At 47.7% G+C, this 142114-nt stretch overlaps 8 protein-coding genes across 10 annotated transcripts in view; 5 read left to right on the top strand and 3 right to left on the bottom strand.

The window, feature by feature from the left end:
- Positions 1 to 37229: 37229 nt before the first annotated feature.
- On the bottom strand, positions 37230 to 43940 carry LOC144149560 (uncharacterized). 2 transcript variants are annotated; one of them, XM_077681197.1, is made up of 3 exons: positions 43513 to 43940; positions 40909 to 40963; positions 37230 to 37692 (listed from the first exon to the last, which is right to left on the bottom strand). In XM_077681197.1, the coding sequence occupies exons 1-3, from the start codon at positions 43643 to 43645 to the stop codon at positions 37275 to 37277; spliced, it is 606 nt and encodes a 201-aa protein (XP_077537323.1). In that variant the 5' UTR covers positions 43646 to 43940; the 3' UTR covers positions 37230 to 37274. The 2 variants fall into 2 exon arrangements, 1 of the variants encoding a protein (XP_077537323.1); XR_013318331.1 differs by lacking the exon at positions 40909 to 40963 and having other exon boundaries at positions 37240 to 37692.
- Positions 43941 to 50289: 6349 nt separating this feature from the next.
- Positions 50290 to 71501, bottom strand: L(2)k09848 (WD repeat domain 74 lethal (2) k09848). The gene is made up of 9 exons (XM_077680278.1): positions 71403 to 71501; positions 71186 to 71292; positions 70526 to 70647; positions 70367 to 70430; positions 70117 to 70260; positions 69082 to 69183; positions 68829 to 68929; positions 56628 to 56826; positions 50290 to 50556 (listed from the first exon to the last, which is right to left on the bottom strand). Exons 1-9 carry the CDS (start codon positions 71455 to 71457, stop codon positions 50314 to 50316), a joined length of 1137 nt encoding a protein of 378 aa, XP_077536404.1. The 5' UTR covers positions 71458 to 71501; the 3' UTR covers positions 50290 to 50313.
- Positions 71502 to 72056: 555 nt separating this feature from the next.
- LOC144148765 (histone H2B-like) lies at positions 72057 to 72761 on the bottom strand. The gene has a single exon (XM_077680279.1). The coding sequence runs from the start codon at positions 72658 to 72660 to the stop codon at positions 72286 to 72288; it is 375 nt and encodes a 124-aa protein (XP_077536405.1). The 5' UTR covers positions 72661 to 72761; the 3' UTR covers positions 72057 to 72285.
- A 390-nt stretch (positions 72762 to 73151) lies between these two features.
- On the top strand, positions 73152 to 73948 carry LOC144148766 (histone H2A). The gene has a single exon (XM_077680280.1). The coding sequence runs from the start codon at positions 73358 to 73360 to the stop codon at positions 73730 to 73732; it is 375 nt and encodes a 124-aa protein (XP_077536406.1). The 5' UTR covers positions 73152 to 73357; the 3' UTR covers positions 73733 to 73948.
- A 1212-nt stretch (positions 73949 to 75160) lies between these two features.
- LOC144148767 (histone H4) lies at positions 75161 to 75851 on the top strand. Its single transcript, XM_077680281.1, has one exon. It carries the CDS (start codon positions 75276 to 75278, stop codon positions 75585 to 75587), a length of 312 nt encoding a protein of 103 aa, XP_077536407.1. The 5' UTR covers positions 75161 to 75275; the 3' UTR covers positions 75588 to 75851.
- A 1727-nt stretch (positions 75852 to 77578) lies between these two features.
- Fancm (FA complementation group M) lies at positions 77579 to 133862 on the top strand. Of its 2 annotated transcripts, XM_077680277.1 has the most exons (27): positions 77579 to 78281; positions 78555 to 78727; positions 83633 to 83710; positions 85598 to 85756; positions 88210 to 88456; positions 94691 to 94854; positions 98167 to 98275; positions 100100 to 100257; positions 103963 to 104169; positions 105611 to 105836; positions 106345 to 106493; positions 107220 to 108317; positions 110284 to 110424; positions 110519 to 110629; positions 113322 to 114336; positions 117278 to 117375; positions 117815 to 117926; positions 118059 to 118105; positions 118182 to 118311; positions 118831 to 119039; positions 120364 to 120801; positions 124802 to 124861; positions 126845 to 127083; positions 129396 to 129475; positions 131464 to 131558; positions 131663 to 131757; positions 133285 to 133862. In XM_077680277.1, exons 1-27 carry the CDS (start codon positions 77768 to 77770, stop codon positions 133373 to 133375), a joined length of 6243 nt encoding a protein of 2080 aa, XP_077536403.1. In that variant the 5' UTR covers positions 77579 to 77767; the 3' UTR covers positions 133376 to 133862. The 2 variants fall into 2 exon arrangements, with proteins under 2 accessions (XP_077536403.1, XP_077536402.1); XM_077680276.1 differs by lacking the exons at positions 77579 to 78281; positions 78555 to 78727; positions 83633 to 83710 and having other exon boundaries at positions 120367 to 120801.
- Positions 133863 to 137248: 3386 nt separating this feature from the next.
- Positions 137249 to 140843, top strand: LOC144148773 (uridine diphosphate glucose pyrophosphatase NUDT14-like). Its single transcript, XM_077680285.1, has 5 exons — positions 137249 to 137552; positions 137670 to 137713; positions 137813 to 137877; positions 138466 to 138682; positions 140397 to 140843. Exons 1-5 carry the CDS (start codon positions 137343 to 137345, stop codon positions 140623 to 140625), a joined length of 765 nt encoding a protein of 254 aa, XP_077536411.1. The 5' UTR covers positions 137249 to 137342; the 3' UTR covers positions 140626 to 140843.
- A 1163-nt stretch (positions 140844 to 142006) lies between these two features.
- LOC144148454 (GRIP and coiled-coil domain-containing protein 1-like) overlaps positions 142007 to 142114 on the top strand; it is a 5247-nt gene continuing 5139 nt past the window's right edge. The window contains exon 1 of the mRNA XM_077679992.1: positions 142007 to 142114. This exon is cut by the window's right edge and continues 125 nt beyond it. The gene's annotated coding sequence lies outside the window, so the exon portion shown is untranslated.

The following is a 142114-nucleotide window of genomic DNA, read 5'->3' as shown; positions in this document are numbered from 1 at the left end:
GCCTCTCGTCACGAGGCCTCTTCAGCGTGGACGAAGTGGACCCGAATGTCTTCAAGAAGCTTTTTCGCTTTAGGAAAAGTGACATTGACGTTCTGGCAAATGCTCTGGAAATACCCAAAACAGTTACAACACCGCAGCGCGTGCGCCTTTCAGCCGAGGAGGCGCTGCGCATGGCTTTCCGAACAGGCTGTGCGATTTGGAAGGGCTGTTTGGGTGCCACTCATCGGTTATTTCCTGTGCTTGTATTCTGGTATACGACCACATCGTGGACAAGTTCGGACACTTGCTGGCCGACCTCACGACGCACAAGTGGCTTGGTGCCGGAAACTTGAAGGTCCCCGCGCAGGTTAGCACTAACAATTCACTCCAATAACTTTGTCAGGGTAGTGGGAGCGCAAGCGAAAGCAGATGAGATGCAGTTTCTGAATGCTGCAAGACCAGGCTTTTCTAATACATTTAAATTGGGTGTGAATATTGTGCCGGCAGCTGGCATTTTACCTTTTCCGTATTTTGTGCCGGCAGCCGGCAATTTAACCTTCCCAGATGTTTTGCATTAGGTGATTATTGTGTTCAAGAAACAACAAACACGATATTTTGCGCCACCAATGGTTGGCCACGGCTGTGCGACTATCCTGCCGGAATTATTTTGCCGGCAGTGGGCATTTTACCATCCCCAGTGCAGGCGCATTTTTCTCGTGCGTGCTTTATTCGCGCGTGTATTTTAGGCACACATCAAACCTAACAAATCCTACTTAACCTCGCATAATGTAACCTAACCTAGCCGAACCTCAACTTGCCTAACCTTACCCAACCCAATCAGTAAAGTCAGGTCCTACCCCAGCCTAACCTAACTAACCCAACACATAAAGGCAGTTCTCGAATAAATATTAAAGACAAGATGCCGCAAAAGAACCCAGTTTCTCGATAAATAAACACAGTGATTCAGGCCCAGAAAATCACACAAAAAACAAAGAAAAAATAAAAACGAAATATGGAGGTGGGTTTGTACGTGCGACTTTGCGATCATAAACCAGAGGTGCAACCAATGCGCCATGGTAAACACGGCTGATTCCGCGACTGGCAGAGGCAGACATACCAGTCGCAACGAAGCGAGCCTGAACAGCCAGTCAAAATACTGTCGCGAAGAGGAGATCCCTTGATGTTTTCTGGTTGTTTTTTAGTTCTGTGCGGCCGCCGGGGCTCTTCCTCCCAAGTGTGTGTGTAAAAGCGCTTCGGACGCGGCTGGGCCCTGGCCCTTTTTTTCTGAGAAACGGCTTCGGCGCGTGTGTCTGCCTGTCGGCCGACCGGGAGACGACGGCTGTTGGGGGAAGCGAACCCTCGCCTCGGTTTCTGTTACCGCACGCACTGGCGTCTCCGACCCCCCGTTGCGCGCCTACGCGGGCCGCTATGTTCTCCGACCCTCGGTCTCGTTCAAACGGCCGCCTGTCTTTTCTCCTTTTCGAGTTTGTATACCTTTACTTTATTCTCCCCAGTAATTCTTTTGCCAGAAACGGGCGCCTTCGAGTTTGAACTTGTGTCTTCTGTGTGTGATGTTTTCCTTTTCACTTTGGCGGGGACATGTATGATTGGAGCTAAGAAGCGCCTTCCTGATTGGCTGCGGGTGTGCCTTAGCCTTTTTCCACCCGGTCCGCACACGCTAGGATGCGCTTTTTCCCCCAATGAGTCCCCCCAAAGCAAATATAACGCGGCCCCTCTGGCGATTGAGAGCGAGCAACACCAGGAGAGCCGCTTGCTGCCGATCGTCGGGGCCAGACGCCGGGAGCCCTTCGCCCGCCAGCTATGTTTCGCTAAGTACGTACTCTTAATCTATTGACTGTCTTTTTCATCTATGTAATAAGTGTAATTGTCTCAAGTTTGTAAGTGCTAATTTCATCAATGTTACCAGTAAAGTAAACAAGTTAACCTTAAAACTTCTTCGACGTCTCGACTTTTTCCTTCCGATCTTCATGCTACAGTAGCGGCAGTATGTAACCAAAATACTACGTTACAATACGATGCTGGCAAAATATCCCTACCAGCTAAAGTGCCGGCTGCTGGCAATATGTCCACTTCCTCTATAATTTTTAGCTAGCACAGCTTTCACTGCGCTCTTTCAATTGGTGCTAAAATTGCTATGGTTTTTGGTTGGTTTCTTCTCCCAGGCTGTGCATGCGAAGGGGGCCCCACTGGAAAACTGCTGGGGGTTCATCGATGGCACTGCTCGAGCTATTTGTCGGCCAACTGTGCAGCAAGAGTTGTATTTTTCTGGCCACAAGAGGTACCATGCAGTGAAGTACCAGGCCGTGATGGCGGCCAACGGCATCATATGCGAGCTGGATGGGCCAGGCATCTTACGAACGGTGGTGAGGTACGGGAAACGCAAGAAGAAAAAAGCGGGCCAGTCAAAAAACAAACAAGACAGCGCACCCCACGAGCGTGCGCGGCCGGCGCACCACCCAGAAAAAAAGCAGGATCCCCGGCAAGTGGGACGTCAGGAGACGGCAGAAAGCCTTTCCAGAGAAATGTCTCACAGCCAATTTGACAGCATCGAATTTGATGAGACCGACGATCACGCTGATCTGTACTCAGCGCCGGCGGTGTCGGTTGAGTGTGCCCCGTTGCTACCGGAACCAGCGTCGTCATCGTTTGAGACAACACAGTCATCAAGTGATTTGGCACCATCAGTGCTGGGAACTGCGTCACCGCTTAGGTTGGCGGCGACGTCACTGCAAAGCCTTGCCAGCATGTCTGCGATGCAGCCACCTAAGAAATTTTGAAGCTGTTATTTTAGGGCGCAGCCCTTTGGCGGCCGTTTCTGGGCTCAGCAGCGTCACCTTCCTAACTGAGTGAATGATGACAAGACGGGTGGAAGAAATGCTGTACCCGAGGACGCGGGTTCGATTCCCGCCAGCGGTAGCCGTTTTCCTGATGGAAGAAACATCCCCCTCGCGAGGGGCACGATCAAATGCAGAGCATTTCCGGGGGCGCACGACGTTAAATAGTTTGCGTTACGTTAATGTTGTTGCACTTGTGGCAACTGCTGACGAGAGAGCGCGGCGATGAGTGCGTTCCAGCCTCGCCGACACCCGCCTTTATCACGCCACGATCGCGCCACGCCAACACCTTTTCTAGATGGTGTTGGCCACGCGCGCGCGATGCTGACGTCACGATCACGCCACAGATGTTGATGTTGATCCCGCGACGTGCGCGCCCCCACCTGTTGGGCGCGAACCGACCGCGGAGAGAGCGCGCGATGCGAGCGGAGAGTAGGCGAGGAGGAGCGTCGCCTCCCCCCCCCCCCCCCCCCCCTTGAGACCGCCACTGCACAGAATCGTGCGTACACTGGAACCATTGGCAAGGAGGAGCTCGTGCTTTTTCCTGCCCAGTTGTACGATCTCCCTGGCGCAGTCTATAGCACTCTCACGCGGCCTGTGACAGAACGTGATGGAGTTGAACGTGCCCGTGTTTGTGCCATCGAACCGGCGATCAGGAAAGCCAATTTTGCAATATAAGAGCAAAAGATGGGAAGGATCAGTCCTCGAGTTTTCATTCAAAGATAAATACAGGAAGGACCGTACTATCGAATATTACCGGTGCATCGCGTGCTTCGACTTGAGCTCAAGGAAAAGGTTGGAAGGTGAGAGCTGCCCTGTGGCCCATGTTTCTCTCAAGAATGGTGTGCTTCTAACGGGCCCAGACGATCCCTCGACATCGCACTCATGTGATCCACTCGCCGTCAAAGCCAGTTCTGTGGAAGTGTTGGCGTCACGCTACATGCATGAAACTAGGACTGACATCCGGAAAACCAGGAAGAGGCCCCGTCAGGCCTTCAACGACGCTGTTGTAGGGGTGCCGGATAGATTTGAAGACTACGACGCCGACGTTCACGAAGCAATCAAGCAAAAGTTAACATCAGGATATGGATTCCACTCAAAGCGCCGCGCTCTTTTCTACAACCGGCACCTGCATTCATACAAGAAAGTTACTCTCAGCAACATTCCAAACGAGCTTCAGGTGACGGTTCAGAACGCGGCCTTCTAGCGGCATGAAAACACTACAACCGGCGAAGAAATGCTCATCTTTTTCTCCAACGATGACATGGAGCATTTCGCTGCCGCCGAAGCTGTGATTTGTGATGGCAACTTTGCATTCACGCCACCAGAGTTCTCGAACACCGGTCAGCAGTACAGCGTGCACGCACTCATTCGCGGGGAGTGCCACCCCATTGCCTACGCGCTGATGAAGCGACGCGACATAGCCGCGTACGAAGAGTTGTTCGCTACACTGAAGGCCACCATTCTGGCAGTTGTGGGACACCTAGGCACTTTGCAAAATTCTGCAACATGGTTATTTGATTTTAAAGTTGCCGCCATAAAAAGTGCTGTGAAAATTCTCAGTGCAGATGCTTTTTTTCAGCCAATCAGTGTCTACGGCTGCGTTTTTCACTTCTCAAAGGCTGTCAATGAGAAGCGGGGCGCCCTCGGTCTGCGCTCCGTCTGCCGCAACAACTCGGACGTGCGTCTATGGTTCTCGCGCATAAGGCATCTGCCTTTTTTTGCTCGAAGCGTTCAGGCTCACGCGACTTGGCAACGTCGCTCCCGCAGGGCCCTTCACCACTAGTAACAGCCCAACTGTCCGCTTTTGGAGCATACTTCCAGAGCTTGTGGATTGACTCTCCAGCAGTACAGGGCCTGTGGGGCCACTATGAAAACGCGGGGCCTAGAACAACGAACAACGTTGAAGGCTGGCACAACGGCCTGGGGCACCAGCTCCCCAACCACCACCCTCAACTTTCCGAGGTGATTCAGTTTTTACGCACACAGCAACACTGCTCACAAGTAAGGATAAACTCCCTGCTCCACGACCAGCTGGCCGTTCCCAGGCAGCAGGATCCTGCCGCCTTGCGGCGAAACTCCAAGCTTGCCGCTGAGATTGAACTGTTCCGGGCCCATGTGACCTACAACCAGGTGTCGTTTGGTGGCATTTGCGAGTACCTGGACAAAACCTCCAGCATCGGTATCCTGCCCTCGGCGTAAGCTATGGAGGTCTGTGCTAATCATGCAGTGGTGTGATCTTTTCATAGAAACTGTCATTTTGGACGAAAAATAAGGAAACGCTCTTTATCCGTGTTTTTCTGTGTCTCTGTAGCTTAAGAAACGACGTTTGAACTATTGCCTTTCAGTGTTATAAATAGATGTGTTAATAAATCAAATTTTCCTACTTTACCTGTCATTTTGTTTGTCTATTTTATTACTTCGTTTTTACCCTGCATACCTGCTGTTCAAAATAAGGACCGGAGTACTCGCGATAAAAACTGGTCCTCCAGTCGAAACCAACTCGATATGATATGAACCACGACAAAGCGAGCCTTCTCGACTTCATTTCAAAATTTAACTGCCTCCATCAACCAATCAAGTTCACCCACGACATCTCAAGAAACTATCAACTTTTTGGATGTAACCCTTCAGGTATACATGGCAACTCCCTCACGACCACCGTCTACAAAAAACCCAAGGGTCGCCAACAGTACTTGACAGCAACCACCCACGACATTGCAAAGTTGGAATACCATACTCGCAGGCATACAGATACCGCCGAATCTGTTCCGATGTCCAAGAATTTGACAGAAACTCGCCAAATCTAAAGAACATCCTTCTGAATCAAAGTTACCCAGAAAATATAATCGACGACGCAATCAACCGGGCCCGCCGAACAGACCGCCAGTCAGCATTGTCAAAAGCCAATTCACAAAAAAAGGGAAACACCCCAGACTAATCTGGTATTAACATACTGTGCGAACATGCCACGAGTGAACAACATACTGAGCAGGCATTTCAACATGATCAGACAAAGTGAGCACCTGCCAGCACACATCAGCAAAGCCATAGTTATTGGTTAATAGTGAGTAGTTATTGGTTAAAACAGCGGCGGGCCGCAAATCGGTCAACAGACCCGCCAATATGCCTTTAAGCTATGTTGTAAGAATATATTAAAGCCGACACAGGTCAGCAAAGTACCACATTATTCCATTGCAAGATTCGACTGACGATAATTTAAAGTGGAAATGTCGTATTTTGTTTACCTTCCCCCTTCCATTTTTTATCTACAGTTCTTTTCCTTTTTTATTTCTCCGGGTTGACCACCTGAGTAACTTTTTATGTTACTCAGGTGGTCAACTTTTTAACTTTTTAGTGCTGGTCATTATTTCAAATTTTGCACATTGTATTTGAGCGCATGAACTGTACAGGACGCGACACTGTTTTAGCGCGAACAAGCGATCGTTGTTTTTTTTTTTTTCAGAATTAACTGATTTCATCGAAGTTCATATTTCTACGGAAGTGCTTAATTTGTGGCTCTCGTGTCGGCAAGGAAATTTCCGTCTCACACATGGCGTTAAAACTGCGAAAGTGCGCCGACATCGTGTTCGCTTTATAGCAGTCCCGCGATGTGCACTCCCTATATACTGAAGACTATTAGTTTTTTTTTTTCGTTGTTTCAATCATTCTTGTCGCGCTTTCTACCTCCAGTTGATTGGTGAAACTAGTACACTTTGACCGTTTTTCAATGCTTGCTCGAAAAGTGAGAACTACCGTTTTTAAATTGGCAGCGTCTGGAACCCCGCGCGGGGCACGAGATTTAGCCCCCTCGCAACGGCTCCTGCCCCGCGTGACGTCATATATACGTCATAGTGACGTCATATTAACAGCAATTGTTATTAGTTTGCGTAGTAGAATACAAAAATCACATTTTTTTTACATTTTAATAAAAAATTAGGAAGCCACTCATTTGCTAGAAGTTTTATAAAAGAATTTTTTTATTCGTTCTTTCGGAAGCCGCCGATGCTGCCGCTGCTGGCGGTATGGCGTATCCGAAAGTGCCGAAAGCCCTGAATGCCTGAATTTCTTGGGTCGACAACGTAGATGAAGCAGAGTTGATAGAGTTAGAAGCACTATCAGAATGTGCGAGAACGTTGCCGTATGCGGGCACCAAGCCAGCCTTTCCACACGGTAGCGAAATTCTCTCGAGTAATGCTGACCTGTGACCGCCTGCTGTATGCCGATGGTACCTGCGTTAGATCTACGACATCGCGCAGCCGAGTGGCCCCGTTCGAACAACCCACGTCCCACGCAAGAAAAGACACCGTCCGAGCGTGATTATGTGAGCCTGCTGCGGCATGTCCGCGCGGCGGCATCTGCTATCAACAGTTTGCACCACGGCACAACAGTTTGCACCACGGCAAGTTCAGAATGCTTAAATGGGTGGCCTGAAATCGCGGTGTTTTTTCAAAATGACAGCAGCGCGGAACTTACAGTGCTCAGGACGTAGGCTGGACGCGGCCACTGATATTTTACTGGTCGCATGTGCGCATTAGAAGTGCAAACCACGGATAGCTAGAAAAGGTAATCATTGGTGTTCCCACACATGTACCGCGTACAACCCAGCACAGTAGTTTCCCCTTTAAGGAGATTAGCAAAGAAGACCCGAAAATCTGCAGTTTGTCGTGTTTTTTGTATGTATTTTCGAGTGGACTGAATTGTGGCTTAGAATTGTTTACCCGAAATAAGTTTTGTGCGCGGAAAAGTCTGGTGATCATGGGCTTCTTGCATCATAAATGCATGGTATTCAGCGCTTGAAAAGATTTTTCAGAAGAAATTATTGCAGCTGTAGTGGTGAGCCATTTCACTACAGTAAAATGTGGCAGAAATACATCTGCGATACAAAGTATGTGAAAGAGTGAGAACATTGGCAGTCTCGTATCCCGTGGCCCAGATTGTGGCTGGGTAGTTTCCATCATGCATTCAGCTCCTCACATTGGCACACACATGATGCTACGACAAATTAGGAACTGGGTCCTCCAAAAGGTACACTAGCTAGGCGCTTCATGCCATAGCTGCTGCATTGGCATAACCTTCACGTCTCTGTATATGTGTCAGTATATGCTATGTTGGCCATATTTTACCGAGTCCCCTCATGCAAAGGACTTAATTCAGGACACCCAGCCGATAGGGTCAGAGAAGAAGCTGTACAGACGGCAACAGGAAGGGTATACACTTGGCCAACCATCATGTCTCCATCATATGAAAACCCATGGGTTCTATGCAGGCTCAATAGTCTACGTCAAAGAGAATCTTAAGATGTGCCTGGAACGTGAAAGCCTCAGCGGATTGTTTGTGTCCATGGGTATATGCAGCGAACACACTGCAAATGTAATTGATAGGCAAAGGTCAAGGCTGTAATGGTGGGAGTTTAACCTAAAAAATTGGTGAAAAACATCCCAATTTCAAACTGCATTGGTGTAATATGGGCACGAGTGACGTCATATGGACGTGCACTGTAAATGCAGTTATCTGTGTTAACTGTACGTTAGCACTCAAGTGATACGATCAAACGGAATGGAGGCCCCACTGCAATTTCCCAGTTATGCTTTTTTTACGGTGGGTTCGGTTGGTGGCTGTCAATTGCACAAACAAGATTCTGTGATGTCATAGAGAAATAGCTGGAAAATGTGTATGGAACTTCCACTGCTCTACACATTTTCTGTACTATCTTATTTGTTTGAAGTTTACAATAAAATTGATGTCATTTGTTTTTTGGGCAAAGTCTTTTTAATGAACGAACCTTGTATTTTTTTTTCGTAGCCTCTGCAACAGCCTGCCTACTGTGCCCCTAAGCAGTGGTCACTAAACAAATGCCCACTTGCCAGCCAGATACTGGCCAGCTAGACTGGTGTCAACAAAAAAGGAATCTTTCTTGGCTTCTCTGCAGAGCTTTGCACTCAAGCAAAAAGATCACTTGGTTGTTTGGCTTTCCTGCAGGACTGTAGTGTAGTGCTAGAAGGCATCACTTGCTTATTTGGCACTTTTTCTGTGTATTGTGCCAAGAAACCCTTGCGTTTTATTTGGAAAAGGAACTTCACACCACAGACCGTGCAGAGAAAGTAGAGCTACTGACTTTTTTCACAGCCACGGAAGTTTGGTAGAATCACTTGTCATTGACAAACACCATGTTTGCTTTCTGTCTGAAGGTGTGAATCTGGGAGAGTTGATTTATATTTTGGGGAAAAATACAGCGACAATAACAGTACTGAAGTACAAGGAAAGGTGCTGTGATGAACAGTGTCCATGTGTTCGCAGCTTTTTTGTCCAGTTTCTTTCCAGTGTTTTTTCATGGACTTGCTACAGTGCCTGATCAAGCCTGTTTTTGTGCAACAAAAATGTCAACAGCGAAGCACTTATCAATGCTCACATGCTGCCCGTTGACACCAAAGCAGAAGTACATTGGAGTCATTTTATTGTTGAAGCCCTCCAGGATACTTACAGCTTTCAGCTGTACTGCAATAAAGACATTCACGTCCACATAGGTGTCCTTGGCTCCAGTTCCTGCACAAGGTATTAAGTACTCTCGGGAGAGGGTAATGTCAAGCTGTACAAGAGCCATTCCCTCGTAGATGTGTTCCATAAATTGTTTTTTAGGCTTGTTAGCTTAAAAATAGTTTCAGTGCCCCTTTTTTTTTCAAGCTAATTACCACCACCAGAGAATGTGCTTTCTAGCAGTTGGGCTCTGCTGGGTATGCATCGTTGCAAACAAAATATGGGACACTGTATTATGGCCCTTACGACTAAGCATAGTCACTTAAGCAATTAGCCGAAACAGTTTTTTACACAGCACAGAGTCAAAAAGCAAAAGAACATGAAATATCTCCTTGCAATTAGAAACTTTTACTGTTCACCCCCTCCCCGAAACACAGAGCAGACAATTACCAGCTGTGAACACAAGTATTTACGTCAAGTTGAATTCCACAGGGTGCTCCGGATGGGTACATTGATGTCACAGTCAATCAGAATTCGTGAATCCACTGTAAGCCTTCGAGAGAAGCTCTCACCATTACTGGCCATCCAACTGAGTGGACATGAAAGTATTGTTGTTGGTTATGTTGACTTCCAAGCCAAACACGAGTAAACAAAAAACTAGCGTACCAAAATACATAATCAGAACAGATGCAGGATGACGTTTTGTTGGCTAACCGGGTTGAAGAAGGCACTGGGGCAAAGGTTAGGGAAATAAAATCCATGCGGTAATTGTGAACGAAGTTATGAGACGCGGCCAGACGATCAGCTGGTAAGGAGGGAGGGCTATCCTATCTATCCCTTGCTACCTCTTTACTATAATTGAGCAGATAAAAACCTTTCATTAAACTTGCTAGCTGGCAGTTCCACGTACCCTATGTAGAAAATTTCAAGGTAGACAAAACATTGTTTCCTGTGCATTCAATAATAGCTGCCTAGAGATTGCTTAGAATTCGCAGCTCATTTGAAGTCTTGCATATCATGAAAGCACAATAGTATTATTCGAAGGAACAAATTCGAAAAACATAGATGAACAACAAGTCACTTGTTTACCTTGAGCACACCAAACTTGAAAGCACTATTTAACACAAGTGTCAAGCTTGGCACAAACGGCGATCTTATCGGCTTGACTTCTCCCGAACTTGCACATTTGGAGCTTGAGCCTCCTTGCACAAGAAGCCAGCCAGTGGGCGGTTGGTTTCACCGATAGCTGAGTACCTATGCTGCCCATGGACGGGCGGCTGCTGGGCTCTCCCATTCACCAGGCCACCCACGAAAGTGGAGCTGCGCTCCCTGCATGCAGCGTGCACGGATCGTTTCCGCGGGGTAGTAAGGTTTCTCGCAGTACCCCGCGAGAAAAATTGCAGAACAGGCTACATGCCAGGACGGATTGCGTTCGACGATGCCCTGCGTTACCTGACGATACTTGATTTGTGCACACTGACGCCGCTGACACTGCGTCGCTCGCGCTATCACGTCATCAAAGTCAGCTACCTCGTTAGCCACGGCGCAAAGCGCTGGAAAACTGATCCGCACGTTTTACGCCAGAATCAAAATACAAGGCTTGGAATGCAAGTAGCGATCGGAACAAGTAGACAACGAATGCAGGAGCATAAAGCCGATGGCACGCGAACTCATATGAAGCTAGCAACATATTTAACGGCAACAAAAGCACGGAAAAAAGCAGGGCGAAGCAGCTTGCCAAAATAGGATGCGTTAGGCTTACCAAGACTAGCAGCAGCAAGTTCACGAAAAATACTCAATAAATAATTTCAAACAACCCTCCGAACAAGAAAAAAGCGCCGCGAGGCAGCCGCTGTGCAAGGCGATAACACAGAACAGGGAGGATAAGGACGTAACGTTGCGCAGGCTTGCGGTTGGAGCTAGCGTCACTAAATAAAGGCTTTTCTAAATAGCGTCACTAAATAAAAGCGTAGCTTATTTAGTGACGCTAGTTGGAGCCAAGGCCGGAATCCCACATGGCGCACACCACACACGCCGTCAAAAACGTCTTCAAATGTGCAAAAAAAAAAAGTGACGTCACAGGAAGTCACGTGACTAGTTTAGTTTGACGTCACTTCTGCGGGGCAGGAGCCACCGCGAGGGGGCTAGATCTCGTACCCCGCGCGGGGCACGAGACTTACCCTTTTAAATTTAGCCCCGTTAAATTTAGAGCATAAGCGTGAACTGGTCTTGGTGTTTTTTGTTTTTTTTTTTTCAGATCAAGGGCTGTGCTCTCCACTTTGCAAAGGCTATAAACACAAACCGAGATGAGCTCGGACTTCGGGGCCTCCGCAACAGCGACCCTTCGGTCAACGAGTGGCTGCGGAGGGTGCGGCGCCTGCCGTTCATCCCAGACAGCCTCCGCCTGGAATTCGCGGCAGACCTCATCACAATGCGACCACCGCTGGCATGCCACTACAGGCTGCACGGCTGCAGCAGTTTGCGAACTATGTTGAGGGGTTTTGGCTATCAAACCAGGTTGTGAAGGATGTGTGGGGGCAGTTTGGGGACCAACGTCCCCGCACCACGAACATGGTAGAGGGATGGCATAATGGCCTCCACAGTCGGCTCAGTGCTCACCACCCAGCCTTAGCTGAATTCATTCAGTTCCTCCAAGTCGCACAGTTCGCGTCACAAAACCGGATTCAAGCCCTTTTGAGGGACCCCCTTGCTGTGGCAAAGGCGCCATCGCGGCAAGTCCGAGAAAGGAATGAGAAGTTGCGTGAGGAGATGGCCCTTTTCTCTTCCTATATCTCGGCAAATGCCCCAACCTTCCAGGTCAACATCAACTATCTCGATAGGGTTGCCACGTTTAGGCTTCCAGTCACGATGTAATTTCGAAAAGCTTTTTTTTTTTTTTTTACCAGCGCTACAGCGTAGTGTAGCGCGGGAGTTTAGGGGAAGGCGGAGAGGATGGAATATGGGACACAGCGCTTGTGTGGCGTCAATACCTCCGTCATCCCTTGTGTCAGTGCAATGGGAGGGTAAAGATAAGGATGTGCTAGGCAGAAATTGCAGGAGGAGTTGCGCGAAAAGGCGGCAAATATACGGTAAGGTTGCCACCCAGGGCAACCTTCCCGCAAATAGAGATTATTATTATTATTATTATTATTATTATTATTATTATTATTATTATTATTGGTTGTATTCTGAAGCAGCACACATCATGCGGTTATGTTTTGTTTTATCCTGCAGATGCGCCTCATGCGCGAAGGAGACCACGATTTTTTTTTTCAAGTACTATCGAATGACCCCTATGGTCTTCGACGGGCTGCTCGACTTCGTTGAAGGCGACCTGTTCCGGGAACACTTCATCAGGGAGCCACTGGAACCCGGCGAACGGCTTGCGATCACCTTGAGGTTCGTGAAGTCATGCGTTTTCTTGTAGTGCGCTGAAATACCCCGTGACACAGTAATTAATTTTTTAATATTAATTTTATGCCTCAGAAATTAATTTCCAGGCATATGTAGCAGTAGTTGCAGCATTCATCAAGAGTAGTAGGCCAATTTCAACAGTGCATTTAAAGAAAAAAAATTTGTTTTTATATTTTGAGCATCCTGAAACTACTCATGAACACTATAAAAAATCAATTATTTACGCAGTTATATGCAGCTATTTTTCTAGCCCTTGGTATTTAGAAACTAAGTTGTATTGGTTCTAGAAACCAATTATTTTTCTTTTATACATTACTATTTCGAATATTTGTGATTGTTTTTAGTCTGCACTGTTATTAACAAGTTTTTCTGTTGTTTGCGCAAGCATACTGTTGAATATAAATCGGCCATAGGCCACATATAAAGTTCTTACATTGGTTGGGCATCACGTTGCAGTGTTGGCAGGGGCTGAAGTCAGCATTTATTTTCCCCACATGTGGGAAGCTGACTGGTGCTCCTGATGGCAGGCTTGACTGGTGCTACTTGCACTAATTGTTGTGGTAGCTCATCTGGAATCCACTTTCTGATGCCAGCTGTGCACAAGTGCTTTTTTCAGCCATGCAAAATCTTGGTGTGTTTGTTTCACGTTTGTTTCATCGCATTTATTTCCAACTCCTGGTTTTGTTTTTGTGCACTTTCACTGTACTAAAAGAATCCCCCATTCACTGTTTCGGCTTCCTGTGGTACCTTTTTAACACAGAGAAATAGCCATCTCGGGGCTCCACAAAATATGCTTTATGCTTGTCTGTTCCAGCTATTTGGTCTCTGGACAAAATATCAAGGACGTCGCTTTGGCATACCGAGTCGGCATTGAAACGGCTCGTACGACCATCCACGTGACGTGCCGTGCACCGTGGGAACGCCTCAAAGGCCAATTCATGAAGGTAATTTTTTGACGGTACTACACACACCAGGTCCTCAGTGCCAGGAGGTGTGCTGCTTTCACCGATGTCATTGAGCAACCAGCACTTCAGCATGTCATTGAGCAACATGCTTGAAAGGCGCATCACCATGTAGGCTTGCCCCTCACAGCGATGTAAGTGCGATCAAAAGGGCGGACAGTGCGGCATCAAGTGCACATTATGTGCACGAGCCAGTATTACCTATACTATTCACAAGGCGAAATTCTGTCACTCTCACTTCAAAGGCTGCTACGAGCACGCAGTGATCTGTGTAAGCTGACGTGCCGCAAAAATGTTTTCCCTGGTTTAGAGGAAGGCTGCCAGTGGTAGTTACCACTGCAATATTCAACTGTAACCCTGTTACCGGTTCTGCAAAAAGAATAGATACAAGGGCTCCAAGGGAAGCTCCAAAGAATTCCCATTTGTTTTTGCCTCTTACGGCAAAATTATGACGTGCAAGCCGCAACAAAAGCCTGTCACTATACTAAGTGGTTGCCCGCACAAAAACTCAGTATTCCACTAGAAGTGTGATACCAACGTATTTGTACAGCCCTGGCAAACATAATGTGGTACTTCATATAATTTCAGATGCCAACCCAAGAAGAGTGGGTTGACACTTGGTGATGGTTTTTATAACCGCTGGCCATTCCCAAACTGCATGGGTGCAGTTGATGGCAAACATGTTGCCATCGTCGCTCCACCCAAGTCCGGCAGCCTGTACTACAATTACAAGGCAACGTCGCAGTCAGGTCTCCTTCAACCATTCTGAATTATTCTTGCGAGATGTGCAAGTTGCAGGGGAAAGAAGTGGGTTTCGAAGTGTTGGCATCAGTTGCCCCATTTTGCCTTGTTTCAAGGTGTATTTATAAAGTTGGCCATTTTTTAACGTAGACAACCTCGCTTCATGTGTGTGTGTTTTGCTGTTAAACAAGCAGCCTGCTATACTGTGTGCAGGCATCATGAAGGCATAGTTATGTCACATTCTGATTTCAAGTGTCCTTCATATTTCAGTGCAGCTTTTCAATTGTGCTGATGGCAGTTGTGGACAGTGCATACAAGTACGTTTTCATTGACGTTGGCGCCGAAGGCCGGCAAAGCGACGGTGGGGTTTTCAAAAACGGGAAGCCGGGAAAAGCGACGACGACGACAACACCCCCAGCACCACCAGCAGCAACGGAAACTGCGACTGGCAGTTTTACAAGCAGTTGTCTTTTTTGAAAGATGACATGATGGGGCGACCGTAAGCATTTCACGGTGTATCTTGGCGCTTTTGCATGTGCGGTGTGTTCGTGTCATCCACTCTTATTTATTCCCTGCTCACATCACATGCTCGAGACTCGCTGAAAAGGTGTCCAGTTATCACGCGTGTCAGGTTATCACGCCTTCACCAGATAGCTCGAAAAAAAAAAAATCCACCTTACCCCGTGTACATAAATGTTACTCTCCCAACAAGTGCATCCACATCCCAAAAACCAGCGTTCTCAAACGGTTGCAGGTTGTTTAGGTCGGGAGTGCAGCCTACCATTATGTTGCATGGGTGCTCAGTGCAGCAATGGTGTATATTTTAATTCTGCATTTCAAGGGAGCAAGGCCATCATGTACGTAGTCCTGCTCGATGTAGAAAAGGCCTTTGACACCCTTCCCCACTCAACTATCAGGGCCAGGCCAGGATGAGTAACAAACATCTCTAGTGCAAAGTTCATGCCGTGTTGTACGGTATCTCGCATAGAAGAAAGATGTGGTAACACAGGTTCCTGAAGTGATCCCAATGGGGGAAGAAATTGTGCCGCAGAGGCTCTCACAACATGTTGAAAACTGCCTCTCAGAAAAAAAGATACCTTTGGAAAACATCCTCAGCATGGCATGTGACAATGTCAGCGTTATGTTTGGGGAGTGCAATTCATTTCCTGACCCAAAAACTTAAGCACTAGGCAGGAGTTTCGTGCTAATTGGCTGCATATGCCATTCTGCCCACACTGCTGCCAGCAAAGCTGCAATGAAGCTTCCAAGATAACCTGGAAGATCTTTATCAAACATATCCAACTATTATAGTCAAAGCAGTAAAAGACAAGCACAACTATCTGCACTACAACAGTTACTCCACACCGAAAAGGGGAAGATACTGCAACCATGCGAGACCCAATGGCTCGTGTTTTTATGCGTGTGTTGAGCGTGTGCTGCAAGAATAGGAAACACTGCAACTCCTTTTCCTGCAAGCCTCCATGGAGGACCTTATAGTGGCTGTTGAATCCAATCTACAGCACATGAGCTGCGTCACAGAGGCTTATTGCAGGTTTATAAAACACGTAGCCAACCTTCTTAACAGGATTAACGCACTCTTCCAAAGCAACGGAAACCTCATTGCAGAGCTCCAGGCAGAGAGCCCCCTTCGATGTATGCTGCAAAATTTTGTCCAGTAGTTACTCTGGAGAGGGTTGACATAAATCCCACAGACCCAAGAGTCCATTGCTGAACCTTCAAAATATATATACCAGATGAAGGATGCAAGTCTGCAATGCAGCTGGCATGGAAGCTGCAGTCCGTAACCTTAATTTTCACAATGTCTTTTCATCAGACACCAGCCGTTAAATTTAAAAAAAAGCATTCCAGCTTCTGAGCCTTTTTTTTTTTTTTTTCCAAAATGCAGTTCACGAATCTGAAGGCAGCCCTCAGGGCGGAAGGTAGAAGGAAACTACCGCCTGTGTTGACAACGCTTGGGAACCACTAAGCGCACCTACTGCAAGATGCGAGCAGAACTGAGGAGGAATGGGGAATGCCACCCTCCTACTTGAAGTCAAACCGGCTGCTTTGTTCTAAGGCCACCACTACCAAACAAGAACAGGCGATGGGTGGTCCTGCAACCCTGCGAGGGCGGGTGACAACACAATTGTGTTGAGGCTGCTGCAGCATGTGTGCAGCGAGTACCAGCTGCAAGAATTCCATGGATGGCAGAATGGCAACTGGAAGTACTGAACTTTTCTCCGAGCAGTTCCTAAACTAGGGAAGGTTTCTTTTCTTTCAGGAAAATGTCCCCGCGCAAGAAGAAAACGCCCGCTTCCAAAAAAAGTGGTATGTGGCAAGCCACCAGGGGGCCAAGCATGGCGGCCGCGTTTCACATGTGCTCCCGGGATTTTTCCGCATAACACGGTGAAATCAGGCTAAATAGTGCTTCTTGCCCACCCCGGGGCTGCGGTATCGAAAGCGATGGCCCGGGGCGACTCGCGCTCGAGCTCTCCCGAGCGCGTGAGCATCACGGAGAGCGGCGACGGCGGCCCCGGCACACCGGCGAGCGTGGAGCCTGGCGACGAGCGACAGCGGGCCGGTGCGGTGCCCACGCTGGCCGAGATCGAGGGCTTTCCTGACGACACCGAGGTGAGCCTGAGCCCCACAACTGACCCGGCCGTCTCAGAGTTCTCCTTGCGGGATATTGGGAACTCCCCGAGCACCTCAACGGACGTGGAGCGCGGCGGTGGACGCCGAGCGGCAGCAAGCCTACGCAGTAGTGAGGGCGACGCTGGAAATGCTTCGCCGGCAGCTCGAGCACCTGCGGAATCTGGACGGGCGTTCGACAGCACAGGGCGAGCGCGGCCAGCGGGCCATCGCGCTTGCCGCCGTCGTCATGGGCGAATTGGACGCCGTCCACATCGAGCAGGAGCGAGGAGAAGACCTTTCTGTCTTTTCCACTGTTTACTTTAGTGTGTTTTGTTTGAACTACTTTCTTTACACCCATAATTCTCCAAGCGTGCGTTTTCGGGTTCAAACCTCGTGTCTGTGTGTGAACGGTCCTTTTCACTTTGGCGGGAACATGGCTGGTTGGTGTTTACAAGCGTCTCCCCAATTGGCTGCACAAAGTGGGGACAGAATGCGCTTTTTTCCCACGAGTCCGCATGAAGCGAATATAAACCCTTTCCACCGGGTCCACACGGCAGAGGGCGGGCTGCACCAGGACTCACTTCAGAAACGCTGGGAGACCGCGATCCAGTCAGCCATGTCCTGTTAGGTACTCTTGGTCTCTTTACTGTTTTTTTCATCCGATGCAATAAGTGCATTCTTTCAAGTTCATATGTGCTAAAGATCAGTAAAGTAAACCAGTTAACCTTAAATCTTTCCTCAACGTCTGGACTTCACTGCGATCATCATGCTACCATATTGGCAGGATATTTTCAGCCAATTTCGCTATTACAATATGAAGTGAGCCCTGCCCTCGAGCAGCAAGACTTGTTTTTTAACTATGCAAAAACAATCTTGAACACTATAAAAGTGCACGAACAAACTGTCACTCTAATGATGGACGAGATCCACATACAACCGTACTTCGACTACAAAGGTGGTTATGTCACAGGTGCTGCTACAAGCAGCTTGAGACCAGAGAAAACACAGCTCATGTTTTCATGTTGTAAAGCCTCCTCACAAATCAACAAGGTATTGCTCACATTAAATTCGCACCTTTTAAAAGTACACTGCATGAATTCCTAAGGAAACTAATCACTGACCTAGAAGTGCTTGGATTTAGAGTGGTAGCAGTTGTTTCGGACAACAACTCGATAAATTGAACAGCAATGAAGTTTTTCGCAAACCCTCCTCAGGTAAGCAGTGTGTATCCACATCCAGCAGATCCATCTTGGCCACTTTTTTACATTATGGACCCAGTTCACGTGTTGAAGTCCGTGAGAAATAATTGCTTGAACCAGCGGAACAGCGGCAAGTGCATGTATTTTCCCGACCTAAGTAGCACTGACCCCAAGCCACCTATCCTCACAGCATCGTTCAAAGCGTTGCGCGAGTTGCATGAAGCAGAACAAGATGAGCTATTAAAGATAGCACCAACACCGTCTTTAAAGGCGCTAGACCGTCGAACATGGAAAGGCAAAATGCTTAAGTTTGCTTCGCGAATTTTCAATGAGTCGACCATAGCTGCCCTCAACCCTACCACCATCCAGCATGCAAAAGGGACTGCAGCCTTGATGGCCACCATTCCAACTTGGTGGTGAATTGTAAACGTCAAGACTCCGAGGAAAGGCAAATGCCTGCGGGATGACATGCAGTACCCGGTATTTTCATAATCCCGCCCAGAGTTGGACTTCTTGAAAAAGGTACCAGGGCCTGCTTACTGGGCCAGCCTTAAGCATGATGCGGGCCATTTCACACCACAAAAGCACACGGCTCTTGGCCACACAAGCCATGCTCTGCGTGAAATTTCTCTGTACTGTTTGCAGGAGCTACGATTCAAATATCTACTGCTAGGAAAATTTCAGACCGATTCGCTTCAAATTTCGGAAAGTACCGCCAGCTTAGTGGTTCCCAGTACCATGTCTCGGTTCGTCAGATTTATGAATCTGCGAACAAACTAAGGCTGCAGAAAGTTCTAGACCTTCCCGACTTGGAAGTCATGGCAGTACCCATGTCGAAAATCACTGCAGGATCAGTTCATGAGCAGTTTCGATTTGAAGTTACGAATGCAGACATGGAGAAGAAAGCTTCAAGTATGCCCGCTTTGATGTATGTTGCAGGATATTGTGCACATGTTGAATTGAAGAAGCTCATGTGTACATTTTGCAAAGAAGCCCTTGTGTTACAACACAAAGATTTGGACCATGACAAAAACATACTAATCGCAGGCATGACAAGGGGAGGCTTGAAATTCCCCCGAGGCAGTAGTAGTGAGTGCGATACTCGTCACTGAAATTGTCCCCGACAAGCTGAGAGGCGAGTAGTAAACTTCGCAGTTTCTTGCTTTGACCAACCAGAAGGAGGCACTGGTAGCACTTGCGTTTCGTGCTCTCAATAATTTTCAAGTTCTTGACAACTGTGACTCGGGTCATTCCCCACAGGAGCTGAAGCATCATATCTCGAGTGCAGCGGCAAATACATTGTTTAACAATCTGTGCAAAACGGTAAACAACACACTGAGATGGCAGCGCCTACGAGGTAAACAAACAGCCACCCGGCTCGCTTCTTGTCAACGCGGTAACCTGCGGCAACCCTTCAAGTGGCCCTACGCCCTCCAAACTTGCTGACGAGGACCCGGAGGGGCCGTGGACCGTCCAGATAAGCAAGGCAGGCCGGCGGAAGGCCAGGAAACTGGCTGCTGTGCGGTGCTCGATCGCGCTACCGGCCGCTGGCACCTGCCTCTTGCGACCTGCCGACCGGAATGCATCTTCCCTTGCCACTTCAAGGGAGGCCATCGCCCGGGAGCTCGCCACCACCTCTGGAGTGTCCGGCTGCACTTCTCGCCACTCAGAGTGTGGCTGGCATTGCTGTCCGCGCCGGCCGCCCCGCGATTCAAGGTATGAGCCGTGGCCTCGTGTTTGGGGTGGATCCTCACCTGGGCACTGAGGAAATCATGACCAACTGAGACTGTGAGGTGGCGGTGAGCAGTGTGGTGCGGAAGGCGGACGGTGCTCTGCTGCTGGAGTTCGCATGTTCGCACATACAGTATCACGAACGCGCCACAGAATGCACCACAGAAATACACTTCTTTTAAATGTTACTCTTGCGAACAGTATCACCCCGCCATCGGGGTGATACCTATGTCTTATGTGTGTTTTGTTTTTACTCTCAGGTGCGATATTCATCGGAACACCTTGTGGTTGAAGACCAAACATACTCGGGGGTTAGTCGATTGACCGGATGAAAAAGTTGGCCGTCAACCTGTTTTTACGGAAGAGGGGGAGAAGAGGTCGATTGCTCATGCAATCGCAATGTCCTCATTTGGCTTCCCAATGACAAAGTTTGACTTGCGTTGTGTGGTGAAGGCGTATCTCGACCGAACGGGAAGAAAGGTGTCCGCTTTCAGAGAGACAACAACGGGGGTCGGAAGAAGATACAAGCGATTCTGAGGCACTCTCCGGAAGTCTTGACAACCTATTGGAAACTGACACTCCTACCACTTCCGTGGTTCCAAATACAGGCAACATCCCGAGGGTCCACAGTACAGGTTCCGCAGAAAGCACCTTCAAGGTGGACGAATTTGTTGTGGTAAACTTTGAAGGACAACTTTTCCCGGAAAGAGTGACAGTAGTCAAACCTGAGGAGTACATCGTCAGCGCTGTGGAGAGAGAGGACCACCAAAAATAATTGGAGATGGCCGGACCGCGAAGGCGCTATTTTGTACTCAAAAGCAGAAATCTTGTACACAATTGAATCCCCTAGGCCGGTAGGCAAGCAAGGCATATTTGAGGTAAAAGATCTTGAGTAGGTACATGTATGAATAATTTTGTCATCCAATTGTAACATTGCCAGAGCAGAAACCAATTGTAGATAACGCAAATAAACCTTTGATGGGGTAACTTTATGCCAGCCCTTTTTTTCCCAATCATATTTGGCCAAAAAACAGCGCTGTCACAAAGTTGCCCCCCACGACGGGGCAACTTTGTGACAGCTTTTAACCTGAAATATAGCTGTTTGAATTAAAGATGCGGATTTGTAGAACATACCGTCAGGTAAGGTTTTAGCAACGTTATGCCACTATTCATTCACGTTTACGTTGATAATTGTTCAAGGAGATAATGAAAACGTACGAAATCTGTCACAAAGTAACCCCATTTTACGGTATCTGAAAACAACTACAAGATCATGTTTTGCCCATGGTAGGAACTGGATCCTGGCATGGCTGAACAGAGAGCCACCGGGCGAAGACAGCGTAAAGGGAAGACAGCGCATAGGCCCTACAATATATGTCACGACTGCAGCTTGGACCCTCAGCACACCTGAGAGGTCATTGTCTACCTAAAACCACTGCACGGGATTGTCCGGGAAACTGCTCACACGTAAACTGAGACCTCAAACCGGGCCCCCTACACAAAGCCATCATCAGAACAGCACTAACCACCCGTGTCCTCGTTACCTGAAGATGTAGAAGAGCGGCTTTGGCCTACGTAGCAAAGTTTTTGCTACATTAAAAGAGAAAACAAAGCCAACAGACCTCTTCAGTGCCACGGTGGCCTCCTCATCGGTGAGATGAAGCTCTCAGTCTTGCACCAAGTAGCAGCCGTTATATGTGATCGTGGGTTGGTCGTAATGTTCCAGCTCTCCAGTGGGAAACGACACGAAACTATTAGTGTACTTGCATCGCACAATAACGTCAAAGCACACACTAAGCAGAATAATTTTTGAGTCAGCATCATGATGCAAGAATCTCACGCTTCACGACGATTTTGTGACATGTGACAGGGCAGCATGGAACTGAAGCATGTGGAATTCATTTGGCATGTGTGGAACAAAGGAGAAAGCTGTCCGCAGACGGGAGCACCCTAGTCGCACGGAAAATGATTCTTCCACTTCGTGTAAGATTTTGCACATTTTGTAAAATGTACAAGAAACAGCTTCGTCTGCCCAACGTCCGGAAGGGCACACCAGTGTTAAACTGTGCCCAAAAATGAGACGGCAGGCACAGCCCCCTACTTCAAGGCAATGCCAAACATCAACCAGTAGAAAGGCTGGCTTTGTAGGAAGGACGTGAAAGCTCATTCAGGCTACTACTTACTGGTGTAGTTCAGGCTACAATAACGCACCGCAATGTTCTCCAGGCTTGCATTGAAAGTTTCTCAGCTTACTGGAGCTTGAAAAAGTCCAGGAGTCAATTGGATTCCTTAGCCACAGCACAGCAAAACGACTACGCGTCACCCTTTCGAGCACCCTACCCCTCCTCGTGTACGTGACAATCAAGCTCAACTACAGGTACCTCATGACAAGCTGGTTGTGCCAACACCCAATGGAAAGACTTTTTGGGATGTGCCGCAAATGTCAGCACACTGAGCCAGTTCTTGATTTCTATCAATACTCTCAGCTTTCAGAATCTTGCCAGGTTGCCATCGCATGGCAGTGTGTTCTCAGGAGCCCAAAGGAATCCGACAGAGGCTGAGGATGCAACGGACACAGAGAAGAGGAGGATTGATGAACTGCTCGACATAGGGAACCTCTCCCAACAGCGGATGTGGGCTTGACCACACTGATGAACACCTTGCTGTACATGAATGAACTGGAAATAGCTAGCCCACTTTGCAATGCACCGTGTGTGCACAAGCTTCTTGTTGTAGACTACATTGTGGTGGACATTCACCCCAGGTTCCGCTCACAACTGAAGATACTGCACGTGGCAATCAGCAGAAAATGCTGAATGTGCTCAAAATTGGCCTAAGAGTCACTCACTCTCAGGCCACTCCTTAAAGAACTAATATAAGCTGAAGAACAATGGCACACATCTCAGCCTGGAAGGACACCAAGTGTCACCGGAAGTTAGTCTTCTTGCATGCAGCGGAGACAACCTTTCTATGAACCGTCTCGGGGGCTTCCCTCGATCATTTAAGCCGCCGTACTGGCCGCAAGTTTTTCATGTCCTTATTTCGGCTGAAATGTTCAGTCAAGTCCGGTAGAGCGTTAGGCCTACGCGGTCGACCGCATCGGGAAGAAGACGGCGGCCGGCGGCATCGGTTCGAAATCGACCTTCATCAAGCGCTACACAGCAAATCCATCCAATAATATGTAAGCAGCAGGTAATACTTCAAGATATCGCCAAGGGGCACGAGGTATTTATTGCACCAGGATTATATCAACATCAAGAAGAGCAGTAAAGCGGTACCAATTCGTTCACTATCTTGACAACATGGCTGACATAGCCGCAAAGCCGCCTCCATTTCTGCCGGACCCGGGGAGGCCAGCCATCCCATGGCGCGACTGGCATCGCTCGTTTCAGACATACCTTCTCGCAGCAGGCTGCGACGAATTCACGCCGAAACACAAGGCAGCACTCTTAAAGACCTTTTTGGGGACGGAAGCAGACCGCATCGCCCACATCATCGAGTCAGCCAAGCCGGCGAGCGCCAGTGATGACGACGAGTACAAGTACCTTGTGCAGGGCTTCGCGGCTCATTTCGACGGCTCTACCTCGCAACGAGCCAACCGTATACAGTTCTGAAACATACGTCAAGCAGAAGCAGAATCAGCACTCGACTTCGCGCGCCGGGTGCAATGTGTGGGTCGGCAGTGCAATTTCGGCGCAGACGAGACATCCTCATTAGTCGACCAACTCATCGTCGGAATGGCGTCGGAACGCACCAGGGAGCGCTTGCTAGTAGAAGGCCCGGCTCTGACGTTTGATAAAGCCATTCAAATTATACAAAGCATAGCAGAAGTCCAAGACCTACTCCAACAATATCGGGAAACCAAGGAAGACGTCGTTCAAGTCACCGATGGGACGCAACAGCGCCCCACCCGGTTCCCACGTCGGGAGTTCCGCCCCACAATCGTCAGAAACCGAAGTTCGTCACCGTCCCGTTCGGGGCTTGCTTTCGCCCGGACCAGTGGTCGACGCTCTCCTCCTCCAACGTGCGGCCGCTGTGGTAGGACTTGGCATCCCCTTCGACAGTGTCCCGCTCTGGGAAAAATGTGTTTCCGGTGCGGCAAAAGTGGCCACTTCGGAAATGTCTGCCGCACCTCACATCCTGCACCTACCAATCCGCCGTCAACTCGTGCCACACGCCTCTCCCGTCCACCAGTACGAAACATCCAGGCCCCACCCGACGGCGAGGAGGATATAGTAGTCGTCAACCAGCTGGGGCAACACGCGACTCCAACACGTCAAGGGTTTTACGCCAATATCAAGGTGAATGGCACCTTACTTTCCCTGCTCGTAGACACAGGCTCAGCTGTCTCGATTTTATCAGAGGAAATTTTTCAACGTCATTTTGCATCGCAAATAGCACTCGAAACTCCATTTCGAATTCTTAAAGATTATTCAGGCGGTATCATACCTGTGTCAGGATGTTTCACAGCGACTGCTCAGTTCAAAAATATTCAGCAACCTCTATTATTTTATGTTGTTCCAAGAGGCAGGTCTTTACTAGGCATAGACGCCACTTATGCTCTTCGTTTAATTCTCGCAGGGGATCAGCTCGGATGCTGGCGAACCACTGCAACTCCTCTGGGTCACGCCATACCCCCACCTTCATGTAATCTTCCAGACCGCTTCAAAGAATTCCAACAGCTGTTCACACCAGGACTGGGCCACGTTAAGAACTATATACATAAAGTCAAGGTACGCTCTTCTATTATGCCCAAGCAACTCAAGTTGCGTCGTTTACCACTAGCGTTACGAGAACCAGTGCCCAAAGAAATTGACAAACTTCTTCAAGATGACGTTATTGAGCGCATTTCTGCTTCAGAGTGGGTATCCCCCATAGTCTTCGTTCGAAAGCCGGATGGTTCAATCAGGATGTGCATCGATTTGCGAGAACCAAACCAAGCAGTTGTCATTGACAGTTTTCCTTTACCGCACATAGAAGAAATTCTGCAGTCGCTCCAGGGAGCCACACACTTCTCTAAACTGGATTTAGCATCCGCCTATCATCAAGTTCCTTTACATGTCGACAGTCGAGATCTCACGGCGTTCATAACCCATGAAGGTCTATTTCGTTTTAAACGAGTTTGTTTCGGCTTAGCATCCGCACCAGCGGCCTTTCAACAAATGATGCATAGCATCCTTCAAGGCTGCACTGGAGTGCAATGTTACATTGATGATATCATAGTATATGGCAGCTCTCAGGAAGAGCATGATCACAATCTGCGTCAAGTGCTGCAGCGCATTTCACAAGCAGGCATGAAGCTTAATGACAAGTGTCTTTTTGATGTTCATGAACTTTCATTTCTTGGTCATGTAGTATCTGCAAACGGCATCCAGCCTATTAGCAAAAATCTCAAGCAGATTGACTCATTCGCACAACCGTCCAATGTCTCTCAGCTCCGCTCGTTCCTGGGACTCGTCGAGTATTACTCCAAGTTCATACCTCACTTAGCAGAAATTGTTGAACCCATGTGGAAACTTCTCAGAAAAAATCATCCATTTGTCTGGGATAAGGAAATAGAGGATAGTTTTCAGAGGGTCAAAGCACTCCTCCATACGGCACCAGTCTTGTCTCTTTTCGACCCGAACCTTCCAGTTATAGTAGCTACAGATGCATCTGATTATGGCATTGGCGCTGTCCTTCAACAACAAGATGGACATATTACCCGTACAATTCAATATGCCTCTCGAACACTTACGCCAGCTGAACGTAAATATTCAGCTGGCGAAAAAGAAGCGCTTGAATGTCTGTGGGCCTGCGAAAAATGGCACTCGTATCTGTGGGGTCGACGGTTCACATTAACTACCGATCACCAGGCCCTCGTCACACTCTTGTCATCCAAAGGGTCAGGACGCCGCCCGTTACATATCGGGCGTTGGTCAGCGAGGCTCTGAAACTATACATTTGATGTCCAGTACCGGAAAGGAGACAACAATAAGGTTGCTGATGCGCTCTCGCGAAATCCCCAAACTACTCAGATAGAAGAAACATTTTTCGAAGAACAGGTCATAGCGACAGTCGATTCGTTCATCTCGAAAGAAGAAGTCCAAGAGGGCACAGCCCAAGATCCAGTATTATCAGAGGTTACATCGTATTTGACTCACCAGTGGCCCCCCAAAAGGCAACTTTCGCAAAGTGTTCGCCCGTACTTCGAAGTCAGGCATGAGCTCTGACTCAGGCATGAGCTCTGTTCCCCACAGTGCTTACAATGTGGTGAAGACGACTTCCCAAGACACAACATGTGACCTGCCCGAATGCGGTTAAATAGACTATGTGCAGTTGATGAATTACTTATAGTACCTCATTTGGCTGAATTAAGCAGGAGATAAACCGAAGATGAAAAGTTTCTTTCAGGATTTTTTTCCTGTGGCCATACCGACCCAACCTGGGAACAGCCGAACTTGCTAAACAAGGGTCACCAGAGACAGTGGATGGAGCCTTTGCCACAGCTTCAGGGGCCGATGGAGACAGACCCACAGACTGACGACGACAATCGTCCTGAGCTGGGACCTATGCTTGGGTCGCTTAATGGCAAAACATGCCTGTCTTTTGGGCCAAAACATGTCACAAGTGCTAAAATTATCTAAAAAAAAAAAAGAAAGAAAAACGCAGTGGTGTTACCAAACAGTCAGTGTCGAGATCATTATTTTGATTTTTTGAATGCTTAGTGGCATCATGTGATGATTTACTTTGCATAGACATGAGAAAATATGACCAGCAACATTGCTGACATTGTGGCCCATGAGCCATGGAAAGTACTTGTTTAGCCCGAGGGAATCGCATTCGCTATTGTCCTGTTTATATGTGATGTATAAAACCCGACTTCAAAATACAGTACTGGCTTGAAAAGGAAAAATACATCCGTACTGCGACTGCGGAGATTCTTTTTTGTCTTCATAAGGGGTTCGAAGATGACAATTATTTCAACAGTAAAGAGCTAACAAAGTCACACGTATTGGTGACTTCACCTGGCATAAACTGCAGCGCGTCGCTGGGCCGCCAGGTCCTCAGCGCACCTCCCCTCGGGCGTGCTGGTGTGAGACCACTGGAGCTGGTGCCTCGTCCGGTCAGCGGACTAGCCGTCATAGGCGCGCACCCCACCACGGCGAGCAACGATGCGCGGGCGGCCCGCGTCGGAACGGGAGGACACTGGCGCCCTACCTGGGCGAGCCCCGACAGGCACGGAGGGACCAGCACGGCGGCCTGCCGCCGCCGGCAGTGGAGATACGGCCGCCGCGGCCGCCCCGCACGGTGGCGACCTGGGTCTCCTAGGCGAGCAACGAGCAGCTGCGCGGCTACTTTTCGGTGACGGCATGGAGCGGCCAGATCAAGTGCGAGGTGGGCCTGCCGTTGGACCGGGTGCCCAGGTGTTCCGGGGCCGAACGCTGGCAGAGCACGGCGCCGCGTTCCCAGGCGGCATGGCGACTCCGGACCCGGGGGCCCGCTTCGGCCTCCTCGTGGTGGCCGCCACATACCACGAGGCATCGGAGCGGCACGAGGCCGCCACGGAAGCCGCCAAGGCGGCCAGGGCGGCGGCGGCAGGACCACGGAGAGCGCCGGCTGCGGCTGCGATGGCCGCCGCACTCGACGTCAACACCGCGCGGGCCCGGATGTGGGCCGATCCGGCGTTTGCGGCTGCCATCTTGGCTTCGGCGGCTGCGGAGGCCGGCGGTCCGGCCGGTTTCGGAGCAGCAGCGGCGGCGGAGTCAGCCGGCGACCGGGAACCTGGAGGTGCCTTCACTGCCGGGTTGGCGTCGCCGTCAGTCGGAGCCGCGGAATTGAACCCCATGGACGCAGATGGTCCAGCTGGCCGGAGCGCGGTTGTCGACCTCTTGGGCCCGGCGGCGGAGCCTCTAGTCGCTGGGTTCGCGCCCCCGCCGGCGGAGCCGAACCTCGCCATGCAAGATCAGGCGGCCTTCCTCAAGATGCTGGACGACTTCTTGCGGCGCTAGGCGGTGAGACCCCCGCCGGCCGGAACCCTCGGGTCCAAGGGGCTTCAGTCAAAGGGGGAAGGGATGTGGGAAACCCAGAGTCCTGGCGTGTTCCCCATTTCTCGCCGCCCGCAGCCGAGGCGAGGGGGGAAGACTCCTTCTCTCCCCTCGGCAGATGTGTCGCTCCCGCCGCGGCGCAGGAGTGTCGCGGCGCGGCGGTCGCTCGTCACATGACCGGTTCTTCGGGGCCCCGGTGGGCCGGTCTCGGTGCGCGGGACGAAGGAAGGTTCTCTTGGGTTCGCGCCAGCAACGAAGCCAGACGTGAGTACCGGAGATCCGGCTTTCGCCTTCCTTTGTCTACCCCCTTTGTGCCTGCCTCCTGATCCTCGCCGGACGGCTGGGTCAGGACGAGCGAGGAGTCGACTACGTTATTGGTGGAGCGCTAATAAAGGCGAGTTTGGCCTTTTCGTTGCGTCTTGTGTGTTCCTTGCTGTTCTCTGCCGCTACGTCGGTCAGCAGTCCGCGGCGGAGTTCAGTCGAGCTAGTCTTGCAGCCGGAACCCTGGTCCCTCACAACTCATAACTCTGGCAATAGAGGTATAATACGCTTGTTACCCTGCAGGCGCGAACAGTCCTTTTCGGTGCCCGAAGCTCCGGCGAAACATTCATTGCGGCAGGACGTGAACTAGTGAAGCCGATTCAGCGTTGCGGCGCAACGTGGAGACAAAAGGGAAGGGGTCTGTACTAAACGTGCCGACGTGGGGCAATGGCTGCGAGTACCACACCTCCTGGACCAACCAGCCGCTTGTGAAGAACACGGCACAGGCAAATTTTCAGCTGAGTGCTGCAATATGTGTTTCTGGAGCCAGCCCAGAAAAGGTGCTCCGGCTGCTTTGGCAAGCAGCCGCCCAGGTGCCGTCCACACGGACACACTACCTGCACCAGGGGCATCTTTTCCAGACTGCCACTGGACGGGTACAAAGGGCATCTCATGGTTCCACAATTTATTTACGCTCATCATCAGCAGCAGCAGCAGCCTACTTAGGTCCATGGCAGGACGAAGGACGCAACTGGCACATCGCTCATCGCAACTGGAGAGGTGATCCGGCACAAATGCTGGCAGCTGCACCCTCGAGAACCTCGGCATGGGATACCACACACTGCAGGACTACAAAGTCACCACGCCAGACGCGATTGGGCAGACAATGAGAGTCGATCCGATCCCCAGAAACATTCACCCGGAATACAAGCGAGGCAGAAGAGGCCTGAGCTAAGGCTCTCCTCAATGCCCATGGCAACGATATCATGTGTACGCGATTCGTGGATACCGCCGAGTACAAGACAGGCTCAATTTGCCGTGGGGGTCATCAATTAAGACAGGGAAATGAAGTTATCAGCAAGCGTGACATGCGAACGTACCACTGCATCCACTGCACGACGAAGGCTTCTCCCATGGACCTCCCACCGCTCCTGTCCCGCACTGCTTAGAGTCCGTTCCTTGCCTCCAAACTTCCTTACTTCATCCCTCGATTAAATTATTGGCGTTCCCTTTCTTGTCTCCGTTGCTCGGTATCCACTCTCGTACCCTAATCGTCCACCGGCTGTCGATTCATCTCACAACATGGCCAGACCAAGTCTATTTATTTTTTCTTTACTTGAACTATGACATCATCTACTCTAGTTTGTTCACTGATCGAGGAAGCTAGTTTCCCATCTCTGAGTGTTACTCCTAACATTCTTCGTTTCATGGCCACCTGAGCGTACTTTTAAGCATGCGTTCAAGTTGTTTCATAAGGCACCAATTTTCAGCTCCATATGTCATGACCAGAAGGACACATTAGTTGTATATTCTCCTTTTGAGTGATGGAGCTAGCTTACTTTTCATGATTTGGGAGTGCTTTCCGAGTCCACTTCAGCCCATAACTATTCTGTGCCGGATTTCTTTCTCGTGGTTGGGATCGGCAAAGACAGCCTGTCCGTGGTAGTTATAATCTACTTGATCTAGCGTTTCGCTATATATGCTGAAGAGGGTACCGGCATGTTTGTTCTTCATTACTTTTGATTTATTCATATCCATTTTTACCCCCCGGCCTTGCTTTCTGACTGTAGTTCCTCAAGCATTTTTTGCAAGTGTTCTCTGCTGACTCACTTAGAAAGACCATGTGTCTGCAAACGTCAAATGCCTCAAGTATTCTCTGTTCATCTGTACTCCTTTGTTTTTCCAGTCAAGATATAAAATTAAATATTGAGAAGGGTTTTTGAGCATTCCTTATAGCATACATTTTTTGTTAGTACACATGACCAAGTTTTTTTAAACGCAGAAACGACCCATTTTGCTTTTACTTTTCAGTAGCAAAAAAAAAAAGGGGGGGGGGGGGGGGGGTTGTCCTCATATACATCCCGTGAACAGAATGTAAGAAAATACATGAAACAATGTTCATTGCAATTGTTCATAACAGAAGGGCCTCTGTAGCTTGGCTGCAAGGAGTGATGATCAACGCATGGGAGTTTGCAAAATATTCCGATTGCTCTGTGCTCTGGTTTGTCAACTACTGATTACATCGTGCAAGCACAGCTTTCCGAGTGAAGAATTGCGGTCTGCACAGACGCGCGTGAAAAGTGAATTTGGAGGCAGAGCTGACATTTATGCACAAACTTTTTTGGTTTAACAGGAATGGGCTGCTGAACAGACAGGTGTGCTGCAAAGCCTGAATGCAAGAGCAAACTCGGCTGGTGATGGCAGGTGTGATTCACTCACTGGTAATTTCTGCCAAGTACCTCACATACAGCATCATGGACACATCATCTGACAAAATCATTTCTTCCGAGCTTGTCCTTTCTTTAAAATGGGAGCGACACCCTCCCTTTGTCTCTCTACTTTTCTTTCTATTCAAATTTCTAATTTCTTCTATTTCTTCTTTTCGCTGCTTCCTTGGCAAGCTGGCAGTGTCTGTGTCGCTCCACGCCCTGGGGGGTTCGTTGGTCGCCTACCCCCTGGAAACACGACCCGGTCGTGATGGTCCGAAACCATAGAAAAACCCATGGAAAAGTCAGAAAAGGAAAGGGAAATCACTATCGCAGAAAAGTCCGCTTCCCCCAAGGCTGCATCACTACTGGCGTGGGCCCAGCCGTTGCCACAGGCAATGCCGCTGAAGTCCGCACGCCCCACCTACGTTGACCAACCAATCTGCCAGGCCATCGGCAGACACCCACGTGACCATACGGTTTGGCAGTGGGCAGAGCCCCTCCGCCCGGTCTCTCTGACGGTCACCATCCCCGGCCCGCCCGAAGATGGTGTCCCGAGGACAGAGCGAAAGACAGCCATCCTGGATAAAATTCCGATGCGGAAGGCCCAGGTTGGAGGGATGCTCACCCCGTCCACCGCTCACATCAAGACCCTCCCCCTATTTGACACTATCAAAGGCCTCGTTCAGAAGCCTTTGGGCGAATTCTCGGCCTCGAGGTTCTTCGTCTATCCCGGCACGGTCAACACTCAGGCCGTCTCCATCATCGTTCACTCACTGGTAATTTCTGCCAAGTACCTCACATACAGCATCATGGACACATCATCTGACAAAATCATTCATTTCTTCCGAGCTTGTCCTTTCTTTAAAATGAAACTGCAACCACTGTTCAGTATTGCAAAAAAAGTTTGTAAATATAACAAGGCAACTACCTCCATTTCCTTAAGAATGATCTCAAGAGCAGCAATGCAATGGAAAAGTTTGACTGAGTTAAAGGCATGCGAGGACTGCACGAAAATGGGATCAAAGTGGCCTAGCTGACACCCGATAGGCATGCCGGCATAAAGAAACATGTTAGCACTAAGGAGCCCAATGTGCTATACAAATTTGATGTGCGGCACATTGCAAAGGGTAAGTCAGTGATATGCAACAAGTGCTTGGTAACAAGTGATATGACAAGCGTGTTTAACTTGGTGCACTTTTCCGCTAATGGATGCCAGGAGTGAATTCAATATGTAGCCTCGCCATAGCGAGTAAGGGTACCAGCCTGCACTGATGCCCAATTGTTGACTCTGCAGGTCTGGCACTGAAGAGTGCTACGTTGGGAAGGACCAGCTCCTTCCGGAACTGCTAGAAGTGGCTTGCGAAGCAAATTAACGACTCCCCACAGACACAACCTCACACCTCAGCCAATACAGTCCTGTAGGCTCTTCTGAATGGTGTGCAGGCTATTGCATCCCTCTTACCGCCACAATTGACAGCCTATCATATTCCTACGGCCGCCCTAGCTGCACAGTAGGCCCCCTTCAACGTACCAGCCCTTCCAGTTTTGCCAGTGGCGCTTCCAAGGTCCTTTACAGGCAGCACGCACTGGCTAGGAACTGCAGAGGACAATGGTGCCCCAGCGCTATCCAGTGGAATGTTCGCTCCCAGAGTCCCCGCCACAAGTACCTTGTGTACCGTCTCCGTCATGGAGGATTCAGTGCAATTGCAATGCAGGCCTTGCACCCACCTGCGACCCTATCATCATCCGACCTATGTGGGTTACCACAGCATCACAGCACGTACAATCGATGCATGCACCAGTGAACGCTGCAACAACCCGACCCACCCCGTTGGAAAGTCATGCGCAGTCGTTTGACCTGCTGCGGAACGAAGCGCACTTCTTCGGCTTCGTCTGCCTCAGAGGTAGTCATCGGCACCTTTCAGCAAGTTGATAGGACCCTCAGCAGCGTCCACGCACCGCCACGAGGTGGACTGCGGCTCTGGTTCTCGTGTTCTGCCTTACTAGCCCAGTAATACCGCCCATTCATAGCCACGCGACCCCCCCGTTCTGGCGCCCAACGGCCCCCTAGCCCACAACAGGCACAGTGAGACTTGCCAACACCTTGCAGTCCTGCTATATGCCACTGCGGAGTCGCTCAAGCCAACGTGCACGGATGCGAAGAGGGCGTGGGTTGTGCCATACAAAGGTAAAAATTAGGTAAACAAAGGTAAATAAAAGGTAAAAAAAAAGGTGTGTGAGCGCACACCCATGCGCGCACACGCTCAATGTGCTACACTTAAAGAAGGAGAATGTTCACAACGGTATTCGCGGAAAACACAACACACCGAAGCAACAGCGTGTAATGAACTACGCGACCACAAAAAATGGCAACACAGCCTCGGTGTCCTTGGAGCATGAGACGGCGTTCACAGCCAATGTACTTTCAAAACTTGTTTCGGACACCGCGATTTGTGCTGAAAAATCTAGACTTTTCGGAAATTTCTATCACCCGCGATGGAACGACTTGGAACAGGGGTGTGTGTGTAATATTTCTGGCGTCGACGGCAAACTCTACAAAACAGCCTCCAAAACCAAGCACTGAGTGGACCCCAAATTGGCCGCCTGCACGTCAGCCCTCGATTTGACGCTGTGCCGCACAAGTTCTTCTGCACTAGCCCACCTGCCAGTTCTCTTCTCGTGCAAGGCGCTTTGGCAGCTTCGTAGCAGACGGCTCCACCACGACGCTCGTTTCAGTAAACGGGGTCGAAACAACAGCGTTTCCCATTCTAGACTAGAATAGTCACCACATGCAGCGAGATGGCGCATTTGTGTACGAAACACAAAGTGAGTGAAACAGAGGGAGAAAACAAGCTGTTATTTACAGCAAAAGACGGGCTTGTATTGAAGCTCGCCCTCAGTCAAAGCAGACAGTAACACTTGCGATCACTCGCTGCAACCTGTTTCTTTCTGCCTAGGCGGCCTTCACATCAGTATTGAGCATAAAGAAGAGCCTTCCGCTTGCAATAACTGCTGTCGCAAGTCCGCTTTTGCATCCCGCCACCATTCATTCTTTGCCTGTGACCCAGCCTGCACCTACACCTTCGATGGCTGGCCAGCCTTTAAGACCCTCTTCGTCACCACCATTTGCCAACAGTGCATGCGAAGTGTGTAGCACCAACAGGGCACAGTTCCTCATATTCAAATATAAGGAACTCATGGAGAAGACAGATATACTGGGAGGCTTTAGGTGAGGCCATCAGCCTTACCACATCATGTCACCCATATGTGTTTCATATCATATCACATACCACCCATATCATATCACACCACATCATATCACCCATACGCATTTCAGGAAAGGAATGCAAATCATGTTTTGTCGCACTTTCTGAATGGTGATGCCGGAGTCAAATAATAGATGTAATTAACAAGTGCTCATAATACACGGCAAATTCTTTTCACACGACAAGAAAGGCCATGTGGGAAGAACTGGCCCACAAAATTAATACCCCTGCTACACTGGGGTCTAAATGTCATTTGAACCAAATGTCATTTGACTCAAATGGGTTGCTTCAAATGCCATTGAGAATCCACCGTGCTACACTACAATTTCGATGGCATTTAAAAGCTTTCACAATTGTTCACTGTGCTGTAGTGGCGCTGTCGTTGCTCCGTTCCGTTTTCGTACACTAATACAACAATCAAACTTAGGAGCAGTCCGAGGGAGTAAAATGACATCAAATTAGGAGACACCAGTTTTGACTCTAACGCAGTGGCTGTTTGCGTAATTTCGAATTGAAATTTATGTTTTTTCATCCCTTTAGCCGCATGTTTTGTGCTGTCTGGCTACACTGGTTTGTCGCTCGCTCACGCTCGCCACCATGCTTGCTTGAAGTTCATTCTGCCTCCATACTCGCATGCCCGCTCTTGATTCAAGATTCTCATCGCCGCTGCGTTTCATTTCCGTTGCGACATGGAGAACGAAGACTCCGGCGGAGACGGTCACGCACGCATAGCAGCTGATGACATCGGTTATGCAATTGGAGGCAGAGGCGCAAGAAGCGATATACGAAGCGGACGCTGCGGAGGACAGGATGGTCCAAATGAACGGAGTGATCGCTGCTGCCGTCGCCGCCGCCTCTTTGTCATCAAGACCGGGAAGACTGTTCCGGGCGCTCTCCGGCAACGAAGAATGGTTTGAGCGCACGCTTCCCCAACTGGATGACCAGGCGTTCAAAACCTACTTTCGAGTGTCGCGCGCCACGTTCCGCTTCATCGCGGAAACGTGCAGAGGCGCTCTAGAGAAAATGAACACACAGATGCGCGAAGCAATACCCGTGGAAAAGCGTGTGGCCGTTGGCCTCTATAAGCTCTGTTCGTCCGCGGAGGACAGGTCAGTGGCCATCATTTTTGCTGTCGGGAGGTCTACTGTGAACAGCATCTACCGAGAGTTTTGCGAAGCTGTGGTAGAAGTCATGGGAGACGAGTGGATTGGCCTGCCCACAGCCCAGGGGATGAGAGACCATATCCTCCTGAGACCCCACGTGCAACGTATTGCACATTCAGATTTCAGCGCTCCATAAACAAAATGGGCCGAAAGCGAAACCGAAACATGCTCTACATCCAACAGCAGAGACTGGTGGTGCCATCTGTTGGTGTTTCATGCAACTGTACGCGCGAGGTGGCGCTCGTGCTAACAAACAAAAATGGCATCTTTCACTCCGGAGATTTTCTATCGACGCCGCCAAGGTAAGTTCTTTTCGTGTGTTTACAAATGCTCTGATGCGCTTGCGTATCGTTTTAAGAACTCATGAAAGACTAAGGTTTCATTCACCACCGCTATTTCTGCCTTCACTTTTCTGTTTTCGTCTTCATTTCACTCGTAAATTTGATGTGCAACAGGTTGCACGTCAGGACGATGTTGACTCTCTGTGACTACATTTGGCAGAGCCCATTATTTTGATTTGCTCTTTCTTTCTGTTGAAATTAGGGGTTTATTTATTGAAAATAAATAGTAAAATTTTTTTAGATGCTGCCGATGCCTCTGCCCTTGAACTTCTTGAGAGGATTGCGGCAAATGAAGACAATTCGGACTTGGACTTGTCAGACTCCGAATATCCGGCGGATGGCGCGGAAGCGAATGAGCAGTGCGATGGAGTGATAGGTAAACCTTTGTGGACGTTGTTCGTTTGAAAACTTTACTGCACCCCCTTCTGTCCCCTTAGATAAATTTTTATATTTATTGCAGATGAAGAGGAGCAGGATTGCCACTACGACTCGGACACCGATGTCAATGACGGTGATGACGGTGTTTACAACGCAGCCATGCCTTCTCGCGAAAGGTGGCCTCGGAAGCAAGTCTACGCATCCGTCCTTCCCGACCTACCTGACGTACCATCATCTACGGCCGACAAAAGAGATGGCTGGTATGCAAATCAGTACTACACAAGATACATGGATTAACAGGCATTTGAACGTCTCCACGAAATGACAGAAGTTTCATACCTCCAGCGCACAGGACAGTCGTTAAACTCATCTCCTGGTGAAATGAAGGTATTCCTTGGAGCTGCATTGCTCATGAGCTGCTTAGGTTATCCTCGAGCGAGAATGTATTGGAGCCAAGGAACGCGTGTCGCCGCTGTAGCCGATAAAATAACCAGGGATCGTTTTTTTCTGATACGATCGAACCTCAAGGTCGTCAATGACCTCGCTGTTTCAGGCGACGATAAAAAAAGCTGATAGGCTATGGAAAGTCAGTCCTCTTCTTAACATCATCAGAAACGCCTGCCTCACTCTGCCACGCTCCCCAAACATCTGTGTTGACAAGCAAATTATTCCCTTCACCGGCAAGTGCCCAGTGAAGCAGTTCGTTCCTGGGAAGCCCAACCCAACAGGCCTGAAGAACTTTATCTTGGCAAGCCTTGAAGGCCTTGTATTAGATTTTGAAATCTTTCAGGGGAAAGGAAGCCTCGCACAAAAGAAACAACATGGAATCGGCGCTGCCGTTGTGCTGAAGCTTGCAGAGACTTTACCGTGTGGAAGCTCGCTGTATTTCGACCGATATTTTACAGGAACGCATCTTCTTGAGTCATTGGCTGAAATGAAAATTAGAGGGACAGGGACAATCATGAAATCACGGCTTCCGAAAGGGCTCAAACTAAAAGGTGACCAGGAATTGCGTACGGAAGGTCGTGGGGCAATGTCTCAGTGTGTCAGCACTGTCTCTAACATATGCATCACGAACTGGTATGACAACAAACCGATCGTGTTGGCCTCCACCCACGTGGGGATGGAGCCTGTGGATGATTGCACACGATTTGCAAAGAAAGAGCGAAAGAAAGTTGCTGTCAAGAGACCAGCAGTCGTCGCAGAGTACAACACTTACATGGGGGGTGTTGACCTGTGTGACAGAATGCCGAGTTACTACCCCACTACCATGCGCACAAAGAAGTGGACGATTCGGACTCTCGTCTTCATGATGGACCTCGGAGTTGTGAACTCTTGGCTGCTTTACAAGCAGGACCATCGAGAGCTGGGCACACCGAGAAAAAACATCATGCAACTGCTGGACTTTAAGCTCGAGCTATCACTGAGGCGCCTTTGAATCAATGGGGCACTGCATCACCACAAACGCGACCGGCTTCGCCGAGCCTACGGCTGCCTCGGGATTCCGTGCAGCACAGCAGAGGACGTCCCCTTCCCCCGCTGCCACCACAGCCTCCTCCCGGAAGCATTCAAACATCTCCTCTCCTATCTCGAGGAGACCGGCCTGGCCGTGCAGTCTCGTGTGGTCGCGCGGAACCACCTGTGGCTCACTGCAGTTGAACTCGGCCTGGCGATTCGCCACTGAGGTAAAGGTACTTGCCCATGAGGCAGTAGCTGACGAAGCCAAGGTTGGCAGCGGTTGACAGGTCACGAGGGAAGTTGGCGAGTCATGGCACTCGGGAAGGAGCCATGCCCCCTGGCACGGAAGCCTCCAAGGACACACCCGGCAGAAATCCTTCCTGGAAAAAAAGTGGGAGGGGCACTGGAGCAGTGATCCCAGGAGAAGGTACAACGGCTAGCGTCACACTCAAGACACATGAAACAATTTGCTGTAGAGTAAAGCAGTTACCACACCCTGGTCACACGCAAAAGTGATACGGGTGGAAAGATGACGACGAAACCAGGAAATGGGTGTCCCCCAGCAGCCCTGCCAGTGAAGCGACAGGTGCGTGCACCTTTTCAGTCTCTCTTCTTTGTTGCTCAGGCGTCAGCAAAAAGGTTGGTGCCATCTTTACTGCTTTGCTCCTCCTGGTCTTCAAATGTGGGACCCGGGGGCACCCCGATGGAGGAACAGCCTTCAAGATGTTGACGCCTGACACACTCAAGTTCTCATGCATGTCAAATTCCCCCACTCGTGCACTTTTCTTTTTGTACGTGAACAGCTCCAGCTATGCACTTCCAACTGTGTAATGTGTGCTTGCGAGGGAGCTAGTAGAAAGCATGTTTTGCAGAGAACTTTTCACACTGCCACTTGGGCTTGCAGAGCATAGGTCGACAGGCTCACTCACGAGTGCACACACACAACCCCCACTCACCACTCACTCGTGAGTGGTGAGTGAGCCTCGCCATTGTTTTGGACTGGCGAGTGCGAATGAGCGCAAGTGCCACTCGCAGTAAGCCCCACAGTAAGCCTATTCACCACTCTCGCAATATAGGGGGTCACCACGGTGAGCGCCAATCTTGCGCTCGTACTCGCTGTCAGCTATTGGTCGCAGGAGCCACTCGCTGTGATAGCTGTTAAGGAACATGTCGTCGCTACGCTCCTGCTATGAGGTACCATGAAATTAATTCTCTCGTGGTTTGTTGATTTAGCAATACAATTTGGATGACTTATGATGTTGTAATGCACTGATACTATTCCATGTCGTGACTCATGGGGGAACTGCTGCCCACACTCGCGGGCGAGTGGTGAGTGCGAGCGAATGCAAGTGGTGATGGCCAAGGGTAAGCGTGAGCTCGAGCGAGTGAGAGTGGTGAGAGCAAGTGAGTACGAGTGGTGAATGTGAGCGCGAGTAAGTGCGAGTGGTGACGGCGAGAGTTGAGTGTGAGTGCGAGTGAGTGCGCAAAGAAAAATATATTTTTTTGAGTGCGAGTGAGTTCCATCCAGTTTTGCCAAGGTATGTTGCAGAGAAAGGAAAGGAAAGTGGGGGTGGGACTTCACACCCCCAACAACGGGTTCCCACATGTCCCCCCTCATAACTCCCCCGGGCGCATTCAAGAACAGCCTAGGGTCAGCACAGACTGCCAGCTCAAACACTACAGCTTTTGCGCAATGCTACTGTAAGCAAGAATTAATCGGTGCTGCTAGAACAAGCACTTCTCGGGATACACCTGCCGAGCGTATCGGACTCGGGGTGCGAGCACTTGTCAAAGAAGCTGGCCAAACGTATAAAAGAAAAAAAAGATGCTGACAAAAGAATGGCGGCTTGAAAACGGCAGATACACGGGACTGTTTTCAGGGAGCCAAAAAGAGCACGAGGGACAGAGCTGATCTTTCCAAATAAGCAAGCCAGCACTCCTAGTACGCTGTGCACATCTACTACCATCCCTTTTACGGGTGCCCATAAAAATTGGCGCTGAGGCCAGTTGAACCTACAATATTCTGAATGGGTAAGTGGGACCTGCAGGGTCAAACTACTGTCGTTGAAAAATTAGCAGGAAAGAAGGAACAAGAAACCAGCACAAATTCAAGACCTTGCTTAATGGTAACACAGCACTATTCATAACATTTTCAGTTGCTTTCAAAGGTGTGTGTTGACGTACGCTTAAATGCACTCTTCCGAGGTTTTATATAAGCTTGCGTCTGTTACCGGTTCCATGTAGTGCTCCTCATGGTTCACCAATGGTGAAGCAACCCCATGGGACCAGCGGCGCTGCGCAGCAGTGGCATGCCAATGAAGCCAGCCCACCGGTTGGTCCACACACTGGTGCCTGGCAGCAGCACCAGTCCCCCCTGTTCACCTTGAACATCCGGCACTCCCTCTCCCACACAAGGCCGGCCACCAAGGAGCTTCCAACCACCTCCGCTCGACGCTGTCTCTGCTCATTTGGCAAACCTTGCTGGCTTGCCTGCGCACAAGTCTTGTCCATCTGTGCTGCCCCATCGGGGCCCCCCATACGCAGCGTTAGCTCCTCGGCTGCCACCTCCCGTGCGAGACTTGCCCAGTCCACAATCACCTGCGATCGGAGCTTGTAGTGCATACGCGCCAGCCGTGCCATCATCACACTGGGGAAACCTTGAAGACACGACCCACAGTATTTCCGCAAGTGACAGCTTCACGCTCGGGTGGCTGCAGTTGTCACAGAAAGCGAAGAGTTGGGCTTGGCATTCGGGCTGCCAATCGCACGTCCTCCGTTTTCCTGGGACAGCACTTTCGACAGACGCTGGATCAAGAGGTGGGTTGAGGACCTTTTGAACGCTTTCGCATCTCGGTGGCCACGCGGCCAGTGCACGCAGGCTTAGCCAGGCTGAAGGCTGCCACAGATCCCCACACCTGCTGGGAGGTGGTCTAGCCGCCAGCACCAAACGTCCAGGGGAGAAGAGGTGCGGCCGCATTGTCCTGGATCATGGTGGTGAACAAATCGGGGTCCTGCCTACTCGCTGCTGCCATCACGGCATTCGCAGTCACACCGACGGCTCGGTGCTTGCAGCGAACCTTTTCCACGTCAAGACTCAGCCCTCCCCATCAGGCCCTCAATCCTCCTCACCCACTCATGCAACACATTTCCCCTTTTGCCCGCCTTCAAAGGGATTACTACTAGCAGACAAAGGCAAAGAAGCTTCATGACATTTTCCTGCAGCAGACGATTTCTCTGCTTGCTACAGCTACCCCCGAACATGCTTTCACTGTTTGGTCAGCACTGTGCTCCTCTTGTGTTTTCGTCCGCTGTTTTCCAGTTATGGCATACCAGCTCGCTCAAGCCTCTACCCATCCACTGATAATCAACAAGGTGCAAAACCGCGCGACATGGTAAAGTTCAAAGAAGCCAATCTTTAGCGCACAGTGATGCCTCATCACACATGCGTCCCCACTATCGAGTGCCCTTGTCGGAAAGCGTATCTCACATTTCTTGGCTGGCAACAAAGTTCGACATGGGCGGTCTCTTGAGAAACATTTTTAGGGCGGGGGTTCGGTGGCCAGCATACAATGGGGCTGTGCAATCCAATTACTGACCTTGAGAGAGTAAATTCTTCAAGCAGCCGCCACTGACCAATTCTTGATGTCGGTTCTGCAATGCAGAAGCATGTTTCTTTTAAACGAATCTCCAAAAAGCATGTCCTGTTTGAAGCTTCGCAACGTGTACAGCCAGAGTTTTCCCTTCAACTGCCAACGCGATGGCAATGAATCATTCAAAGCGACAGCAGTGATCTGCACAAATGTACCACAGCAGTTGAGGGCGGGGGGTCGCTAGTGGGAAGGGAAGGCTGGCATGTGGAACGCATAAAAACACAACAAAAAAGCTCAAGTCAGAAGTGAACCGTTTGTTTCAAGCCTGCTTTCCTATTTAAAGTGGATCGCCCGTCCCTAAATAAAGAGCTGTTTTGTGTTGTTGAGTACACCTCCTCAGTTCATGATAATATTTATAACATGTTGTTATGAGGGCATACCAACTAGCCCGTTTCTCAAGACTGAAACAGAGCATTCTGCAAGCATTTCCCCACAGCCCCAAGAAATAGATGCCCACGCACGTATCATCAGTTCTTCGGTAGCGTACATGCGTTATGTGTTAGTGCGGTAGCATGCGTTTGCACTGTCAAAGCCATGTTTTCTGCGAACTCTAGGCATTCTGATTTTCCCCTCTGCAGTTCTAACGGCTCGCCGGTCATGAAGACTGCACTTGCTCTTTTGACACCTCATTAAGCCACAGCCCTCCTGTAGACCACATGTGATCGAAGCTCTAATTGAGCAGAGGATAAGATTCGGACTTCCAAGAAAGGGCGTTCAAATAACTTGGTAGAGTGAACCGGATATGTGGTGTAACATACCATACGTGGTGGCTCAATAAAACCCTTTGGCAAAAAATCATAACGTTTCTAACGATGCTGCTGCTTGTAAGTGCACCTAAGACTCCCCCCCCCAATTAAAGGGCCACCATTAAAGGAGGCCCTTTAATGGGGGCCTGCATGGACCCCATCAAGGTGGCCCAAAACAAAAGTTTCAAGGTGGAACAAAACAAAAGTTTTGTTCATTCAAAAGATTGCCTTGTTAGATTCATACTGACACCCCTTTTAACGTAAACTTTGCTCAAATAAGCTACATAATTATGCGACCCAATAGCTCATTTCCCGCAACAGAACGTATAAAGCCATATGTGCCAGCTCTGCGATTGGCTGAGGCCAGCAAAAGCAAACGCAAGTTAGGCGGGGCTTATAAGCTTGCAGAATGAGCTACTTGCACTCAAGTGTATGTGTATCCACTTTATAACAGTAAAAATGGTGGGATAAACAGCATAGGTTACGAAAGTACACATAAACATAGAAGTACCAGTGGATACTGCTGTTGGTACTGCACGCACTGTGTATTTTGTAGCTGCACAGCAGTGCGGCGCTTTGGGGTTGTCTCGCATGACACTGGTCAATTGGCGAAAGCAACATTGTCTTACGTGACTCTGTTTGTCGAACTTATGCCACGTTTCCCGGAACGATTACCACCTACTGTAACGAAAACAAGCCAGGTGAGAATAAGGTCTGCTTAGAAACAAAGCAAAGGCAGACAGTGGCACTGCGCAGAATGGTGGCGTCATCTTGGAGGACTAACAGTAAAAAAGACGTTCCACAGTACGCTGCAGAATAACAACCCGCTAGCATTCGCTGGAAAACCTGTATTTGTTACGTCGTCGCAGATGTCACGAAACATGAATTTGCGAGAGAATCAAAATTTTAAATTAAATTGATTAATTTCTCAGTTAATAATGCATCGTTTGCGACCAGACAAGCGCCGGAGGCACTATAAAACACCAACTCTTTCGAATAAAACGAACTTGCATTTTGTCTTCAAAAAAAATGAACACAAAAAGCTCTGACCTCACTAGCAAATGAGTGGACGCTTTTTTCAGCTCCGGTTATCAAATTTTGAGCTGTCCTCGCAGCGTTCACTGTAGTGTCTGCTCCCTTTACTTAGCGTGTTTAGTCTGCGTGAACGGTGAATTAACAAGGTCCAACTGCATTCAAACTGCAGGTTCGGATAACTTGACGACAAATCATTCAGTAATTTTCAGTCAATACAAATTTCGGCGACCCCTAAATTCTACAAACCACGCGAAATTATTCTCCAATAATGACGTCGTAACAACCCTTAAAACTTGCATAATAAAACACAGCAGTGCAAGGCTGGGTACAGTGGAAGTATCAAGGCGCCGGTTTGAACTCCACAGGCGTTTTATCGTTTAAACGAGTGCTGATTGTCCACGAAATACGCGCGCAAAAAAAATGGCGACGAGCAGCTAATGTCCAACATGGTCCAACGTTTAAAACGTTGCTAATGACGCTGCCGGACATAGCAGCCACCAGGTTTGACGAAAATATGGATTTTCGGGGCATCTCGAGCACCCACCGGAACCAAAGTTTGAGAGCCAAGAAGACGGGGCATTGTGCTAACGACTGCATTCGATAACGACACCACAGGGGTACGGGTATGGGGCTTGTTACCCGAGTTGCACCAAAGCACGAGACCCAGAAAAATGTAAAGGAACCTGACAAAAGTGTCAAATCCGTCACCTGAGGCTGACAAATAACAGCACGGCGCGCGTGTCATGGCGTTTCGTCTCTCCGCACTTACCATAATCACAGAATGCCACAGGCCTCGACCACTCCGGTGATGCAGACGCACGTGGCCTTGTCGCCGAGTGCGACGATGCTCCACGGCCGACGGCGAGCTGCTTCTCGAGGCTGTGCTGTGGGCCAACGTTCATTGAAACCTACTACCACTACTACAGTGACTAAATATCGAGTGCGCGCTCGTTCTGGGTGTGACACCATTGCGGGTTGACAGAACCGGCGAGGAGGACGGGTTCTAACTTCCAACACAGAATAAAATGGTGTGGCTTCCGCAAGCACGTCCTCTGCGCTTTTAAGTTGGGTTCATTCTCATTTACACGCTAAATATTAACTACGCAGGGCCTGGCATCGCTGTGACACCACCGAATAAAGGATGCCGGTGGTATGAACAACACAAAAGTTTTCAGGGCGCGCGCACCGCGCGCACAATCGCACAAAACAAACGGCGCTGGCGGCGCGCGCTGCTATTTGGCTTGGGTCGGATTGGATCGACTCGACTTGAGCGCATTACTGGAGACAAGTGCCCTGAGAAAACACGAAAAGCGAAAAACAAAGCTATGTTTATACGAAGCATACAAATGTTTAGCTTTAACTTGGGCCTCTGATCCATTGAGAAGCTCATCATTTGTAGGCTCTTTCCTGCCAGGTTGTATCCTAGGGGGATATAAAAACAGGCAGGGGCTGCACACTCCTGATTAAATAAAGTTCCTCGACAGATTTGATACACTCGAATTGAGAGGATTCGCTGCTCGCAGAAAGTTATAAATGCGCTGCCAGCATGCCGCGTGGGAGTTGGTGGCTAGTCTCCCACGAGGCGCGAATCCGTAATGGCAAAAAACTGAACATTAGAGGATATTTCTCTACAAAATGAGTGAAAAGCTCCCGATCAGGAAGGGAGTGAGACAAGGAGACAACATCTCTCCAAACTTGTTCAAAGCCAATCTCCTATCTCGAGGGAATATTTGCAGTCTACTTGAGGTTTGCGGCCGACATTATCTTCTGCATGAAAACGGGGAACAACTGTGAAAAATGCAGCTTAAAAGTTCTTTAATACATAAAAGAAACTATATTAACTGGTTTCAGCTGGTCTCTGCTGGTCCCAGCTAGGCTGCTGTTGGGACCAACAGTTGGTCCCAGGGCTTGTTGGTATCCAGCTGGTCTGCTGCAGAAACCAGCTGGCACCAACTACAGCTCAACTGTCAGCATATAGCAACACGAAAGATTGCTCCCACTTGGTGATATGAGCAACAAGTATGGAATGAACCGCGCAAAAAACATGACAGAAGAGCTAGAGCACCGTGTACGTGCCCCCTTTTCTCAAAGAGTCATACTTTTTGAGTTATTTCAGGGTGTAATGTGCTGTAAACTCATCGAATATACCATTTTAATCAAAATGGACCCCTTAGTCCCCCACCTATTAACCGCTGCAAAAATCAGCCATGACCTAACCTGCACTTTTGTCCTTCATAAAGTAGCCAAGTAGGACTTAAGTGTAATGAACCTGAATTGCAGCTGCAAGCTATGAACCTGGTAATCTATTTTAGACGCAGGTTACATTACCATTTTTAAACAGAACCAAAAGGGACAAGAAAAATTAGTTACTTTTAAAAAGTTTCATTAAGCATCCCCAGTCTAATGCATAAATGGTTGTGCTATATGTTCTTTTAGATGAAGTTTCACTGTTTATTGTGATTAAGCATTCGTGGGAAAATACAGCGGGCCAGTGCTCACAGGATGAGCAGAATTTTGTTCACCTGGCAGCAGAGCCGGTGTCATGAAAATATAAAACAGGCCAATGCGAAAGCATAGGCTAAATGTTAATGAATGTCCAGACACCGTGAACTTTTGATACAGTAGAAGAGCTTGGTGTTGGGCTTGTTTGGTACATACTTTGAAGAAACAAAGCTAAACAAAATGAAAAAGGAATAGGGTGGGAAAGTACAGGCACGTGTTTTTGAGGACCGTAAGAAAGTGGAAGTACTAATCCCGTACGTTCACAAGATCTCACACAATATTAAAAAAGTGGACACCAGACATGGGGTGCACATAGTGTTTGCAGCACCATGTCCCAAAAATTGAAAAGCGAAAACCAAAGAACACGTGCACAACCCGTCATGCAACAAAATTCACGAAGTGCACGACAAATGTTATCTACTGCATACTGCTGGAGTGCGACAAAGTGTATATAGGGCAGACGGGACGCTGTCTGAATGTTGAAACTTCGGTCACGTCAGGCGGGGGGGGCAATCTTTCCTGCCCATTGCCGAGGTTGTGAATGCGCCCCCCCCTCTTTGACAAAACACAAATAATTGGTAATAGAGGAGCCACAAAGTGCGAGAGGGAGCTAATTGAAGCTTTTCAAATGCGAATGCCCGGTTTTGATAAGTGCATGAGTGTGCCCTCACTAAAGGTATCAGGCAAAGAAGCTGAATATCTGAAAAGGAGCCGACATTGAATTGCGCCATCAGCTGGTCTTTTTGCTTCAGCTTTTACGGCGCATGCCCTGACCTTGTTTTCCCTTTGAAATTTTATTCATTAAACTGTTGCAAGTCCCACCGTGTGTGTTGTCCTACTCTCTCCTCGTGTACGCGTCTTCAAGGCTGGGTTCCACCGTTCAAAATTGTGATGTAGTTTCCAGACCAAACCTTGTCTGTGCTCTTGGCTTGCAACCCTCACAAGAGGAAAGGCACCAAACCTACCTTTGCACCTCCTCCCATACTCTTGCCACGTCCATAACCACACTCGTTATCTGGAAGTTTGCTAGAATGGCACTATGTCCCAATAACCAAACAGAGCTCACTACAGAGACCCAATGCTCAATGCTTCAAAACCGTATCCCGGAAGTAATGATAAGAGACCGGATTTCAGGCAAATGCCTCTTCTGTTCCTTACGCTCCTGTCGCGCTATTTTGCCATATGAGCATAAATTTGAGGATAAGAAGCACTTTTATGGTGCCTATAAATACCTATTCTCGTGTTTGTGCCTAAATGGCTACAAAGGCCCATAAATGCCTATTTTTCAATGCCTATTTAAATATCGGCGCCTATGTGAAGACTATTTAGCCCCAAGTTTCGCTTTCGGGCAAAGTTTGAGGATTGTTGTTATTCATGTTACAGGGCAGCATTGACTGTTGAGTACTCTGTAGGGTTCACCCCAGACCTCTTGTTCAACCAACTCCCAGAAAAAAACTGCTAGCACCAGTAGAGCGGGACACTCACTTTGAGTAAAAAACAGACTTATAAATATCTGGAGGTGATGGTAGTTAGCCATTGTTCCCACAATTTTCTCAGTGATTCTTAGGCTATGTTCTGCGTTCTTTTTAAACAGATTTCTTCAAACATTTAACCGCATCCTCGTTTCCACAAGCATACTCAAATCCAACTCTGTTATCAACGCAACGGTTGAGCATAGAACATGCCTTTGTTAGCCAGTCACTCCCTTATTGAATAGCCAAAGGCGAAACATCAGTGCGACCCGCCGCAGTGGCTAAGGCATTGTGCTGCTGAGCACGAGGACGTGGGTTCGAATCCCAGCCGCAGCGGCCGCTTTTCTGAGGCGAAAAGCAAAAACGTTGTGTGTATGAGATTGCAGCGCATGTTAAAGATCCCTGGGGGGGTCAAAATTAATCCGGAGTCCTCCACTGCGGCGTGCCTCATCACCTGCGTTGCATCAGCGCATTAAACCCTACCATCAGTCAATCAATCAATCGAAACATCACTGCGCAGCTGCATTTCCTTGCGTCTTAAAACTCACACTGCTGATAGGCTCTCAAACGTGCTCATTCATCAAAAATCAGTTCAGCTGCCAAACACCTTTCGAAAATTCTTTTTCAGTCACACTGTTATGTTTGCTACATATATATATTCCCAGCACCAGACTTTCTACGCTACCCCTAACCACACCATTGCGCATGTCCAGATGCCAGAACAGTCACCATAGCTTCACTCACATCTACGGCAATATGAAGGCATTCAACTTATCAGCACTTCCTAGGGTTATATCACTGTGGAACGATCTTCCCGACTGCATCGCTTCTATCATCGATCCAGCTTCATTTCGCGAACATGTGTGTAACCATTTTTTATAGCACTAATATCGCTTTAGCTTCACTTGACGTTTGCAGCTGCAGCTATGCCAACTAGCCTAGTTTCACGGTTCTCTTTGGTTTCTCTTTAGTGCTTGCTGTAGCCACCCTAGTCTCGCATTTTATGTTAGTACAAGCCTTTGTATGTCTGGCAATGTGTGTTTTTGGAGAATGCATGCGTGTGTTGTACACCTAGGCCTTCCAAGTTTGTTTGTTTTTTTTGTTGTGTTTTACCTCTGATGTATCTAAGTTATTGTTCTCCCAGTTTTTGCAGCTCACTCACCATTGCCGCTCACTTGAATTGTATGGCTTGGTCTCCAGAATGTTTTTACTGTGTTTCTTTTATGTACCCTTAAGTTCTCATCTCAGTTTTCTGCATATAGGCAAACCTTCGCATTATTATATTTGCTTTGAGCACAAGTTACTACACATTTTGTCACGACGCTGCATTACTTTCTGTGTATTCCTTATTGTTGATGACTGCCCTATTACTATTTGAAGTTTGCACCCGCCTTACTCAATGCTCTCATTGAGCTTGTAAGATATCATAAATAAAAAGTGTGTGGAAGTGTATTTGGCAGTGTTGGGACATCTTGATTGTTCAATTCCATATCGCTGTTAATGACAAAGTTGGTTGAGTTGTACCCAACAGTCCTCATGTAAGTGCGTATAAATTTCTTGATAAATCGCAGTCTTTCGGGCGTTTATTATTTGTGTCTGTTTCTGTTTCATCATAATAAATTGCGTCAGGCAGACAACTGTAATCGGATAGAACTTATGACCAACAAAGGAACTTGCCTGTGTGCTTCAACGCCACAACCAGCTCTTCCTTCACACAGCGCAAAGCAAGCCTTACTGCGAGTATTTTAAACATGTCGCACGTTGCTTCAGCGATTTTTCACTTAATCTGCTTAAAATTACTGCAGCGGCGGCAAACAAAACTAAATGAGAAAAAGCAGGTGATGTCATGCATCAATCGCAATCGCCGCTCGAAACGGGCGCCCGTGATCAGGCACGTAGCCAGGAATTTTTTTCGGGAAGTGGGGGGGGGGGGGCCGCAGTCGACCAAAAGATGGGACGGGGGAAACATGTAGGCAAAGCTTCTTGAGCGTTGTTTTTCAAACAAAGCTTGAAATAACTGACTTTAACATGCGATTTGTGTATGTGCTGAACGCTAACAGTAAAGCCAAGCTTAAGGAGCTTAGATGATGATGATGATAATGATGATGACCTAAATTCCCGTTCGCCGGTCTATGGGTAGGCCACAGGTGATTTGTTCATCTGTAGAGCAGGCGGTTATGCGGGCACGCGTTTTTGAGCGTGATCATGTGTGTGCTCGTGAGTGGCACGCGGACCCCGAAGCTCGCCAGGCGGATGTGGAGGCCAACACTGGGTGTTTACTATCAAGGTTCACGAGAATTCTGGTTAAGCAAATATAGAATGCTGTATCGAACCAAGAGGGAGGTCAAGGAAACAATGGAATAATGCAAAAAGACAAAGCTCCGTAATAAAGAGAACTCTACAGTTTTGTTGACGTGGAGGAAATAAAAGATGGGCAGAGCAATGCTTTTCATACAGCATAAATTATGAAACTGCAATAGTCAATGAAAGGCGATGTCAGTAGAGAAATAAACATATCAAGGATTGATAGTTGACTGAACCAAATACAGTGACATGCTCTGTCATGTGATTATACTTTGTACCAGTGTAAAGACAAGGAATGACACGCTAAAGTACAGACCACATGTATGCCTATATGAGGCTTTTTCTGCTGTTCCGCCATTACCCGGCCGTGCTGTTCCGCCAGCGAAACAGCGGGACTGCCTCGATCGGCTCGCGGCAGGTTCCCGGTGCAGCTCGGTGTATCCGGCGCGAAATGCAGCCGGGCTGTAATGTTGACATGTACAGCATCTGGAGCGGGCACAGGGATCAGACGTTGACGTAGCCTTGTTTTCAGCTTTATATGAGCAAGAATGTCCTTAAAACTGCAAGTTCCGCGCCTGCAGGCGACTTCAGGCGGTTCTTTAGGGTACTTAAACCGCACCCCAGCCTGGCACGAAACATTTCGGGGGGGGGGGAAGGGGGGGCACGGGCCCGGTGTGCCCCCCCTAGCTACGCCTCTGCCCGTGATGACATCTGGGGCCTTCGCTTCAGCGATACACTGCATGAGCTATTGCCGTTCTTAACTTGTGCCCGAGTATAGCGCTTTTTAAAATCAATGTTCCCAGCTCTTAAGTATTCTTTTTCATGCCTGTTTCATTATATGTGACACTCGTGCAAGCGACAATCAATGTTCCCAGCCCTTAAGTATTCTTTTTCATGCCTGTTTCATTATATGCGACGCTCGTGCAAGCGACAATGCCCATTGAACATGAATGATAGCAGTGCGCTCGTTGAAGTAAGCCAATGGATCACCATTAGTTTAGCAGTTTTACGGGACAATTGCGCAACAATGTACGACTGTTGGCACCTTTGTGCCTTTACAAATTATAGCAATTTTGGTTTTCCTGTCACAGAAACAGGTCGCCCACATCACTGTTTGAAATTATTTTCATTTATGTAAAAGTTTATGGTGCCTACACTTCCGACATTGGAAGCCTAAAACACTGTTTTGCCTGCCTGTTTTTGGCACCTAAAACGCGTTTTCTTAATTCCGAACATCCGTTCTCTAATAATGATACGCAAGACACGTGTGCGCCACCTCTCAGCCTGTTCATCTAGCCATCCGCTTTATTTGGCTTTCTCCTCCTCTTGCTTTTGGTAACGACTGGCGCACGGCTCCTCTTGACCACGGCTTTCTTGACCGCTGCGGCGTCTGCTGTGTCCTCCACTTCCTCCATGCCTTCCCAGATTTCTTCCTCCACCTTGGCCTCCTCCTCGCCCTTGTCCTCCTCCTCCTCCTCCTCAACCGCAAAGTCTGTCCGCATCAGCAGGCAGTTGAGCCTCGACTTCAGGTACAACTGCCGGAAAAGAAGAGGGAAGGAAAGAACAGTGCTTCACTTGACGGTCCCTTAAGCCAAATCACTGCCATGTTTCAACCATACCTCGGCTTAAAGCTGATGTTACACCCCCGCTACATGAGCGTTCGAAAGGACTTTTCAAGTCAAATGACCTTCGAAATTTCCAATGCCATTTCAACTGAAAGGAGTTCCACCGATTTAAGTGGCAATTCTCAATGGCAATTGAAAGCTCCCATGTTCACCCGGCGTTTCGATGTTGCCACTGCTGCCCATTATCATTCTCGTAAAATACCCGCCGCGGTGGCTCAGTGGCTAAGGCGTTGCGCTGCTGAGCACAAGGTCGCGGGTTCGATTCCCGGCCGCGGCGGCCGCTTTTCTTATGGGGGCGACAAGCAGAAACGCCCGTGTGTTTGAGATTTCGGCGCACGTTAAAGATCCCCAGGTGGTCAAAATTAATCCGCAGCCCTCCACTATGGCGCGCCTCATCGCCTTCGTTGCGTCGGCGCGTTAAACCCTACAATCAATCAACTTGATAAAAAATATTTCTAATTTTAGAGTTAAACTGGACCAGAAAAACGCCACTGTGAGTGATAAAATTGATTACAACCTACAAATACACACACAAAATGTGCACAAAATAAACATGGCAATATGGCTTGCGTAGGCTGTTTTTTTTTTTTCCTCACCAGTGTAGAGACAAAGTTACCTTCTAATCATAAAATGAGCAATACAGTTGAACCTCGATATAACGAACCTCGATTTAACGAAATTCACGATATAATAAATTTTTTCAAGTTTTCTATCAAAATTTTGCTAAATGCATGTATTTTTATCTTGATTTTACAAAGTAATTTCGTGCAGCGATTCCGATTTAACGAAGTCACGACAAGAAAGGAAGAATGAAATTCCGGTCGAGGCACGTTTTATTTTGCCTCTCAAAGCCTACATTGAAAACATTCAGTACTCGCATTAACTCCTAAACAGCTAAAATGAAAGAAAAGCGGTGAAATCTGCGGTTGACAACAATTTAAAGCGATGAAAGAAGCTGCTCAAACCGCTAGTAGTCATAGACGGTTGAATAGTGCGGCCACCATTCTGACGTCTCCATCGTTGCCTACGCGAGCGCCCTCTATGCTTAGCCTGCCGAAGCCTACTTCAAGCTTTTTTTCTACGCGTCGTTCCTCACGGTGCTGCTGCACTAAGTTGTGCTCGCTGATAACCACATTAATATTTTGTTCGTGCATCATTAGGTGAGTCTTCTAAGCAGCGTGAGCACTCCAAGGGAAAGAAAAGTGTTCTGAACAAGAGCCTGAGGAAGTGTCGGTGAAACCGCCGGTAGACCGACGGCCACCGAAGTGATGGATGCAATCGACGTTCTGCGGAGGCACGCAGTCGCACACGAATGTGTAAGAGCAAGCCTTGTTAGCGCTGTCAGCACACGAGGTCAAGAAATGGTAAGCGCTGCTGACGGGCTTCTTCACTACGGCTTAAACATCGAGTGCTGGTGGCAATAAATTGCTCTCTTTGAACGTGGTCGTCTTCGTTTCACCCGTGTTCATTAGACTGCTGCGGTGCGGAGAAATCGGTTTCTTTAGTGCTCAGCGGGCATACAAGTAATTGCTTAATCAAATTTTGCCGGAAGATACTTAATGTAAGCTTTCCGCTTAAAGGCCAACTGCACTCAAAATTTCGACTGCGCGAAATCACTGTTCTTGCATAGTATGACTAAAAATACCGCGGTGTACGAAGTAGGGCGCCTAAAATGTGCGTAATTACGCCGCAAGCGACCAGCAAAAATCGAAGATTTTGAAAACGAAACTGGGCAAAACGCGGCCATTACGAGCAGGCGGAAGTGATGTATCAGCCGTCGGCGCGAGCGGTCAGACTGCCTGGCCTGACGGCGCGAGCTGTGCGGACCGGCCGACGCGGCCGGCTCGGCCAGCCAGGAGGAGAGTGTGAGCGCGCGCGTGCGAGGCGTGCGGAAAAGCGAGCGCTTGTCCTGCAAGCACGACACTATTCATGCGCTCCGAGAGCAGCACACCGCGTAGGCATGATGTCGCGACGACACTCGAAAAGGAGAGAACCGCACAGTGAACGAAGCCTCTTCGGAGCCATGAAAGCCAGGCGTACCGGCGGTGCGAAATGCGAGTTTCCCGGTTTCTCCCGCTACGAGGCAGGCCGATCGGCCTGGATGGCTGGCATGTCACTTCCGCTAAATGGCTGTTTGCGCGACACGCCGGCAGGTGCTTTGTCGTCTGCAAGGGCGTTGTTTTGAGTGCCTGAAACTGAATAACCATGCATTGCACAGAGCTACCGGTCGCGTCGCAGTAGTTCTCATGGTACCTACTACACATTTCGAAGGCATTTAGCCAGGGTGAAATTTGAGTGCAGTTGGCCTTTAAGCGGGAGCACGTAAGCACTGCTACACACAGTCCGTCCGCGTGTACTCCGCTCAAATCACAATCATGGCTATCTCTAGTGTCGTGGTTGCATCCCGCGCCCATACCCATACTGCAGAGTTTTGTACACGAAAAAAGTCTAGAAAGTTTCATACAGTCAAACCTCGATATATCGAACACGGGTATATCGAATTATTGCCTGTATCGAACACTTTCTATATCACGCGGAAAATAACATGCATTTTTAATTTTTTATTTCGAACTGGGGCGGACATGAAATGGGTATATCGAACTCCGCCACCCCAGACTGCCCAGACCGCTCGCGCTCTGTTGACAGGCGGCGAGCTATCCCGCAGTACCCTCGAGGATAGCGGTGGCGCGATGGGCGTTCCCGACTGCTGCGCATCGGTTGCTTGCACCCAAGCAGAATTGGATGGTGCAAAAGAAGACTGCGAGCTTGAAGAAACCTGGGGCCAGCTGGAGCGCTTTGTTGGGGCTGAGCTACGAAGCGTGTGCATTGACACGGCCGCTGGATGAAAGGCGCTCTCATCCAGCGGCCGTGGCATTGATGACTTTGTCGGCGGTCACGACAGCACCGGAACGACAGCAGAGTTGACGGATGTGGAAATCCTAGCGGAGGTTACTACTGAGCGCACAAACGAAGACGCTGCCGAGGTTGTACCCGCAAGCGCTGATAGTGCCCTGCTCCCGACTTCTACCGAGGCTTCAGCGGTTTTGGCCCTACCGCACCGCTACTGCAGCGCTATAGAAGGCACCGGCCTGTCACTTGTGGAACATTTGGACTACGTTGAGGAAGTCGTGTATAACACGCCAGGCTACGCTGCTGTAGTAATTTAAGCCAAAAGAATAAATACTTTGCAGCACCAAGTGAGTATTTACGGCAAAATTCGTTCATTTATTGATTTGTACCAGTTTATGACGCGTTTTTTACGTCATTTTATATATCGAATTATGGTTATATCGAACTATTTCTCGGGCACCGCGCTGTTCGATATATCGAGGTTTCACTGTAGCACCCTTCCGCTGTTGGCCCGCCGCACCCCTCAATGCCGCGCCTAAGCCTACCACTGAACGGACGAAAAAAGGTGTAACTTCGAACCAGCACCTCGCCGGGGTGAAGTTCACAGGGCATAGAAGCGGGTTCAATTGTCTAACAGCGGCGCTTAGTATTGACTGAAATGAACAAAATAAAAAGTGGAAACCTAGTCTGCTATCACATTTAATGAGGCATTGCGGAAAAAGCACCGGTTTCACGATGACACATGAACTACCGTCGGCTATCTGAATTACATAGCCTAAGTGTTGAAACTCTCAATTCACACAATTTTCGCGGCCAGTTTTAGTACAAATTTCACTTTAAGTGGAGAGGTAACTACATAGCAGTTGTTTCTGGGTGATGGGCAAGGCTTTGAAACCTCAATAACTGGTTAAATAAACTGTAAAATCAAAACCTCGATTTTACGAAATTCTCAATTTAACGAAATTTCCGCCCGCAAGTACGACTTCGTTATATCGAGGTTTAACTGTATAAAACAAAAACAAGTGGAGAAATTGTTAAGAGCACGCTCTTTAAAAACAATTTTCCTCGTAAATATTAATTCTGGCGAATGCGGCGTGCAGAAACTGCACTGGAAAGTACGAACATAACACGTTTCAAAGGCCTCTCAGAACCTCAAAGGTAACTGGCGGTGCCCCTTGACTAAAACCGCATTTCAACCTAATGCCTTTGAAAAAACATCCTGGAGCAGCTCGAAGGGCTTTGAAATGCCCATGTAGCAGACACGTTGAACCATTGCCAAAGTGCGTAGAGGGCCCTCTCTACGAATACGTCCCCACTGTGTAGGAATGATGGACACAAATGCGAAGGTACTGCTTATGCAAAATTAAGCTCAAATCAACTTCTTGACAGTTATTGTGCAATCAGTAGCTCTGCGCTTCATGGTCCTACAAATATTTACGTGACCCTTGAAATATCCCACTCCTTTAAGAAACATAAAGGGTTAACAGTGCACAAACACGACGACACACAAGGAAGAGAAGACAGGACAAGCGCTGATCCATCCTCGTGAATTTAAGAAACAGCTCGCACATTTGTAGCATTGGTCCTGTGTGAACACAAAAGCAGCATAAAACCACAATATAGGTAGCCGAGTAAGTAGAATGCTAAGAATTTATGCAGCCACTACGGCTAACCAACAATATTGTCCGGAAAAAAAAAAAAAAAAAGCAAATTCACGTTTGTGCAGTGTAAACGAAGACCTGCTGATGCAGTGAGCTGCAGATCATGAATAATCCAATCAAATTGGGTTTTGATGTGGCGAAGCTCCACCTGGACCATAGTGATGCGCCATAGGTGCATCATAGTGATGGGCTACAAACTGATTTAGACCACCGGGGGGTCTGCAGCATGCACCTAAGTCTTGTGCAGAGCTGTGGATCATTTTATGACACATTTGGTGCAACGTTGGGCGTGTGTGGCCAGGAACCTGTTTTCCAAAACACCACAGCAGGGTTCGTACAGGCTTCAAAAGCAAAAATTCAAGGGTTTTCAAGGACTTTCAAGGACCACAAGACACATTTTCAAGGTCCCCATCTAATGTTTTATCTGGGATTATTTATAACTTTTCCAACACAATGCAAAAGTTTTTTTATTGCACAATATCTAAGCACATTAGTGCACATTTTGATAGGTGCTAACGGGTTCGTAAATGCTCCCCCAGCTTCATTTTTTTTATTTCATGGCTGGTATTTAGAGTTTTTTTTTCTTTGTGTTTTCCTGAGACTGTTTAATTTCAAAACTTAGTTCATGCTGCGTGCATCTCCTGCTTTGTCAGCAAGAATATCAGCTGAAATTAAATCGAGCAAGTGTTGCTTCAAGGCAGGATGAACTATGTACACGTCCACCATTTTCACGTAAAAGCAAAGTTTGAAGCGTATGAGGAACAGCAAACACGCAATGAGCAAGTGTCCATAGACTAGATGGAAGATGCAAGATAGAAAACAGAAGCTGGCTTTCACTGGATTGTATCGTGATGCAGATTGGATTGACAAGTGCCTGCTGCTAATGTTGCCTCGTAATAATGAAAATCTACCAAACTTGTAATTTCACGCAATACGCTGAAACTTGATTGTTACAATGTTTTTTTACATTTGTTAACACCTAAAATCAACGACAAACACTTTAAATTCTTGTGAAAAGACAGGGCCATTGATTCTCTCCGGAAAAATCAAGGGTTTTCAAGGACCATTTAAAAATTCCAGGACTTTCCAGGCCTTGAAATTGACACTTCTAAATTCAAGGGTTTTCAAGGTTTTCAAGGACCTGTGCGAACCCTGCACAGCAACAAGAGAAATAAATGTAGTCGCACCACATGGGGCGACGCACAAATTACTGGATTGGCTGTGGCTTTGTGTGCACTGCACAAAAAGGAATTTGCTTTTCCTAAGACGGCACCCCTGCTTGGCCGAAGTGTTTTCTAGACCAGAAATATATCAAGTGTGTAGGACCTGAATGAGGACATAATAGGTGCTTTCACTGACAATCTCCTTGCAAGTGCATCGGTTCTACCGGCGCCAGTCTTTTCGTGTGTTGGTTGTGTGTGTTGGTCCAACCACCCATCCACCATCCTGTCCATCCTTCCCACCACCCACCTTGGTCTGCAGCAGGCGGGTGTTCAGGTCGTGCACCCGGAGGAACCGGTCCAGGCCACAGCTGGCCACCAGGGGCAGGGTCGGGTGGCAGCAGACGGCCCGGATGCTGCCGGCCACCCCCTTGAACACGTGCACTGTGCCCTTGCGGCGCACGTCCACCAGGGCCACCCGCCCACGGCTGTTGCCCACCACCACCTGCCTGCACACCCCGCACAAGGGGAGGACGGGGGGAGAGAAAGTGGTTAGTTCACGACTCGTTCGTGCAAACAGTGACTGCAGTGGCCAGCACACTTGGCAGCACACAGGGTGTTACATCGATAAACACCCGCCTTTAAAAAGCTTTCCTGAGCAAACCACTCCTCCATTCTCCCTCAAACTTTACATGAGGGCCGCATTTTGTAGTCTATTTTGTTTGACGCTGAGAACAAGGACGACACTGACCCACTTATTTAGAAAACAAATAAAAACTACTTCCACCTATGGGAAACCTGGGGGCCATCTTGGCGATCTGACCACAGTTGTAGTGTGGCGCCACCTCGGGCATCCAGAACAAAACACGCAATGCTGGTTCATGGCAGGTTCGTGAACGGATGAGTGTTTCCATTAGGAAAAAATTTTCACAGATGGGCATTCACCGATGTAACACCCTGTGCAAACAAAGAATGGAGGCTGGTTTCTAGTGCAGAAGGTGATAGGAGCACAAACAAAAGAAGCAGCTGCTCTCGTTCTTTTGCGTGGTGTTGGCTGTGCATGATGTTGGTTGAAGCGAAGGGTCGAACAACAGACCAGCTGTGCTGGAACTGCTGGGTGAATGGCCTCACCTCATAGTGGCTGTGCTTACCACGGAGGTAGCCTGCATTCAATTGGAGACTAGCCTGTGCCCAAAATTTGAATGTGCACCTGAAACACGCACAGATGACGTGCTGCAAGGCTTTTCCTTGATTGAACACGAGGCTGAACAATTTAGCTCTTCCACATCGCCGTGTGCGGTTCATGAAAAGGCACACAAAGTTCGAGGGCAGTGTGGTTCTAGTTTGGGGTGACAGTTTTCCTTTACACACATGCTGTGGCAGGCTTCGCAACCCTTCGTAACACACTTACTGGTTGGAGACAACCATGCAAAAAAAATTGAGCTCAAAAGTTTTACCGCACGATTCGTTCAAACATGCACACACACTTATACGGTTCATTCACGGGGTCTGAGAACTTTCAAGACTACATTTTATGTGTGTGAGTGTGTTTAAGCCTTTTGAGGTGCCCTCTGCCCCTTCTGGCAGTATTCTGTGCGAGCACGGAGGTACTGATGAACACTGAAAAGTAGAAATTGATGCAACAGTGGATTACTTGGGCTGCTTTGATTAACAGCCCCAGTTAGACTCGTGTGGTGGGTAGTCCAAGCGCTCTTCTCGCTGTAGGATTACATGTGCAAAACAAACACCAGATCTTGTCGCAAGCAGACTGCAGTGAATCCAAGACTGACAATCAAAGAGCTCTACTATACACAGTAAAGCAACTTTAAAGCATGGATGCTTGCATGCTATTTCACTGAGGGTTCCATTTAGGCAGGGAAAGCAAAGCACAAGATTATGTGCAGTATCCGCCACATTGTGGCAAACCTTGCAGGGCTGGCAGAACATGGAGGCTACCAACTGAACAGCAAGAACATCGCTGCACTTCTGGGCATATTTCTCTGAACATATGATCAACCCATGCACAAATCTAAGAATCTTGGGACCAACGAATAAACCGAGCCCATAAAATGCACTACCGCCGGGGCAGGGTAGCAGCCATAGCACTGGAGTCCCAAGTGGACTGGTCAGACCTTAAAAAGTTGGACACAGGAGACTTGTTAGGAACAAAAATGGACAGTTAAAATCTTGTCACCTCAAATATGTGTGTGTGTGTGTGTGTGTGTGTGTGTGTGTGTGTGTGTGTGTGTGTGTGTGTGTGTGTGTGTGTGTGTGTGAGAGAGAGAGAGAGAGAGAGAGAGAGAGAGAGAGAGAGAGAGAGAGAGAGAGAGAGAGAGAGAGAGAGAGAGAGAGAGAGAGAGAGAGAGAGAGAGAGAGTGAGAGAAACGTTTATTGTAGCTTTCTAAAATGCAATCAGAGTGCAAGGCCTGCATAAAGATATCAACAGCGAGGCTTGTGTTTCACAATAGTTTGTGCAAAGCGCCGCTCACACAGGCCTGAATACAGGCTAGCACTAATTTCAGTGTGCTTCTTTTAAACACAGAGAATGAAATGCCCCCCTTCCCTTCCCCGCTTTCTTCTTGGATGTTTTTTTTTTTAGCTGTTCTACATGGTGCGAATTTGTTCCTTTTGCCGTTTTGCAGCGCAATAGTCATTTTGCCATGCAAGGGTGCAACAGGAGCGAATTTGCAGGTGAATTGCACCATGTAAAATGGGCTTTAATAATGTTTGTTGAAAAAGTTTGCCAGAATTCCATGTAGATGGTCAGTGTGACTGTTCAAAGTGCTCCACCATAACCCGTGGTCGTGTTACCTATCTTTAAGAACATGCACGTGAGCGAGTCATCTTTGCTCAGCCACGCATGAACCTGTAGTTGCCGGCTTCCTTCGAGGAATGGGAACTCTTCCTGCAGTGCAATGAGCCAGCAGAGCAGTGCAGTCGGAAAGAGGAAAAACCTCTGGCCCTATCACTCCTGTCAAAATGTGCACGCAAACTTGCACTACCAAGCCCTGCTTGGGTGGTGCTGACAATGGACCCCCGCAGAACCATATCTATGATTTTCATTAAGACCGCACTGCCCAAGAACCACAACCAATCACCTTTCCAGCAAAAGATACTCTAACCGACACCTTAGTAATTAAGGTGACGGTTCCACGCCTGTTGAGCCCTTCAGCCACAGGCATCCTGTTGGCATTGACGGCAGCAGCAGTCAACCTTTTCAACGCTCTATTTAACGTGGCAGATGCCATCGCCACACTTGACCATGCGAATGTCTGCCTGGAAGGTCCTGACAATGAAAAGCATGAGACAATGAACTGTACGTTGATGCTGGCGGCTCAAGACAGCACCAAGTGCCTTAATTGCTACAGGGTGTAACTGCACGGCCTGCAGGCGATTAGGAAACCCGATAAGGGTCAACGCCGCAAAGAAGAGAAGCTGAGGCAAGGTGACGTGCACGCGTATTTGTGGCGCTCCATTTACAACGAAGGCTCGTGTGGATTTGATAAGGAAAGCACGTATTTGATAAGGAAACCTTCGCTTGTCATGCAGAAAACCTGTCCCACATGTTCACACTGTTCTCTTCCTGTATGAAAGAAAACCACGTTCGAATTTTGTGTATTTGAAACTATGTATCGCCCCTCCTGCAAAAATCCCAAATGGAATTGGCAGTACGTTAAAATAAATAAAATAAATATTGCTTCCTTAAAGTCCGGGGCTAGGCTCTTCAAGAAGAACAAGGGGGGACTGACGGTGGACTCTGTGGCCAAGTTGCATGGCACAAATAGGTTAACAGAACAAGGTGGTTAGCAAGTCTTTCTCGTACCTGATGCAAAATTTTTTAACAGCAAAGCTGTTTAGACACTCATAATTTTTCGTATCCAGTTTTTTAAAAATACCATGAAAATGCTGAGCACTCTCACGTGTGTGCGTGCCTCACTATGACCGCCCAGCGTCCCCTGCACACGTTCATCAAGTTAAGCATACAGACTTAGGAAGACTGACCAAAAAAAAAAACCTTTACCGTACACCATAATGGTGGTAACACTTGATCGAAATGAGAAAGACTCCAGTGTTCACCATAATCGTGGCGCAAGACTTGCTTGGAACGAGAAAAAGACATCATAGCGTACACCCCTCCAAGGTGATGTCCAATGATTATCACTTCCAAAAAAATTAAGGAAGCTCACACTGACAGCAACAATGATGGAGTAGAGGTCGTTGCAGCAGCGAAGAAGAAGCAAATCAGCTGCAATCGTGGAACTAAACCGTCATGATGGTCCTGAAGGTTGCGTACCGCTTCGCTACCTTCAAGTCTTACGCATTAGTGCGAGCCTGCTGCATTTTTTTCACCCCACTGCTGCCTGTTTGCTTGTAACCCACTGTGCAATGCACTTCAGAGGGTCAGGCATAAGAATACAAAAGACTCTGAAACACAGATGGTTGAGAACAGACACCGAATTTGCCGAGCTCTCTATTCTGGCTGCATTATGTAGCCGCTTGTTTCACCATTTGGAGGGGCTCTAGAGCCACTGCTTAAAGGGAAGGTGAAGCGGTTTTAGAATTAAAAGAAAAGTTGACTAGCAGCAAGTACACATTGAATAGTTCCCGTGTACGAAATATTTTCGCAATACATGCAATAGAAGCGGCGCAATGAGCAAACAAAAGTGGCCCGATGCCCCGCCCCCATCTCGCCGCGCGATGCCGGAAGACCGAAGAGCGCGGGCGAAAACCGGCTGAAAAACGTCATACCTTGACTTCCGGCCAGATCGGCCGCTTCGGCCATGCTCTTTTCGCCGTGTTTCCTTGTGAATGATACTTGTTGTTGTGGTTGATAGCACTCATTTGTACAATTTTCGTGTTCAAAAAGTATGCACGAACGCCAAACGAGGCATACGTTATCATGCCGTATTCTTAATCAGAATAATGCCACGCCGGGATGCTTGATAACACACGGAAGCGACAGCCGAGGTGGCTGTGCTTGATGACGGAGAATATACTACACTACGTTAAATACTTTGTAAACCGCTCCAATGCGTTTTTTTTTTTTTATGCGACGGACGTGAATGTTCACATTAGATTCTAGATTTAGGAAGGATGGGGAATACTGCTGTACTTTGGCCGGGGATGTTTCATTCCATTCCAGAAACCAAGTCACACTTGTTCAGGAAATACTTGTTTCGTTAAACGCGTCGGTTTTCTTTCCCTGTGGGTTCAGGACAGTGTTCAAAAAACAATTTTTTGGCGAAACTAAAACAAGGGGCCAATCCTGATAGAAGTTCTCTCCTGGCTAAGAGGTAAACAGTAGTCCTACAAAGTAAAAGAACCAAGACAACCAGATTACTTATTTTTCAAGTATACATGTCACGATAAGGTGATGTTTGTCTGGAATTTAAAAAAAAAAAAAAAAAAACACCACTCCGAATTACCACCGTGCCATAATTTGTGTTGACTGCGGGGGCCAAATTTTTTGCCCAAGATTCTGTGTGGCTGCATATTATAACTTGGCAAGCACTTGTTGCCACTGAACCTCAAGTGTGCTCCAGTGATAGTCGGTGATATATATAATGATGATACTAAAAAATTAGGACCGAAGAGTAAATATACGGCCTCTGTCCGACTAGCGCGGTAAATGCTTAAATCTAAAATGCTGAAACAGGCCAACGATTCATTATCGCAAACGTTTGGTGATTGTTACCTAAAGTAACGTAACTACAACGTAACTGCCTTGTCCGACTGGTCTGTTAATTATAACGAGGTGGCCGTAATATTGCAGCAGAATGCGCAACGCACAAGCGAAAATCAAGCCCTACTACAGCCAATAATGCTGAGCAGGCACCAGTATGCTGCAGTATTTTCAGAATAAATGCATGTGAAGCAGTAAGACGCCACTCATCGAAGTGCAGCTAGCAATCGCGGAGGCGCCGTAGCGCCGCTGCCGAAATGGCGCGCGTGTGTGAGTCTGTGTACGGGGATGAGTAACGGGGCTGGGGTGGGCGACAACGAACAAAGGAAATGCGGAAGCAGAGTCTGCTTGTTGGTTTATGCGTGTACCAGCAAGATGTGTCTCGCATATACGTTTACAGCGCATGAACGCTATTTTTTCGCGCAGTGCACGTACGTGCTTTTCGCTGGTAGATTGTTTATAAAACGCCCATTAATCTTCGGCATAAATGGTTTTGTGTACAATAAGAAACAGTTAAGGCAGTACCTAATATTAACATAAGGTATAGATTCCCCCTATGCTGGTTGCCTAATTCAAAAATATTTTGATGGAACCCACTAGTCGAAGTCACAGTCACTGCTTTGGGGTTCTCTGTCGTGTAAAGCAAATTTAAGCTCCAAGATAATTGAACCAACAGCACCGGAAATATATAAAACAAACTTCCAGTCATGTGCGAAAATTAAACTGCAAGCTAAATTGCCGCAAAGGCAATCGTGCGATCGTTCGCAATGCTTCCGACAACCCGCGCGGCCGAAGGGTGTCCTCCTTTGACGTCATGACGGGCGCAACCAATCAGGGGCGTCAAAAGACGAAAAGCGCGCGTCTTTCAAACGCGGCCGCGCTTTTTGCAAGATAAATGCCACTTGGACTCATGTACGATAAATTTCAATGTGATATTCGGAATCAGCGCACAAGAAACTATATAACTGTTAATCTAACTCAATTTTTTTGGAAAGCGCTTCAGCTTCCCTTTAATCCTGAAATTGGGCACATTTCTTGGGGTCTCTCCACAATTTGCTGCAACGACGTAACATCGGTTGTTCAAAATGTGGTCCCCTGTTTCACAATTTGGCGGGCTCTAGAGCCATTGGTATATCCTGAAGGGAAGACATTAGGCCCATTCCTTGGGGCTTCTTTACAGTTTGCTGCAACAACATAATGTTGGTTCAAAATGTGGTTTCACACTATATCTCAGTAAAAGTTTTGACGCTAACCTTATTTTTCTTTAGAGGTTATGTTAGACCCTGTACTTGTTCCTGCCCAATTCACGCAGCGTACAGAAGGTCTCAGTCCATCAAATCTCATCCTGCTCACTTCCAAATGAGTCACTGCAGCTAGTCAAACCAGGAAAGTGGCACTTTCTTTCATGTTCCTGGGAGTCAGCGAACGAAAACTGTTCAAGAATTGCCTACACAATCCTTGAATGTTAAACTTCAGGGGAAGCACTTGTGAGGTGCCAACAGGTCTCTTCAATGACCCTCTAATTAAGAAAGTGTTGCCTTATCGTGAACACGGTTCAGGAAGAAAAAAATAGAAATACAGGATGGGGTCATTCTGGCCAGTGCTACTTTGCCTTCATCCACGTTCATTAAGTTCCCCGTTGTTTCTCCGAGGTTCATCATAGGCTAAAACTAGTTTCTTGCACACACCAAATATATGTTTTCTTGTGGATTGTGGCCTTGATGAAAAGATCTTTTCCACGTTCGAAGAGAAACTGAAGGAAGAGATTAGATTAAAATGAGACAGGAATGACCGTACTCGATGAGATGTGATTCGGGAAGAAGCTGATGCACAGATTTGACGGCAACTTGCGCCGAGTTGACATAGGGGCCAAATTACCACGTTTTAATATTCTGTACACTCGACAAAAAGTTGTGCGCAGCATTGAACTTTTCCCCCCAAAAATGGCAAAGAAACACTGCCTCAAAGAAGACTGCTGCCCTCAATGAGAAAAAGATAGTTGCAACTGCCAAGCAGGAGTGTGTGGAACATTCTTAGCACAATAAGCCTTGAGGACCTCCCAAACGCTTTTCAACATCCTACAGACTCTTCAAACTAGTATCTGCGTCTTTTTCGGACGAATGTTTTGGAAACCAAGTTGTGCGCCTAAGATAATTAAAAAGGGAACGGCAATCGAGCACTAAAAACATCTAAGGCCCACGTGCTAAAAGTACATCAGATATTGAACACGCTTATGTTTACACTTGCAAATGTAGAACAACAAAAAATGTAAACAAAGCTGGCAAGTTCAAAGCGCAGTTGTTTCCCAGTTGTGGCCGCTCAATTGTGTAGAATAAAAAAAGAAGCGTCCACTCTCCTCAAAGACAGCGAAGCCACTTGGCATTTAATGGCATTTCCTAACGACCTATCTGATTCTCTCGACCTGCGCTCTCCAGCAGGAAGCGCCTCAAAGGAAAGCTCCGACCTTACAAGCACTGACATCTGGCTCAACAAAGAGACCAAACAACAAGCTGGCCTTCCTAGACAAAGAGCAGGTTTGAATGATGCCATGCGACCCCAACTTTCGCCAAACAACTTTGCGAGCAGCTCCCCAGGAAGTGAATCTTAAAGCGCACTCTAATGAAAATAAATCTGCCTTTCAGGAAAAATCAGGCGAACAGACCACGAAAATGGTCATCTTTAAAATGTCCAACTTAATTCCCTTGTGTTTGCCAGATTCTGCATTCTTCAAGCCTCCTATGTACATAAACGGCTCAATGGTTGGTGGTCAAAAGACCACTACAGGACTTGACCACTGGTCAAGCAATTGCTGAAACATATGCACGCATTCGTGACTCATACGAACCAGCAGAAGGGAGACAGAGGCATAACTTAGCTTCGTACAATGCAGACACTGAGAAAAAAATTTCACCATCCCTTCTGAACTAAAGTTGAGAGAAGGGCAAAAGCTTTCTCACATCAAAGCTGCGTCGAAAGTGCATCAAAACCTTCGCTAAAAGTGCGTCCAATTGATCAGCAAGCCTTCAAAGACCCAAATCGCAAACAAAGAACAAATCCAAGCAACGTTTTTTTTCTCAATAAGTAAACGCATGTATGAACGATCTAAACGTATACCGATACCTGGTTTATGAGATAGGGGTTTACCATCACACTACTTCTTCATGAACGATGTGTGTATTGCGTTATCTAGAACCGTTCCTTTTTAGCGATTTTTAACTAACCGTTTTGACACAACTGAAAACCAGTTTTACGCACGCGCCATGTGTCCACAGGTCTTATCAGAGATCATCAGTTGCGCAACCTGTCTACAGAGAAATGCATTAGTTTTTTGACAGGGCGCCATCGGTCTCGCTAAGAAAGCTTTCGCTTTAAAAACACCACGGAGCTGAAATAGGAGGGGTGGGGCTGTATACTATGTCACCAGCTTCCCCTGTACTGGGGTTTAGAATGCCTGCGAGCCTACTTTTACCATGGAGCACAATGCATCTACCGAGGCAGCCGGTGTTGGTCCAGACACCAATTTTTCCAAGTGCTGAAGCAAAAGAGCAGGCCAATTCTTTGATGAAAATGTTAACTGCTCGACATTGCGTGATGTACAGCACCCAAGACACACACGTACACACACAGCCATGTTTCTATGAACTGGACCCCCCAAAATAAACTTTCAATTTCACAGCTATACTCGCGTACAACTTAAAGGGCGAAAAAAAAACAGCACTTGACCCATTGCGGTCTGTTGTCGGGCCCCGCCAGAAAACGCAACACGGCCGTAGCGGTCCGCTGTCAAGGTTAAACTTCGCGTTTTTTTTTTTCACTGCAATGCGCCCACATTCTTTGTATACATGGTGCGCCATCCCTTGAGGGAAAAGTGAACTGTGTTTGTTGAAGTTTTTTCTTTTTGCACTAGGGTGCAGCACAATGTTCAGCACGGGCCTCCTGGATCCCAGAGCGTTTTCACATGCAGCCTGTTCGATAAGAAGCACGGCCACTTCCTCATCGCGTGCGTTATACGGTGGTGCACTTTGCAAATGCGATGATGATGTCAGTGAGGAAGCGAACTGCGTGTCTCCATCAGTTCGTGATGACAGTGATTCGACAGAGGCGAGTGACAAAGACCACGATGGCGGTGGAGACAGCACCGGGTGGATCATTACTCTGTGAGCTACGCATTTTGTTGAAAGACAATAAAATGGTGGCGAAAGCTTTTTTTTTTCCCTGGCATCGAGAGGTTTTCATTGTCAATAGCTTTATTTGGAAGCGCACAAAGCCGCAGAATCATGGCGAGAAAGAGCAGCAACACCTGCAGTGCTGCCGCAACCTCATCCAACAACTGGTGGGTGACCTGGGGGCTCCAGCAAGTAGCAGGGCCCGTCTGCCATATGGAGTGCGATGAAAGGCTAGATAGGACGAGTCATTTGACCTACAAGCTTCCAGGTCGAAGCAGCAAGGACTGTGCTAATTGTAGCGACAGAAAAACAAAAGGAGGCAGGAGGGAAACTATGTTGTTCTCCAAAGCCTGCAGTAAAACCCCTGGCCTGCACCCAGAAGAATGCGCCGAGCGGTTTTTCCACACGCTGCTCAAATATCGGTAAAGAGGTCGCAAGCAGAGTGCAAGAGAATAAATAAATATCCTGTGTTTGCACAGTTGGCCTTTTTCTTTGCGGTGCCAGAAACTGGCAAAATAGTTGCGGGCCAGAACGGCCGGAAAGTTGGTAAAAGTTGAGGACGGCGAAGGGTTAGTGCGAATACTTTAAATATGTTGCGAGTCATTTCCCTTCTTTTTTTGGACTTAATCTCGTTATAAATTACTGCAGCAACAAAAAAGAAACTAGGTGAGAGAAAGTAGACAATGCCACGCATTAACTGCAATCCCTTTTCAAAACACCCACACGCAATGACATCTGGGCTCATCACCGCTTTGGTGGAGTGATGCACTACATGAGCCACTGCCTTTCTTTACTTGTAGCCCAGTATAACAGGTTTCTGTTATGTCAGCAGATGGACAAGGCGGCATTTTAACATGTTTACACTTTTCAACTTGTGCAAGTACATTTTTTGTACATTTTTTAACTTGTACATATTCACACAGCACACTGCTGTTATTACACCAGTCATCCATACACCGGTGTTCCTACTCGTAAAAGGTGAACAGTGATCAAGGCACACCATGTCGGAAATTTGAATGCAGGGTGCTCAAGGTGCACTATTGAGAAAATGGCTCCCAAAATTTTCAGAGCAGTTAGTGCAAGAGCGGTATTCCATGTGCTGTCCTTGCTTCGAGATGACCCTTTCGGGCTGCTGCCTTTTGATACGGCGAACATGGGACACGTTGTAGGCTCAGTAGAGGTCCTTTTATGCACGCGTTTAGACGATTGGGACAACGAGTTCTGTGCCCACTGCACCACAAAACCCACAGCTGGCCTATATTGTACTTGAAAAAGGCCTAACGCTCAGCCGCTTTATCGTATGACCACCTGTACACCTGAATGCAACCATTTGAAGAGGCCACAGCATTTCTGTTTTGTCTGCACATGCCCGTGTGCCAAACAGTTCAGAAAAACTGGATCTGGCACGCTCCTGGATCAGATAGGAAAGTCCACACGATGCTTTCTTTACGGTAAAGCTTCATAAAGATTTTCATTATACTGTTACTACCAGCATTTATTTATCGCCCAGTTTTTGGGCCTGTTGGTATTTGTCTAATCACCTTTCTGCAATAAAGCGGTAATCTGACCGACCTTCAAACCGAATTGGGGGAAGTGAAGCGAGTTCAGCTTGTCAGCACAAATCGTCATTTACCAAACAACCGACACCACCAACAAACAACCTGGATACCACAAGCACCACACGGACAGTCATCAAAGCTGGCTTCGGCCCAATTTTTTCATGAAGGGGCTCAGGATATCTACAGAAGTGAATAAGTTCTTGCACCATACCCCATCTCGAAGAATTAGTGCGAGCCTATGCCTCGACCTTGCCGGACGGTCAGTCACTGTTCACCTTGCAGTGGAAAGAGTGTAGTTATACGCGTAATCGGTATTTTGTGAAAGCCCAGGTTTGAAGAGTTATTGCTGGTGTCTTTCTGGTGGGACCAAGGCAATGTCTGCATGGCAAAAGTCGCTTCAAAATTAACAAGAGCTAAGGCACAGTTTATCTGTATAGACAGCGCCTTATAGCAAATGAAGCATCCCGCACAACATGCAATAGACATGAGCCTGGTCCATAGCTACAATAATGGTTTCTCTCCATCAACATTTAACACTTCCATTTTCAAAATTTTTGGTGTGCCTCTAATTATACTCCATAACGTGCATCTACCTTGACAAAACAACATTCGCACAACAATTTTCAGTTTCGATGGGTATTAAACGGAGCCATCAATACAACGTACAACTTTGCTGCGCTCTGAAGATTTGGTAGTTCACAACTGATCAGAGTTTTGTTCCATTAGAAACAATGTTCCCATTATAGATGAATTTCCACGCAAAACAATACACTTAGAACTCCCCACTTTATGGCCCACCGACAACATGCCTAGCAGAGTACACAAAACATGGGCCGTCAACATGCTAATGAATGCTGCAATTTTTTTTAATAGCGCCTGAAAATCTGTACAGGATAGACTGGGATATCAATCATCAGGTGCCAGAAATGTCTCGAAGGGCACCCCCTATCTTTACCTTTCCAAAATACCGAACTTAAATAAATACAGTTCGCATCAAACTTGATACACTTGTTATTCCACATTGGCTATTTTTAGACTGAGGCAAGGTTGCACATTACCTCTGGTCTTTTCCCCCCAGGGAAAAGCAAACAAGCTTAGCTTACTCTGGTCTTGGCGTCAGGGACAGGCAAGTCAGGGGGTACTCGTCGAACTCGAAGTCCACCACAGGCCGCCGTTGATTGCAGCTTGGGTCATAAATGCGGACCTTTGAGACGCGGCATAAAGTAAAAGAGACAATAAATACCCCTTGTCAGCCAAAGTATAACCAAAGATCCATGCACTTCGTAGAAATCCACAACGTGATGGTCGCAATAAAAAATCCACTGAAAGAGGTTAATAAATTACTTCGGTGCTCACCTGATGATGACCGGTGATGGCAATCACTTTTTCAGAGTCGGCCATGAAGTCCATGTCCGTCACCCAGACTGGAACCCTCAGGTCGAGGAAATCGTTCCTGACCTGTTTGGGGATCAAAAGCCACGTCAGGTTGTTCATGACGCCAGGCTGCCCATCCATGGTATAAGGGGGCCGTGAGGACAAAATACGTCGGTTTTATTCGAAAGATTTCGTGTTTTATAGTGCTCCTAGTGCATGTCCAGCAGCAAATGATGCTGCATTCACTGAGAAATTAATCAATTTAGGTTAAAATTTTGATTCTCCCGCCAAATCGTGCATTTTGGGGACGTCAGCAATGAAGTCCAAGCACGCGTACACAAACGAACTTGCACTGTGCGATTCGACTGCAGCGCTGCTTGCCGTCACTCTTCCCAGATGGTGCTATCATACTCATGCACGACCCGCTGTCTGCCGTTGTTTTGTTTTATGACCGTATTTGCACCTGGCTTGTATTTGTTACTGCAGAAAATAACCGTTTCGTGAATCATGGAATATTTTCGACAAACAGGGTCATGTAAGACAACGCCGCTTATGCCAATCGGCCAGTGCGTGTAAGACAACTTGAAAGCGGTGGACACCTGTGCAGCTAAAACAAGCACAGTGTGCGCAGTACCAACAGCAGCACGCATCGGTACTTCTATGTCTACATTTGCTTTCATAACTTTCACTGTTTATACCCCCATTCTTACTGCTATAAAAAGAATGCGCCCTCAATTTAAGCGCAAATAGCTCATTCGGCAAGCTTATCAGCTCTGCCTAATTTGTGTTTGCTTTTGTCGGCCTCTGTCAATTGCAGAGCTGGCTGGTATGACATCATAGGTTCTGTTGCGGGAAATGAGCTAGTTTATCGCATGGCCATTCCATCTTTTTCTAATTTATAGTTTAGTTGAGCGAAGTTTACGTTGAAAGTGGGGTCAGTACGACTCTATCAAGGCAATCTTTTGAATGAACCAAACGTGTTTTGTATTCATGGGCCCTTTAAGTCCCCGCACTCACATTTTTTGCCTGGAACACTGGCTTCTCCAGGTTTTCCAGATCCCAGAGCTTGAGGTCGTTCTCTTTGCCTCCCGTCGCAACCAGACCAGCTTTCCGTGTGTGCTGCCGCATCCGAAACACGTCGACGCCAACCTCTGTTTCTGCCTGCAAGCACAGTAATAACAAATGCAACAAAAAGAAGCCTTCATTCAGCAAACACGAGGGTAACCCAAAATTGATTCGACAAAACTCATTAACCACCCATACGCACCTGACTGCTTCCATCCTGGGCCCAAACCTTCAGCAGGCCAGAGCTCACACAGGTGACGAGATTTCTGGAAACAAAGGCGATAAAAACCGACAATTACCGTTAGAACAACAGGTTAAGCACTGAAGACTACGGGTCTTCACTCAGGAAGCTACTACTCACGAGTTAACAACGCCTATGCCTTTGATGGGACCTTCTCCTCCCCTCACGTCGACGACGTCTTTGCAGAGGCCGCTGTTTGAGCAGTACGTCTTGACGGTTTGAGAGCGCAGGCCAGCATAAATCTGAGAAAGAGGAACGTGGAGCTATTTACGCTGACACCCGTTGTGAAGTTTCACACATTCGTTCTCGCTACCCCTTCCCCAAACCTCCTGCCTTTTGGAGAAAGAAGATTAATATGGTAAACAAATGATAACTAGATCTTAGAACGGGATGCTGCAAGTGGGCTGGTTGATGCATGTTAAAAATGTGGAAAACAGCGCGTGTGTGTGTGTTCCACTCTACGTCTCGTTTATTCGCGCTGTTTTCCACGTTGATAGCTACACCCGTAACAAAATAGCGGCAGGAATTACTTACTACGTAGTTGCTTATTAGTAAGAAGCGGCCCGTACACGTCTGTACGAAAAATTACGGCCAGTAATCAGTAAATGTAACCATTAATTCATCGTGTCCTTTTATTCCGTCCCTACGGAAACAGATGAAAATTTGGAGCCGCAACTTTCGGTTGACCAGCACAGAGTTGCGACGTGCTCCGAAAGTGACACCACTCGGATTTTCAGGGGAAGATTTAGTAACGCACAAGTAAGCACTGTGGAAACTTGCCTCCGATTCCGAGTCGTCTTTCCAACGCAGACAGGTGATTTCGGCGCTCTTGTCGACTTCGTGCAGGCTGTTCAAATTCGCGAAGACCTTCTTTTCAGTGTTGATACCTGAAACACGTCGACAATGTAACAGTGCCACTTCGCCGAGCCACCAACCGTTTCCATCTAAGTGAAAGATAGAGCGGCGAAAACTGACTAAAATTTTACACGCCACAAACCTTTTAAAAGTCCTGTCTCAGCTCCAACAAACACATGGTACCTGGAGGCCGCCATGTTGAACAGAGCATCCGTGCGCCACCTGGGGATTTGTTTGCAGCTGCTTCATTAGATGCGTCCTTCGGGCGAAAAATACAATTTTTTTTTTTTTTTCATTTCGATCCCCCAACAATCACCTTCAATTTCGGTGTAAATGGCGCTCAATAATGAAGACACAGAGGGGGAAAAAAAAACATTGCGAGTGAGGCTTTGTGTCGTGTTCATTGCGCTGAATTTGGTCAAAATTGCGCAGCTAGAGAATTTCTATTGATATTTGTCGTTTCGGGCAGCTTCGTTTTTGTTGCGAGAGCTAAGCGGCCGAAGGGCCTCTAGCGAGAGCTAGCTTGTTCCGGACTGCATATCGAGACCTAAAAAACTACAAAACAGGGTTAGGGCTAAATGGGCAGGGAGGGTTTTCGAACCGAAGAACTGTTTCTTACAGCGCGCACGCCGCATTTAAAGTAAAAAAAAAAAAAATCTCCAACCGTTGTTTTTTTGTACGACAGGTTTGAGCTAAACCTAGCCAACTTCGCTGGCCGATTTTTGTTTATTTTTTTTCCCCCGTTTACTCTGGTTCTGCTGCGCGCTTTGCCACGTCTACAAGAAAGCAAACCGTACAGGCCATCAAACTTTTTATTGAGACGATGAAAGACGAGAAGCACACAGCCCGATTTTGGTTCGCGGAAGGCTAAGAGACGAGATGGGTAAAAACAACGCCGTTGACGGTGAATGTGGAATGCTCACTGAAAAGTTCACAAAAAAAAAAAGTGTCCACACAACGTTCACACGTTCTCTCACACACGAATGGGTTTTGATGGAGCTCTTGCCGAGTGGGATGCGGGGTCCTCACTTGGAGGAAGTGTACTTGGTGACGGCTTTGGTGCCCTCGGAGACTGCGTGCTTGGCCAGCTCACCCGGCAGCAACAGACGCACGGCGGTCTGGACTTCGCGGCTGGTGATGGTTGACCGCTTGTTGTAGTGGGCGAGGCGCGACGCCTCCGCGGCGATGCGTTCGAAGATGTCGTTGACGAAGCTGTTCATGATCGACATCGCCTTGCTGGAGACGCCGGTGTCCGGGTGCACCTGCTTCAAGACCTTGTAGATGTAGATGCTGAAGCTCTCCTTCCTCCTGCGCTTCTTTTTCTTCTTGTCCGTAGCCCGCACGGCCTTCTGAGCCTTGCCGGCCTTCTTGATTGCTTTTCCGCTGGGCTGGGGAGGCATTGTTCGACTGTCGTGGAACGTCAAGCGAAATCAAAACAAGGCGCTGAATGCGGCAATTACTGCGAGCTCAGCATTTTATACGAACACGCCGCATCTACAAAAGACTAATGTTGCACTGGTAGTGCGTATAAAAAACTTGTCGTTTTCCCTGGCGGTGAAGCTAAAAAGGTGCTCATATTACTTAAATAATTTGTTTAATTAAATAAAACTAGACATTTAAAATATTCATATAATTGATTTATTTTAGTTTGTTATTTTTTGTGCAACTTTTTGTTGTAACGCAATGTTTTAGTACAATTATTGCTAACTTTTTTGTTTCACCGCTAGGTGTGCACGTTGTTAACTAAAGGTTGCTACCAGTATTAATGTACACTTTGTATTCAGCATTTACGCTTCCCATTGGAGCAGGCTTAACGTATGGTATTGATGCAGTGATCTCATTGGCTCAATTTTTCGCCAATAGAATCACAGAAGTCACTTTTAGTTGAGCGCTGAACTCAAATGAACCACGCCTTTCGCCGCCATCTTGTTTATTGTAGTGCTACGTGATACGTGACGAAGTCCGGGTCTGTTTTCTTGCAACCTTTCCGGCTCCCGCTGCGAGAAGCAACTCTGCAGCTCCGTTGCTTTTGCACACGGCCGTAGTCTGAACCCCGGTACGTTTTTTTGAAAGGAGTCGTCAAGCGTACCACGCAGCATGTCTGGTCGCGGCAAGGGCGGAAAAGTGAAGGGGAAGAGCAAGACCCGATCCAGCCGTGCGGGTCTCCAGTTCCCCGTGGGACGAATCCACCGTCTGCTCCGCAAAGGAAACTACGCCGAGCGCGTCGGGGCCGGAGCTCCCGTCTACCTGGCCGCGGTTCTCGAGTACCTGGCGGCTGAAGTGCTCGAGCTTGCCGGGAACGCCGCCCGTGACAACAAGAAGACCCGCATCATTCCCCGCCACCTGCAACTGGCCATCCGAAACGACGAGGAGCTGAACAAGCTGCTCTCCGGCGTCACCATCGCTCAGGGTGGTGTGCTGCCCAACATTCAGGCCGTCCTGCTCCCGAAGAAGACCGAGAAGAAGTCTTAAGAGACTGCTGCTGTGCCAGCAGTCCGCTGTCTGACTGCAGCGACACGTTCTCGGCAGTGCGCCCTTACAAGAAAAAAAATGTCGGTGGTGTTGTTCGTCTGTAAATACTTGGGATGTGTCACTTGTCTGTGTTTCCCGTGTGTATAGCTGTGTGTCGTCGCCCGCTCTGTCTTCGGTGGAAGCTTCTCGCGTAAATAAATTCCCATCTCATCTCAACATTGCCTCCTTTCTTGCTTAAAGCGCAGCCTGCCTCGGCGGCTGTCATGCATGGCAACTGTAGCATGATCCAAAACAGTTTGTGGTGTAACGAATGTCCACACTTCACTGAATTATACATGTGGGCTTCGAATGGGTGTTGCTACTGTTAAACGGAATCGTATGCTGGATCTGAGTACGGGGACCAAGGGAGCAACAGCAAGCTCTAACAAGCTCAGCAACAGCAAGCACAACTTCATAACATGTCCTCCTTAGCAGAGTGGGAGGCTACCTTCGTGGAATAAGCCCCCGTCCAGTTGGCTGAACACACCGAGCTCCCAAACCATCGGGAACCCCACTGTCTAGATGACTGAGTGAAGAACTCAGTGGTGCAATCAGTGCAATCACCACAGCTTTTGGGCAAAATAAAGTACTACTTTCTTTCGACGAAGTCGCTCTCTGGTCTGTAGGTTGAACCATTTTCTTCACCCGAATTGCTCCAAATCGCAACAGTAGTACGTTTGCGAACTGAGTGAATGGACTCGTAAAGATGTCGATTGTTTTCTTTGAAATGACACACGAGAGGCGACGCCAGCTCTGTGGGGTGAACGCATGGAAAGCTCATGCATGTAAGCTCATGCGTCTACTGAAACACGACACGCCCCCCTTGTAATTTGCTTTTGCCACAGAAGTAGTAACAATAACACAGTGGTTATATTGTGGAGGGAAGACCAACGGAATTCAAGAAAATAAACCAAATCAGCGTGAAAAAAGTCGCATGCATTTCCAGCGAAAATGAAGAACGCGGCTGTCAAACTTTATTAAGCGTGCCATCAACTGATGGTGCTACTCCAAATGCTTGGAAGGGCCTTCCGATTAGCTCTGCCGTTGCGGAAAGGTAATGTCTGAGCGAATAAATTCGGAGGAAACATTCCCGATCACTGAATATGCAATGACAGCTTGAGATAGCTATGAATAATGCTGGAGCCATATTAACGAGAAAATACACATTCTGAAATTGTAGAAAAACTACCACTGATATGTATTACACGTTAGATATGTAGCTTATGTTATAATATACGGAGAAAACTGTTTGTTGCGGCTCTAGCATAGATAACGCACAGCTGCTACATTTTTAATCTTGATTTCTTTTGTGTCTACACCATCAGCCAATCACAGGTGGCGCTTCCCACGGGTCCGCAAAAAGCCTATATAAGCCAACACCAGGACAGTGTGCGGTGTAGTTGTGTTTTCTACGACGGAGTTTACGTGTCGGTGCGTACGTTGACCTCTCTGAAGTTTTGGTTTCGTGTTCTGCTGCGTGAATTTTACATCGCCAGTTGCGACCATGTCTGGCCGTGGTAAGGGTGGAAAAGGACTTGGAAAGGGAGGAGCCAAGCGTCATCGCAAAGTTCTTCGCGACAACATCCAGGGTATCACGAAGCCGGCCATTCGTCGTCTGGCACGACGTGGCGGAGTGAAGCGTATCTCCGGTCTCATCTACGAAGAAACGCGAGGTGTGCTCAAGGTCTTCTTGGAGAACGTCATCCGGGACGCTGTCACCTACACCGAGCACGCCAAGAGGAAAACAGTGACCGCCATGGACGTCGTCTACGCTCTCAAGCGCCAGGGCCGGACCCTCTACGGTTTCGGCGGCTAAGACCGGCAGCCACCGTCGCTGCTGCTACTACTGCGGGCAGCGTCTCCGGTCTGAACTTCCTGTGTACAAAGTCTACCGTACGGTTCATGTGGACCTGTATTTTCAACTTCAGTGCATCTGTACCCATCCCAGTTTTTTGCCAAGATGGCGGACTCCAAAACAAAGGACCGACGCACCATATTCTCACGACGGCTGTACCATTAGCACAAGCCTACCAGTCCTCAATGTTTGTGCATGAAAAATAAACGTACCATCGTCACTGCACTCTCTTGCTTCTTTTCTTTAAGGGACTGCGACCGCGTCATGTTGTTGGGGAATTTGTTGCAGCTCGAAATAAGCCGGCCATTTCCGCCTTCCGGTATCGCCCGCGGGCAATGGCGGCTCCTACCCAACACTCGTCCGTTGTGAGCTGGGGTTGTCGCGTGCTTCAACTGCGTCGGTAGGTACCGTAACTACTAACTACGTGATGGCACGGTGACAAATTGAACTCCGACACTCCAAGCAGAATTCAATGAAGCATTCAACGGAAGGTAATGCCACAGAACAGGGAGGATTTTAGAGAAGCAAAGGTCTAGCTTTGCCTGTAGTGCCAGAAAAAGCGTAGTGGCGGCGTCGTGAACTACCCAGTACGCCCGCTTGATGGCGCTGTAAACACGGCTTTGTAAACATGGCGGATGCTTTTTGCACAGGCCGCTTGAGCTCCTTAATAACATGGCTGCCCTCGCACGGCGGCCGCCGGCTCGCTGCTCCACGGCCGGACTCGACTCTCCTCCTCCCGCGCGCGAAAGGGGCGTCGAGTCCGGCCGTGGCTGCTCCTGCTGGCTCCTGGCTGGCACGCTGGTCGCATGTTTACTTGCGCCGCGCTAGTGAAGTGATGTTACGCCAGGTGACCAGATGGCCTCGACTGGCACAGACCACAGTGAGCAGCAAGTGAGAACAAATCGTTTATTGTCATCCGCAAGTTTACAGAGGCCAGGACATCATTTCATTTCGATCGCTGCAATTGTACGTCGCTTTCGTGACAACATTTTTTTTTGCCATAACAACTCGTTCACTTGCGCTAAGATTTCGAACGAAGGGCACAAATGAAGTATTGACGGCGACAACGGTTTCCTTTGCACCGTCTTTCTAGCGGAGTGCATAACACTCACCTTCTGTTGGAAGAATCGAATATTCTGGCCTCGACAGCTGCCTTCCGATGCGGAATTTCCCACATTTGTCATTCCACAAGCACTCAATTCCCGTGTTTTGCCAGTCCTCTCAACAACTGATGGACGCAAAAGCACATAACAGCAATAACAGTCACGAAACCGGTGCTCCGCGCACATTGAAACGGTCGGCGCGGTCGGCCGTTGCAGCGGTTTCAATTTGAATTGGCGGCTTTGTGGTTGCGAATTCAGAAACGAGGTGGTGCACCAGTCGGCTGTTCGTAAAAAGTTGCGTACATTTTTGCTCAACGAATGTTTGATGCCGAACTTGTTAATAGTATTTTTAAATAACACATTGTAAGCGAACTGTGTGGGCTCTTTGAGTCACGGAATGAATGTTTTGTATTCTATACCAAAAGTAACATTTTGCCTGCGCCGTCTGGTGGGCTTGATGGTCGAAAACAGCGCTTTAGGTTGGTCACGTGGGGCGTCGATTTTTACGCCGCCTATAGGAAAGACAGGGAACGTCCAAGCTTGAGAGGCCTGGTAATGCAGGGCCTGTTCATATCGGTATGTGATTTACTGCACAAGCGGCGCGTCTGGGTCCGTCCGTGTGGCTTGCGGTGCTACCACAGAACAGGGAGGGTGCTACAGTTGCATTTCAACCGCGGAGAGCAATGTTTCCAAAACATTCAGAAACACGTTTCAACTTGCAATGCTTTGTCGTAGTTTTTTTTTTTTACAATACAAGGATAAAAAATCCGCAGATAAACGAATAAAACCTTCCGGCCCAAGCCAACCAAAAGCCAATTTGAGCCCCTTCCAAAAAAAAATCCGCCGCCAAATCCAATAGCAATCCACCGGGAAATCCAATGGCATTCAGAATGGCGCGCAACAAGACGCGACAAGTAGTTTTGTGCAACTTCGTAGTGTTTGCTTGCGTGACCTGTAGTGTGTATTCCTCCTACATTTTTACTTATTTTCAGTTTCAGTGACACCTAGACAGGCTGGGTGTAAATAACCGCGGCAGTAATGAAACAGGCGACGCTGTTCAAAGCGTGGCACTCCAAAGGCAGCAGTGCGTCCGAAGTTCCGAAACCGAAGGACAAACCGCCGGACGACATGATAGACCTCAGCGATGACGACGATGAGTTCTTGGTTCAAGCGATGGACGAAACCCTCGCCGGTAACCTTCCGTCTACTTCAGGTGCTCACGGAGCGCATTCGTCGCTGCAGAAGCCGTTGGAAAACTTGGAGGGATTTGACGTCGCCGCTGGCCAGACGTGGATCTACCCGACCAACTACTCCGTGCGCAGTTATCAGTTCAACATCGTGCAGTCGTGCTTGTTTAAGAACACCATGGTCATCCTTCCTACGGGCCTGGGCAAGACCTTCATAGCGGCCGTTGTCATGTACAACTTTTACCGGTGGTACCCGAAGGGCAAGATCGTCTTCATGGCGCCGACCAGGCCCCTCGTCGCCCAACAAATCGAAGCCTGCTACAATATAATGGGCATTCCCCTGCACGACACGCTAGAAATGACAGGTCAGTTGACCGCGCTACAAAATGTGCGCGCCACGTTTTTTAACTGGAATTAACCCCCGTATTTGACGTGTCGGCAAACATTAACGCCACCGAAGCCGATGAGGAATTGACCACCTGCTAACGCTAATTACCGTTTTTTTTTATTTTGTAACTGTAAATGTTTCGGCGGCAGTAAGCAAGTCGTTAGCCGAGGTTGGGGCTCTGCGCTTTTGGATTGGGAGCCAACCGATCGGTCATTCCGTGTTGCGTACTCCAGGAACTGTGTCCTTACAGGAACCGTGCCGGCTGCCCAGCGAGCCCAAGGATGGCGGGAGAGGAGGGTGTTTTTTCTGACGCCCCAGGTGATGATGAACGACCTTCTGCGCAACGCTCTGAAGCCCCAAGATATCAAGTGCCTGGTGATTGATGAAGCCCACAAAGCACTGGGCAACTATTCCTACTGCCAGGTAACTTTGCTTGGGCAGTTAGTCGGCTGTTTTGCGAAATAGGGGCAAGTTTCTAAAAATCGGCTGTGTGATTGCCGAAAGCGTCCCGTAAGGCAATCGCCTTCATTTTGCTTACTCTCCAAGCCGCGACTTCACCAAAATAAGGTGAACTTGGTAGTCCATTTTACAAAATATAGCCACGCAAATAGAAAACAAGGACACAAAAAGACGACAGAATGAGCGCTTACTTCCAACTGAACGTAATACAAGAAACTTTGCTCGTTTTATACATACCGTAATTGCCCGATTCTAACGCGCCCCCGATTCTAACACGCACCCTATTTTCCTGTCAAAAAAACGAAAAAACTTGCACTTCCGATTGTAACGCGCACGGAACTTTGTGAGCAAGAAAAACGAATGCGAGATAAACGTGCGATTTATTTCTCGAAGTAATATCACCCATCTCCCTCCTCGTGGCTCTCTGCTGACCACATCATCTCGTCCTTGGTGCCGTCAAGCGCGTTTGCGATGCCACACTTCATAGCGAACGTTCAACCATGATCGATGGGATTGTGGCCCATGCCTCGCACGCCCATCCTGCGAACTTTTCCAGAGGCGCACCCTTCAGCCGACCACTCGTTTTGAACGCGTGAGAGCCGCTGCTGCCATTTCTGATATCAAGTGCGCAAGTGCAACGACTTGACGATTTGTGTGAACGCCGATGGAAAAGCCTGGGCACCTATGCTTCCTGCGCCCGAAAAATTGTTGCTAGAAGCTTTGGCGCCAGCTTGAGATGGCGATGGGCGGGACGAAATTTCCGTCGTTTTGGCAGTTTCGGTTTCGTATCCGATTCTAACGCGCATGCGGTTTTTCGACCTATTTTTCCGGAAAAAAGGTGCGCGTTAGAATCGGGTAATTACGGTACTCCTTATGTTAACACCATAAAAGATTAAACAGCAAAAAAAAAAAATGATTTTTTTAAATATTTTGCCAAAATGGAAATTCTGTATTTGGGAGGCCAAACTTGTGTATTCTGCCAGTTGGTCATGAACGGCAGCTCAAGAAGTCAACAAAATCTGACGTTATGGGAGGGAATTAGGAACTAGTTCGTTCGGGCTAGACCAGAGTTTTCTCGGTCGCTCCCCGGCAAAGTGAGTTGATGCGAAGGCAACCAGGGATACAGGCATAACCTGTTGCACGGCAAGGGAGTTCCCCACTGATCTCCACTAGAGTTGCTGGATGGCGCTTTGAGCTCTCTGGCGCGCGGTTGCCGGAAGTCAGGCAAACGGGCACCGTTCTAGCATAGCGCATGCTACGTATGGGCTGGTTTCGCGCGCATTCCGCCAAAAATGCCTACTTGTTGCGCCGTCAACTGCACAAGCAGACCAAAGAAGTCGTCTCAGAAGACGTTCCACTTGGAAGTATTGCAATATTCTGTATGACGTGCGTGATACACAGTGAAACGCAAATGTCATATCAGTGTCGTTTTAACGCCGCCTGATCCCACGACAACCACCACCACCATAAGCTGTGGCTCTTGTTATGCAGATTCCCTCGCTCTAAGGCAGATTTATAGCGGCGTTGGGTGGCAAACTAGTTACACGGCGAAAGTAACCGCAGTTAAGTTTAACTGTGGTTCCTAAACTTTAACCGCGGTTATCGCAAACTGCGGTTTTGTCTGTTACACGTGAAATTGCAAGTTTGGTGACCGCGGTCACTTGATTGTGAGCGTAACAAAAATAAATTACCACACTTTTAACTTCACGATAAAAAACAAAAGAGAAGCAGTGTAGACAAAGAAAATATCGTTAAAGCAGTCGCTTCTGACCCAAACGCAACGCACTCGCGCGCGGCGAGGAGAGGGGCTTCCCCAACAGCTCGCAACCGGCTTGGTTTGCTTAGGTCTGTTCGGTGTTGGGAACTTTCGGCTTAGCATCGCGGTAGATATTTGACAGCCGCTATCTCTACAACTGCGAATTACAATCCATAGCACAATTTTTCACCGCACTAATATCCAATTTCTCGCATGTGGAAGTTCTTTTCTGCGATCAGATTGATTTTGAAGAGCAGCAATGTGATAAGCTGTTGCTGCCGTGGTCTGTGCCGGTTAGGGCCGCTAGCAGTGCCGTGCGGGCAGGCGCGCCGGCGTGTTTGCAAGCACGGCCGACACGCGCGCCGATTGTTTCCGAGTGCTGAAAATGCTTCAGGATTGCCTGCTATATCCATTTTTGGCGGACGACGCATGGAATTTACAAATTCGGCACGGCTTTTGTCGTAGTTGATCTAGCGGATCGGGAAATGAGCCGCTACTGACGGACGGTCGCACTGATTACGAGAGCGATGCAAAGAACGCGAGCACGTCTTGGGGACAGCTTTGGGGCGCCCGCTAATTGAAAACCTTCGTCTCTTACGAACGCCATGCGATTTTTTTTTTTTTCACCTCCGCTGATGCGCCGCCACGTGCGTCTGAACTGACTTGTGCGATTTTGAGCACTGGGGCTGTGGAAACTTCGATTAGCGTGACTGAACTGAGGTGGCCAAGCTCAGTTTGCGTTAACTATGGTTAGCGACGTAACCGCAGTTTCGTCTGTCGTGTAACGCAGCAAACTGCGGTTTTGTCAAACCGTGGTTCGCTTAACCGTGGTTAACTGTGCCCGTGTAACTAGGGTATTAAGAAGGGACAAATGGGCTCCATCCCCAGGCAGCAGGTTCTGCAGTGACCACTTTACTGACAACTGTTTTGACAGAACGGGCGCACGAACTTGGCTACAGCCTGACGCCGTGCCCACGTTGTTTTCTTTCTAGCATAAATCTCATTCGAGCTGCGTCGTCTCCTCTCAAACCAAGACCCAAGTGACATTTTCGTTCTCCTTCGCAATTAAATTCTGCTTCATATTAACGTCGCATATTTCGGTAAAGCATAAGTTGGGTTCTGAACGCGATGTGTATAGCCAAAATGCAATAAAGTGAGAACGAAATGCCGAAATGCGCCAACGGGGGCGCTTATCAGCGGTTGAGAAGCGTAGCAGACGCCTGACTTCCGGGACGAGCCGTTGAACTTCCGGTGGCCGTGCGCGTGCCCGGCAGCGACAGCGGCGAAGTGCCATCCAGCAACTAAGTGGAGATCAGTGGAGTTTCCCTTGGGTAGACCAGGAGAATTCAGAGTCACTTCTGTCATTTGCACTCGATGCACAGGCTGTCTTTGCTGCTCAGTTTTATTTGGCTTAGAGGAGATAGCGTCACCGAGGGATTATCCCGGTGTTGTCAGAAAATGTAGCACCCGCTGCAATGGCGCAGTGGCTCATGCATCAAGCTTTGGTTAGCACCAATGGCTGTTGTTCTTGTGGGGACAAAAAGCGAAAGCGCTGGTGTGTCAAACTTTTGGTGCACATTGAACGTCTCTCAATGGTCTGAATTAACTCGCTGCCCCCTAATATGGCTATCTTATAGCCCAGATGCAGCTTCAACGCACAAAAACCGCAATTACAAGGCTGAGCGAGTGGGCAGGCCAAGCGGGGGTGTTCTGGTCTATCGTTCATTGGCAGAGGCGTGCTCCTTGTGCAGTGCACTTGTGCTCCACCGAGGGGAGGGCAAGACGGGCAAGACGGGCAAGTTGCATGGCTAATGGCGTGTTATATTCGGATTGGCTCAGAGGCATAGGAAATATAGTGAAGGAAAGAAGAAAGGTTTCGAAACCTTGTGCCGTGTGTCTTTTACTTCTTCAAATTTGAATGTTCGCAATCACAAAACTGACGCAAGGTGCAACTGGGAGAGCTACTTGTTTGCAAGCACAATTTCTCAACTACCTAGCCACTGAAGCATGAGGCAAGGTGCCACTGCCTATATGTGTTGCCTAGTCGGTGGGCTCTGAAATGCAAGAAACAGTGGTGAAATGAGGAGGAGGGGGAACTTTATTAAAGCAAGCCTTGGATGCTTATGTCTGAGCGCTCGCCTGGTGGGGGTTTCCTCTAGTCCGGGATACCCTGGCCTGCGCTGGCCATCCGGGCCCTCTCCACCAGGCTACGCTGGGAGGAGAGGTTGGAGCTGGGTGCCACCCTCTGCTTGTATGTAGGCTGGGGATTACGAGTGAAGGACGGGGTTTGTGGACTCCCCCTTAACAGATGGTGTAGTTGCGATGCAGCAATATATATACTCATGCATGAGGTCGAATGCATGTGTTTAGAAGGACTGCAGTGTATACAGTAATCCATCGCTAACTCGAACTCGGATATTTCAAAATATAAGTGAAGTCTAAACATTTTTTCACCGTGCATTTACCTCCCATAGGCACCACGTATTTGCCCCCCTTTATCTCGAAACATTTTTAGGGATGACCGCGCATATCTCAAAATGTTGACAGAGAGGACACAAGGCAAAGTCCGCTACAGGCAGCCGATAAAGCCTCCGTTCTAATGCTTACCTCCCACTACGCTCCAAACGGGGCTGTAAATGGCAAATTTACGTTGCATGAGGCCAATGTTCCCATTACTGGAATGCTGTCTGATGCCTACTATGTTGAAAGAGCTGTGGACGATGCAGCTGATCATGAGGACAAAGAGGAGCATCGAGAAGTGCCTACAACGACAGAAAAAACAAAGATGCTGCGGCTGCTTCGAAACAAGGTAGAATGTAGTGGTGGCAACCAACAATTGACACAATGTATTGAGCAGCTCGAGAACTCTTTTCTGGGACCAGATGCGAACGTGAAACAGGCGCAATAACAAAAATGGATTTTTCCTACAAACTTTTTTGCCTTCATTACGAAAGCTCCCCTGTGCGGTGGAGCTTCTGTTACCAGCCTTATTATCCCTTATTCCAGTGACCTGGCCGCTTAACTCAAAACTCCACTTATCTTGAAATGTTCAGCCGATTTTACGACTTCTAGCTAATGAGGGATTACTGTACATTTCATTTTTTTCTCTTCAGGTTGTCCAGGAGATCGTCAAGTACAACAACCAGTTCAGAATTCTCGCACTCAGCGCTACACCGGGAACCGACATGAAGGCAAGTTTCCAGCCCACTTTTATGCCGGTGTCATACAGTGCAGTTTTATACCAGCAACATACATTGTGCCAGAAATGTGGCTATGCAGCAGTTACAGTATGCAGGCTGTGGGGCACATTCAAATGCCCGAGTCTTAGTAAGCTACTTGGGAAGCAATTCTTTGGCCACCACTGGGTGATGTGTCTGCTTATCAGGGTTCAAGGAAAACGGAGCATGCACTGCACTCCCAGGGGATTTACTTTCTCAAATTTAAATGACCGCAGTGTGTCTGTGCTGTCGTCCCTTAAAGAAAAATTTTTATTTGCTGTCAGGCAGCCAAAGCTGCCTCAATGTGCCTCTGTTTCAGGCTGTACCGTACAACACCCTCACTTTTGATTGTGTTGCAAAATGTCTCTATTTTCAAACTAGATTTGACAAGAGGAGTCACTGAAACCGTGCTGAGTGATGGCAGAGTCAGTGATTGTGATGCAGATAGCACCTGAACATCACACTCATTCCGCTGACAATGTTTGCAAAGATCCAGCAAATATTGAACTTGTACAGTTAGAAACGACACAGAGCAATGTAATTTCAGCAGTTGAACAAGGTGCGCTACTGTGCAGCGCTTATGTGATAGCAAAATTCTAAACAGATCAGTTACCCAAAAAATGCTGCGAGGCCCAGTCAAGTAAATTCTTCACTTCAGGTTGGAACTCCTGGTTGACCAAATTCTATTTAGTGCATAAACAAGGAGTTGTTTTATTACAGCCAGGTTTACTGTGTGTGCAAATGTCTTTAGAGCTGTAACGAGAGAATGCGGTTCTGGTGGGATTCATTCAACTACCGTTTGCTTTCTCAGCACTGACAAAACAGCGAAGAAGCAGGCCAGCATTGCATTGAGTTATGTCTGTGATCCAAATGTTTAGCTGCATTGCAAATTTGGAAGTGGCCACAGAAAGTGACAATCCTTTGAAAGGAAACGTGGGGCGACCTTGTGGTGACCCAGTGCATGGAAAGGAATTAGACAACAGCATTCTGTACATGATGATGTTCGAGCTCTAGCATGTGCTATGCTGATTCCGGCTTTTGTAGTGATGCACCTTTTTCCTTGGCCGATTCCCGCGGGGTAGGGTGGCTATTTTTTGTGGGAGCACCGCTGCGAGGTAGCCAAGCCTAGCCAAGTTTAAATACTCGGTTCCACTCTTCTTTTCATCCCATCAGTGCCACAGGTGCTGCAGGTGGTTACCAGAACTTTACACTGCAGAACTTCATTGTTTTATAATGTACCTGGGGAAGTTACAATAAGTGTATAATGGAACAGGAGGGCAGTGACAATACACGATCAGTTTAACGGGTTTTTGAAGCAGCTGTTCTCAAATCATTAAGGTTCTATGGCAAGCGAGAGAAATGATCGAGAAAGGTACGCATTTTAAACGTACAAGTGATGACGTACATGTATGTCATTGACCATTTTGAAGGTGTTTGCAGGGGACATACATGTGCACCCGGTGGCAAAATAAGCCGGGGCTCGCGAGTGTGTGGCAAAATGCGTGGCCGCGCCATCTTACGTTGCACTTCTAGTGTCGAGGCATCCGTGTGCACATGTGTGTTTAACCATGGTAGCTATCCTGTCTTTTCCTTCAGTTCAAGCAGCAAAGCTGATCACATTCGGCGTTTTGCGACAGATAGGGGTCACTTTCTGTGCGGACATGTGGCCTCGAAACTTTTGACAAAAGCTGTGCGTGTTCTATCAAAAGTACAGCGGCTACAGTAATCTAGAGTACTGTTTCATGAACTAGCTCCGTGGCCCTCGAACACGAAATCAGCGATAAGAAGCAAAGCTTTCTTTCTCTTTTTTTGAAATTTTTATTAAAAACAAGCTTTTTTTTTTTTTCTCCCACCGTGCAGGGCGTGCGCAATGTCCTTGCGAACCTCATGATTTCCCACGTGGAGCTGCGGACGGAGGACTCCATCGACATCCAGTCGTACACGCAGAAGCGGACCATCGAGAAGGTGGTGGTGCCGCTCGGCGCCGAGATCGAGGAGCTCAAGACCAAGTTTCTCGGGGTGAGAGCTTGGGGGTTGAAAACTCCTTGTCGCAGCAAACATTTTGTTAGCTGGGGACCTATAGTGGGGGCAGTAAGTTGCTTTGGCGTTGTACGGTGCCACTGTGTGTGTGAGCACGGTGATGCAATGGCTGTGGCAAACTGCGAGACGGCAAGTCCTGCTACATTGCGGTACATTTCAGTCTGATTTGGACAAAGAGAACTAGCCCTATGAGCTCACAATGTTTTGCAGTCATGAGCGATGTCATTTGTAATGCGCATGAGCAACCCTTCCTTCGCGCGCGTGTGCGTGTGCGCACATGTGTGCGGGCACGTGTGTCGTGTGTGTGTGTGTGTGTGAAGGGAAAAAACACATTGGAAAAACTAGCGCAAAAAAATAATGGAACAAAAAGAAAATGTACAGGTCGTCGTGCTGGCCCACTCCCCTCCCCCCGTTTCTTTGGTTGTCCCGACTGTAAATGCTGCCAAATGCCGTGTGCTCTGAAGACAGCTGCTACCTTTTTCACACCTCTCACTGTTTTGTGCCTGGGCTGCCTGTTGCCTCTTTCAGTGGGGTTGTTTGACCGTGCTGTTTGTATAGGACGATTCCTGTCAGATCGCCCATTTTGCGTGGGGAGCAGTAGAGACAGCTAATTCAACCGTTTGTTCGCAACATGGTCTGTTCTGGTGCAAGTTCCACATCACGCCACTCATCTTGCTGAGGCTGGGATAAAATTTTTGTGGTCTCCGAGATGGGGTGCTGGCTGGTGGGACAATATGAAACTTGCCTAAGATGGAGCCTAATGTGCGAGGAGGAGAGCAGGAGAGGGTGTCGGGGAAGTAGTTGTTTTGCCATATTCAGTTCATACAACAGGCTGCATTACGTTGTCCTCTCATTACTGGTAGTGTGTTTGTGCACTCAGAAAAAAGGAAAGTAAATAACTTTTAATATAGGAAACTATATTTTTCTTGTGTTTCAGTAGTTTCAGATGTGTACTAAAGCTCCCATGCAATACACTTTTAGGTGGCAAGCACCTTGAGACCTCGCAATATCCGTCCACCATCCTACGGTGTCTCCCCAAGTTCCCCGTTGTCCATGCGCAGTGACTACAGCGAGCTACACAAGAGGGCGCTACACGCAAACACGAGATCAAAGTGCAGGTTTGACGCGCCGTTCGAATGGGGCGTGGAGCAGCGCTCCTTTTATACTCATCGGAGACTTCAACGCATCTCCACAAAGTGAATCATGACACATCCACACAATACACACAACTTGCAAATCACTCAAAGACTGGACGAACCGGTTATTATACTCGCTTGAGCCAATGGACACAACCCCAAATCATTTAATAAACTTTGAGTGCATCATCGTGCACGGGCGATTACACTCATCCACACAATACGCACAACTTGCGTCCCAGTGCTTCGCACCCTCGGCATCGTTCACAGCGTGGAGATGGTGTGATTTTTTTTTGTTTTGGCTTACAAATTGGATGTCTTGGGCTGCTGTGTGCTATGGTTGCAACATGCATGCAAAAGCGGGTGCAGAAGTTCACATTCCAGAACGAAAAACAAGTTAGGCAGAAAAAAAACGTCACCATCCCTTCCTAAAAAAAGCTGGGAGCAGCGTGAAGGCTTTTTTTCATAGAACTGGGTCAAAATTGTGTCAAAAGCTTCACTAAAAATGTGTCCAACCTTTGCTGCTAGTGCACCCAATCGATCACCAAACTTTTATAGAGACCAAAGTCGCAAACGAACAACAAACCTATGCGATGATTTTTCGCGCTCTAAGTAAACACATCTACGAACGATCGAAACGTATACCGATACGTGGTTTATGAGATAAGGGTATACTATTGTACTTCTTGTCCATGATCGATGTGTGTGCTATTGTCCTTTATGTAGAACCACTCCCTTTTCGCTATTTTTGAGCAACCGTTTTGACACCATAGAAGCCTGGATTCACGCACACACTGTGTGTTCAGAGATCTTATCAGAGCTTCTTGGTGAACGAACCGGTCTGTGGGGAAGTGCATTAGTTTTTTTGACAGGATGCCGTCATCGGTCCGGCTAAGAAAGCTTTCGCTTTGGAGCACTTGCTTCCTGTAATGAATGTACCCCTATACTTGTGCCACTAATGGAGGGAGGTGATGGGGGACACGCGTTCAATGTATAAGTAAATATGGCATCTTTGTAACCATGCAAGAAGGAAAACAAAGGACCCACATTAAGCTACTTTGAATGTGTTACTTTGAATAGAAGGCACTCGTGATACTGCAGTGCATGTGTTGGGTTTCCCGCTCCACTTGCCGATTTTCGGGGAAGCCAACCTCACGGTTCCTGGGGGTGGGTTTAAAAACCATAAACGTCTGCCCGTTGGTGGCAAGGTTAGCCACTAAAGAATGCATGCCCTTCACTTGATGCCAACTTTCTGGGGAACAGTGAGAGGCAGAAGAGACGATGCGTGATGCGCAGGTGATGCGGACGTACCTGGAGCGGCTGGAGCGCAGCGGGGCCATCCCCCCGCGGCTGAACCCGGAGTCCCTGGGCAAGTACCGCATGCTGCTGCTCAAGGAGGCCTTCCAGCAGAACCCGCCGAGCGGCCTGAGCCCCCGCGAGGTGGGCCAGGCGCAGGGCCACTTCTCCCTGCTCATCAGCCTGTACCACGCCTTCGAGCTGCTGCTGGCACACGGCATGCAGCCCTTCTTCTACTTCCTCAAGGGTGAGTGGCCTGAGCATGGGGCCCAGTGGGGGGCCCTTGTTCGGCCTTTGACAGGGGTGTTGCAGGAAGGCACCAAGGAGAATGGGTATTTCTTTAGGGGTGAGACGAAGCAGAGGGGGGCCATCTGTTGGTCATTGATTGATTGTAGGGTTTAACGCGCTGATGTAACGCAGGCAACGAGGCGCACCGTAGTGGAGGGTTACGGATTTATTTTGCCCACCTGGTCAAATCTGAAATATCGTACACACGGGCATTTTTGCTTTTCGCCTCCATCGGAAAAGCGGCCGCTGCGGCTGGGAATTGAACCCGCGTCCTCGTGCTCAGCAGCGCAACGCCTTAGCCCTTGAGCCACCGTGGCAAGTCGTCTGTCAGTCAAGTGACTGGCACTTTGAGCACTTTTTCTGGCCTTTGACAGCCGTGTTCCTGCAATGCAGTACTACTGAATGCATCGAGAAGAAACGGTTTAATAGGAATGCACTTTGGGTGGTGGCTTGGTAGATGGAGTTGTTTTCATGCTCGGGTGCAATGGTTGTCGCGTTCTGGAATTCGAAATTTGCGGCCTCGTTGTCCGTGTTTTGAGCCGTCACCATGTCAAGGTTTTGGAAAGCATTGGAAAAATGAAGTGGGATCAGGACAAGGAGGGATTGTAGGGAACAAGGTTGATGGGGCCAGATTTTTTGGAGTGAAGTCATTGCAGGGCCTAAAAAAATATCAAAAAAGAAAAGAAAAGACAGAACTTATTGTAAGTTTATAATGCGGAAGCATTACATGCAGGAGAGTTGATGATGTGGGGGGTGGTGCAAATTCACTGGCAAAAGATCACGGCATATAGGGTTGCTACTGTGGGAGAAAGTACCGATTAGTGTAGAAGCGGAAAAAGGTGTGGGGGTTTGACAAGGTAGGCCAGATATGCAGACAGAGATGGCAAGCGAGCAGCTTTACCACACCAAGAAAAATTATTGCTGGGCGGAGCTGTGAGGAGGAGAGGCAAGAGGCAGTCAGTGTTTGTGGGGAAACAGTGCTTTGTGTGAAGACGGCGACCAGAAAGTGAGCCTGGCGCAGAAAATTTGGGAGCAAGAAAATGTGGATACCATAAAAATATCAGTTTGCCCCCAGTGTGTACTCAGTTGATATCCAGTACTTGTGCTTGTCATTGGACTCTGCCCCGTTTGTCATCCCTCCCCCCGTTTTCCTTTTCTTTTTTCTATTGTACCGAAGCTGTTAACTAGTTCTCGAGCAACGTGTCTACCAATAAAACACGGTAGCGAAGTGAACAGGCTACGGGCAAGCTTAGAAATAGGATAGAATAGAACAAAATGTTATTCTTGTGCAAAGTAGATACGTCACACAAAGGAAACTAAAAAAAAAATAGAAGAAGCTCATGAACGGCTTAGTAGTTGTCAGCATATGGTATTGGCCCCGAGGACATACCGTGGCGCCACCTGCGAATGACGTCACTTGTTGGACGCTGGGTCGGGTTGTCGTCTGCTACAACCCATTTCCTGTGCGTATGCGGCCGGATATTTTTTTTTGTGTGTGTGTGTGTGTGTGTGTCTGTGGCCACCGTACCCCCCCCTTCCCCCCTTCCCCCTCGCTCCTTGTGGATTGGATACAAGTTACCCAAAAAAGTTGTCTGCAACCCGAATAATCCGGGCGAGCAATCAGCGACTCGCTTTTTCCCGGCGACACCGCCGCGCCCCACAGCTCGTACGCAGCCAGCTAACGCCAAGGATGATGCAACTGATGCCGAGAAAAGTACACTGTAAATTCGTTATGAAATACTTGCGACGTGACATGTACGAGACTGTGTGTGCAAGGAAACACCTTGTAACAGCGACCGAAGCGCGTCGCTCACTTGTGATCTCACCGCGCCTATGCTCGCCTTGCCTGGTAAATGAATGACTACGTGAGAACGGTGATCGGATTGCTTCGCCGCGCATGCTTAAAAGTACTGCTATGATTGGAAGTTTGGCTTAAGCAGTGCCTATTACCCCTACAATGTTTTTCATAGTTATTCCCGGATTTGATTAACGATCACTGCCATAGCCTGTACTCTGCACGGCTGATATTTTACTTTTCGCCACAACTTGTCCGCAATGTATAAATGGTATACGAACGCGAGTTTTCAACGCCTGCGAGCGAGTTTGGACATGGCTATATTTAGTTTTCATTAGGACTTCGGCGTTGGAATGTATAATTGTAACGTGGGCTCTTTTATGTTTACAGTGAGCCTGCCTTCCTCTAGCATCAATGAAGCTAACGATTGCTCACAGAATGCACGGCTGTGTACGAGGCGAAGCACGTCGTTAATGAATTAGGGTAATTGAGAGTTTTAAAATAGGAGAACCCAGCGTTGGGGGGCCCCCAAAGTGATGGAGGAACCTAAACGCAACACGCGCGCGCGACGAAAGGGTCTTCTCGAATCGCTCGCCACCGGCTTCGGATGCACGTAATTGAATGTTGGGAACTTTAGGCTTAACGTCGCGGCAGATATTTCTTCGCCGCTATCGTTACAGTTCTGAATGAGAGTCCCTAATACAACTTTTCACTTCACTGTCACCCTCTTTCTTGAATGTATAACTTTGTATCCGCGTCTGTTTAAGCGATCGATGATCAAGAACCTGCCATGGCCTCGGCCGATGCTTGCGCGCAGGCACATATCCTTCGGCCGCTCGCCGCACCGCGCGTGAATGGGCCGGCGGTGCCGGGACCGACCTTCGGGAACGGTCGGCGTAGATCGCGGCAGATATTTGAGCATCGCTTTGAAAACCACAGCTGATGACACTACCTAGCACAATTTTTCACCACTCTAACATCCACATTCACCGCTGTCGAATTACTTTTCCACAACTAGCCTGATTTTAAAAAGCGGCGACAAGTTGTTGCTGCCGTGACCTGCGTCGGTTCGAGCTGCTCCGTCAGCCGTGCGGGCAGGCACGGCGGTGTGTGCGCGGAGCGTTTCTGCGAGCAGTAAACGCTTCATGATTTCTTGCTTTACACATTTGTTGCAAACAAGGGAAATCTAGAAACTTAGCTTGGCAATCATCGTAGTCTACATTGTTTATCGGGGAAACGAGCCGCAGCTTACGCTTCGGTCGCACACGTACGCCACCACGCTCAAGTTGTTTGCGGAGAATGTACCACAGTTGATATGGTTATAAAATCCCCATGACGTCAAACTGCGGTTGACGCACTGAGAATTAACTTCAAACGACGGAAATTAACACGAAAATACTTTTAGAACGCGCGTCCTAAGCTAAGTGTCACGCACTGCAAGCCAGCTGTGCAGGAAGGTAGGAACGGTGATCCTACAAGTGACGTCAAAACGATCGCAGCGCCAGCCTCTCCAGTGGTGGGCCTCGCGGCCAATATCTTGACATGCCTTTCAGGATATCTCACAAGTGAAGTAGGAGTGAATGAGGTGCCAAACATCCCAGGTTCAAAAAAATTACGCCCACCTCCCCTTGCGGGAACCCTGGTGTGATGCGACGTTGAGGGGGGTTCAAGCGCAAGTGGAGAGCAACCGTCGACCGAAAGGCCGCCGGAGAGCGGCACACCGGTTATATGCGCAGCGCGCCGAAGGAGAGGAGACCGCGGAGAGAGAGAGTACTGCACATGCGCAGCACTACGCGCAGCGCCGCCCACCAGTGGAGTGAAAGCGCACTGGGCCGCACACCCGCAGATGTTGAGAGAGAGTGTTCGCTCTCACCTGGGCATGGAGGAAAGAAAAGTTTAGGAGGGAGCGTCACGTGACAATCGTGAAGCCTAGTCATAAAAAATAAAAAGGAAAAACTGATGGGAGTTCCACTCTCACGTTACAGGCAAGCGGTAGTTCTTTGCGCCTCATGTGGCCTTTCGCCGACGCTGCGTGCGTGCGTCTATCCGTTTGGTTGCCGGGCCGTCCGCGTATTCGAGTTTCGGCGACGAGTCGTTGCGCGCAGCTCTGCCTGCAACCCGAAACGCGCAGCGGCCTGATCGTGCGGGCAAAGTGGTCGGACGGTAGAGGCAGAAAACATCTTTGCTTACTGAGCTTTCAGACCCGTCGAAGTTCACGCCGCAGTGGCAGAGTTGTGTGCCGCCGCCGCGTGCAGAAGTGGAGATGATCTTTCAACTTTGCCGCTCAGGCAAAGTTGAAAAGATCAACCATTTCAACCATTTCTTTAACCATTTATGTATTGCCAAGGCGCAGTCAGTCCACAATTCAGCAAGGTCCCTCCCAGGCGTAATCTAGCATTAGTTTTTTTTTTTTTATATATATATATATATATACGTATCGCACCGATCGAGCGGTCCTCAGTGGACAAACAGCCGGCGTACTGCTTGCGACGCGAGGTGGTCACACCCAACATAAGGGTTCTGAACCCTTTGTTTTCCAGTGCACTGAAGTAGATAAAAACGTACCACCACGCGGGAGCACCGAAAAGGCGAACGTATGCAAAAGCGCGCGCGAGCGAAACCAAAGCTAGTCTCACCACCCCCCCCCCCCGCCGACACGACACTTGTTACGCGCGATAACTCAGCAGAATGCCAAACGCAATCGTCACAGCACACCTGGCAAACACCGCGCAGCTGTAGGCTGCTCCATGCTTGTGAATGTTTACGGCGGCGCGTTCGAGCGATCCAACGTCAGAAGTGAAATTCGGCTTGCAGCTCGTGAGGGTGCTTCGTAAGAATGCAATCGAAGTCTCGCCTTGCTTTGAACAGTGACAGCGGCAGTACTTCCACGATACGAAGCTTGGAGCGCAACCCTAGCGAACAATCTTGTACGGCGCCTTCGGCGACGGTGCTCGCCTCCACCTCCACCGGCAGCCTGCCGGAGCCACTAAATGCTACCGCGGGCCTGAGCATGGTGGATTTTCCATAATGCATTGCGCGGGAGGAGCCCGAGGAGAGCAGAAAGCGGCTTCAGAGGAGGTTGGCTTGCCGAAGCTGGGCCGCCTGACGTCATACTCCCTCCTAACATTTTTCTTCCTCCATGCACCTGGGCACGCGCCGGCGCCAGTGCGTCTGCTGTGGCTATGACGCAACACAATCCACTTTAATCCAATCCAAATCCAAGCCAATCCAATCCAATGCCCCTCGCGAGAGAGTGTTCGCTAGCAGAGAGGAGAGGGGGTGAGCGGAGGAGAGTGCGGACGCCGCCGCCAATGACGGACGCACGCAGGAAGGACAGGGCCGCCGACAAGAGATGCTCTCAGCGTCGCATCTAAAAAGTGAATGAGGGATCAGGGAAAATAGGGCAGGCCTAGCCTTTCCGGGGGCCTTTTCTCGGTTGCCCCTTCAGAACAACAAGCGCAGGATATCCCACGACCACGGAGCAAAAGTATATGTAGGAGGCCAAACGGCCCATCGCAGAAAACACGGGCAAGCGACCAGGTGATGTCACAAGGAAAAGCAGCGCGGACTACAAAGGTTTGCAGCTCTGATGGGAAAGGAGAGGGTGGCAGCAGCTGATGCATGAAATGATAGTGGCAACACCTCACTTTGTGGCTGCTCAGTGAAATGCCGGCCACGACAGTTTCTTCTCCCGCAAAAGATACCGCTAGCTCAACCTTGGCGAAGTGCTTGTGACATTATCTGGCCGCGCTAGGAAGCGACGTTCCCCCTCCTGTCTTGCCCTTGCTCGGTGCCTACAATCCAGAGTAAAACGAGGCTATTGGCAGGGTTGCCACCTCTTTCAAAAAACAACAACAACAAAAAATAAACTGCCCTTCATTAGGGAAGGGGGGGGGTGCATGTATAGAAGGTTGAATTTGTGTTGAAACAAAGACACCATGTTTTTTTGACGTGCAATGCCATTTATTGTAACATCTTCCTTGGGAGAAATAAACATAACGTTTGCACTGAAAGTGACTGAGCTGGTGATGGCTCTGAATGTGCTGAATACGGCGGCATTTCGTTGTGGTGTAGTTCCTCCACTTGGTCTCCCTCCATCTCAGCGAGCGTGCTTGCTTGTGCATTTTCTCTGCTAACGTGTCTTTGCCCAGCTTGTCGACACATATCTATCATTGTAGTTGCTGAATTGACACTTATAAAACGCGAAACAAACATAATCGTGGCACGATGGCCAAAAAACCGGCTAATTACGGCCGGTTTTAAGTACGGACTGGCAACTGGCGCACTGTTTAAGAAAACCGGTCTCCGGTCGATCAAGAACCGGAGTGGTGACAACCCTAGCCATTGGACGCTTAATACCACCTCGACATCGGCCTGTGTCCTCCCCTGTTCCCGCAGGCATAGTGGACGGGGAGAAGAGCCACCCGCGGGTGCGCTACGAGCTGATGCACAACGGCGACTTCGAGGACCTGTACGTGCACCTGGAGCGGCGTCTCGGGGCCTCCAAGGACTCGGCCAATGACACCCTGCACCCGACCGCTGTGGCCGCCTCCCTCTACGAGGTGGGCACTGCTGACCGCTGGCCCCCTCTGCTTCTTGTCTCTGGTGCTCGGGTCCTGAGCTGCAGCCATAAAAGTGGACGCAAAGCACGAAAGGGAGTTTGTTTGTATGCGACTTCTACGAGCTGTGGGTGGGGTGAGGTAATCCGAACTGCTGCCTCAACTGGAGGCAGCAATGGAGGGAAATTTGAGTTCGTCTTGTTTTATTTTTGTTTGTCTTTTCTTCCGGTGTTGGACTCTCTTGATTGCTCAAGCGTTGTCTTATTCTCGTCACCGTTTGTTGCCCTTGGGAGGCGCAGTTTGGTGCGGGATTCCGCTTGTCTGATTGGCTGGACATGGATTGTGACATTTTAAGCGTTGACGGATGGACGATGGCGCCAGCAATCAAAAAGCTTTATGACGCGCAGGAGCCAATGACACTTCACCTCATCAGGGGCATCACTACTGATGCCGTGTACAGTCGAATCCTGCAACAACGAAGTTGACGGGACGTGCGAAGAATTTCGTTGAAGCAGAAATTTGTTGAGGCGAAATTGGCCACAACACACCACGGAAGGGCAAGAAAGATAGCCCCGTATATTATCTGCATCATTGACAGCATAATGCAATGTTTAGAAAAAGGATTGATGGGCGATTGCGCCGTGTTTTTTTGGATAATAAATGTACCAATGGTTATTTGTTTTTTACCTGCTCGTAAAGAGCGCGTTACGGGAAGGGGGGTTGTTGATGAAATGCACTCGCAAAACATATTACTGCACAACAAGGCATATCTACCAAGTTGATTACTTGCAGACAGCTGCTGGGCAGGCGAAAGCCCCCCTATTGCTTGTGGCAGGCAGGAGAGGTGCCGTTATCTTATCCTGCATGGAGTTGTCCTCTCACTAGGCAGGGCGGCAACTGACCTTGGCAGGCAAGCAGCACACGCTTGCATTTATCGCCAGCGCATTCTCGCGACTAAGATAGGATGATGCGGGTTCAAGACTAAACACGAAAACATTATTTCTGCTTTTGACTTTGAAGAACTGTAGAAGGAAAACTGCAATGACAGCCAGCAGCAGAGCACATTCGCGCGATTTCAACTGGATACAGATTGGCTGTAGCTTCGGCTTGGTGAACGAGGCCTGCGCTTCAAGTAAAGGACGGCCAGCCACATCGTTATCACCAGCAAACAATGGTTTCCATCTATTATGATTTTGTTTTTGTTTATAGGTGGTAGCATGGGCACGCGTCACACTTTTTAGGAGAAACTGAGCGCCTTGAATGTATAAAAAGTTACTTGTTCAAACTAATCGTTCATAATAATAATAAACATAAGTGTTCGAACCCAGCCCCAATCAGCAAACATTTCGTTGAAGTGAAAGCAAGCCACACAAATGGTTCGTTGTGGCGAGAACTTTGTTGCATTGATTTCTATGGCTAGCTGACGGGGAATCGGAAATATTTCGTTGAAGCAGACTTCGTTTAGCGGGGTTAGACTGTAGTAGAAACTTCGAAAATTTTCAACATTTGTGATCTTTTCTTTTTTGGTGAATATACCATCCTTGGGGGCCAGAGTGGAGTTGAGCAAGTAACGAAGGGCCAGTTTCTTAAACGAAACCAGGATGCACAGTGTCTTCGTGGTCCCAGCAAGAAAGGTTCTTGCCATTATCATCATCATCGGCCTATGTATGACCACTGCTGGGCGAAGGCCTCTTCCATGAACCTGTGACTGCTTACACCACAGATTTAGGCACATAAACTAAATTCACTTCACCCTTCCTAACCTCTCTACGACCTCCTGCACACTTTTGCCAAGACTTCATGCAGTAAGCAATGATGACGCCATCGGGTTTTTGGAAAATCGCGCTACTAGATCTGAGATAGTAAAAAGAATAGTGCAAGAGTACGAAAGAATAGTTAAGTGAAGCAACAAAGGCGGGCGTAACACAATATCCAGCCAGGTGGGGGCTGTTCTCTCGTACCTTTTACGTGTGGTGTTAAACTGTCATAACTGTCATCTTGTTTGCAGGTCAGGAGTAGCTCCAACAGAAGTAGCTCCAAGTAGCTCTCTGTACTGACAGTTTAAAATTTGCGGCGTACAGCCATCAATTCGCTGCTTCCAACCACCACACCTAGCTTGTAGTACTTGCATTCTCACGAGAGCTTAGTATTCACCTACACCCTGAAACATTGGCGTTTGTAAATTTTTTCTCCACTTTTTTAACATGAAAGTGTTTTATTCCCGGACACATGAAGACTTCGCTGACGTTATATCCGTCACGGAAGTGACGCCAGTACAACGAAGCGAGCGGCCTGTAAAGGGTGCGCCCCTGCACATAGTTGGTCTTCTTGCGGGGAAGCAACCTTTAGCACTAATGAGTACGTTATACTTAGGGTGGTTCATTTTCGGGTTTTATATTTTAAAACAAAAGTACTTTACGCCGCGATACCCCAAGATTTCGCTGACGTCATATCCTTCACGGAAATGACGCCGGTACACCTTTGCCAAAGTGACCCACAAGCAGGACGTCGCTCGTCAAGCACACCCACAAGACAGCCGCTGACCCGCAAATCATGCTCACCGGCAGATTTTGCTGCACATTTCATGTTCGTGTTTTACCAATTCCTACATCATACCGCAGTTTTATTTCGCATACCATTCCACTGCTATAACCATTTTAACACGAAAGTGTTTTATGCCCGGGTACACCAAGATCTGACCGGCGTCATATCTGTCACGGAAATGGCGTCGCCAGAAAGAGGTTCCATTGACACGGCTCCGCCCAGATTCGAGCCACTAACTCTCTCGCCGCAACGGGAGGTACACAGTGCTCTGCCCTTTGCGCCACGAATTCTAGCGCGAGTAAATCTATGAATGCGCCTTATACCTTTCCCACTACTGTCTTCATTCAGATGCCGTCTAGGAGATGCTGCCGTCTAGAAGTGAAGCGAAGTAGTTGATCATGACACTAATGAGCACCGACAATTGGCGCCTCGATGCCAGCGTCTTCGTGTACACGGGATGCGGGTGAATTGAGGCACCCTCCACCACCTACTGCTTTCGGTTTCGGTTTCGTTTCGTTCGCACGGTTTTCAAGGGGCTGTGGTTTCAATCGCATTTACGCAATGTTCCGGCGAATGCAATCCAGTGTCTAACGTTGATTCGTCTAACTGTGCCATACCGACGTAATATAACTAGCGATGTGCGAGTTATATGGTTGCACAGTAAATGCTCCTGTGGAGGCACATTTCACTTTCGTGTTTTACCGATTCCTGTGAAAGAGGGATCAACTACGTTTTTTTAACTGTTTGCATGTCGATGGGATCATTTTTCAGAACACTCTTTCGGGACCTGGAGACCAGGGAGTGCACGTTGTTGGCCATCCCAAGCTGACCAAGCTTGAAGAGATCATCCTGGCGCATTTCAGGAGCTTTGCAAACAGCGGTACGTGTAAGCATTCGCCTGTTCTTTGAAGGTGCTGACCATTGTTGTCTCTGAAATTGTCGTGATTACGTGCCAACCGCTTTTTGTGGAGTGCTTGTCCTCGAGCTCGTATGAAAGCCAGAATTTTGTTGTAGTGGGGTAACCACGAGGAATTTCTAAATAGGCAGAACTAATTTGAATGTGGCACTGAACTTTCCAAGATCTGAAAGGCGGCGCCATGTGGCGTCTAAGCACCGTATGTATGCAAACCCGCTCCGTTGGTTTCAATGCACGATTCAAAAATCGCGTAAAGGAATAGGAAAGACTGCATTTCATTATTGTTTTATCTGGGGAAAAGTTTTAAAATACTTGTTTTTATCTCGTGTGCAGTTCAAGGTATATTCCCATTTCAGGTTGTGCTGCTGAGCACGAGGTCGCGGGTTCGATTCCCGGCCGCAGCGGCCGCTTTACTGATGGAGGCGAAAAGCAAAAACGCCCGTGTGTGCGAGATTTCAGCGCATGTTAAAGATCCCCAGGTGGTCAAAATTAATCCGGAGCCCTCCACTACGCTGCGCCTCATCGCCTGCGTTGCGTCGGCGCGTTAAACCCTACAATCAATCAATCAATTCCCATTTCAGGTCACCATCATTGTTGCCAGCATTCATTCTGGCAGCACAATTAAGGCTGGTAGGCCTGAAAATCCTCCTTTGAAACGTTTTAGGGCCCTATCAGGAAAATCACTTCGGTTTAACGTGTTCAAGTGATTCCCTTCCATGAAAGTCGGTTGGCTGCCCCTTTGAGTCTTTCATGGCGAGCATATCTGGTAGGGCACAAGGTTTACTCTCGTGGGAATTCGGCAGCACCTGTTGAGCACGTTCACGGCTATGTCATGGAGGCAGGCTAAATGTCATTTTACAGAAACAGGTTAACTGACTTATTTTGAGTAAGTCTGGTTTGGTTTGAAGCAACGCCAATACCCCATGTCGCAGTGACGGTGTAATACATTCGGCAGCAAATGCAGTGCAGCCAGTAAGGCGTGAAGTTTTGTGCACAAATTGGAAAGTTCTGGTTTAAAAAGACTGCTCAATAGTAATGTTTGTTCAGTACATGTATGAAGGTCGATGTATACCCGTTTCAGTTACCTGCGTACCTACGTTTCACGCGGCATTTGCATATTCAGTTTCGCATTTCCCTGTGCTTTCGTTGTTGCCAAAGGTATGAGATGCGTTGAGGGCTTTTGTATTGTGTGCTTGGTCGTTTTCTTTTTTCTTTTTTTTTTCAATGGACATTTAACGCGAACACGTTGGACACAAAATGGAATTGCCGCAGTGTTGGGTGACAGAAGTGAAAACCCTCTGTCAGCACTGGGGGGGGGGGGGGGGGGCATCTCTTTGCTGAATCCAGGGCTTGTTAACTAAGGCTTGAGTTGTTCTTGTAAAATACTACTTTGCCTCAGTTTTAGAGGGAACTGCAAATCTATCTGATTGCAGTTCTATGCACCTCAACCATCAAATCTTTTTCTGACTCGAGTGCGTAGAAAATGGGATGTAGCTTTTGGGTGCAGTGGAAAGCTCTTGGTCCAGGTCAGGGTTCAGACCTCCTGGCCTGTATGTAATGCCCGTCCAGTCTTCTTGTCGAGGGCACAGTTACTGTCTTCTGTGAGTGTGTCGTTTTCTAGTTTTAGTCTCAGCAGGAGCGGCCAGTCATGTTTCACCACACCCTGTTGAAGAAGGTGTTTTATGTCAACGTTGCGATCGTCTGAAATAAAAAAAAATGCACCCCCTCTCCTCCCTCTCTTCCGTCTCCCTTTTCCAAACGTCTGTCTCTCTCCCCCTCTCTCTCCAGATGGCGGCACGCGGGTGATGGTGTTCTCGCAGTACCGGGACAGCGTGAAGGAGATCACAGCCCAGCTGAACCGGCACCACCCCGTGGTCAAGGCCATGAACTTCGTCGGTCAGAGGACCGGCACCGCCAAGGGCTTCAGCCAGAAGGAGCAGCTGCTGGTAGGAAGGAGGCAGAACGTTCTTACCTGAAAAAAAACTCGGGCAAACTTTTGGGCGCTGCGAAAATATTCACTCCAAATTTGCTGGTTCAGATTAACAGCTGTTCAGGTTCTTGACATACAACATTGCTGTCAGCGAAATTTGGCGCTCCTAAGGTTCGCTCTTGCAGATTTTGTTACGTGATTGTTCAGCTTGAATATCACTTACTTTTTTTTTTTTTTTTGGTCCTTGTTGCAGAATGTTGTGGTGGTATGCAGTAAGCAATAGGTAATTGTGGCAATAAAGTGGTTGCTTCCACTTGGACGCAGTGGACGGTGCATATTTTATTGCAGTTAAGTGTCGTCTGACACGTCTTGGCTGTAGCATTTGAAAGCGCAGCTTTAGTGCAAAAAACGCCGTGCGTGAAAGTGAACTTTCTCTTGCGATAAAGACGAATTATCGTGGCTGAAGTTAAAGGGGAAAAAAACGCTTGCCGGGGCCGGAATCGAACCTGGGTCCCTTGCGTTTTGGAGCCGGCGTCTATCCGATTGCTCCATTTCAACGTGGTCGACGCTCAGTCCAAACTCGGACGACAACCAAAGAATCGGTCACGAGAAAGCTTTGTGCATTAGACGGAGGGGTGCCTGATATTTTGTAGAATTTTAAGCTAAAGCAGTTCACTTTTGAAGCTGGAGGAAGCAGTGCACATGTTTTTTTCTTTTGACTAAGCCAATGCTGAATGGGGTGAATTGTTTGTATTCGACACAGTCATATACAGTTAAACCTCGTTATAACGAAATTGAAGGGGCGCCGCGATTTTCTCGTTATAGTCAATATTTCGTTATAGCCGTAGCCGACATTTACTGCAAATATTATGCATTGTAGTTACCTAAAACCATCCTAAAACAAAAAGCGGGCGAAATAGCATCTTGCCGCACGGCGGTAGTCAGTAAAATAAACACGTTCCGGAGGTAAAAAGGAAAAGTCACGAACCTACTTTATTGCAGTTCAAAACTCGTATTTCAAACAGACTTGGCTACGAAGAAGTCCGTAATTGGACGTTGATGCACCTTCCTGATGCGAGCCATGGCTCGCTCAGCAGCGGCCGCTATGTTCACGCCATCTTCGCCGCCCTCGTGCGCGCCGAAGTAGCGGCGCAGCACGTCCACCGCATCTATATAGTGCCTCCGACGCCGTCCTTAGCGCTTCCTTTCACGCCACGTGCAACAGCGCTGACGATGGACTCTCGGTTGCTCCCGATGGTGGACAGCGTACTCGTCCACACGTCAAAGTCTCTTGCCACCTTACCACGGAGTGCACCTTACCTTCCTTCGCGCCCGATGCGACGGCTTTTATCATAGCCGTCTTCTGTTCAAGCGTGATAGTGTTTCGCTTTCGCTTCCCGCCTGTCGCACTCGCGTTGTTGGAATCACGCGGGCAGTACGACGATAAAGACTGCCAAAACCCACGCACACACAACGCAGCGACGTCGGCGATACAAACAGGGGAGGAGGGGGGAGAAGAAGGCGACGCAACCGCGCGCGCCGTGTGCATTGGGGCTCTTCTCGCATTCACCGCGGATAGTCCGCGGGTAGTCCGAGGATTCCCCGAAGCCATAGGGATAGATGGGAAAAGGGAAAATCGAACGTCGAACTGCTTCTCGGGGAGCCCGCGGTGAGTCCGAGACTGTAAATCGAAGGGCCCCATTGCCTGCATGCCGTGCGCAGCGGAGGAGGGTGGGAATGGCTTCGTGGGCGCAGCGTCCGCACGGCGCGCCATCCAGCTTCGCGCGCGTGGCGGGAGTTTTGAACTGCTAGTACAGTTGTCGCGTCGCGCACTGCCTCAAATCCGCGTTGCGCACTGTTGTAAAATTAGCGCAAAATTTGATTTCTCGACGAAATTTGTTCGTTGTATCCCGTAACGGGCAAATTTTACTTCGTTAAAACGAGGTTTTAAATACATTGGCTTCTATGGGGACATTCAAGGGGAATTACGATTTGCTCGTTTTATCCATTATTTCGTTATAGCCCGTCTCGTTATAACGAGATTTAACTGTATATATATATATGCAGTTGAACCCCTTTATAGGAGACACATACCGAGGAGCAGTTTCTGTCTCTTATAAGAGATGTCTCTTATAAGCAGGGTACCATGTTTTCACTAACTGATCAACCCATAGTTCAATGTGGGCACTGTATGACTAAAATAAGCTCAAAAGAACGCTACAGCATGTTGCAAAAGATTCATTCTAATTTATGTTTGGCCCCCAGACTTTATGAAACAGTTCTGAATCTTTGTTTGCTTCATGTACACTGTATGTACACTGTTTTTTACAACCGATTCTACAAGCTTTCTTTCCTTTCACTGTTTGTGAAAGATAAATCGTAGATGTTGAGTTCACAAGCCTGATGCATAGCCAGAGCGCACAGCTTCTTCCGCTGTGTGCTCAGGCTATTCATTACGCTTGCAAGACTGAACATCTGCGATGCTTCTTGATTGGGAGCTACGCGAGTGGAAGAGCCCGCATGTGCGGTCGCGCTCCAATGAATGGCAGTAAGCTTCAACCACTTCTGTAAGTTGCATTTCCATTGGCAGGGCTTCTCATCGTCATTTAATAACTGGCTGAATTACTGTGTGTTTGCTGAAGTTATGATTAATAGCGACTGCAGGCGTCTGCCGTCCACCTGTGTTTCCACAATGGAAGCAATTGCAATTAGTGACTGGTGGCACTGCATCTAAAGTTAAATGTCTGTTTCAAGCGAGATTGTTGATTAAAGTTCAAGGATGACTTGTCCCTTATAACCATCTGTCTTCTACATCAGATGTCTGTTATAAAAGAGGTCAATTTAATGGGGGGAAAGATAGGGCAGCCAACCATGTGGGTGAATAGTGTCTCTTATACCCATTTGTCTCACATCCATGTCTCCTATAACGAGGTTCAACTGTATATATATATATATATATATATATATATATATATATATATATATATATGTATATTTGCATAGCGTTTCTAGCACTTTCTGAACATACGTTGTTGCTTGGGCAAACATTGTCAACAAAGTTGCTGCGTTGTGCTTTCTTCAGTTGAAATTTAATCTATGGTCTTGGCCACCTGGTGCTCGCTACCTCCAGCCCGGTTCAATGAATTGCTTGTATTCACTGGTGAAGCGCGCATGCAGTCAACCGCGTGAGTGCGCCGTCACTGGTTACGTCGGGCTCCGTGGGATGGTGGTACTTGTTCGTGCTAAGCACATGACTGTGCTGCATGTCACAAACTCTAGCTCACCGAACACAAAGTGTTGCCTCGAGTCCACTGTGAGTGCGATTAATAACATCCCTGTTGACACCACCATTGAGATTCGGTTTGAAACGGAGCAGATGATGCACGCCGGTGTTTTTTTTCTTCGGCAGGCGGCCGCAGTGGCCCAAGCCGCGCCATGTCCGTGGCGCATCGGCCATCTCTGTGGCCGTTTCCAGTGTTGCCAAGCGAAGAAATTGACAGCTAAACTTTTTAACGAATACCACCTATACATACATGCTCACTTGCTTGCACCACATACGGGCAAGCAATAATTTGAACCTGTTTTAGATTTAGACATTGTTAGGTCACCGGGCAGTGCATTTGTAGCTTAGATGGAGGCCACAGCGCGTTTGCCCAACCAGCTGTCGTAAAGGGGGGTTTGTGTGAAAGCAGCTGCCGTGCCCTCTCCCTGTGTGGCCCAGGTGGTGCGCAAGTTCCGCGAGGGCGGCTACAACGTGCTGGTGTCGACGTGCGTCGGGGAGGAGGGGCTGGACATCGGGGAGATCGACCTGATCGTCTGCTTCGACGCCCCCAAGAGCCCCATCCGCCTCGTGCAGCGCATGGGGCGCACGGGCCGCAAGCGCGAGGGCCGCATCGTGGTGCTGCTCACCGAGGGCAAGGAGGAGCAGGTACCCCGGGGTCTCTGTGGGCGACGAGTCTTGTTCTCGAGAAACCTGCGCTTGGGCTACGGGCAAAGATTCTAGTTTCCGATGCAACGTCCAACACAATGTTATCATCGTCATTGTGCAAGGATTGGGGTGCCGTTTTTCCTAAGAGATCAGTAACCGGTCGTCCTGCGTCTCGCGCGCATGATTAGGCAGTAGCGTCATTGTCATGTCGCCTATATTGGTGAGAGACAGAGATGGGTCGTCCAGCGGTACAAGAATCATGACTCCTCTCCTTAAGAGGTGAAGTGTGCATTTGCACGTGCATAGCTCACCTGTCGTAATAGTTTGTTGCACCCTAACCTACCGCTTGAAAGGGGGTCAACCGAGAAATGTTCACCGTAGCAGCAGGTAATCAAGACATGGCAGTTGACACATGAAACTTGTGTGGTGGAAGAACTGAATGATACGTGATAAGTAGAGCTGTTTCGTTGAATTTCTGCCCGATTGCACGTGGTGTCATGTTTGTAGGCATTTTCGGTGTTGTCAGGGTCGGAGACATCTGTGTCGAGCCCTAAATGTAAGCTCAAGACATTGCCTCAAACATTGCGAGCAGAATCGAATGGGGCATCTATGTTCTGAAATGTGGTGAGAAGCATGGTGGGAGTTACTCTTGGGAATTGTAAATGAGCTGCCCATATTGGAGAACAAACTCGAGGGGGAAGACATCACGGATCAAACTAAGAGGATCAGGGTGGCTGCCAGGAGACAGTACTGGGAGGAGGGGAAGACTGTTAACTTGATAGAGGGATGAAAGAGAATTTTGAGGAAAAGAGTGGACTAGGGCTTAGCAAGACGGGAACAGTTGGAGGAACATGTGAGAAGCCTTTGTCCTGCAGTGGACGCCAACAAGCAGATGACGACAATAAGTTTGTCCTTTGCGGCAAAGGCCATTGTGGGGTTCCACAGGCTGTTCGTGTTGTCAGCTGTTCCACTGATACTACTTCAAGGGGCTCATTTTAAGAGTGTGCTTTCATCTCGTAACTACAGGGAGACAGACTTGCGTGCTCCTTTACGTCGAGTTTTAACTGGTACGTTGTGAAAAAGTGTAATGGCCAGTGGCTTTGGAGTTTATGCAAGGGGTGGTGGCAACCAGCGGCAAAATGGAAACTGTAGAGCAGTGCAACATGACATTTGAAAAAGGCCCAACTTAGGCATGCAGGTTATTCTGCCTGGCCTGGCTTCAAGTCTGCCCTGTTCGGGATGTCCGTAGACTATACGTGCATCAAAGCTTAATCACAGCCTTTCTAGAGTAGGTTTGATCATCAACAGTAGTAGTAACAGGAAAACGTCGTGAGTGAACATTGGCTGCTCGTGAATTGAAGCTTTGTCCTTTGGGATGTGAGGGCCAAAAACATTGGGATGAGGTTGGACGGCCACTGCAGCAATGTTTTCCATTGCTTAGGCCTACAAGGAGAGCAACTACAAGAAGCAGAACATCCATCGGGCCATCACCAACGGCCGGCAGCTGGGCAACCTGTACGAGCAGAGCCCTCGCATGGTCCCGCGCGGCATCCACCCGGTCTGCCACCGCATGCGCATGACGGTCCCCGACTACGACACCGCCCGGGGGGCCTCTGCTGCCAGGGGTAGTGGCAAAGGAACGCGCTCCATCCTCAACTTCATGACCGGTGGGTGTCTAGGAGCGCAGGAGATGTTGTTGGTCGGCTATGAGTATGTGTAGCAGTCAGCTGCCCTCACACTCTTCTATGTAGAGATTTTATTGGTCAAATGCTGTGCTCGTGCCGAGTTTAATGCTTCTTGCCCCCATACCCTTGTCATGCCAAATGTCAAAGCCGGATGCTGTTCTGGTCAAACACGTCGGCTCTCTCAGAGGGCTCTCGTAAGGTGAAGTACAAGTCTCAGGGGTGTGGTGGAGTCAGTATCCTGACGTCTAAAGACTAATCTTTCAATACTTTTGTACTGGTGCTAGTTGATTTGCCTTTATAACAAACATTTAACAACACTCGTTTGACTGAAAACTACGTTTAGTAGCTTTGCGTGGTCTGCCAAGGGGTAGAATCTCTGTTCACAAGTCCCGGCCACGTTTTGTGAAATGACAGTGGCAACGCTTCTCTCTTTTTCTTTCTTCCTTTTTTTTTTTTTTTTAAATGCAATTTGACAACTTTGGTTGTGCAGGCAAGCAGAAGAAGATGGCCTCTGCCCTGAACAGGCAGGAGGAACTCTACTACGAGGCTCACTATGAAGTGGCCCCATCAGCCATGCCTGTACTGCCAGCAGCTTCTTCTAGATTCCTCACACTTCCACCATCCTCGTCAGCCAAACAAGTGAGTGGTGGCCATTGAACTTCAAAACGATGCCTGCCCAGGCCAGAGAAGAGCTCGTTGTGCTAAGGGGGTCTCGGACAGCTGTTGCACTGCACGGTAGCTACTCGCATAATTAACGCATTTCTTTTTTGTCGGACAAGTATTCGCTCTGTTTTGTCAAGTTTATGCCAAAATGTTTGATGCAATCATGTTTGTATGCGTACCTTGCCTGCTAAATGGCCTGCAGAGATTGTTTGAATCGGTGCACACCTAGCATAGCAAGGAAAAGCACTCCCTGTGTGTGTAGAAATGTCAATTTGCTTTTGACGCAAAAAAGAAACCGTCGTGCCCGCAAAATGCAGTTGTAAAGCTACACAGCCACGGCATGCAGCTTTCTCAAAAGCTTTGCAAAAAAAAAGAAAACGTTTTCGTCTCAATTGACCTTGACTTATCGTTCCTTGCATTGCTTTCAAGCACTTAGCAGTCTCAGCAGTACCTTCTTAGCAGTAACGCCTTTTTCTTCCTCAGGGCCGTGTTTTTTTGAAGAGGTAAAAAACAACTGCATGCAGCACTAACTCGTGATGAGAGTGAAAGGACAAGCGTAGGATAAGTGCAGCAGTGTAGAAAAGCTTTCTTGGAGCATTTTTAAGAGCAACATTCTCGCCCAGTATTGCGTCAAATAGTTAAGAATGACTCAAAGCATTGCATCCCCTCCCCCTTCATCCTTTTTTTTTTTTCCTCCTTCAGCAAATGGGCGAGATGGAACAGGACGCAAGCCGACCATCGCTCTCGCTTTCTAGTTGGACGCAGTGGCAGAGCAACGAGCAGCGGAGCCACTTTGTGTCGCACTCCAGCAAGACGCAACTCTACGTCCGCATCATGCGCTTCATAGAGACCACCCGCTACGCTGATGACGATCTTGACACATACGGACTCGAGCTAAAGCCGTTCCTCCAGATGGAGTATGTCCTCTCGTCGGACGAGCTCCGCTCAGAACCCGACCCGGACTTGGTCAACCACAAGGCAGCCAAACCGCAACGTCGAAAGAAGTACACCAAGAAGAAGGCGGCAGTTGCTGAAGAAGCGACGGAAGATGAAGAGCCAGCAGACTCAACGAAGACTGAAACGAAAAAGAAGAAGAAGAAGCGAGTCATCACTGACTTCTTCAAGGACTTGTCAAGGTCGGGGGGAGAGTCACCACTCAAGGCTTCGGCGGAAACGGGCGCTTGCGAGGTTGCTGAAGAGATGGACTGTGAGGTGGTTGTGGAAGTGGACGACGATCCGGTTGAGGAGGTCCCTGCTGTTCCGGAACAGCTTGATGTGGACGCGAAGGAAGACGAGGAGTTGGAGGAAGAGCCCACGGAGGTCGAAATTCAAACTCCACCGAGGCTGGATGTCGACATATTTCCAAGTCCAGGCCGCGCTCTGTCTCCCGTCGACATGGCCAAGATCGTGTTTGAGGACACTAACGGTAGCGGCTTCCTTACTCGAGGCAAGCTCAGCGCCGAGCCGGCTGTTGAGACTGAGGACGCAGAGATGTGTGATGTGGCGGGGTTTGGGAACGCTGGCGGTAGCAGTCGCCTTACTCAAGATGAGCTTGCCATTGAGCCGGGCCTTGAAACCGAGTACATAAAGACGTGCAATGTCGTGTGCCAGGGCCGAAAAAGTGAGGCTGCAAGCAGTACTGTGAGGTTTTCAAAACTGGAAGTTGACAGCGACCTGGAGGACTTCTTTGCTAACGACGGCCTTGACGATGGACAACCGTTGGACAGCGACAAAGAGAGCCCAGCCGAAGAACCCCTGTTTGCAGAAAAGGGCGAAACAAAGGAGGATCCAGAACTAAAGGTACTTGAGCGTCTAGATGTAAGTTGTAAAAAGAGCCTGCTTAATTGTGGGCTTTGCAGGTTCATTTTAATGGGATTTGATGGGTAGAATTTTGTCTGTTTCTGGCCCATTCTGCAGTGAATAACCATGCAAGCATGCTGCTTGTTTTATTTAGGCGTTTGGTGCTGTTAGTGTTAAATTTTTTTTTACACGCTTTGTTAACGGAGCATATTTGTTAGTTCATTTGGATGCAGAAAGAAGTCGGGCTCTTTTGTGTGTGGTGTTGGTGCATTATAAAGATGATAAACATTTATTTCTATCGTACAGAGTGTAGGATGGACGAAACGCACGACACTGACCTACTATTTATGCTTACCGGATGGAAAACGATAATCTGAGTACAGTTGAACCCATTATAGCGAACACTGATATAGCGAATTATCAGATAAAGCAAACTAAATACGAACTTTGTTTGGACCCGCCTCATTTCAGGGACTCCTATTTTTTTTTTATAATGAAACCTAAACCTCGAGAGCTGTGGGATATGGGCTATAACAACAAAGACATATTTGGTTTCCGCAAGGCTCAAAACTCGACGGCTAGCATATTAAAAGCAAAATAAAAAAAAAAAGTGGAAGAAAACAACCAGTTTTCAGTAGCTTGAAAAATTGCGCGAGTAGAAAAGGCCCTTTATTGCGTGGACACTGTGAAAAACTTCATTCCGCTCAATCTGTGAAAAGCCACCAGGCGAAGGCCACATCCTCCTTCAAGTAAGTCAGAACGCAGGCCTGTCTCGCCAAACTAACTTTGTTGTGTCGTAATGTCACGATCTCACATTCCGGTCTGTTTAGTTTGAAATGCCACAAGGAGACCGATGAGGACTACCTCGTTTATAGCGGGTTTGAAGTCTAGAACAATGTGTTTTTTATGTAGGATTGTTGCGCGAGCCAGACTGCGAATTTATTAGAGCCAATTTTTGCCTCTACGGTTGCAACGAATATCGGATGTAACGAACTAATTTACTGTCCTGATACCACTTCATTATAACAAGGTTCAACTGAAATAAATTACATGAGAAAGGAGCTTAGACGAATGCAGAAGTTGAAAGACCATTCAATGAGCAAAAAAAAAGTGCAAGGTCAAACACAGTCAGCCTAGGGAGTAATTACTATATCAAAGAGTGCTATGGGAGTGTGATGCTGACATATGAGGTCACAGGCTAGGAGAAACCCAAACTGAACTGCAACTCTGGAAAGGGCGAGGGTGGGAGGTTTGGACCGCTGCGTCAGTCTTGTGCGCGTATAGGGGTTAGATCATTGTCTAGCAACCCATTCTTGGTCGACTCAAATGATCAGAGGCATCATAAGGAACCTCGCCTCATTGCCGGAGCCTAATCTCTTGCTACACCTCATCTCATGAGAACGTTATCCGTGGAATATAAAGTGGCAAATTTGAAGCTTGCTTTGCTGCATAACACGCGTTTTTGTTGAATCTTTTTATTTAAATTATTTGAGTGAATGAGAAGGGCTGGCCCACGCAGAGCACCCTGAAGACTTAATTCTGCAAAATACTATGGGCATTTTTTGTATTATGCTTTGAAAGAAAAAAGAAAAGCCTGATCTCTAAAACACTTGGAGTAGGTTTTATATGGTCACGCACAGACTTTCTACCAGACACTTCATGACTGCTCTTCTGATCTTTTTCAAAAAAAGGGCTAGCCATTGCTCTTTTGCATTCACATACCTTTGGAGACCTCTTCAGTAATATTTACTGCCGCCATATGGTGAAGAACAATGCAGTGGTGATGAGAGATTGAAGCCCACCATTGGTGACGTCTTTTTGTTTGCTTACTTGGTGGCTTACTTGCACTTGCTCACTCGCTTGCATAGTCGCATTTTGGTTGACTTGGTGTTACACATTGTTGCACTGCTTACTGCAGCTTATTTCTATCGCTGTTACACAAGCGTGTGCAACTCTTTGTCTTCAGGTTGACAGGAGACGGGCAGGTTCTACAAGCCCAGCTGCTGTGAAAGGAAAAGAGCCCGCGGGAAGCGTGCATGCAGACAGCTTTTGCGACGAGCTGTTTGACTCGGAAGTGGATATGTTTGAAGACTACGCACATGTGAAGGTAGTACCACTGCCTTTGGTGTGATAATACGAGTTACTGATGCCTATCAATGACTTTTGTTGATCTTATACGGGTGGAATTGTCCATGTTTCAGGCGGACAGTAATAACAAGGACGTCGCAGACCCTATTGTGATCTCTTCTCAGATGCCGGGCCCGGAAGCCAAACGGGATGAGCTGATTCCTGAAGAATGTGCAGAACAGCAGGTGCCTTCTCCATTCCCACTTTGCTTTGAAACACCGAAAAACATTTACTGTGCATGGGTGGCGGGTCAAAGAAAGTCAAGGTTATGGCAACATGCTATTTGCCTTTTTTACAAGGCGAACGGCTCTCAACTTTTTGGCAACGGAAAAGCAATGTCATCTAATAGTGCACATGAAAAGAGTTCTGACTAGAAAACGCTGCATTTCAAGCAGGAACACATGCAACGCCAATGGCACGCGAAGATTGCCATTTTGGGAACCGAAACAAAAGAAGGTGGTCATTGCCGGTGGCCGGACGTTACATAGGTGATGGAACTGAAGAGGATGCGCCAGTACTTGTGACCGCTCACAGCAGCCTCCAAGATGCATGCGACATTGTCGCGTTTCGTGCTGCTATTTACACAGAAGAACCTCCACTAACGTTTTGCTAAGGCTAGTGGAGTGGTTAGGTGCGATTCCGATGTCGCGTTTCCATCAACCAAGCGGAAATAGACCATCTGGCAGTTATTTTTGCATTAGAATACCTGCCGGAGTAGCAATCCATGGCATTGCGAGTAAAAAGGCAGGTCCAGATTAAGCTCGTAAAATATTGAAAAGCAACTTTGGTTAGCCGGTGCCTTGGCTATCATCTTGCTTTCTTTCCTTTTGAGGGGAACAAACCATGCACTGGCGACGATCAATCACGAATTGTTTTTTACTATGTATTTACGTGCAAATGCATTTGTGAATATCTGCCCAGTAGCTTTTACCGTGCTGCACATTGTAGATTGAATTTTAATTAAAATCGTTTAGAAACCGTATGTCAACTTTCAAAACTTGAAAAAAGTTTCACATCTGCCGCAGCTTGCTGCTTTCACCAGGGTCATATGCAGTTGATAGCATTTTACTTTCAGGTAATTAAATCTAGCACTCTACGAAAGTAAATATTTGATTCCACGGTTTGGGAAAAATAATGTAGTTTATTGTTCGAAGAGGAACAGCTTCGTTGGTTTGCACACTTCGTGAAGACGGCAGCCAGTTTTGGTGCTTATACATTTGTTGCCACAAGCAAGGCAAGGAAAAATTGTACAATTGTTTATGCCCGTACATTGATTAGCTCACGTTAGGCAGTCAAAGTTTTGGAGAGGTCTAAGAGGTGGAGGAGGCATTGGGTCAGTCCAAATTCAGCAAATAGTATTGCACACACGTGCAAGTGGTCAAGGATTTATAAACGGTCTTTTTTTCTTTGACAGATCCAATAGGAATGGTAGATGCACAGGCAAATGCGCATTGTGCGCTATTTTTACGAGAACATTATTTTTGAGCAAAACTAAAGTTTTGCTTACTTCGAAGCCTTACAAGTGCGCGTATAGTTTGTAGGCTTGTAGCATAGAGTTTCATACTAATACATACTAGAGGGAAATCTGGCGCCACTATCTAGGGGAGCCACGCTTCGGCTAGCGTTCCGTCATGTTCTGGCCAGGCACGTACCACTTGTCCTTGGCATGGCTCATGAACAGGCTGAAAAGTTGGCCCTGGCTGCAAAAAAGCAACAATATTACTGCAGAAGGTTCATAAAATTTGTTTTATTTTTATAAAATAGAATCCCCAGAAAGATTAATTTGTCACTGATTATGTACTGGAAGCTTCAGGAACGATGAACAAGAAAAAAATATTACCCTTTTTTGTTGATTTTGGCTTCAAGACAAAAAAGAAGCCGTATGGCTAGCTAAGCCAAGTAGGCGAGGAATGTCGCTAGCGGCAATGGCGCCGCCCACGGCGGCCCGCGACTGCAGCGACAAATTTCCATATAGTATGTATTAGTACGAAACTCTGTGGCTTGCAGTCTCTTTTGTTGCATTGAAAAAATGGCGGATGTTGCTACCTCTGTGGTTAGTTTTAAAACGTGATGCCGGCACGCGTTCAGTGCGGCAGTGTAGCAAAAGGAACTCCAGCAAATGCATCCCTCCCCCCGGCAGAATGCCATGAAAATTGCCGGCAAAGCTCGAGCTACATGAGACAGGTTTATCTTGTTCGTCACAGGCCACTCGGAACTTGTTTCGGCGACTCTCCCCCAGGTGCAACCGTCGGCAACAGAAATTCTCGAACACTTACAGTCATTGGGCTATGAGGGTAATGGGCCTAGAACTTCGCCATGGTGATTTTTATTGTAAACAACCCACTTAGATCAAATTTGGACAAGGAAAATTTTGATCGCAGTTGGCCTTTAAGGTAATTTCTCAAATCTTTGCCATGGCCAGTTTTGGTGTTTGTTATCAATATCTTACAACAGTGATTTCTTGCTCTAGCAAGAAATGTTTCAAAGGCTTGGCTAATGTACAGAGAGCTAGGCCTCTGCTGCTTGCAACCAAATCTTTTCTTAATTAAGCATCCGGGCAGGGTTTTGCAATGCTCCTCACGCACCAGTTAGACTTCAAAAACGATTTAAAGCGTGAAAATTTACCTAATCAATTATTCACCTAGGTCACACAACTTGCTTGCCCATCTGGCCATATCGTTTCTGTAAAAAAGTGTTAGAAAGGTATGCAAAGAAAGTGTGATAATTACACGAATTTGTTACTTTGGGTCTTGTTTGATCGCATCTTTAGGCCGTGGACTTCCTTGTGGTACTGTGTGTCTGCACTAATTTTTTGTTTCTTGTAACGTACGGAATGGCAACCTATTTCACTTTTTTATTTTTGAACCGTTTCCGCAGCTAAACGATGCTGGACGAAGGGCATCGAGTCCAATCATCATTCCCTCGCAGAAGCATCAACCTCCCGTCCACTCAACTCCTTGTCGGAGTGCACGTCCGACGACGTTGGGCCCAGCTAAGCCTTTCGGTGTCACTGCTAATGGCTCTAGCACACTAGGCGAGCCATCACCCATCAGGAAACCAGCCAAGCCAGACCCCACAAATACTGACTGGAACATCCCTGGTGACAGTGACGTGGAACTCTTCGGAGAGGCCTCAGAGGGTGACAATGACGCATCCACCGATGAAAAGGCAAGCGGTGGCAGCAACCAGGAGATGGGCATCACCGAGCTGTGCAATTTCATCGAAGAAAACTCTGTCGTCGAAGCAGCCTGGAAGAATGACGATTCTGTTTTTTGTCGCACTTCGCCGCCCGCGACGAACAAGCACAAGTCTGCTCCCAAATCTACTTCTAGAAGTCCTGCGACAAGTCGAACTAGTCTGCCGCCCGTGAGTCAACAGTTGTCGGCAAGCGCAAACGCTTCGAAAGACACTGCTCGGCCCGTAAGCCGCGTCAAAAGCCTGTCAATTAGGAAGCTTGTTGAGACCAGCAGAAGTGTCTTGAAAGTGGGTGATACATCGAATGAGAGGTCCGTGGAGACAACAGACGCAAAGGGCCGCTCCGTCTTGCAGGACAGCAGGAATGAGTTGTCGATGCGCACGAGAACGGCGCTCGATCAAAGTAGCGCACGAAACTTATCTGCGGCACTTTCGAACGCCCAGCTGAATGAAACATCGGATTCCAAACGGCGATCGTTTGAGATCACAGTTGATTGGAGTGGCTTCGACTCGGAAGACAGTGCGGACGGACCTGCTCCACCGGCAGAGACATTGACGCAGTTGCGGAGGAAGCGGGAGGCGATGTTGCCCACGACGCTGTCTTCAAGTAGCATGACGCAGTCACGGAACGTGCCTGTTGCTCTAGTCAAGCCTATGGTGTCCACAGCAAGCAAGGCAAAAAAGGACGTCAGCTCAGGTAAGCTTGAGCTAGTGAGGCAAGTGAAATGAACACCTGATCTCCATCATGTTTCAGGTGGTTAAGCTCTGCACCTGCTTTTTCGTTGCACCAGCAATGTACTGAAGCTGGCCAGGCACCATTACTGCACATTTCGATAATGTAAAATATTGCAGTTATATTTTCTTAAACACCTTGATAGGTGACAAAAAGCTGCCCCAGTTTTAAGAAAGAGTTTTGGAACAGATGCTTCCAAGGTAGAACTTGAAGTGCTTCTGCTGGAACACATTCTGTCCAGTGCGGCAGCTGGACAGAATGTGTTCCAGAATAGCATTGCCATTAGCTGTGCACTCTGTGCTGTGGGCAAGGCATGTGCTGATCACTCAAATAACAATGGAAAGTTCTCTTAGGAACAAGTTAATTAAAAACAGTCGTAACAGAACTACGTACAATGTAAAAACCTCCAGCTTGAAGCATTTCAAAGCATCACCTAGGATGACAGCTGACTTTTTTTGTATGAGCAATCTTTTTTTTGTGCAGTGTAACTAGCAGCGTTGGTGCATGCACTGACCTTTACATTCTTTTGTGCACTTGTACCATTGCTGTGTTGGGATTTTTGGTTTTTATTAGTAATAATACGTGTGCTGTGTCCAGCAAACCTTCTAGCTGTAAGTCCAATAGTCACCCTGTGGTCCTCTTCAGGGTTCGCACAGGTCCTTGAAAACCTTGAAAACCCTTGAATTTAAAAGTGCCACTTTCAAGGCCTGGAAAGTCCTGGAATTTTTAAATGGTCCTTGAAAACCCTTGATTTTTCCGGAGAGAATCAGTGGCCCTGTCTTTTCACAAGAACTTAATGTGTTTGTCGTGGATTTTAGGTGTTAACAAATGTAAAGAAACATTGTAACAATCAAGTTTCAGTGTATTGCGTGAAATTACAAGTTTGGTGGGTTTTCATTATTACAAGGCAACATTGGGAGCAGGCACTTGTCAATCCAATCCATGTCACGGTACAATCCAGTGAAAGCCAGCTTCTGTTCTTTATCTTGCATCTTCCATTGTACTTCCATCTAGTCTGTGGACGCATGCTCATTGCCTGTTTGCTGTGCCTCATACGCTCCGCCTGCGTTTGCTTTTACGTGCAAATGGTGGATGTGTACATAGTTCATCCTGCCTTGCAGCAACACTTGCAGATTTAATTTCAGCTGATACTCTTGCTGACAAAGCAGAAGATGCAGGCAACATTAACTAAGTTTTGAAATCAAACAGCCTCAGCAAACGCAATAGAAAAAGAAAAACCTCTAAATACCAGCCATGAAATAAAAAATAAAGCTGGGGGAGCATTTACAAACCCGTTAGCACCTATCTAAAGTGTGCTTACGTATTCTGCAATAAAAAACTTTTGAATTGTGTTGGAAAAGTTATAAATAATCCCAGATAAACATTAGATGGGGACCTTAAAAATGTGTTTTCTGGTCCTAGAAAGTCCTTAAAAACCCTTGAATTTTTGCTTTTGAAGCCTGTACGAACCCTGCTTTTGTTGCTTTAGGCTTTGCGTTGGTTTCACAGTATGAAGAAATGCTCGCTAGTGAAGCTTCCTTTGCAAATTACTTGCACTAGCTCATTACCTTGCAGGCATAAGCGACACTACCACTTGTGTGTCCTCATTTGTCGAGTCTTAGCCAAAGTTTCACAAAATGATTACTATGAACCATAGGAAAATGCAACACATACAGGTCCGATCGGAAGTAACTGGAGCGTGAGAGCGGTGGCCAAGAGGCATCGCTCTGCCAACTGAGCAGTCCATCAGTAACCAAAGGGCGCATTTTGAAGATGCGTTCCCACTGTGCTGCTGCTGTGTCAGATATGTTGTACCGCTGGCATGTCGGACTGGGCACGACAGTTTTCCAAGGGAGCAGTAGTCTATACACATGGAGCTTACATTGGAGCTCACAACCACTAACGGCGACTGAGTCCGCCGCTGTTCAGTTTGAGCAAGCTATGCGCATGCTAAGTTGTGCCAATCCTTGTTCGCCCATCACGATGGGGCTGACAAGGCTGTGATATCTGCGTGCGTGGTACTGCCACCTCAGCGTTCACCCATGGTGGGCTTGTCGTTTTCCAAACCACCCTTGCACACTAAAACTCCAGCTGCTTGTGCTTTTAGCTGCATGTATTGTTCAACTGGGCTTGAAATCGTCAAATTCAAGTCTAAGCTTATGGGCGAAAGTGAAGCAGGTGAATCCTGGCGATAGGTGTATTTGAAATTATTTAGCCTCAGTTTCAGTTCCTGTTGGGCAGCTGTGTTTGGATGCTACATGAAGTTGACATACTAACTATCTGCTTTAAGCACGTCCCTCTAATGCATCGGGCCTCCTCATTTATCCATCCTGCATCGTCTGTGGACTGCTAGGGACACGATCTGGTACTTGGCTTTCTTGTGTAATCCTATGGGATGTCCACCCCAATAGCAGTCCTTGGACTGCCCGCGGACTATCCAGGACTGGTGAATTAAGGATGCCCATCTTTGGCTGATGCCGCAAGACATACAATGCAGCGGGAGGGCTCAAACTTTATCTGTAATGGTTACATTTCTCAGTGAATGGAGAATTGCTGGCTGCCGGACAAGCACTGAGGCTACTGTTAAGGGAAGAGGAGACAGGCAGCAGGGTACGGTGTCATGGCTTACCGGAACTGGGTTCTAAGTTTTTAATGACAGGATTATGTACAGGATGATGATAGTGATGTTGACTGCGCATACCCCAGCAGGGGATTCAACAGCTACTGTAAAACGCCAAATTTGTTGAACAAAACATTGTTTTATTCTGTCTAATGGGTCCTTTAAATAAATCTCCACTTTTTTTTTTTTTTGAACAGCTGACAGTATCTTTGGTGAGGTGTTTTAGCTAACAGTGTGAGGTACATCATTTTCTTTGCACTCGATTCACACATTGTGGCATTCCAGACGAAGACAGCCCCATTCGCCTGAGAAGGAAGAGGCCACGTCAGCGGCAGCTTTCGTCCGGGTCGTCAACGTCCGAGCCATCACCACTTGCCATTCGGGTATGTGGGGAATTGGGAGGGAAAGCTCTTACAACAGCAGCAGCGGTCACCTGAAGTGCTATGGAGCAGAAGCATTGAAAGCTTGAACCACCACTCAAATTACTTTAAAATGGCTGGGTTGCTGAGCAATTTCAGAAGCACCGAAGCACAGCTAGTATCTAGTATCTAGTGAAAATGAATGCACAATGCATAAAAACTAATGCCTCGCGACAGCGAACATTAGGCTGAAGGCTTGCTGTTGTTTTAGAGTGGGTGGAACGGATTTAAGGCAGCAGTGCGCTCTGGGAGTGTTGGCACAAAATGCTGGGATGTGCTTGAGTGGCGCTATGCTGGACCTGCCGTTATGTTGTAGTTAAGTCCTGGACCAGAAGACATGCTCAACTTTTAAGAAAGATTCTTATCGTTGGTAAACAAAAGTTTGAAAATGCCCCATTTTCAGCGAAGGGCCTTGAGCAAGGTCGGCGACAGCGACGATGACTTTCAAGTGCACACTGGCAGGAAACAACAACAAACGCAGCGGAATACGCCCCGAGCTGAAGCTAGTAAGCGAAGTGAGTGCTCCACTTTGTTCTTTTGTTGTTGTTACTGTTCTGTGCCTTCAAGTGTATCTTGCTTGAAAGATTGAAGCTTTCCTGAGTATGCTCAACTAACCAGATTTGCTTCTCTTTTCTCGTTGCTGACAGAGCCGAGTGCCAGCCCAACAGACGGAAACTCGAGAAAAAAGAGCTCGGTGAGCAAACGTCTGCGGCCATTGGAGGCCACCTCTACGTCTGTCTGACACTTTTTGCATTGTTCGTGTCGTGCAGAAGAAGAACAGGAACGACTTTATTGAGCAGGAAGCGAACGTGTCGGCGGACGTGATCAATTCGTCTGACGAATCTGAGAACAGCAGCCTCGATCAGCTGGACGAAAGTTTCATTGACGATCAGACCCAAGGTGCGTACGTTCTCTTTATCTTTGCCACCAGGGTCGAGATTAACCGCCAAATTAACCTCGCCAGGCACTACTATTACAGACATAGACCAATTATCGCATAGCGCGTCAAGTAGTAGTGTAGATGTGGTTTTAGTGGAAGGGGGCCGTTAGTCTCTCGTGTGAATTGATAACCACTAATTGAGCAAAAATGTTTTAACGTTGGGCTTTTACATTTCAAACACAAAGCCTCCTAAATGTCGTTTTATGTTGCGTCGAATTAGAATGCTCAATTAGGCACACCTTAGCAGCTAGAGTAACCGACTGCCATGTTTCCTCCATAGATAACAACAACCCCACACACAAATATAGATAACAGCTGCCCAAGCACATCTCTAAAACATCGGGAATGTCGTCTTTCTGACACAGAGCAACACATGTGAGTGACGTAGTTACTGTCGCAGACACAGAACTTGATAGGTTTGATCAGAAATCTGTGACCTCGGGGGAAATATGTGTCGCTTCTCTTTTTCTCTTTTGCAGCCCCAAACAAGAGCATCTACCTCCGCACTGTTCGCAGCCCGGTCGGTGTTGCCAAGTTCAAGATAGGTCACACAAATCGTGTTCGATACTCTGAGGTGTTTTCACAGGCTGTGTCGGACGATGAAGCCGACTACATTCAGGACAGTTTCTGCGTCGGCAGTGACGATCAGTCCGCGTTGCACCGTTCCAGTTCCTCGGCATCTGAAAAGGTGAAGCTTGTGGCTCTTGACGTGTTTGTCGGCTTGTTTGTTTACGAATAATTGCCCAGTGTTGTTTGCAAGTTCTACTGTGAAGTGTTCGAACAGCGGCAAGTGTTTGAGATCAGTGCTCACAGCTGAAAAATGGTGTAATGCTGAACTTGTGCTGCGGGGGGTAAGGGGGGGAGCATTGCAGCTGGTTGCTACTTTCATGATAGTGGCATACGTCAAGTTGTCATATATGCAGTAGCTTAGTTGGACATGCCCTAGCATTCATAAATGCATTGAGTAGCACATACCAAAGGAACCAGCCAGCCAATCAAATAAATGATATCAGGCCATCATTTAATGTTAATCTGTAATACCTTTCCCTGAAGGTGAAAATTTTATATGCTTTCAAAAGAGGATTGGCAAAGGCCCAATGAAACTGACCTGCAGCTGCTGTTGTGTGGAATGGCTTCTTTCAGCAAGGCGTACAATAGTGTCTTCGTTGAATAAATTGTACCGCTTTGTCCACCCTCTAGATTTCAGACAATCTTTTTTATGTTCATAATCAGTTGGTGGGGGTAAATGTTATGTGAGTAGCAGCCCTGGCTTCTTACGATCGGTTTTTATTTATTTAGTGCAGGTTTCATGGTTTTCTTGAGGCATAATTGGTGAGGCGTATTTCAACTTGCATTCGTGTATGCGTGTTTTAAAACAGTTGTACACATTTCTTGGCATAGTAGCTTAACACGCCGACGCAGCAAAGGGGATGAGGTGCGCTGTAGTGGAGAGCTCCGGATTAATTTTGACCACCTAGGGATCTTTAACGTGCGCCAAAATCTCGTACACACAAGCGTTTTATTTTTTTTTAAGGCAAAAAGCAAAAACGCTTGTGTGTACGAGATTTCGGCGCACGTTAAAGATCCCCACGTGGTCAAAATTAATCTGGAGCCCTCCACTACGGCGTGCCTCCATCCCCTTTGTTGCGTCGGCGTGTTAAACCCTACAATCAATGGATACTTTGTAGCAGACTGTGGAAGTGTTTTGTAATGCCACCGTTCTACCTACCATTGGAAAACTACAGCCCTGAAAGACGGCTGCAACTCCTGTCCTTATGCGTGTACATTTGGATGAATTACGATACCACATTTGACAATTAGAATGACTAAGTTTCACGCAATGTACGGCCAATACTTAATTTGCAGCAAAGATCTAAAAACATCTCGGAAATACAGCCTACCGGCCGCATGCACGTGCAAAAAAAGTGGCACGTTGCTTTGGCAACAAGAATTCTTAATTTTCTTTTCCACTGATGTTATCTTCTTTTTGGGTTGCTTTGCTTATCCGTTAGGAGGAGGAAGAGGAGTCCCCCGTGCGCTTCCAGATGAAGACGAGGCAGCGGAAGAGGAGAGTATGCGTTCTTTCCAGTGAAGATGAATCGTGCTACATCGAGAGCGTGAAGAGCCCGACGACGACAGCGAGCGTTGGTGACCGCATTGCTGGCAAGAGGCATTGGGAACAGCCCGTTAACCGAACAGGCCTGAAAAACAGTCCTCCCACGCGTGTGGTCGCAACTGACGTGTCGAGCTGCGCGGCAGCTAGCCTGCCCGGAAATCGGCCAGCCGACTCGCCGGCCATTGTGGCTTCACAGATGTCCAGGGAAGAACGGCTGCGACTCCAGAAGATCCGGCAGGAGGAGTTCCGACGGGCCCACATGGCTGGACTCTTGGATAAAAGTCTGCCGTCTGCGGGGTCATCACCCACTTGTCAATCACCTGCCAGACCGCAGGTAGGCTTTACTGTTTTTGGAAGATTAAAGTAATGTTGTTTGGCAGGTGATACAATCACACATTGGAGATTTCAGCATGGTTAAAGGAGCCATGAAGACAAAATACAAGTTGGGTTTATTAGAAAGACTGCTTAGTCCCGATAACAATGATACCAATATCATCGCAATCTTCGAACAAATAGCGGAGATACTAAAGAAAACGTGTGAAGCAGTCGCGACCCCCTAGCCAATTTCCCGCAACTTTTCTATGACGTCACAGAACCTTGTTTGTGCGATTGGCGGCCGCTTAAATGACCTGTTGCAACGACACATGACCGGACGTCTGTAATGGGGCCACTAGTTCCATTTGACCGCATCACTTGAATGCTAACGTGCAGTTAACGCACTGAAAATGATGTTTTATTGTTGGCCCGTATGACGTCATTCTTGCTCATAAAACGTCACTGTGGTGCAAAATTTGAAAGTTTTTAAATACTTCATCCTTTTTTTTTACGTTAAAAAAACATCTTTTGTGGCTGTAATGGAGCTGCGTGAGATACTGAATCCTAGTTATTTCAAATTAAGCGAAGTTGTATTTTCTCTTCATGGCTCCTCGGTGAGTTGGAGAGGAACAGTCCTAAAACATTGGTGGGGTTCCGTCTTAGGATTTGAACAATGAGTGTGGGGGCATTCTTTGAGTGGAGGAACTTTGTCTTGAAACTTTGCGAGGCATCTGAGCACCCGACCACAGCGGCGGTCAGGCCTGAGCCACACGGCTGAGGGTGCTAAGAATCTCTGGGTCCGGACAAACCCCCTTTGGAACTTGAACCTGGCAGCTACAACGTGCGAACCCTTTCTAGCAAAGGAAGCTTATCTGTTCTACTGCAGGAGCTCCCAGACGTTAAGTGGAACATTATAGTGTTACGTGAAGTTAGAAGAACAGGAGAAGGTTTCATAAGGCTTAGTAGCGGGCATATTCTGTGCTACCGAGGGTCTAAAAAAAATAACAATAAATGAAGAGCTCAGGTGGGATTCCTAATTTATAAGAAAATAGCAAGAATTGTGGAGGAGTTCTGCTTTAACGAAAGAGTCGCAGTCGGTGTGAGCAAGCTAAACAAGTGATACAGGTTAAGGATACGTAGTACAAGCTTATGCACCAACAGCTTGCTACGGTGATGGGCCCAGAGACGACGTCGAGTCAGCCATGAAGAAGGGAGCAATGCAGTTTATAATTGTGATTGGGGACTTTAATGCAAAAGTAGGTGAGAAGCGTATATGAGAAACGGTCAGTGGGAAACTTTGAAACAGGCAGTTGCAGTAGGCGAGGAGATGCACTGGCGGGATTTGCGCAGAGGAATAACCTGAGGTTGACGAACACATTCTTCCACAACGAAAGAATAGGAAATGGACATGGAAAAGTTCCAACGGATCAACAAAAAAGGAAATTGACTTCATTTTATTAAGTAATAACCCAGGTATTGTGCAGGATGTGGAGGTGCTAGGCAAGATTCGGAGCAGCGATCATAGGAGGGTTAGATGCATAGTAAGGCTTAATCGCATAATAGAAAGAAGGAAACTTGTGAAAAGTAAGAAACCCAGCATGGAGTCCGTCAGAGCCAGGATGGAGGAGTTTAACTCTCCAAAGCAAAGTTGCACTTCTACTAAACAAGGAGAGCGAGGGTAGTGTTGACAGGCTAAATGAGGACCTAACAACAGCACTCAGTGCATCAGCACCAGCTGTGGGAGAAACAACTTGCAGGGAACAAACGGGAAAACTAACTAAGAAGACGAAGGAACTGATTGCAAAACGTAGTAGCGTGAAGTGTCGAGTATGGCAGGTTAAATCGAATTAGCAGAGCTGTCGAAGTTTATTAACAGATCTAAAACAAGCGACAACACGGCAGTGATCGAGGAAACGCTGGAAATAGGGGGAAGTTTAAAAGCAACTAAGAGGAAGCTAGCCATCGGCAAAGGCAGGATGTAAGCACTCAGAGATGAGCAGGGTAACATTACGCACAACTTAGACGAGATAATAAAAGTAGCAAAACGTTTCTACACCAAGAGGGAGTAGGAAAGGATCTCAAAGGCATGAAAAGACCAGGAAATAGAGAGGACCTATCTAAGACTTCTAGATGACACATGAAGGATATACGGGCAGGGTAATTCTTCACAAAGCGACAAATTCCTGATCCAAAAGGGCATACCACAGGCATACCTTGTTGCCAAAACTATTCACAGCATGTCTGGAGGAGTTACTCGGGAAGCTTGAGTGGAAAAACATAGCATTAAGGATAAACGGGGAATACTTGAACCATTTGAGGTTTGTAGATGACATAGTCTTGCTGAGTGAGTCTGCGGAACACCTACAAAAAATGCTTAATATGGAACTACAGTCAGAAAGCGTGGCCGTGGGGCTAAAGATAAATATGACTAAATCAAAAGTGATGATGATTATGAACATGCCGAAAGCTCCCCCTTCAGCTCATGTAATGAAACGATAGAAAAAGTAGCAGAATATAACTACCTCGGAGAGATTGTTAGCGCTGACCCGAACCACGAGAGAGAAATGCGGCGCAGAGTAGGTATGGGCTGGGGAGCAGTCTACAGTGCAAGCACTCCCAAATAATGAAAAGAAAGCTACCTCGGTCACTCAAAGCAAAAATCTACAACCAGTGCATACTGCCGGTGATGACATACGGAGCGGAAACTTGGCGCCTTAGTAAACAACCAGAAAGCAAACTTAGGTCGGCTCAACAGGCCATGGAACGAATAATGATAGGAGTAACACTCAGGGATAGGAACCGAGCTACCTGGATCGGAGAAAAAAAAACTAGAGTAGAAGATATCAGTTGAAGTACAGAAAAAAAAAAATGGACTTGGTCTGGCCATGTAGCGAGGCGAACCGACAACCGGTGGACGATTCAACAGATTGGTCTGGAAGGAGGGGAAAAAAGCCAGTAATCCATTGGAAGGACGAAATAAGGAAATTCGTGGGTAAATCGTGGGCTCAAGCAGCGCAGGACAGGAGCGATTGGAGGTCAATGGGAGAGGCCTTCGCCCTGCAGTGGGCCTGAACAGGCTGCTGATGATGGTGGTGGTGGTGGTGGTGGTGGTGGTGGTGGTGGTGGTGGTGATGATGATGATGATGATGATGATGATGATTGAAATGAGAGGGAAGAGCCATGGAAAGAAAGGTGATTGAGAAATGGGTTGAATGTTCAGGCTGACAAAGGAGATTAGGAAGAAAAATTGCATTTGGAGGACGTTCTGGTTCAAATCGGAGAGAGGGAAGGGTAGTTTGGCAGAAGGAAGGGTAGTTTGGCAGGTCATATGATGCCGAGAGTAGGTAACAGGGATGGGGCCTGTGCCAGCAGCAAAAGCTAGGATACCAATGGAATGGACCAGAAGAAAGGAATAGGCAACAGGAATAGGACGGAGGAAATATGAATAGAAGCGAGTAGGAGGGAATAGAGGGAACAGAACAGCAGAGGAGATAAGGAGGAGGGTATTATAGTAGGTACTTTGATAAATGGGGCAAGAAAAAAATCTTCACCACACCGGGTGTGCAGCATAGAGGCAGTTGGAAGTCGCCACCCTCACATTCAATAGTAGAGTGATGACAGCGGGAGAAATTTGGCAAACTTTTGGTCGAGGCGAGCTTTTACAGAGGGAGGACAAGGGGTTGGGGAGTCACACCGTCTTGCATGGCTTCTTGGACCTCTGCATCAGTTTGAGCAGTTTGCCATGCATGTGTTGAAGCACCAACCGACTTGCGAACGCTCTAAAGTTTACGCGGTACTTTTCACTTTCATTCTTTGGCGAAATCATGCTTGGTACACTTCCGCCAGTTTTTTCATCGCAATTGCACTTTGCTTTCTTTTTTTTTTTCCGGGCTTTTCGTGTCATCTGCGCAGAACAGGTGTGAGAGGCCTTCTGGGCCTTTCAAGCAGTTCCTTGTTATTCAATAGTTTTGTGGTGCATAAGATGCAGCACCATGGTGACGCTATTTGTTCCATTTCAGGTTCAGGCTGACAGTGCCATCACAATTGTAGTGGACACCAGGGAAATTGCGTCGGCGACGGTAAGCATTGCACTGTTCTTTCTCACCTTGTTCCGGCATTAATGCACTTTTTGACAAATAACTCTGCTCAAGGACCAACTTTACGGTAATTATGGTACGAAGCATCTGCGTCCCATATGATTGCAGAAGGGACATTCCGTGAGAATGAAGCCATTATCTCAACAACCGCATGGAGTCAGGACTTTAAAAATGCCGTTGCAGCTGCCTTTGCAGACATGTGCCATGTTTTTGTCCCACCACTAATAATGACTTGATGTTGCCACAAAACTTACCTTGAAGTTGCTCCTTTTAATGTACTTCCTTAAGATAGTCTTCATTGCTTAGTCAGGCAAAGGTTGCAGGGGGACATGCCGTTACTGACAGACAACAGTTGTGAAGGGGCAGAACTCCGAGTAAGAAAGTCTTCTCCAAGCTATGTGGCACGAAAAGCAGGTAGAATCGACACTGCAGATATGCCGGGGCAAGAGGGATAAAGTGATCCGATGTCCCGTTTCTGGTGTTTTTTTTCTGCTGGAGAAAAGCACTGCATGTGTCTTTTGTGGGGTGAAGAAAGTGAAGCCGTGTTCACTTACCACAAATTGTATCTTGCAGGCAAAAGACAGGCAACCGATACAAATCCTGAAGAGAGTTTATTGTCAAAACCTCCGCAATGTTCCCTCCTCGTTCAAGGGGTCCCGCGTGGGTCAGGCGACTGAAGCAGTTCAGCTCGATCTCTAATGGTAGACGAAATCGGGTCAAGGCTGGAAGGGAAGAGAGAGTCCCTTAGCTGCTGCTCGCATTGCTGTCTCCTGATTGAGTCCCCACTCGAGGAGAGTTCACCCCATGTCTCTGTGTATTCTTGTGGCGACGTCGTGTAGCTCTCCTTGTCAACCTAATGGATGGTTGGATTTCGGCATGGCATGTGATGTGAAGAGGACAAGCATGACCAGCGAGTGCCACCGACAAGGCCCGGCGCACAACGGAAGCAGGTTTCCGCAATTCCCATTTCCACATCGTGTGGATGGGGAATTTTCTTGGCAGGCCTCCAAGTTTCAGTGAGCTGACAAACACGCATTAACAGGCGGACAGAATCTTACGAATGGGTCCATGTCTGGTTAGCATACGTTTTGATGCTTTCAAGGGGAAGGCTAGAACCCAGGACTGTCGCAGTTGTCAGCGGCCACGTTTACTGGCCAACTAAGCCTGATAGGAACGGTGTGGAATGGTTCAAGAGCACCGTGATACCGGTACTTGGCTTCAACCTATCTTCCACCATGGCACAACGGGTTTTAATTGCGACCGAAATTTAAGAAAGTTTTTAACGCAATTGTTTCATGCCGGGATACACCAAGATTTCATTGACTGTCATATCCGTCACGGAAATGGCACCAGTACAACGAACACAGGAGAAACGGCAGAAAAGTTCCATTGACACCGATAATGCTGCCGTCTAGGAGAGGTAAAGTGAAGTAGTGCATCATGATGTCAACGAGCGCCGACAGTCGGCACCTCGATGGGGCAGCATAAGCTGCGTCATTTCTCAGCGCAATGGCACGCCCCATGTAAGAAAACTGTTGCATGATGCTCCGCAAAAAGCAATGACCACAGTGTTCTGCGAATGCCGCGAAGGTGACTGATTTGGTGCGAAGATAAATGCCAGCGGGAGCGGAACGCATTCGCGTGTTTATAGCTCAAGCTACGAACTCTGCCTCTTGTGTTCCACAAGCTGAGCTCATCGCAACACAACTGTCTACCATGCATGCCTCAGAGCAGGTCCGAAGTGGTCGCACCATTGCCGAAGCAACCCGCCAGGAGGACGTCGCTCGCCATGCACACCCACAATACAGCTGCTGACCTGCAAATCATGCTCCTGTCGCTGCAGATTCCGCTGCACGTTTCACTTCCAGGCTATGCAGATTCCTATGACAGAGCAATCAACCGCAGTTTTCTTTATGCTCATGCCTTCTATTTCCTCTTCTTCCTTCCTCCCCTGCCATTGTGCAGGTGCTGGTGTCAACACTGCGTGCCTCGAAGGGTGTGCAGGTGGAAGTGTGCTCCCTGCCCGTGGGCAACCTGGTGCTGGGCCGCAGGTGCTGCGTCCTGCGCCGGTCCCTGGCCGACTTTGGCAGCCCGCAGAACAGCGGCCGCCTGGTGGACGAGGTGCGGCAGCTGTTCGACCTCTACGACCGACCCTGCGTCCTGCTCGAGAGCGGCCAGAGGGTCAAGCCCGGCGAGCGACCCTTGTGAGCCACACCTACGCACACTCCTTTAAAGGCGGTGGTCTTTCTTGGGCCACTTAAACCAGAAAATCTTGGTCTCTGTCTGCCCCTCTCTTGACTCAGCCGCCCAGCCAAAAGTTGAAAGAACTCTTGAGCAAGACACCGGTCTAGGCAAAGCATTTCCGAAACTACTACTGGATCTTGTAGCACACTTCATACCTGTCAACATTGTTGGGCAAAAAGAAAACGTGAGACACATTTTAGACAAAACATCAATACATAACTCGTACTAGGCACTGTTCTTTTAATTGGAAATGGACGTGCGCTTGATATTTGCAGTAGCAAATGAAAAAAAAAAAATACGTGTTGAAAATAATGTTTTGACCCAGAAATACAGAAAGAGCCCACGCCCAAGCCTAGCCCTCGTGGCAGCATGCCAAGTCCAACAGTAACGAGAAGTTCCAATAGATGACACACGAGCAGTGGAGAGTGGGAAAATTGAACTCACTTGAGCAGACCTCCACCCTGTTTATCGTAAGAGGAGCAAGATGGTTGGGAAGAGAGACAGGAAGAGAAAGCACAGGCATCTACATAGAAGGGGTGGCAAGAAACTTTCATGTTTCAATGACATTTCAGGCCTTTTACAGCATTCGCTGTTTGATTGACTGCAAGCACGGGGTGGCTAGATAATGTCACAAGGACTTGGCGCAGGTTAAACTAGGGGCATCTGTTGCGGGAGAAGAAACCGTGAACACCTCGATTGGCATATGGCTGGGTAGCTGAAACGTGGTGTGATCGCTATCATCTCGTCCATCAGGTACCGCTATCATCCCCTTCGCTGTCACAGCTGTGAAGCTTTGTTAGTCCATGTCGCTTTTCATTACGACGTTATCTGGCTGCTCGCCTGCGCAAACTGCAATGGATGTTTCACCTCCTGTGTGTGTGTGTGTTCTTGCTCCGTGGCTGAGAGAGAAACATGCAAGGAAAACTTTGTCTTCTCTGCCAGAGTGCAACAAAACCTGTCGGTTGGCGTTTTCTTTGTTGTCGTTAGGGCTGGCCGTCGTGAGCGTGGCCATGGTGTTTGGCAGCGTAGTGAAAGCAAGCTTTCCGTGACGGCCGGAGAAGCAGAATTGGAAATTGTGAGGTGCTATCACAATGGGGTTGGGTTGAGTTGAAAGACTTTGAGTGGAAACTAGGTTCCAGTGTTGTTCATAGATAGAGCACTCCAGTGACACGTGCTGTCTGAAGGGATTGGTGACAGTCACACGAAGGTTCTGCGATGTTCAGTGCCAGCTATAATTTCTACAGTGTGGTACGGTGACGTAGCGTCTACGGCTTCTCAAAAGCAAGGAAACGCGATCGGTTTGAAGGGTGTTACTCTGGTTTCGGGGCTAAGGAGAGAAGTGCACCGTTGAAGAGGCTGCATCATCAAGCTCTAGTTGTGCATGTTTTTGCGTGAGAGAGCAAGCGCTTTATCGGCAACAGAAAGAGTACCTTGAACTGTTTGATTGGCAGTTTCTCAACTGTCCATTGGGGGAAGGGTGAAAGATTGTAGGCTACCAGAAGTGTACCCCAATGCCATTGGGTGCAATACCTGAACTGTAAAATTAAGAAATCATGCCAAAATTTGTAGATGTAGTACAGTACATTGTTTTATAGCTGTTTTAACCAACAGGGAATATCACATTACCTTTGTGTAGTCCTGAATTCTGACAATTTGTGCGTCTTTTTTTTTATATTATAGTCGCCCCAGACAGTACGTTCATCGAACCAACCTGTAACAGCAGTGGTTACAAACATTACATTGGACACACAGCAATTTTCAGTGGTGGCAGCAAAAATTTTGTGGTATGTTTTTGGAGTGAAATAATTCCCTCGTAGCGATGCTGTCACTCCATGTTGTCGGGGGCTTCTTCAATCAGGTCGGACTGGAGCGAGCCATCTTGAAAGGGAAAGAACGCACAAAGTTCTGAGACAAGTTTGGTAACTCAGACTCGTGATCCAAGAGTGGAAAAACGGTAGTGTGGAAGAGTGGAAATTCCGTTTCCCTCATGGTGGAAATGGACACCGCAGGATTGGTCGCCCACAGTCGGTGGGCAATTCGGGGCCAGAAATCGAGGAAGCCCAATACGAGCTTCACCCTCAGATGCCATATCAATGCTGCATGTTCAAGGCTACACCTCGCTGCCAAATTCTCCCTGTATGCAATAATGCTCCCTCACTAAATCGGGTTAACACCGTACTACCTCTCATTTTCTCTTTAATTTCTGAGTTTTTTTTTTTATCGTTTCTCATTGTAACTATTTGTGTTTGCTTTGCTTTGTTTTGTTTTTCAGCAAGCGGACGAAGCACTTTGACCTGATGCTGGCCTACCTCACGTCCACCCACGCCAAGGTGCTCTTCTCCCAGTCTCAAGGTAAACAAGACCTAAGCAGTGACGCTTGTTTACTCTTACAGTCGTCTGTCGTACTGAAAAGTGGAACTGCTTTTTGTTTTGGTACTTTAACTACTCAGTTCAGTTGGTTCAGTGGGGTACATATTGGGCTAATACACTTTTCAGCTATACAAGACACTTGGAAAAGAAAATTCCGGTTTCGTTAGTCCATTATGTCCCACCCCCCGTGGGAGGGGTGGTAACGACGTTGATATACATATCCGCGCTTAGTCCACAAATGCACGTGTTTGACCATCAGTAGGCTGTAGGTTCATTGGCTTTTTTTACAAACGAGTTTCCTGAATTGTCAGTGAAGTGAAACCACCTCCAGTGCAAATAAAAGGGGGGGGGGGGGGGGGGGGGGAATTTCGGGCAAAATTTTTAAATTGCTTTTGCGACATTTTGGTTATGAACCAAAGTCTGCCTATACACACCGAGCAAAAAAGTTGTGTGCTTAGCTCGCATTTGTTTCTCTTTTATAAGCTTACTTTTGAGATTGTCCTATCAAAATCATTCCGTGGCATGCGTGTCATTAAAAAAGAAAAAAAAAACACAAACAACCTCAGTTTTTAAGCAATGTATCTCATTTTCTTTCTTTCTTGTAGGCCTCACCGTCTCATTAAATTAACGAAACATAATTGTACCTTTTAATAATGTCTTCTCTAATATCAGTTGCCTAAACAATTTAAATGTTTTTCTAGCTACTTATTGGCCTAATTGCTTAGCACAGCTGTGTCAGCTGACTTTGATTACGCTCTGCATTTTTTATTACGCTCTGCATTGCATTTAAATATGACCACCCACATGACCGAATTGAAAGACACTACCAAGGTTGAACAGGGCATAGAAATGTGAATAATTGGCATCACAGTGGGATGGGCTACGCAACAACAGAAGAGATTCACACTGCTTCTTTGTGAACTGAAAGCCCTGTGGTCTGATACAACTTGATCTGGGGTCGATTCGTCTAAACACTGTTTGTGGCTGCATTGTGCAGTTTAAAGGAGCCATGAAGAGAAAATACAACTTCGTTTAATTTGAAAGAACTAGGATTCAGTATCTCACTCAGCTCCATTACAGCCACAAAAGAGGTTTTTTTAACGAAAAAAAAAAAAAGCAAGAAGTATTTAAAAGCTTTCAAATTTTGCGCCACAGTGACGTGTTATGAGCACGAATGACGTCATAAGGGCCAACCATAAAACATAATTTTCAGTGCGTTAACTGCACGTTAGCATTCAAGTGATGCGGTCAAATGGAACAAGAGGCCCCATTGCAGACGTCCAGTCATGTGTCGTCGCGACAGGTCAGTTAGGCGGCTGCCAATTGCACACACAAGGTTCCGTGACGTCATAGAAAAGTTGCGGGAAATTGGCTTAGGGGGTCGCGACTGCTTCACACGTTTTCTTTCATATCTCCGTTATTTGTTCGAAGATTGCGATGATATTGGTATGAACAAGCCCTGTGAATTCTAGGTGCTCGTTTTTTAAGGCTATGAAGTTATATAACTCACTTCACTGACCCTTTAAATTGAAACCTGAATTTAATCTTTCTTTTCTTCAGTAAAGGCATTTTAATCATACTTTAGATTGTAGCCCTAAAGTGAAATTTGCCCAGTTCTGTGGTATCAGCATAATAGTAAAACTATATTTTCTTATGTGGGCTCTGTGTCAGCTCTTCATATGCCTACAGGCTTTGTTAAAGAATCTTTAGCCTGCAGCACATTTCAGTGCTACTAATGGAGTCTAATGTAAGCAGGCCTGCAGTCAAATGAAGTTGAGCTATTGTCCTCCATCGCTGTGCCGCTTTTCGGCTTCTGCCTCCTAGCGTAGTGTACTTTAGGTACGCCTAGTATTCTGCTTTGGCTGCCAGCAGGTACATTGGGTGTTGAGCCAATTTGATGGTGCTGGGGCAGTTGTCATGTGCTAAGCGTGTGGTGTTGCTTTTATTCCTCTCTCTCTCGCTGTCCCCAGGAAACAGTGCGGAACTGGTTCTCGCACTGGCCAGGAGAGAGCACCAGAAGGGCATGGCACTTGCTTCAGCTGACTGCCTGCGGGAGAGGAATCAGGTGGGCTGTGGTGACCTCTGGGTGTGCGCTAGAGTATATGCGCATTCCCTGCTTCTTCTTCTTCTTCTTAGTGCCTTCTTTTTTTTTTTTTTGATTTCTCCCAGCTTGTGCAGTTCTACCTCGCATTCCCGATGGTCAGTCTGGCGACAGCACTCAGTCTGGCCTCCGCGTACCCCTCTGTGCGAGCCCTCGTGAACAGGTACGTAAAGGTCTCTCTCTCATTTTGGAGAAGAGAGCAGATGTGCACGTCTACTGTTACTGTGTTTATTGATTTACGGTGATGGTGTGAGGAAATGATAAAGGAACTCGATGAAATTGGTAAGTCACTTTGTTGTTGGTTGTGTAGGCAGCACCATAAGTGCTAATAAAAAACAATTGAGTGTAGTTTGTGAACGAAAAAAAAAAAAGCAATAACTGGTTCACCTGGGTGCCAGGGGTGTAACCAGAGGGTGGTTGGGGGTGTTCCGTGTTAGGACATTGCCCAAAATCTGCTTCTTCACGTGACTTTATCAAGTTAGTTGCTCTTAAAGGAGCCATGAAGAGAAAACACAAGTTTGGTTCATTCAAAAGATTGTCTCGTTAGAATCATACTGACACCACTTTTAACGTAAACTTCGCTCAAATAAGCTACATAATTAGGAAAAACGGGAATAGTCATGCGACCCACCAGCTCATTTCCCGCAACAGAACCTGTGATGTCACATGGGCTAAGCTCTGCGATTGGCGGAGGCTGTCAGAAGCAGACGCAAATTAGGTAGAGCTTACAAACTAGACGAACGAGCGATTTGCGCTTAAATTTAGGGCACATTTTTTACAAAGCAATAAGAATGATGGGACAAACAGTGGAAGTTACGAAAGCACATGTAAACATAGAAGTACTGATGCGTTCTGCTGTTCGTACTGCGCACAGCATGCTTTGGTTTAGCTGCACAGCACTACGGGGCTTGGGGTTGTCGCAGACGACACTGGCCGATTGACGCAAGCAACGGTGTCTTACATGACCCCATTTGTCGAGCGAGCACTGTTTCAGGGAACGAATATTTTCTCCCAGAACAAAAACAAGCCAGGTTTAAATGCGGGCAAAAACAAACCAAACGCTTGCCACGGTATGGTGGCGCCATCTAGGTTACGGAACGTAAAGAAACGCGGGAACAAACCAACACCGCTGTACAGGGTGGAGACAATTTTTGAACGGTCCCGTGCCGCCGCAATTGGGCCAACGGGCTCAACGCGTTATTCTTTTCGTTTCCCACGAGACCTAGCAACGCGAAACAGACAATATGATTCAAACTTCTTCAGTAAACCGCGTTGCGGCGATAATTTTAGCGCGGTTTTGACACAATGACTTGCTTCGGTGGCGAGCGAGCAACCGAACATGGCGGCGCCAGTGTTACGTGTCTCTACCCTGTACGGCGGATGCGTGAATGAAGGTACTCTAGGCTGCAGAGCGGTCGGTTCCTGAGTACACTATAGTTCCTGTGATGTCACTTGGGACCACGAAAACGCACGATTGAGCGGGAAAATCAAAATTTTAACCTAAATTGTTTAATTTCTCAGTGAATAAAGCACCGTTTGTATCCGGACAAGCGCTGGGGGAACTATAAAACACGAAATCTTTCGAATAAAACCAACTTGCATTTTCTCTTCATGGCTCCTTTAAATACAATCTTTATTATAGTGTGACACTAGCACACTTGTCTTATACTTTGTGCGTGTTTTCTTTTAGCTCGGCCGAAGAAATTCAAGAGCGAACAAAGATTTCTGGAGACCGTGCCAGGGATATTCTCACTTTCTGCCGGACGTCTGCCATTTTGTAGACACTGCCTCACACAACCCATCATGTTCCAGTCATGTTGCATGTTTCTTTTTTGTTCCTCAGAGCACTGAATTAATTATGTTCCTTATCTAGGCCACACGAAAGCTTGGCTGGTTGCTGGCAGGCTGTAATTGTACTACCTGTGATTTAAAGGCTCTCAGTGGGGGCTTATGCTTGAAACGTGCAGTGTTATGGGAAGAAAACTGCAAGTCTGTCATGACCTGCCATGTGATAGCTGTGTCATGTGATATTTGGGAACAATAGTTGTATGACGTTTGCTATTCCAAGCAGCAGACAACACTGCCTTTGTGTTTCTTTTGTCCATACGGTGTAGATAAGACGGCAATTGCCTTTTGACGGATTTTAACAGTGTGAACTTTGGGCTGTCAATGCTATTTTTTACTTTAGTTTTGTTGTTTTTCTAGAAACGGTCTACTCAGAGTAAAAGTCAATTGTTATCAATATGGAATAAATGTACATGCTTGCAAGATCTGACACGTGTTTGTTTTTTTTTTCTGTGTTTTTCAGCTAACCTGCCACACAGTATCTAGGCTCACTGTTATTCCAACTTTCAGAAACCATTGACTTTTTATTTATCTTTTTTGTATATCGGTTGGCCAAGGTACATGAATTTAATTAGGTCATCATAAGTAATCAATTTAGTCATCATATTTATTTGAACCAGTAAAAAAGTTAATATTTTTTACATTGTGTACTGCCCACAAAATATCGACGTTGTAAAAGGGCTAAACAAGACCACAATACTAGGTAAATTTAAATACTAGGGCCTCCTAGATAGCTACCATCAGTCTACATGCAAGCGTTTTTAAATGCAGTGTACATATATATCTAAAAGGATGGCGGGGCTTCATTGGCATGGCTAGTTCGCACTCACTCGACAACAATTCATTTCATGCCAGTCTAAGCAACGTTTGTAGAATACGTATTGATTGTAGTGACTGTAGGGCTTGTTGCATGCTCGAGGATATGTTCCGCAAAACACTTAGAATGGAGGTGAAAAACAAAAAAATCCTGGGCCATCTCCATTAACATGAAACCTGGGGAGGGGTGAAGCATCCAGTGATCAAGTGTGTTCAAAGATTGTAACTCTCTCTTGCTACACGGCATGTGCTGATTGGATGCTGGAGAAGTGCTGGTGGGAGGAGCAATCACGGGCTTGCTGAGGCGGTGGCGCCCTCTCTTGCGTTGAACTGGATTTAAACTGGATTTAAATGAGAGACAGACTGAGTGTATAAGTTGTCTTCATGTCACACGTCATCATGCTATAAAGTATGCTTTACAGGAGAAAGCCTGGCGTATGAAACCAATTTTGAGATGCAATTTAAGAAATTTATTTGAATAATCTTATTAAAACCCGATTATTCCTGTATTTTAAATTGGTCTAAATCAGTTAGTTTATTTTGAACCAGTTTTATCAATTATACACTTGTTTTTTTTACCATTGTTTGACAACATCATTTACCGTGACGACAGGAGACACTGACAGCCCGAGCTCCTCCTTAGATGGTTCGCCCCGAAAAAACCGGTGTGTTATTTTGACGCGTGTTGAAGAACACTCGGGTAGACTAAATTCTTCCGGAGCCGTTCGTTATGACACGCCTCATTGCCGAGAGTCAGCTTTGCTTTTTCTTTATTTTTGCAAAAGATTTCTTGTAAATTGGATCGAAGCAACGTGTGATGAAGGTAGCTTTAGACTGCATTAATGTAATGCTTTGAAGCAATCAAACCTTAAACACATTTTAAATCATTGAGAAGTTCAAAACTTTCAGATGTAAATTAAACATCAAGTCAAATTTGCCCCCCCGCCCCCCCTTTTTTTTTTTTTGCTGTGCACAGCAAAGTTTATACACAAGTAGTTTCAGTGTAGTCACTGTGATACAATGTGAGGCACCCAAATATTTGACGTTTTTTTCAGCACCTGCGAAATAGATTTAAAGGTACTAATGGTTCTTTTTTTATATATATGAAACATCTGCCACCCAAAACAAGCAGTCTCAAATCTGTGCGCATGTGCAAAACATTCAAGGTATTTCTGAGGATAAATTATGTTGGCCATTAATTAGCAGTTGGTGTATTAGGACATGCTTAATTTAAGAACATTCTTTAGCAAGATTGAGTTACTGCTGGTGCTTATGGTGTCTCATTACATCTAAATTGTAGTAGAACCTTTCATTGGATGGGGAGGACTACTGGCGACGATGGGGAAAGGGGGTACTATATGGAGGTGGAGGAGAAAAGGCATGGAGTAGCTCAAATGCTCAGTTTGTTGACTACAGAGTAAGGATTTGGATGAGTGTGTTGACTGCAGAATAAGGAGCAGATTTGGCGTCTCCATTGGGGGGAGAGGCAGAAGCTCTCGACAGTAGCGTACCATGTGTAGTTGCTCATTACGGCATATCCACAGATATGCCATATTACGAAACATTGAAACAACTCGTGCTACGCCACTTTTAAGTGCGTATAGGACTCAACTTCAAATTTGAGAGAATAGTTGCGCGGCAATTTGTTGTGGATCGGGGTGCAATTTGGGGGTTGTGAATGTATGATGACCATGGCAGAGGCTGGGCGCGACCAAACCAGGTGTGGAAGGTCCGACGGAATGGTGGTGTGGAGGCAGGTGCGGGGTTGTACCATTAGCGATGGATTTTGGGTGCACGGGCTCCATTTGTGAGGAGTTTGTTAAGATTTTATTTCACTTGGGCAGGGGAGAGCGGAGGTGACTGATTACATCTAAAAGAGCTAAGTGGCTGTCAAGCCTGCAATGTGAATTTTTTTGTGTACTGCCAGAAGTTTCTAGTTCATATATTTAGTTAGGTGCCACTTACACCTTGAAAACAGGCGCGGAAAGACGTTGACGAAGAAAATAAACGCACAGTATGACGCGCTTTCGTGAAGACGCCAAAATATTTTCTTTGAGAAGGGGCAATAAATAGTGTTCAAAGTAATCACATAAAAAGCTTGCTGTTTTTTTTTTTCTCTTTTTCTAGACAAAATGCATTGCACCACTAAAGTACTGTCACTAAAGTTCGTCTTAATGTTTAGGCTATAATAAGTATCGTTATACAAATTTTCTTTTCGGACAGTGAAAGGGTCATTTATTGCAAATAAACCAACCCAGCATTCGCATCAGTGTTTGCTGAAATTAAAAAATAAAGAAAACGAACGGTAAAATTGCGCCTACAAGCAAAACACCGCAACAATAGCCCTGAATAGTGTTGTCAAAAACACATCAGAACAATGCAATACGTATATATTACCTCGAATTTCTCCTAATTTCTCATTTCTCATTTAATGAGTATATGCGAGATATGTGCGGCACATAATTACAATGCAAATGAAAACAAGCAGAGGTGATATATTAAATGTGAACGTAATTGTGTTTACTGTTAATTTCTGGATGTATAATCTTCGTGCCTAAAGTTTAATAGAAATGTTTATTGATTAATCAATCCGCATTGATTTTGCGCAGCGCCGTCTTGCCGGTCAATTGCCCGAAGGGGGAAATGAGCCACCACTTGTCTACCGCGTATGTTGCGCTACATTTATCTCTCTCCAAGTTTTTTTACACATGCGCCCAAGACTGCCCCGAATTGTAGTGCCGCAAACGCCACCGTAGTCTTATCAAGGGACGGCACAAAAATCCAGCTTCTCGGAAATCAGAGAGCCTCAATGTCACACTCGAGTGTTATCTTTTTATCTTTTGGCAAATGCGGCATCGCGCGCGTCGTGTAGCAGACGATTTGCGCATGAGGCAGTGTAGTTCGAAGTTTTCCTACGTGGGGCGCCGCGATAGCCGCGTTGCCGAAAAGTAAAAACGCGGCGCTTATTTATATATTTTATGACTATTTACGTGCGTATCACTGTTTATATTGGAAGAATAAAAGTTAAAGAAATTACACCCGTCAAGTGAGGGGAACAAACTATTCGGATGACGTGCGTGTGTAGCGATGATTAGCAGAGGTCGATGCTGGCGGTGGTCAGCCGCTTCGCCGCGGTTCTTCCGATCACCGTCTGCTCGTGGTTTGTGCGGTGCTTGCGTTCAGAGCAGACGTTCTTTTTCCGTTTCGAAGGCTGCGATGGATAAGATCGACGACGTGCGAGTCACAGAACTGAAGAACTCGGCGTACATCAAGCCTACGCGGCTGCTGTTCAAGCAGGTAAGCTAATCCGCACAAGCGATCGGCTCTGTATGACTTAATTTATCGGCGCGAGACTAATGTTTACGTCTCGTGGTTAATGAGTTTGTCTTTTTCATTTCCCCCCGGTGTGCGCAGAATGGAAAAAACAGGGTTTGGGACCTGATGAAGAGCCACGACAGGTGTGATTTGATCACTCGTTTTTGCTCCATCGCACGTGAAGCGCACGTGCATTCTTGCTGTCCTTGACCGCTTGAATCTAACGAAACTACTTTCCACAGTGTCGCGGCGGTGATCCTCAACACCACCAGGGACGTCCTCGTATTCGTCAAACAGTTCCGACCAGGTGATCGAGCTATTTTCTACTCCATTTTTTACTACTGTTTTTTTAGCGTGCCCGCTATTGCATTAAAATACAATATTACGCAAGCTTTCCGCATGAACGATGACAATAACAGAATCCTTACGCAGGCTTTCTTTGCTTCGGTCGCTTAGCTATCTGAAACTGGTTTGTCATCTGTTAGCTGTAGAATAAAGCGGTTGCCGTAGATTTTGAAAGCCGTGTACGAAAAAAAAAAAAAAAATGCATTTCGTGTTTGCGTGCATTTTTCTCGCCTCGCATATTATCCATGTGAAGCGAAACAGTTCTTTCGTAAAAAATCTTGACGGGTCCACTTTTTGCACTACCATACGCTGCACCTCTAAATGAAGGCCAAATCAACATGAACCCGTAGCTATGTGGGCCAATTTCAAGGTCCTTGCAATTATTCCACAGGAGATTCTTGACAGAAACTTGTTTTACTCATCTGTTGCGAAACACTTTGAGGCCCGCTTTTTGCGTGGATCTAGCTTAAAGGCATGTCCATAAGCTGGGCTAAGCGTATATTTAGACGACTCCTGACCTCTTCCCTTCCCATCCTTTTCTTCCTTTCAGCTGTCTATTACAACCGGATCCCGACGCACGAGTTCACGTCGGGCGCTCCCATCGACACGAGCAAGTACCCGGGCAACTTGGGCCTCACCCTGGAGCTCTGCGCGGGCATCATTGACAACGAGAAACTGACGTCCGCCGAGACCATGCGAGAGGAGATCCTCGAGGAGTGCGGCTACTCCGTTCCCCTGTCCAGCATCCAGAAGGTCACCTCCTTCAGGTAGCGGCACATTCCGTTTGCGTTTTCTATCCACCTGCCTAGCATCATATGCAGTTTATTCTCATGGAGGATTGTGGCATTCCTTTCCAGGTGCAAGCTGTGGTCTAACTGCTACTAACTACTTTGACAGGGAAACACTTCTTTGACTTCAGGGTCTAACTACTTTGGCAGAGAAACGACGGCGAGGTTTAGAGCCATTGGGTGTCCTGCCATAATCGTGTGCACGTTACAGAATGAGGGCAGTGGTGGTTCATATGTACACAATTTATTACTTTTTTAGAGGCTGGCCTGTCGTGTGGAGCATAGTTTAGCCTTGTCTCTCCTTCATGAATTATACAGACCAGAGTTCTGTTTTCACTCCTTCATTGGCTTTGGTATGGCATAATGTAATAGCATTGTTACTATCAGACGTCCAGATGCCAAATTTTGTACTGCAAAGTGAATATAAGCAAAAAAGTAATTGCGGTTTTAATATGTTTGGGTACAACTTGTACATTCGGTATAATGAGAATCAGAAATGTTTTTTATTTTCCTCAGAGGAAAAACGGACCTCGGACAAGAACAGTAATGTGTTTGAAACGGAACACGACTGTATTCTTTTGCTGCAAACAGTTATCTATGAGAGATAATTTTGTGGTGCAGGGCGCTTTTTATGACCTTGCCCTTTTACACATTTGTAGTGAGAGGAAGGACGACCAGGGAAGAAGGAGGAGGCAACAAATAAACCTGGTGAACATCGTAATTAAGAGTTAGAGCTCCATGTCTTGTTCCGCAGAAAAAGATGCTCTTTGACTGGTCGCAGTTACTTCAGAGATGGGAATAAGTCACTTACTAGGTTTGGTTAGTGCCAGGAATGGCAAGTTATTTATTTGTAGTCATTACTGTGTCTACGGGCAATTAAAGCAAGTGACAGCGCCAGTAGGCAGTGGTACTTGATGCCACAGCTGGCAGGAGGGGCCGTCTTGTAAAATCCTGTTATTGCCTCATGCAAGTAGTTTTTTGCATATGCCCAAGTGGGATGCATCGAATGCTGCTGGTGTATCCTTCCGAGGCTGAGAAATTCTTTTCAGCCTGTTTGAATGCCAGATTATTTTGGTGCCAAGCTCAACCTCCTGTTGTGTTTTAAGCAAGTCTTGGTGGGCTGATTGATGCTTGTACCATTTGCATGTGAATGTTTTATGTTTGTATCAGACACAAACGGAATTATTCATTTTTTTGTAATCTCAGGTTCTTGCTTGCACGCTTTGTTGTGCGTGGCTGCACTGTTGGCATTCCTTGCGCTGCTTCGATGTCTCGTTGAAAAAGCCAACAAAGAACTAGGTAATGCCGCCTTGGTCGCGCCTTGGGGCAGAGCCAATTTAATTGGTAGTAATAACATCGCCTCCATCCCTGGTGCCATCGGCTGTATACTACAAGCATCACACACTTTGGGAGCTTTGTGCTTCAATATCTTGCCGTACCGCGATAGTTACGCGCATTGCCGCACAACATAGGGAAATGACATTTACAGGTCAAATGAGTTCTGCAGGCTGACATTAACAGTACTTGTGGTATAGGGGATTTGTTGAACAACATCTGAAGAATGTTTCAGAAACATTCTCACTTCAATAAAAGTTCATTTACTTCGTCAACTGGGGTTCGACATGTCCCGAGCCGCGTTACTCGGGCAGTTATTAAGATACCGATCTTTTGCCTTTTTTTTCCCCTCCTTCAGGGCTGGTGTTGGAATCCTCGGCGCAAAGCAAGAGCTGTTCTATGTGGAAGTCACGGACGACATGAAGAAGGGGTCCGGGGGCGGCGTCGAGGATCAAGGGGAAATGATCGACGTGGTCGAGCTCACCAGGGCTGAAGCCAAGAAGATGCTGTTCGACGAGAGCATAAGCAGGCCAGCCGCTCTGCTCTTCGGCGTCACCTGGTTTCTGGAAGTGAAGTCAAAGCGCTAGTAGGGAAGACCTAGAAATGTACATACCTGCTATATATGTATAGAGTATACGTATGTTCGGTGGAGTTTATTTGCAGTTTTTGTACTTGTTCCATTTGCCGGCTTTTATATTTGCGCTGCTCATCTGTCGTATACCATCGAGCTGGAGCTTTCGCCTGGCTAGTCATAAACATTCAAGCGGCAGAACAACAGAGGAATAAAAACGTCGCAACATGAAAATGGTAGTTTTGTGTCATTTTTATTTTGTAGGGACTTTAAGTATTCAATTGTAACGCAACTTACACAGTAAAGGCCCGTTCACACTTGGGACGAAGCGACGCGACAAAGCGACGAAGGCGAAAGCGATCGCCACCCTTGCTGTTCACACTTGCACGCGACATCGAGCTACGGTCAACGACTATTTTTTGCTTTTCTTGTTATTGTTTCGCGCTCGGAGTGAGACTTCACGGGAGCTTCGCCGCTTGTGGAGACACAGCATCCGGGTGCTTTGGCAGGATATGACGTCAGGAAGTCTCGCCTCCTGCTTCCGCTTCAAAAGCGACGGCGCGATGGAGGCGACAAAATTTGGTCGAGGCCGATCGCTTTCGTCGCGCGACGAAAGCGATGAAAGGCGGGGAAAGCGACAAATTTCCGTCACTTTCATCGCTTTCGCTCGCTTTCGTCGCTAGTGTGAACGGCCCTTAAGTGTGCACTTGTGCACTTGCTGCCGGTTTTGAGCTAGAGCAACTGCAGATGATCAAAAGTCACATATGTCCCACAAAATGCTTCTTGGGGAGTGAGTATAGCTTTTTTGAATGAATATCATAAGTGTTGAGACTGAGTAGAAAGGTTGTGGTTCAGGCTAAGAAATTTCTGTGACGAATGGTGGCCGCACATGCACCTGAAAAATAAACCTCTAAACCAAATTGTGCGTGATTTGGTGTTTTGTATTGCTGCAAAAATATTTGTAGTATATGTAGAAACCACAAGCAGCAACAATTTTGTTTGGTACGACAGGTTGTGCGGCGCCTTGTGAGCATTAATTGTTTATTTTGTTTTGACAAATGTCTGCGGGGTTGGTTGGGGGAATGTTTTTTGCAAAACATTTCCCCCTTTAGGCATTTAGGCATTTGATACATAATTTATAAGCAAAACACACACGCACATTTGCTTGATGATTTGTAAAGAGCGAACAAGAAACTGAGCTCCCGCCGTTCTGTTGTCGTCTGCTAAAATAGCGCAAAAGCCACACACACACACGCACGCAGTTTATGTTTGTTGGTTTTATAAAACGTTAAAAAATAAAACTGTAGCCATGCATTTTTTACCCACAAGTAAGTTTTAGAACTCAACAACATGAATACGAAACAGCGCAGTGAAGTAAGAAATCCAACCCGAGCCAATCCAACGCCACCCAAGCCAATCCGTTTGACGCAAACATTTTTTGTTGTTCGTGCTTTCGGACTCTGGGTTGGCGTTGTGCCTTCGGTTTGATCGTCTTGAGAATTATG

Source organism: Haemaphysalis longicornis, unplaced genomic scaffold (genome assembly GCF_048455015.1).
Source record: "Haemaphysalis longicornis isolate Haplotype H1 unplaced genomic scaffold, Haemaphysalis longicornis Haplotype H1 scaffold_8, whole genome shotgun sequence".
Classification (NCBI taxonomy): domain Eukaryota; kingdom Metazoa; phylum Arthropoda; class Arachnida; order Ixodida; family Ixodidae; genus Haemaphysalis; species Haemaphysalis longicornis.
This window is presented reverse-complemented; position numbering and strand designations above follow the sequence as displayed.

Bases quoted from the DNA above. Each gene is read 5' to 3' on its own strand.
- LOC144149560 (XM_077681197.1), bottom strand. From the start codon at position 43,645: ATGAACGTTGGCCCACAGCACAGCCTCGAGAAGCAGCTCGCCGTCGGC. The intron at 40,964-43,512 runs GTAAGTGCGGAG...TCTGCATTGCAG, and splicing joins TGTGGCATTCTGTGATTATG to AACCGACATCAAGAATTGGT. The intron at 37,693-40,908 runs GTCAGTAATTGG...CTTTTTTTCCAG, and splicing joins GAAGAATTTACTCTCTCAAG to GAAGGATTTCTGCCGGGTGT.
- LOC144148767 (XM_077680281.1), top strand. From the start codon at position 75,276: ATGTCTGGCCGTGGTAAGGGTGGAAAAGGACTTGGAAAGGGAGGAGCC.
- Fancm (XM_077680277.1), top strand. From the start codon at position 77,768: ATGAAACAGGCGACGCTGTTCAAAGCGTGGCACTCCAAAGGCAGCAGT. The intron at 94,855-98,166 runs GTGGGCACTGCT...ATCATTTTTCAG, and splicing joins TGGCCGCCTCCCTCTACGAG to AACACTCTTTCGGGACCTGG. The intron at 118,312-118,830 runs GTGCGTACGTTC...TCTCTTTTGCAG, and splicing joins CATTGACGATCAGACCCAAG to CCCCAAACAAGAGCATCTAC.
- LOC144148766 (XM_077680280.1), top strand. From the start codon at position 73,358: ATGTCTGGTCGCGGCAAGGGCGGAAAAGTGAAGGGGAAGAGCAAGACC.
- LOC144148765 (XM_077680279.1), bottom strand. From the start codon at position 72,660: ATGCCTCCCCAGCCCAGCGGAAAAGCAATCAAGAAGGCCGGCAAGGCT.
- LOC144148773 (XM_077680285.1), top strand. From the start codon at position 137,343: ATGATTAGCAGAGGTCGATGCTGGCGGTGGTCAGCCGCTTCGCCGCGG. The intron at 137,553-137,669 runs GTAAGCTAATCC...CGGTGTGCGCAG, and splicing joins CGCGGCTGCTGTTCAAGCAG to AATGGAAAAAACAGGGTTTG. The intron at 138,683-140,396 runs GTAGCGGCACAT...CCCCTCCTTCAG, and splicing joins CAGAAGGTCACCTCCTTCAG to GGCTGGTGTTGGAATCCTCG.